At 37.8% G+C, this 144,179-nt stretch overlaps 5 protein-coding genes across 11 annotated transcripts in view; 2 read left to right on the top strand and 3 right to left on the bottom strand.

The window, feature by feature from the left end:
• The first annotated feature begins 2,796 nt into the window (after positions 1 to 2,796).
• Positions 2,797 to 53,239, top strand: NMT2 (N-myristoyltransferase 2). Of its 2 annotated transcripts, XM_039331748.1 has the most exons (12): positions 2,797 to 2,954; positions 18,312 to 18,453; positions 23,487 to 23,631; positions 27,354 to 27,472; positions 28,263 to 28,354; positions 28,896 to 29,012; positions 31,886 to 32,056; positions 46,361 to 46,469; positions 47,203 to 47,373; positions 47,964 to 48,131; positions 49,529 to 49,666; positions 50,587 to 53,239. In XM_039331748.1, the coding sequence occupies exons 1-12, from the start codon at positions 2,845 to 2,847 to the stop codon at positions 50,605 to 50,607; spliced, it is 1,503 nt and encodes a 500-aa protein (XP_039187682.1). In that variant the 5' UTR covers positions 2,797 to 2,844; the 3' UTR covers positions 50,608 to 53,239. The 2 variants fall into 2 exon arrangements, with proteins under 2 accessions (XP_039187682.1, XP_039187683.1); XM_039331749.1 differs by lacking the exon at positions 28,896 to 29,012.
• Positions 53,240 to 53,598: 359 nt separating this feature from the next.
• On the bottom strand, positions 53,599 to 62,924 carry RPP38 (ribonuclease P/MRP subunit p38). Of its 2 annotated transcripts, none has more exons than XM_039331755.1 (3): positions 62,790 to 62,924; positions 56,989 to 57,088; positions 53,599 to 54,875 (listed from the first exon to the last, which is right to left on the bottom strand). In XM_039331755.1, the coding sequence occupies exon 3, from the start codon at positions 54,844 to 54,846 to the stop codon at positions 54,007 to 54,009; it is 840 nt and encodes a 279-aa protein (XP_039187689.1). In that variant the 5' UTR covers positions 54,847 to 54,875; positions 56,989 to 57,088; positions 62,790 to 62,924; the 3' UTR covers positions 53,599 to 54,006. The 2 variants fall into 2 exon arrangements, with proteins under 2 accessions (XP_039187689.1, XP_039187688.1); XM_039331754.1 differs by having other exon boundaries at positions 56,793 to 57,088.
• A 36-nt stretch (positions 62,925 to 62,960) lies between these two features.
• On the top strand, positions 62,961 to 70,554 carry ACBD7 (acyl-CoA binding domain containing 7). Its single transcript, XM_039331756.1, has 4 exons — positions 62,961 to 63,103; positions 69,605 to 69,722; positions 69,814 to 69,876; positions 69,961 to 70,554. Exons 1-4 carry the CDS (start codon positions 63,092 to 63,094, stop codon positions 70,032 to 70,034), a joined length of 267 nt encoding a protein of 88 aa, XP_039187690.1. The 5' UTR covers positions 62,961 to 63,091; the 3' UTR covers positions 70,035 to 70,554.
• A 3,273-nt stretch (positions 70,555 to 73,827) lies between these two features.
• Positions 73,828 to 93,040, bottom strand: CROT (carnitine O-octanoyltransferase). Of its 4 annotated transcripts, none has more exons than XM_039331467.1 (17): positions 92,905 to 93,040; positions 89,499 to 89,622; positions 87,657 to 87,781; positions 86,955 to 87,136; positions 84,310 to 84,434; positions 83,157 to 83,265; positions 82,536 to 82,629; positions 82,334 to 82,459; positions 80,249 to 80,350; positions 79,749 to 79,832; positions 79,542 to 79,649; positions 78,823 to 78,953; positions 78,159 to 78,282; positions 77,148 to 77,226; positions 76,567 to 76,660; positions 75,478 to 75,597; positions 73,828 to 74,659 (listed from the first exon to the last, which is right to left on the bottom strand). In XM_039331467.1, the coding sequence occupies exons 2-17, from the start codon at positions 89,611 to 89,613 to the stop codon at positions 74,539 to 74,541; spliced, it is 1,839 nt and encodes a 612-aa protein (XP_039187401.1). In that variant the 5' UTR covers positions 89,614 to 89,622; positions 92,905 to 93,040; the 3' UTR covers positions 73,828 to 74,538. The 4 variants fall into 4 exon arrangements, with proteins under 4 accessions (XP_039187401.1, XP_039187400.1, XP_039187399.1 ...); XM_039331466.1 differs by lacking the exon at positions 92,905 to 93,040 and adding an exon at positions 92,749 to 92,898; XM_039331465.1 differs by lacking the exon at positions 92,905 to 93,040 and adding an exon at positions 92,745 to 92,898.
• Positions 93,041 to 99,627: 6,587 nt separating this feature from the next.
• Positions 99,628 to 144,179, bottom strand: part of LOC120302655 (ATP-dependent translocase ABCB1-like) — a 68,208-nt gene continuing 23,656 nt past the window's right edge. For both annotated transcript variants that reach the window (XM_039331424.1, XM_039331425.1), the window contains 19 exons: positions 142,724 to 142,837; positions 140,825 to 140,935; positions 138,421 to 138,546; positions 137,209 to 137,412; positions 134,501 to 134,671; positions 133,080 to 133,241; positions 131,618 to 131,800; positions 130,806 to 130,952; positions 126,574 to 126,678; positions 125,202 to 125,279; positions 114,590 to 114,673; positions 114,124 to 114,327; positions 110,924 to 111,024; positions 110,249 to 110,389; positions 108,914 to 109,070; positions 107,969 to 108,166; positions 106,042 to 106,248; positions 102,328 to 102,474; positions 99,628 to 101,271 (listed from right to left, as the gene is read on the bottom strand). In XM_039331424.1, coding sequence (XP_039187358.1) covers positions 101,065 to 101,271; positions 102,328 to 102,474; positions 106,042 to 106,248; positions 107,969 to 108,166; positions 108,914 to 109,070; positions 110,249 to 110,389; positions 110,924 to 111,024; positions 114,124 to 114,327; positions 114,590 to 114,673; positions 125,202 to 125,279; positions 126,574 to 126,678; positions 130,806 to 130,952; positions 131,618 to 131,800; positions 133,080 to 133,241; positions 134,501 to 134,671; positions 137,209 to 137,412; positions 138,421 to 138,546; positions 140,825 to 140,935; positions 142,724 to 142,837 — 2,847 coding nt within the window. In that variant the 3' untranslated portion in view covers positions 99,628 to 101,064. The remainder of the gene's footprint in view (positions 101,272 to 102,327; positions 102,475 to 106,041; positions 106,249 to 107,968; positions 108,167 to 108,913; positions 109,071 to 110,248; positions 110,390 to 110,923; positions 111,025 to 114,123; positions 114,328 to 114,589; positions 114,674 to 125,201; positions 125,280 to 126,573; positions 126,679 to 130,805; positions 130,953 to 131,617; positions 131,801 to 133,079; positions 133,242 to 134,500; positions 134,672 to 137,208; positions 137,413 to 138,420; positions 138,547 to 140,824; positions 140,936 to 142,723; positions 142,838 to 144,179) is intronic.

The raw sequence follows: 144,179 nt of genomic DNA on the forward strand, positions 1-144,179 counted from the left end.
ATCCTGATTTAGGATGTCCAAATCTGGATAGAGAAATTGTGGGATGTGTTTCAAGTCATTGAATAAAGTAAATATGGAAGACTGATGATAAAAAGGCTCCATTTTCCAAAATACTGAATTTAGGGACAGAGTAAAGGATTTATTAGTATTTAATTTTCTTAAGGTTTTTTTGTATGTCTGCTCCTTCCAGGCTCATAGAAACTTAAAATAGATTCCAGTATTAATACTGAGTCACAAACCATAATTTGCAATATGACCTTTTTCCAGCAGAGAAAGGTCATTTTAGAATACAGATATATAGTAAAAAATTACTGAACAGAATTTGAGGTTTTAAAATCAGGGATTTTTAAAAATTTCAGAGCCATGAAAATGCATCTAAAAACAATTAAGAATAGAAAGATGTAACTTCTTTTTTAATATAAATGAAATATTGATTTTTTGTGTTGGTGCTGCCCATTTTGGAAAATAAATGCAATACTTAAAAGCTAAACATATTCCTCAGCCAGAAAGAAGCTTTGCATACCAAGTTAAAAGGATAGGTGGGGTACAGGTATCTGTTCCTATACTAAAATTGGAAATCCAGAACAAATATTGCCTTTCATACAAGCAACATTGCACATAAGGGATGAAGTTTGCCTCATTATGCTGCAATACATTTCTCTCCCACTCTTTCAGGCACCTGCATGCATGCAACAAGTTACCTAGGATTAGGGTTATGTCATTTCTGGTGAGATATTTTCTCTTGTAAGCAATATTTTCCATAATCGTTGGAATTACTTTATTCAGAACTTTAAAAATGGCAACCTGAAGAACTCAAAACTTTGGAGAGAAACGGCCTCCTATTCCTATGTTGCCCACACTTGGCCTTCACAAAACATCACCTGGATTCATTGTACCATCTTTATCAACTTCAGCATATGTATTCTTGCTTTGCTAAGGCTGCCTGCCTTAAGAGTCTCTTCTAAATTTTAAATATTCCAGTATTTTTAACGACCTAAGCCAAAAAATAAAAATGTGTACCTAATCACAAGAATTGGCTGAATTTGCTATGTACAAACCTTATGTGAGAACTTAGTAAATTTAATGGATAGTCAGGCTTAGATTGTTTCTTCAAAGGATCTTTATCTTATTCTGAAAAATAAATTATTATTAACTAAAAATTGGAAAGTAACACTGACAAATATTTAAAAAAACAAAAACATTGTGTGCCGCTCTTACTCTGCCTTTTTATAATGTCATCACAATGATGAATTCTCCATCATCATTCTTGCCTTAAACAGTAGGTACTCCACTGCTGTCCACCACTTAAGATTGGCAGAATTCTAGACATGTTATTTGACAGCCAGGAAACAGTTTTGCAGGATGTTAGCTGACAACTGTAGAATCTATGAAGCAGCGTAAAGCCCTAATTCTCAGCTAATCAGGAAGAACTGGAGCTATGAACCCATCAGAAGCCAGCAGGTCAAAAGGCAAGGAAAGGGCAAAGCTTTCCAGTATCCTTTAGCATTAGATGAAAAATATTTCTCTTGTTAAAGAGGAAAACACTTCAGCAAACTTGCCACTTACAATTCTTTTTTAAAGAGAATACTCTAGAATGCCTTTTGTGCAGCATGGAAGCCTCGAGTGCATTTTTTTAAAAGGAAGAAACTATTTTAATTTTTTTTAAAAAAAGTGATAGTAACCTCCTTTCAAATTAACTAAATTCTAAACGAGATGCCAACATTCCTTTTATTACCTATATCAGCGGTGGCGAACCTATGGCATGGGTGCCAGAGGCAGCATTCAGAGCCCTCTCTGTGGGCAGGCGCGCTATAGCCCCAGTCCTAGGCCTTCAGCTGGGTTTTTAAAAATCTTTTCACTTTAAGCCTCTGCCGCTGTATAAAAAAAAAGGTTCAATCAATCAAAAAAAAGATCTTGCAAAGTTGGAATTGATTGATTGATTGAACTTTTTAGTCCCACCCAGTCACAGCCACACCCAGCCAATGGGCCACACCCACACAGCACCCAACGATGCATAAGTGGGTTTTGGGTTACAGTTTGTGCACTTGGTCTCCAAGAGGTTCACCATCATTGACCTATATTTATTGGAAATAAGATTAATTATGCTATCCTTACAATTGTCCTCTAAAACATATTTGATCAAGTTCTCATTTATTCCTTTGCCTATTAATTTGAAAAACTTACACAAAGAGGCTAGACAACCTTGCCGAACAAAACGACTCCCCCCCACCCCCTTGGCAAGAGAGTCATTCCCTCCTCTCTCTTTGAAGAGTTGCTTCTGTTGTTTGCCAGGTGCTATTTGGTATTTACTCCGCTCCGTCCCGTGAAAATACATGGCAAATACGCGACCAGGGCAGAGAAAATGTGAAGCTCCGCTATTCGTCACGTTACACGGTTTCGAAATCCGTTTCGGCCCCTTTCATTTAACATGACAGGCTGCTCAACCCTTACGGTTGCCGGACTCGGGCGACGCGCATGAGCCCAGCCACTGTGCTTTTTTCAGCAATCCAGGTTTAAGCGTCGCGGCTTGCGGGGCCAGGCATCGTCGCCTCCTCTCGGTCTAACCTACCCCGGTGGAGCAGCACCCTCAGCCTGTCGGAAGACAAGGCAAGCGGCGGCACTCATTGAGGAGCCACCACCACGCGCCGTCCCAGCTCCTCGGACGAGCGTCGGGGCAATTGTTACCTGCGGATGAACCTCCGCCTGGCAGCAGCTGAGGGAGTCGGCCGCTAGGAGACGCTGCTCTGGCGGCTACGGCCCATCAGCCTGCGCGTCGGACCAACTGCCTTTCATAGGCTCCTGTCGGGGAGTCCCTCCTCCCCTCCCACCCACCTTCTCCCCGTGATGGCGGAGGACAGTGAGTCTGCCGCTAGTCAGCAAAGCCTCGAGTTGGACGATCAGGACACCTGCGGCATCGACGGCGACAATGAGGAGGAGACGGAGCACTCCAAAGGGTAGGATCGGCGCGGAGGCGCCGGCAAGAGCCGCCGCCACCCTTCCGATGCTCCTGCCGTCTGCCCGCCCGGGCTTGCCCAGGAGCTGCAGCGCGTTGCACGAGCGCGCGATCGGCCCGGTCGGGTCGCGAACTAGCTTGGGAGCAGCCCGCCCCTACCCTGAGCCGATTTCCTGCGGCAGGGACGGAGGCGGTGCAGCAACCCAGGAATGGCGATCAGGGATTCCACGGGGCGGCCCTCGCGGCGCAGAGGCCACGCGGGTCACGGTGCAGCCTTCCGGGCTGAGGCTTGAGCGCGAGGTGGGAGAGAAGAGCCGCCTCCCTTTGCTGCCAGGGAGGAGGGAGGAGGAGGAGGAAGGCGCCGGGCGGGCAGGCTGTGTTTCCTTGCCGTGGGGAGACTTAGTGGTCGGCGCCTGTCGTTGACACCCGCAGGCTGGCGCAGATGCCGAGACCGAGGCTTTGGCCTGTCGGCTTCCCCCGACGGCTGTCTGCTACGGTTTCCGTGCCGCGCCAGGCTTCCCCTCGCCCCCATCACCGGCGCCCTTCTCCTTTCCTTTGTGATCACCTCCCATCCTTTGCACCACTCGCCAGGCGGACAAGAAGCGTCCGCGTCGTTTTCCCCTTCGGGGAGGGGTGGATGGGGGGAGCCGCGCTGAAATGGCGGGATCCTTCCCACTGCCCGACCCTCTTCGGAGGGCGGCTGACTCGCTCTCGGGATCCCGGGGGCGGCGGGAGCTCTTTAGATCGATCAGTGCGCATCAAAGGAATGTGGTGTGGGGCCGGACGAGGTGACTGACGTGCGCCTTCTGCACATGATCTACATTAGCTGGCCCGGGTTTTGGACTTGCAGGTGTCCTCCGTGCGCCCTGCTCTTTGGGACACCTTCTCCGATGAGGCGTCTCGGAAGACTCCAAAGCGTCCGGCCGTTTTTGGTGATGTTCTTCTTGCTCTGACCTTTAACGGATATTTTTCTCTTTCTGACGGCTTTCTGCTACCATCTTATTCTGTATCTTTTAGGATGTTCACCCCCCCCCCCAGACAAAACAGAGCAGAAGACAAGCATAAATAAATAATAACATCTTTGGGGATGGTGTTATGTGCCTGATTTCACTGTGGGATCCAACTTTAAACTGTTTGGTGTGGTTCAAGCAGATACAGGAGTTCATTTTCCACAGACACCCATCCTATAGTGAAAAAGTTTAGAAGACAAAATTTGCAGAAAACTTTTTTTCCATGTTCTGTGTTAAACCCCAATACATACATAAACATTCAGGATACTTGAGTGATCAGTTCTAGCTGCAAGACTAGGTTATAATTTAGCTTCCTTGGTTGCTATTCAGGGTTTTGTGTGAATCTACTAATGTAACTTGCAAATTATTGATTAGCATATTATGTAAAATGAAACAATTATTTAACAAGCCATGTTAAGCAAACCAATGTTTAGAATAGGGGTGTGAAACTGCCAGCCCATGGGCCGGTTTCATCATACTGAAGCCGCGCCCACCTCATTGCCAGCAATGACAAAACCAACCCGATAGGTTGTGCGATGTCACATGACGTCGCGAGTTTGACATGTCTGGTTTAGAAATATGTACAAACCAAAGTAGAATAACCAGCTGTCTTCAAATTAATCTGAGGCCATACCAAACATAATATATATAGCTTTGCACATTTATGAACTGAGATGCTGTTTCTGTTGATCAAGCTGTGGCTCAGTATGTGTGTAGTAAGCCATTGATAAGTATTTCTTTAAGTTGAAAAGTCTCTTAGAATATAGAGACTATGTGCACTGCTTCCATTAAAGAAATTGTATATTTGTTTTGGCTCGTTCAGGGATTTTAATCGAGAGACCAGATGTTATTATATTGATGTTTATAAATTTTCCATGTTTTCTTAATATGTTAGTCTTTCTTACCAGGAGAAACAATTTGGCAAAATACCAAGTTTGATGGTCAGAACTAGGAACTTTCCTCTGATAAATGTTCCTCTTCAGAGAGCTTATGCTGTGAGAATTGAATTCAGGTTCTGTTGAAGTTAATCCAAAGTCTTAAAATGGGGGAATTGTACTAGGACACTGAAGCAAATGGGCAGTGTTTTGCTTTGACTAGGATGTTTTGCGAATTCAGTTATTATGTTTAATTGTAAGTCCTACAATATATGGAAAATAATTGAAGCTTTACATGTTGCTATTTAATTTTTAGTATGAGCATAGAAACCTTAATAAAATCATGTTTCTATATTCAGATACCACACTGAATTATAAATCTTAGACATATTCTATTATAATTTATTGTGAAGATTTAGTCCTTGATTAGTTCAGTATTTGTCATGAAAACTCAGAAAATGGAAATACTTGAGTAAATTGTGGTTAATTCAATCATGGCCAAACATATTATTGAAATAATTACCATTCATTTAGGCCAGACATGTCAAACACAAGCCCGGGGCCCGGATGCGGCCCGTGAAATGGTTTCATGTGGCTTGCGAAGCCATCCTGGAAACAGTGAGGGAATGGCCCCCGCTGCCTTGGCCTTGGCCCAGGCCGGCTGGGAGCCAATGTACAATTTTGTGGTGGCCATCTATGCTGAAACGCATTCAGTCTTAGCTCCACAAGGCCGTCTGGAAACAGCAAGAAATCAGCCCCTGCCGCGTCGGGCCCACCCCCTGGGTGCATGCTGGGGAGGCGTCACCCTTTGTGAGGAATGAAGAAATGCACCATCGCCTGGAAGTGGCCAGCAAATGGCCCTTGCCTACTTCACCTCAAGCTTGATGGGCTCCGGTGGAGGGGTTTCAGGAGGTAGTGAGGCTCCTCCAGTGAGCCATGCCTTGGCACTTGCCCCGGTCCCAGCCCCTTCTGTCAGAAACCTTCAGATCTGTCCCACTCCTGCCCAGGCCCCCACAGGCACCTTGACGCGAACGATGTAGAGCTGGCCATGCAGACCCAGTAGGCCACACCCACTCCATCCATGCCCACCCAGTAGGCTGTACCCATCCTGGCCACACACCCCTCCCCCCCGAGGGCAACTGCAATGCTGATGCGGCCCTCAATGAAATTGAGTTTGACATCCCTGATTTAGGCTAAGTGCTGTAAAATATGGCTACAATTCTCCAGGATGTCTTCTGGCTCTACTGAGACCTTTTGTATGTAAAGCACATGACCTGTCACTGACCCAATCTTGTTATTCCAGGTGTGTTGGGATCCAACACTTGGTAAGAATAAGAAGTCTAGGAATTGTAGAATGGCACACTCTGCTACCTGCTTAGAGCCTCCGGGAATAGGCAGCATACCGATGAAATAGATAAAATAAATAAACAAAGCAGCATTGCACAAATTCTAAAAATATAGGCAAATTGTATTCAGTATGAATGATATGAAGCACTTTAGAAATTGACAATTAATTAAAAATATCTCATTTTGAAACTTAGAAAACAGTATGACAATTATTTATAGTTTGTTTTTCTTTTTCAAATCAGACCAGTACTTTGATATGTTGTGAGTGTTTTTTTTAATCCGCATAGGCTTGCCCACACCCTGATATCACTTGCGGAAACATCTACAGTAGTATGAGAAATGTTTCTAAAATTAAAAGCATATGTATACAGTACAAGTAATCTGAAGAAGTAGGAAAAAAGTTTGATTTGATGCTTAGTCATGGTACTATAAAACAAATTTGCAGAGGTTACACTTTTGCTTTGCTTTTGAAATAAGATTTGATATGATTATATTCCTTTGTATTATATTGAATAATAATAATGGTGCTCTTTGGCTCCTTGTAGCCAATTCCTATGTGAATTACATGCAAAGTAGAAAAAATGGTCATACTATTGAACGGATACTAGATAGTACCATTTCACTGAAATATAATGTTTTTGTCATATAGGTCAGTAGTCCCCAACCTTTCCAATTCTGCAGACTGGGGCCAGTGGCGGCAGGAGTGGGGGGGGGGAGGGGATGGTTTTGTTCCACCACTTGTGCAAATGGAACTTTTTATGGCTTGTACACTCACTTGCTACTTGCCTGGCTGGTTCTGAATGGGTTGCAGCCCAGTACTGGGCCATGGATCAGGGGTTGGGGACCTGTGTTTCCTTATGCTTCTCTCTCTTTTTTGCTTGCTGTAAAAAAGGAAAGAAAGATAAAGTAGAGCATACTAGCTTGGGTTGGTAGCATGAAAAGTTCTGTATAAAAACACCCTTACATGGGATTAGGTTTTATTAACTTAAGTAAAGTTAAGTTTGCTTCTGTATAAATGTACACAGTTGTATGATCAACATAAAAAAACTGAAAGAAGGTAGAGACCAATCACTTATATATTCATAGCCTCATCTAGTTAGAAGGGCCCTTAATTGTCATCGAATCCTTAGAATTCATCCACCTATTCAGTATATGGTCTGCTATAGCAGGGCTTTTCAACTAGTGGTATACGTACCAGTGGTGGTATTTTGGCATCTGGCAGGTGGTACGCGATCGTCCTAGAGAAGTAGCGGGGGGTGGGGAAGAATGAGCTGAAGCGGTGGCAATGCTGCACAAGTCTGAGGGAGAGACAGCTGGAGCTCCAGGACTGTCAGGGCAGAAGTCCTAGGATCAGCACCAGGCTCCAGCTGATTGGCACTTCCGAAAGCAGCGCGTAGTTAGTTATAAGTGGACGGAAAAGGAGAGGGAAGGATGTAAATACAGGAGGTTTTGGCAGGAAAGGGCCAGTGAGGGGCTGCCTCTGCCTCACCCCTGGGCACATGCCCAGGGGCCAGTGAGTGCCTGGCATCCCTGCTGACCACCCAGAAAGAAAAGAGGCGAACCCAGGCCAACCAGGTGCTGATTTACAACCTCGTAGCTACCATCAAAGCCAGAATGCGCTTAGATCCATGGGGCAGCGCTGAAAACCAGCTATGGGCCGCCTCGTTGCTTCAGGGCCGTCCCTGCCCCTTGGGCGCGTGCGCAGGAGGCAGTGATAGAGCATGCGGGGCCTGGCATTCCTAGGGACCTTGCTCAGTGCTTTGCAGGTTCATTTTTTTTAAGCTGCCGGAAGCTCTGGGCAAGAGGTTTCCTATTTAGACCCCTCCTCCCTGTTATTGGCTCTGTGCCTGAAGGGCCTTTGCGTGACTCTCAGCTCACCTCTCCCAGACCTGTGCACGTGTTTGTGTGTGTCTGTGTATGTGCATGTGGGTGTGAGCCTCACTTCTTGCAGCCTCATGACATTGGGGAGGAAAAGAATGGGAGAGATAAGAGAAACTGCGATGAGAGCTTCTTGCAGCTTTCCATGGGGCTGAGGAAGGGAGCTGAGGGGGGCAGGGCACGATATGATCTAGGGCACGTTGAGAGAAAAAAAACAAGTACTCCAAAAAACCCAGCTTTCATTAGTTTGTAGCCTGCCATCGCAGAAGGTCTCTGTTGAGGGCACGGGGCTGCAAAGGGTGAGACCCCCCACACACACGTGTGCGCACACACACACACACACACACACACACACACACAAACAAACACGTGTCGGCTAGCAGAGGCAATGACGGGGAGGGGTCAAAATGGGAAGCCTCTGCCCACCGCTGCCTGCCTGTTGCCACCTCTGCCTTGAGCCTCTGGCAGCTTAAAAAAAAGGGGAGGGAAGGGAGGGAGGGAGGAAAGGAGCGAGCGAGGGAGGAAGGGAGTCAGGGAAAGAGGGAGGGAGGGAGAGGCAACTTGATTGGAAATGCCCCAGTTCAAAGGAGAAAGCAATTTTGTGTTCTGTTTTTCACAGACAGAACTTTGTTGCCAATCCAAGTTAACATTGGTATTCTTGAATTGTGAGCTCTTAGGAAAGTATCCCCTCCTTTTGTGTTGCTAACAGCCATTTCCAGTGGGGAAAACAGGAAAAGCAGAGGGGGGAAAATATTTTTCTTTGCTATATTTCCAGTCTGAATTAGACCAAGGCAGGGTCCCTACAAGAGACCCCTTTTAAGGATTATGTATTAATAGAAAAGCAACTAAGCTACCTCTGTTCCTAAACGCTAAAGCTGTTGCACATAAAAAATGGGGGAGCTCTGATCAACTATCACAGCCACAATTTTGTCAGTTTTGCTGTACTGTTGTCTGTGGGCGACCCCACTAAATGCAAGCATGGGATAAACTGAGCCTGGTTTTTCTCAGTCTTTTAAGTGGCCACAAACTACTAGCAAAAGTGGCATTTGATCACAAGGCATGGAGGCATCGAGAAATATTTCCCCTTTTGCATTTGAGCATCCAAGAAGGGACAGAAAAGGAGAATGGGAAAGAGGAAAGACAAAGAAAAATAAGGAAAGAAGGGAAGAAAGCAAGGAAGGAAAAAGAAGGAAAGAGAAGAAAGAAGAAAGGAGAAGGAAGAGGGAAGGAAAAAAGAAAAGGGAAGAAGGATGGAAGGAAGGAAAGAAGGAAATTATAATGAGAGGGAGGGAGAGAGACTCTGAGGGAAGTCCTGTCTTAGCACTTGGCCACCAGCAGCCCTGTTGCCCTTTCACCATCCCCTTGCCCCCTTCTCCTAGCCTGTTCTGGTGGTTTTCCCATCCTTTTGCGAAGGATGCTTTGGTTACAAAGCTTGGTCTCTTCTCATGGAGAGGGAGTGGGCCGCCATCTGACCCATGCACTTTGCCTTCCTGCACCCACCATGAGCAACCTGGCTAAGGAGAGTGAGCACAGCAGCGGCAGCAGTAGCCTCGAGGAGGAGGTAAGCACAGTTGGGTACCACCTCAGGGAAGTGGGGCTGGACTGAGTTGAGCTACAAGGTCCTGGTGCCCCAGGAGCTCAAGGGCCAGGCTGGGCACTTATCCTTCACTGCCCTGGGCTCTGGACAACTGGCACCACTGTCCGGGGGTCCCCCGCGTGGCCCAAGAGGGACAATGAGGCTTCTCTGATGGACCATGCCCTGGTGCCCCTCCCAGTCCCACCCGCCTCCACTGGAAACCCCTGGATCCTCCCACAGCCCTGCCCGCCCCCCCACAGGTGCCCCCAACCTGAGCAACGTTGAGCTGGCCACACACCCCAGCCAATGACTTTGCTTGTCAAAAGGTTGCAAAAGGGGATCACATGGCCCTGGGACACTGTGACCATCAGAAGTATGAATCAGTTGCCAAGCATCCAAATATAAATCACGTGTCCCTGGGGAGGCTGCAGTGGTCATAAGTGTGAAAAATGGTCATAAATCACATTTTTCAGTGCCATTTTAACTTTGAACAGTCACTAAGCAAATTGTTGTAAGCCAAGGACTAGATGTACTTAATCACTTTTTCTTTTCTTTCTTTCTTTTTTTTGGGGGGGGGGTCATCAATTTTTTGATACCTTGCTAGGTGACTGATGGTACTCAAATATTGCCATATCCTAAAAGTGGTACAATCGGTAAAATGTTGAAAAGCCCTCTGCTACAGCATCTCTGACAGATGATCAGCAACCTCTGGTTGAAGAATTCCAGAGCAGGAGAAATCACAGTTCATATAATCTCCTGTTCTGTTGACTGAGATCTAATACAATTATAAAGTTCTTCCTTTGTTGTTGTTGTTAGTTGCGAAGTCGTGTCCGACCTATCACAATCCCATGGACAACATTCCTCCAGGCCTTCCTGTCCTCTACCATCTTCTGGAGTCCATATAAGCTCATGTCAACTGCTTCAATGACTCCATCCAGCCACCTCATTCTCTGTCATCCCTTTCTTCTATTGCCTTATAGTAGTAGTTGGTTTCTGCCTCTAATTGGTTTACATCCTACATATTGTTCAGTGCCTTCTAGATCAAGGGAGCACAACTCCGGCCTTTAAAATGGCATATGGAAAGGTGATGCACACTTGGAAAATAATGGAAAGTACTACATTTGATTCTAGTACAGTGGTGGCGAACCTATGACATGGGTGCCGGAGATGGCACGCAGAGCCTCTCTGTGCACGCGCACCGTTGCCCCAGTCCTAGGCCTTCAGCTGGGTTTTATAAAACCTTTTCGCTTTAGGCCTCCACCGCCGTGTGCAAAAAAAAAAAAAAAAGGTCAATCAATCAGTCTATTTCAATTTGCGAGAAAAAAAAATCTTGCAAAGTTGGAATTGATTGATTGAACTTTTTAGTCCTACCCAGTCTGCCATTACCACCTCTACCACGCCCACCCAATGGGCCACTCCCCCCAATGGGCCACACCCAGCCAATGGTACACACACACACACACACACACACACACACACACACACGGCACCCGACAATGCATAAATGGGTTTTGGGTTGCAGTTTGGGCACTCAGTCTCTAAAAAGTTCACCATCACTGTTCTAGTACATTAAAATACACATCCAGTTAAATGTACTTACTAATTAATTTTCCCTTCTGGCATATATACATTACAACTTCTGGAAGTCTCAGAGAGCTGCTGCCTCATAGTGTGTATCCCGGTTCTGAACTGATTGGAAACGTATTATGAAGCACTCGATGCAAGAATCAGAAAAAACATCAATGCCATCATATAGCATAACTCTAATCAGCAGTTAGAGTCTGGCTTAGATCTTTGGAACATTTTGAGCTGAAGCAAAATTTCCATAGATATATTCATATTCCAGGCTGTTTTTCTCGGTGAACACAACATTCATTCTAAATTCTTTTACTCAGCTTTCTAGTATTTAGGTGGTATCACTTTGGTCTATTTCCCTCACTTGCACATGTCCTCTTAAGTACTTGGGGAAGAATTTTGGATGCCATTCATCTCTGGTTCCACCACTAGCATCTTCAGGGAGGTTAGAGAAAAAGCCCAGTTTGAAAACTGCTGCCAAGCATTATAGAAGTACTGAGCTTGTATGGAGCAATGGTGCCCTTTGTTCTCATTAGAACAGGGACAGGCAACCTTTTAATGACAAGTTAACATTTGGGGGAGGACCGCATAGAAGGATGAAGAGTCAAAGCCAGCATATTAGTAAGTTGATTCAGAATTGTCTGGTTTCTCATGGGACTCAGAAGGAGTTTCAGTTAGGAGTTTATTTCTAATTCATTTTAGGGCCTATGCTGCTATTTTTGTGCATCCCCTGCCTTAGAAGTATAGCAGGTCACATGGCTGAGACTGGAAAAGATTTGAGAGATTTTAAAAAAAATAGTTTGACAAATACATGCACTTGGTCTCAGTGCCTTTTGCGTTCAGAAGTGATAAAGATGGCAATCTGGGCTGTCATTTTTTGAATTCCTCTCTATTCATGATGATAATGTGGATGCTTACCGCAAGGAAGTTGAGGGGTTGGTAAACTGGTGTAAGGAAAACAACCTAGTTTTAAATACTGGAAAAACCAAAGAGATCATTGTCGATTTCAGAAAAAGCAGACACAGCCACACTTCTCTGTGCATTAATGATTCACCTTTGGAGATGGTTACCAGCATTAAATAACTGGGTGTGCAGATAACGAGTAGGCTGGCTTGGTTGCTCAACAGCGAGACACTGGTGAAGTAGACACAGCAGCACCTGCATTTTCTGCCTAGCATGAGAAAAGCACATTTTCCTTCTCCTATCCTTACCACTTTCTACAGGGGGATGATCGAGAACATCCTGTCATACAGCATCACAGTCTGGTTTGGAAGCATCACTGCTTCAGACAGGAAGGCAGTGCAGAGAGTGGTGAGAATGGCCGAAAAGATCATTGGCAGTTCCTTCCCTCCCATCCAGGGCATAGCACAGAAGCGCTATGCTTAAGCAGGGTCCGTAAGATTATCTGGGATACTATACATCCTCTTCACGACCTGTTTTCCTTGTTACCTTCTGAGAGGAGGCTCAGTGGTATCTGAAGCAGAACATCCAGATTCAGCCATAGTTTCATTCCATACAGCATTAACCTTGTGAACTCTCAAGCTTCCTTCTTCCGTTATATATTCAAAATGGACAGTATTTAATATTTATTTGCTATGTATATGTAGGGGTGTGGGTCTATACCAGGGGTCGGCAACCTGAAAAAGTGAAAAAACCACTTTGACCTGTTTCCCTCAGAAAAGAAAAAAACTGGGAGCTGCAAAATGTGTGCGTGCGCACGTGCAGAACATGGCACGTGATTGAAGAGGCTGGATCAGCTTCATTTTCTTCCCTCTGAGGCTGGAACCCCCAACGCCCCTCCCCGCCTTGATCCAGAAAGATTTGCACCTTTCCTGAACCCCGAATCGGTCCCTTCCAGCGAGTTGCCAAGCCTCCATCCCTCCTCCTTCCCTGGCAGCTACTGTGTTTAAATTGCTACAGAGCTTCCTTCGTTTTCTTTCCTTCCTATCCCTCTTCTCCCCCCCTCCCCCACCTTCCCTACAATGCCCTTGTGCTGCGGTGTATCCTCTGCTCTTCCATACATGTTAAAATTTTAAAGTATGGGCAGCTCTGCCGTCCTGGCTTCTCCTCCCCTTGGAAAAGACTGCTCTCCCCCACCCTGCGCTCTCCCACTCTGGGACTTTCTTCTTTCCGCCTTTTGGTGCAAAGGTTCCAAGGGAGCGGAGGAGGAGGCCGACAGGGAGAAGAGGCTGCTGCAACAAATCTTCCGAGGCAGCAGTAGATGGCCGCTCGAGCTCGCCTATCTCAGCCTGCTGTGGGAGGCCAGAGTTCTGCCTCCGGAGGAAGGCAAAGGGATGCAGCTGCCCGTTTGCCCACCCCAGCCGGGACTGCTGTCCAGCCCGACCCGGGGAGACACGTGGTGGTTCGGCTTCCCAGGGAGTGATGCCCCCGCTGGCCGCCGCCCCAGCCAGGACTGCCGCCTGGCCCGGGGAGATGTGGCCGGCTCAGCTGCCCAGGGAGCAGCCCGGGGATGGCCCAGGAAGCAATACCCCAGCCGATACCGCCGCCTGGTACAAGTAAGCCGGTGGGCACGCAACCTGCTCCACGGCCGCTTTGTGGCAATGTTCCATGGACTCAGAGCTCCCTCCCTCCCCCTGCCACTGACCCTCTGTCTCCGGCTATGCAGCTACTTGGCCAACGGTCATGCCGGCTGGGCATCAGAGGGGCTGCTCTCAGGGCTGCGGTTTGCGGGAGGGCTGGCCTGCTCAGTGGAGGCTTGGACAGGCTGCTCCCACAGGGATCTTGGGGCTTCCCTGCACGGCTCCCCAGCCAGTGCACCTCAGACGGGGCCAGCCCGGGAAAGGGACTTCCTGGCTGCCCTTCTCCCAGGGGGCAGGGCGCCCAGGCGCAGGGCCAATCAGGAGCCCTGCGAGGGGGCAAGTCCTCAGGGGAGAGAGTTAGAGAGAGAGAGATGAAATGCAAGTGCCTCTCTCTCCTTGTCTCTCTTTGCAAATGGCGGAGGAGGCTCTGGAGCCACAGGGGATGGCTCAAAGAGCCGCATGCGGCTCTGGAGCTGCGGGTTGCCGACCCGTGGTCTATGCATATGTTGTATATAGTATGTTTAGGTGTGTGTCATGTATGTGTTTCACTTTGAGAGTGGGCAACTAAATTTCATTTTTGATGTGTGCCGTTGTGCCCACAGTTTTTAAAAAAGGACAATAAAGATTATCTTATCTAAGAGATGTAAAGAAATCCTCCCTAAATTTCCAATCTTTTCTGAAGCCATGCTCATTGACAGTTACTGAATTCTTGTCCAACACATTTGGATGACATGGACATAGTCTGAGAGGAACAAATACTTCAAGATTTTCTGAAATGATGTGTCACATTCCTATACTAAAACTGAATTGAGTAACTGGAATTACATCTTCTTTTGGATATTGTCTGCTTAAAGTAATATTGGTCTTATAACCTAAATATTTAGCATAATTTTTCCTATAGTGCAATTCTTTTTCGTGAGTAGAAAAATATGCAACTGTAAAATTTATCCTATCTTTCAAAGAAGAAAATCATATTCAAAACTGAGGCAAACCTTGACATCTAGCCTTAAATAGTATATAATCATCCACTTTGTCATCAGGATATTTGATAAAATATCAGGTGGGTTAAAATCTGTTTACTTGTTCTTATAGCTAGTATAGAAAGACAGACTTTATGACATTGCTTCTAGCCTTACTTCCACCTTTTTTTTTTTTTTGCTCTGCTTTTGGTCAATATTAATTTGGAATTTCATTGCTTTTGGTTGATTTTTCCTGAGTTATTAAAAGTAATCAGTATGTAAAATTCTGAAGTTTAAAACTGGTTTTGGTCTTGTTCTGAAACAGACTGGTGAAGTGCTGCTTTTTTCAAATGCAGTGTTTTTTAAATGTATGTTCATTTAGTGCAACAGAATATTGCATAGTTAGTATTTACTTCTCATAAAAAAGATAAAATGAAAATTTAACACAAATCAAAAATACGTTATAATTATTATTATTATTATCTATACCAGAACTGAAAGATTTATAAATACAGATGTGTTAATATATCTTCAAGTATATTGTCCTGTCCTAAATGTAATTTCATATGCAGTAGTCATTTATTCTGTTTGCAGCTTACACAGGGCTTTGTCAGTATTCTATCCTGATCTGTTTAGTTTTAACTGTTTTTTTTCCCCTAGCATTTTCTTGCAAGTGCAAGATATTCCTTTTTTTAGGTCAACAGAGTGTTGATCCATTGGGTGTGACAGGAATTGATTGATTGGTTTATAGCCTGAATGTGACATCCGGAGCTGAGAGAGAATGAATGGTTCAAAGTCACCCAAATGGCTTTCATGCCTAAGGCGGGACTAGAACTCACAGTCCCCTGGTTTCTAGCATGATGCCTTAACCATTAGACCAGATTGACTCTCTTTTAATAGTATATTACAAGTTATTAGTTTACAACCTTTTTGACTAGTGGCAAATTTGGACTTTTAAGAATATATGTAGGGTGCACTCCTAAAATGGCTGCTGTAGCACTTCCTTTTCAGCAGTCCTTACTATTTTGGCATGATAAGCAACAACAAAAAAAATCATTTAATTAAAGATAAACTTGTTCCTTGGATGCTTTCCACTACTCCCATAGGCCATAAAGAATTAAAAAAGAAATCCGGAAAGGATAAACAAAAGTTTTCATTTCAATATTAAATTGATTTCTTTTTTTTTCTTTTTTGCTTTTCAAGCAGTAGTAAAATATGGGTGAAAAGTCACTTTGCCCAAGATGGATTGGATGATTAAGTGGGATTCTTGTGTGTGAACCCACATGACCATCCATTAAGGCATTTGTTCACATTTCTTAAGCAACATGAATACATGGAGGAGACCCAGCTAAGGAAATAGATCAGCCACAGTGACAAACTGTCAAAATAAGAAGTTAAGTATGTCAGTTACCTGCAAATTTAGCAACAGTGAGATGGCTACATGGTTGACTAATCTTTAGTTTTTTATGGTAATAAATAACTTGGCAGGTTAACAGTCATAAAAAAAGAAGTACATAAGAAAAATAATAACAGCAAAGAAGACAGAACAAACATTTCCATTTCTTTTAGGTGCTTTTAATCACTTGCTTTGTGTGTCTCTACATTGCCTAATGCAATATCAATATATGTCACTTAAACCAAAACTATAACACTGGAACATGATCAACAATATACGGTATCTCATTGTAAACAATATGGATAAAATATTACAGTAAGTCAGCATCCTATTTTCTATTTTGTTTGTTTATTTATCTATCAAATTTATTTGCCGCACAAATCTCAGTTCAAGGCTACTCTGAGCAGCTCTTTTCCTACCCATTTTCACATCCCTCACATATTGATCCTCACAATATTGTATTTCAAATGTGTCTAGAAAGTACATTTTCAGGAATGTCTGGAGTGATATTTTGGTGGCATTGAGTTACATGTCAGCTGAAGAAAAATTGTGGATGTATGGCTCCATGTGGGCAGGGACTGATTGTAACATTCTTAACTTGGCAAATCTGAGGGAGATTTGGAGGAGTTTGGCTGAGGCCTTCAAGTAGAGGCATGCACAAGTCCTACAGAAGGGGATGAAATCCTTGAGCTGTTATTTTGGCCATTTAAAACGTAGAGCTAAGTCTTACTACATGATTTGATCTTGAAATGGATTCCATTATGTGACAGAGATGGGATGATTTCACCAGCTCTGAAAGAAACTTGGGAAGCTATCATTGGATCCATAGGGCTGGACAATTTCTATCCAATCTCACATATTTTCTTTTTATGTAAGATTATTGATAAGGTTTGCAGCTTCAAAGGGTCCTGGAAGAAATTAGTTATCTGGACCTTTTCCATACACCAAATATGGAAGGTAATCTTTGACTTACAACCACAATAGACCCTAAAATTTCTGTTGCTAAGCAACATAGTTGTTAAATGAGTTTTGCTCCATTTTATGACCTTCATTGCCAGAGTTAATTGAATCACTGCAGTTGATAAGTTAGTAACCCAGTTGTTCAGTGAATCTGGCTTCCCCATTGACTTTGCATATCACAGGGTCACAAAAGGTGATCACATGAACCCGGGACACTGCAACTGTCATAAATATGAGCCAGTTGCCAACTGTCCAAATTTTAATCATGGGACTGTGGGGATGCTGCCATGATCATAAGTGTGAAAAACGGTCTCAAGTCACGTTATTCAGTACTGTTGTAAATTTGAATGGTCACTAAACAAATGGTTGTAAGACAAGGACTACCTGTATCTCCTGAAGAGTTGGACCTTGCCATTTTTTCTACTATTTTTATGTCAGACTGGGTACTTTTCTTATCAAATTTAAAATGAAGGTGCATGATACAAAGAGAGTGCATGCAAGGTTTCTGAGATGCATGGTTTTTTAAATGTTTGCACAGGAATTGGGTACCAATATGAGAGAATGAATTAGAAAAGGGTAGTATTTCCTCTCCTACCTATATTCACTTTTAACGTGATATCCCATTAAATTTTTATTTACATATGCTCTCTCAGCCAAATCTCTGTGATGAAATGCAATGCCAGATGAGCAAAGGACACATTTTTGGGTGGTTCTGAGGAAGGAATATCAGAATGTTTATAGTTTAACACGAATACCCCTTTCTTCTTTGGACATTTTGATACATTTCTATTCTCAGGAAAATAGGCTTGGGAGCACCTGTTGGCCTGAATTAATTAATTAATCTTTTTATTTGATTTTATAGCTACCCACTTTCCAAACAATTTTGACAGTGTACAGTTAAAAACAATAAAAGGCAAACATTATGTGAAAAGGTGATTATACAGAGTAGTGTATTTCTGCCGTTAGCTTTTAATTCATAGATGGCTGCTTTCCTTCAGTCTGCTTTGCACTTTTCTTTGAACTTCTATCTGTTGCAAAAATGGCATGATTGGGGGGAGGGTCAGGGAGGGAAACACACACTTCATTCCCATAGACACACAAAGTATACAATCCCAATCAATAATATTACATCAGATTTTGGCTCTCCAGTCTTGCAGAATACCAGCACTGCAAAAATGGGGCTACACATTACTTCCTTTTTTCAAAGTTTATAACGAATTGTTGTCTTGTTCTTTTTTGCAGAAGTCCAGGGGGAGAATTGGGAGCTAAAAAGAAGAAAAAGAAGCAGAAACGAAAAAAGGAGAAAACAAATTCTGGAGGTACCAAATCAGACTCTGCTTCTGCTTCTGACTCCCAGGAGATTAAAATTCAGCAACCTTCAAAAGTGAGAAATTGGCCTTTGTTTTCATATCCCTATTTTGCTCCAGTTATTAGTGACTACAGAAATGTTTTTAAATGAAATTGGATTTGTGAACTGACCCAGTTAATACATACAAATTAATGATTGAAATCAAATCACCCTGGAAATTCAGATTGCATCAATTATTTGCATTGGCTCAATCCGGTATTTTTAACAAATCAGAACAGACTCAATTCACATAATGTTGCAGTTTTGTAACTTTTTTCTCTTACAGGTTCGTATTAAATTTGATAAAAAAGTAATTGTTTTAGATTTTTTTTCTTTAAATTTTTGTATTATTTTAAAGATAAGATGTTACATATAAAGTAAACAACTACAAAAACAATAAAAAAGAAAGGCAAAAATTACAGACAAGACAAAAAAGGAATAATAAAAAGTGTGCATAGCACATGTAGAGTCAACATTAAGCATACATCGTTAACCCTGGTTGATTGTTTAAAATATATGTCTCAAATAAATCTGGTAGATTTTCACCCCCTCCTCCCACATAGTGGGTTACAAATAATTATAAAGCCTCTCAGCTATATTTGCTATATTACTATTTTACATCACAGTTTCTGAAATACAGAAATCTAATAACCATCAGTCTGGTCAACCCAATACCTATTAGCTATAAAAAAAAAACCCTGTTAATTGGTACCCCTTCCCCAAAATAAGCTAATCTTCAAAGCCCTCCATTAACATTCCATTACAGCGCAGTAGCTTAGAGGTGAAGACACTCATCTCCCACTTGGAAGGTTAAGAATTCAGTCCTAGATAACAACAAATGTCTCTCTATCAGGGCGCAAAAAGAAAATATCTGCTACAAATTTCTGTAGGTTCAGGAAGGGCATCTGGGCAGTAAACACTCAGCTCCATTCAGTTGCCCTGAGATTACAGAGTTGTGAAAAGGAAAAAAAATGTATTTAACTCACAAAAACCCCACTAATGGTTTCCAATCTCTTATAAACATGTTCAAAGCATTATCTCTAAACAATGCAATTAGTTTCACCATCTCTGCCAACTCTTGTGAGTTTCAAAATCCATTCTTCAACTGTCGGTGCTCCTTTTTCTTTCCAATATTTGGTATAAACAGTTCTTGCTTTTAGTGTTTTTTCAAAGAAGAGACTTTAAAGATAATTCTATAGTTGATTGTATATATTCTTATATATATTTACTTATAAGGCAGCCAGTGGTCATATGTAAATGTCATACCCTCATTTCAACAGTCATTGAAGCTTCCCTGTATTATAATAACAACAACAATAATAATAAAATAAAAAATACCACCCTATTCAGACTGTACCTTAACAGCTCTTAGGTCTTTGATTAGGACTTGAACTGTTAAATTTTTACAAGTCCTAGATTGTGAATGGAGTTGAAGATTAACCAAACAACAACAAGAATAATAAAATTAAAAATAACATTGACAGGCATCTTATTCATAATGTTTTGTCAGGTTTTCTTTCTCTGCAGCATTGATGCTAAGACTTGGATACAAATTCTGTTAGATTCAGACATGTCAACATTTGTGTCTTGAATATTCTGCATATAATTTTGAAAATTTCGGGTAGAAATCTGCGATGCTTTCTCCATCACAGAATACCTAAACTGGTACATCTTATAATATTCTCAATATGTATGATGGAGAAATTATGAAATCTTCACCATTACTGTTATTGGTAGCAGAATGTAACTGATCTTTAGACTTAGAAACTAAGTAGGGTCAAGCTTGGTTAGTGCTTGGATGAAGATTACAAGGAAATGTTGGGTCTATAAATAGGGAAATTTAAAAATACATCTTTGAAGAAGGTAATAACAAATCACTGTGGTGTTATTAAAATAATAGCCGTATAATTGTTTTTTTATTCCTCCTATTCAATTATGGCTGCTTATTGGACCCGTGCCCCTTCTGGCTGGTTTCTGCCAGTAAGGAGGTGACACGAGGCTGGCTCCAGGTGATAATCAACGCCTCCTTGATGGAGGGGTCTTTCCCACAACCTTTGAAGGAAGCGGTGGTGAGGCCCCTCCTCAAGAAGTCTTCCCTGGACCCAGATGTTTTGAAGAAATTTCGTCCTGTCTCCAACCTCCCCTTTGTGGGGAAGGTTGTAGAGAAGGTGGTGGCGTTCCAACTCTTGTGATCCTTGGATGAAACGAATTATCTGGACCCTTTTCAATCTGGTTTCAGGCCTGGCTACAGCACTGAGACTGCTTTGGTCGCACTGACCGATGACCTCTGGCGAGCCCGGGATAGGGGTCATTCCTCTATCCTGGTGCTTCTTGACCTCTCAGCGGCTTTCGATACCATCGACCATGGTATCCTTCTGCGTCGTCTCGGAGAGGTGGGGGTGGGCGGCACCGTATTGCGGTGGTTCTCCTCCTACCTCTCTGACAGGTCGCAGTCGGTGTTGGCGGGCGGACAGAGATCAACCCCTAGGCGCCTCGATCATGGGGTGCCTCAGGGCTCGGTCCTGTCCCCCCTCCTTTTTAACATCTACATGAAACCGCTGGGTGAGATCATTTGGCGACACGGGGTGAGGTATCATCAGTATGCGGATGATAGCCAATTGTATATCTCCACCCCGTGTCCTTTCAGTGAAGCAGTCGACGTGATGTGCCGGTGCCTGGAAGATGTGAGGGTCTGGATGGGAGTGAACAGGCTTAGACTCAACCCTGACAAGACCGAGTGGCTCTGGGTCTTGCCCCCCGAGGGTCATCCTGTTGGTCCATCATTAGCCCTGGGGGGGGGGGTAAATTTACCTCCCTCAGTGCATACACGCAACTTGGGTGTCCTCCTGGACTCACAGCTAAATTTGGAACAATATCTATCGGCTGTGGCCAGGGGGACCTTTGCCCAGGTTCGCCTGGTGCACCAGTTGCGGCCTTATTTGGACCGAGAGGCTCTACTCATGGTCACTCATGCCCTTGTCACCTCAAGACTGGATTACTGTAATGCGCTCTACATGGGGCTACCCTTGAAGAGCATTCGGAGGCTGCAGTTGGTTCAGAATGCAGCTGCGAGAGCGATTGTGGGTGCACCAAGGTACACCCACGTGTCACCTATCCTCCGTGAGCTGCACTGGCTTCCTGTGGGCCTCTGGACGCAATTCAGGGTGTTGGTTATCACTTTTAAAGCCCTTCATGGCTTAGGACCAGGTTACTTACAGGACTGCATACTGCCACATAGTTCCCAGAGACCGGTGAAGTCCCACAGATTGGGCCTCCTTCAGGTCCCGTTGGCCAGACAATGTCGGCTGGCGGGCCCTCGGGGAAGGGCCTTTTCTGTGGTGGCTCCGACCTGGTGGAATCAACTTCCCCCCGAGATTTGAACTACTCCCACCTTGCCGGCCTTTAAGAAAGCCATTAAAACTCTCCTGTTCCGGCAGGCGTGGGGTTGATGTCCCCGGGGGGGGGGGCGGGATACGATTGGACATGCTGTATGAATGTACTTATTTATTGTTTTATTGTTATATTGTTTTAATTTTGTACGCCGCCCTGAGTCCCTAGGGATTGGGCGGCATATAAATTTTATTAATAAAATAAATAAATAAATATGTTTGATTCTCAAAGACTGTGTGGACAAGTAAATCCTTACAGTTTTCATGGAAAAGCTTTTTTTAGAAGTGGGTTGCTGTTTACTTCTTCCTAAGGCTGAGAGATCCAGCTGGTTTTGTGCTGAAGGCAGAACTAGAACTCAACAATCTTCCAGTTTCTAGTTCAAAAAAAATGGCTTTAATATCATTGTCATCACTTTACAAAAATAGGAACAAGATGAACTTGTTTCTTCCTCTAACCCAGAAAACAGCTTTTAAATTACACAGTTATACATTTCTCTTCTCTTTTGCCATTTGGCACAACTAATTTGCTCACAGACTTTAATCTAACCACTTTAATAGCAACAGTGCAAAACCAACTAGTAATTTGAAACATGGCCTTCTCTAAATACACTTTTATCCCTCTGCCCATCAGTTTTCATACGTTACAGTATCTTGCTGTAACATCGAGCCTGCTGTGGGTTTTGCTTTGCATTGATAACAAAGCAAAGGTAGATGCAACTTATGTAAGAAATGGGCACGAAATGAAATTGCCTTTTTTCTGATTTTAAATATATTTAGTTTGTTTTATCATAAAAGATAAAATACAAAACAGAAAAACAAGCAAAAAACCCCATACATCCAGAGTTAACGACAAAAAATGAAAAAAGATTGGTATACACAAAAGAAAAAAGGTGTCTAAATTTTTTTTTTATGAGATTGCCTTTTCTGCTTCTCCAGGTCTTTGACTGAAAAAGTCTTGCGCCTTACTATTTCCTTCCCAAATTAAAAGCCAGCAATAGGAGGGTAAGGAGAATGACTGAAGGAAGAAGGGAGATCCATTTAGATGGTGATAAGAACTCTCAGAGTAATTGCCTGAAGTGCTCTAAAATTACTTACTAGAAAGATGACAACATAGATTGTGGCCTGCTAGATCAGACCCCAAGCGTATCTAGTCCAGCAGGCTGTTCAACCCACTCCACAAGGAAGGCCTCTAACTTTCCAGCTGATGTTCCTCATAGGCAACCTTGCTGGTAGCCAACACTATTATCTCACAGTTTAATTAGAAGAGGGAGTAAAAATAATCTTTTATGGGCCCTGATTTTCCCAGAATTCAATTTCATTGTGTGAAATAAGATGTCAGATTCTTGTCTGATTGGAGCATCAAAGAAAAAAAGTGGAACAATTAGGATACTGAAAAGATTAGGTAAGGGGTCCTCTTATTTACAGTGCCAAGGGGCCCATATGATCGCTCTGCATACCTTATGCAAACTTTATTGATGTATCTTGGAATCAGTATTTGTTTGCTTTAAATACAGATCTAATTTTCATTCAGAGATTATTTTATGTGGGTTTTTTTAAAAGATAGCTTTGATGACAAGGTGTAATATATAAAAAATGTGCAACAGCTTGGTAAACCAGCAGGGTGTGGCAGTATTAAAGGAAACTGCAATTCTCCTTTTACCTGTGATTGTATGCCCGCAGAATCCAGCCATTCCAATGCAGAAGCTGCAAGACATTCAAAGAGCTATGGAGCTGCTCTCAGCCTGTCAGGGCCCAGCCAAGAATATTGATGAAGCGACCAAACGTAAATACCAGTTTTGGGACACACAGCCTGTACCCAAGCTTAGTAAGTTTATTGCTGTTGACCAGCATTGGTTTTTTTGTTTATTGGAGGAAACTTGCATTTTAATAATGTATAGTTTACAGATCACAAAAACTCACCTCAGATGCACAGATGAAACCATTCAGTATTCAAAATAACTTTAAGATTAAGTTAAAAACGAGCTTTACCACCAAATAATTAAGTGGAAGATTGGTATTTGAAAAACTACTACGTAATTTTAACATTAAACTACCATTGGATTTTAAGCCATAAAGAGCTCAAGACTTTGAGCCGTAAAGAGCTGAAGACTTGCATGCCAAATTTTCCAAGATTTATTTTTCTTCATTTCAGTGTACAATATCTACAGTTCCTTGTCAATTTATATTTTAAACTTCAATTAAAATTCTTCAGAAAAAAATTCCTGGTAAAAACACAGAAGAATCAAATTGTTTTCAAATGACAATAAGCATTTAAAATTTTATTTTTCAAAAATATGAAACATCTTTAATTTTATTATTAATTATAGTTGTCCTCTGGTTAAGACATCTGTATTATTTTTGTTTGCAGGTTCTGCTTTGTTAGCCCATCACTTCTTCATTAGTTCCAAAAGCCATACTGCAGAACTGTTTTCTAACATAAATAATTGCATTTCATGGTGGCATTTATAGTCTACGAGACTATATTGCATTGCAATTGCTTCTCTTTGTAAAAGCAGAAATACCCAGGTACATACCCATTATGGGTTAGGAACTGACATCTTTGTACTGAATTGTTCCTGTTGTATATAAGAAAGATAGCAGGATCATACAGTATTTTAGTTTGGAAATGTTTCCTCAAATGTCTTCAGTTTGCAATATTAGAATTCAACATTATGGAAGCAAATAGAACACAGTCAAACTAGAATCTTGGACTTCAAGAGAGCTAATTTCAATAAACATAGAGAGGGTTTGGAAAGGATTCCATAGATGAGAATCCTCAAGGGGAAAACAACTCAAGAAGCTTGGGAAATTTTGAAAAATGAAATACTAAAAGCACAGTGTAGCACAATACCAACAAAGAGGAAAAAGAACAGCTCTCAAAAGAAACCAGCATGGCTGCATAAAGAACTCTCTGACAAATTGAAAGATAAAAAAGACAAGTATGGAAAGTGGAAAGAGGGGCACATAACTAAGTCAGAATATTAGCAAATAGCCCAAGCCTGCAAAGACGAAGTGAGGAAAGCCAAGGCTCAAAATGAACTAAGGCTTGTGACCAAAGTAAAAAAATAACAGAAAAAGCTTCTTTCAACATATAAAAAACAAGAAAAAAGTGAAGGAAATGATTGGTCCATTAGTGGGTGAAAGTGGCAAGAAGGTGACAAGCAACAGGGAGAAAGCAGAACTATTTAACTCATTTTTTGCATCTGTCTTTACACAAAGGGAAAAAACAGACCAACCTATCAAAAATAGTGCCATAAAAAACAGCATAGAAACACAAGTTAAGATAGGCAAGAAAATGGTAAGTGAGCACCTGTCCAGCCTAGATGAGTTCAAATCGCCAGGACCAGATGGATTACACCACAAGGTTCTCAACTGGCAGATGTGATCTCGGAACCACTGAACTATATTTTTCAAAGATCCTGGAGCACATGGAGAACTATCAGAGGACTGGAAAAGAGCTGATGAGGTTCCCATCCTCAAAAAAGGGGAAAAAATGGAACCAGGAAATTATAGACCTATCAGCCTGACCTCAATACCTGGGAAGATCCTGGAAAAGATAATCAAACAACGAATCAACGAACACCGAGAGCAAACAAAGTCAATACTAAAAGCCAACATGGGTTTGTCAAAAATAGATCATGCCAGACAAATCATATTGCATTCTTTGACCAACTGACAAAATTAGTGGATCAGAGGAATGCTGTGGACATAATTTACTTGGACTTCAGTAAGGCATTTGATAAAGTAGATCACAACCTACTACTTGATAAGATAGAAAAACGTGGGGTAGACAGCATCACCACCAGATGGATCCGTAGTTGTACTCAGCGAGTGGTCCTCAATGGAACTGCATCTATATGGAGGGAAGTGTGTAGTGGGGTGCCCCAGGGCTCTGTTCTGGGCCGAGTGCTCTTCAAAATCTTCATCAATGATTTGGACGAGGGGATAGATGGGGAACTCATCAAATTTGCAGACGACACCAAGCTGGCAGGAATAGCCAACACTCCAGAAGACAGGCTTAAGATACAGAAGGATCTGGACAGACTTGAACACGGGGCACTATCTAACAAAATGAAATTCAATGGTGAAAAAGCAAGGTTCTACATTTAGGCAAGAAAAACCAAATACACAAGTACAGCATAGGTGGCACCTTGCTCAATAGTAATATCTGTGAGAGGGACCTCGGAGTCCTAGTAGACAGTCACCTAAATATGAGCCAGCAGTGTACTGCAGCTGCCAAAAAGGCCAACACAGTGCTAGGCTGCATTAATAGAGGGATAGAATCAAGATCACGTGAAGTATTAATACCACTTTACAATGCCTTAGTAAGGCCACACTTGGAATACTGTATCCAGTTATGGTCACCGGAATGTAAAAAAGATGTTGAGTACAGAGAAGAGCAACAAAGATGATTAGGGGACTGGAGGCTAAAGCATGTAAGGAATGGCTGCTGGAATTGGATATGTCTAGTTTAATGAAGAGAAGGATGGGGGGGGGGACATGATAGCAGTGTTCCAATATCTCAGGGGCTGCCACAAAGAAGAGGGAGTCAAGGTGTTTTCCAAAGCGCCTGAAGGCAGGACAAGAAGCAATGGGTGGAAACTAATCAAGGAGAGAAGCAACCTAGAACTAAGGAGAAACTTCCTGACAGTGAGAACAATTAAACAGTGGAACAGCCTGCCTCCAGAAGCAGTAAATGCTCCAACACTGGAAGTTTTTAAGAAGAGACTGGACAGCCATTTGTCCGAAATGGTATAGGGTTTCCTGCCTGAGCAGGGGGTTGGACTAGATGACCTCCAAGGTTCCTTCCAACTTTACTACTATTATTATTATTATGAAGAAGAAAAAGGCTTATATTTGTGTTACAATGTTTTCTTAGTCTTTTTAAAAAATGTTATATTTAATAAGTTTTGTAAAGTTTCATTTCTAAGGTTGGTATTATTCTTCTGATCTCTGAGAAAGAAAGATTAGTTTTGAAATGGCAATGGAAAAAAAGAAATGGATCTTTAAACCATAATAGCTGCTCTGAGAATATGGGCGTTGATTAATTATATGTCATTAAAATTAGTTTTTAACTGCATATTGCAAATATATCATCAATTAAAGTTGGTTTTTTGAAAGCTTGTCATATATTTCATTATAAATCCCTCTGGTAGATAGTTGTGCATGGGGTATGAAAGAATTTTTTTTTAATTTGTAGACACCAGCATGTTAAAGTTAGTTCTGTGTTTGAGTTTGAATTCAATCTAAAGTGACTCATTTTGAGAAGTTGTTTATTGCAATCAAAGAAAAGAGGCAGCAGGTAGAAAGCACTTCCATAACATGTATTGAAATTCTGTAGAGATTGCTTTTCCCTTGACAAAATTAATAATTATAATACAATCGAATCTTTAGAAAAAAATACAGTGACATTATTGATAATCTAATTGACATAAAATGAATTTGGCCACAGACTTCTAATTTTTGTTTAGTAAATCTTCTCTCAACTTCCCCGAAAGCAGAAAAGATGATTTAAAAACTATCAAACTTACCTTCTTTTTCTCTAAGGTGAAGTTATAACATCTCATGGTGCTATTGAACCAGATAAAGATAACATTCGCCTAGAGCCATATTCTTTACCACAGGGTTTTACTTGGGACACGTTGGATCTGAGCAGTGCTGAAGTCGTAAGTAGAGTTCCTTGGAGTCTTTTAAATACAAAACTGGTTTCATGTTTGTGTATTTGTGTGTGTGTTGTGTTATACATTCTACCAGTGTAGTGCAGTTGTCAATGGACATGAACTGGGGAGAAACAGAAGTCCCCTCCTGAACACATAGTTCTCCATCTTATTTTGGACCACTCTGTTAGGGTGCCACTTCTTTTTCTGGGGAAGAAAATAACAAAAAAACACCCCTCTTCCTTCCTCCCTCCCAGAAAAAATGCTGAGCTACAGAACAGAATAGAACTGAGAGCAAAACAGCTGAAATACAGAATAGAAGTGAGACCATTTAATCCTCTGGATTTTCATTGATTGAAAACTGATATAACTGACTTTGCCCACTCTCCAAATAGCCAAGGAACAGCTTTAACCACAGGACCTTATTGGACCTTATCAACCAATGTTAAGATTGTGAGCCAGGATGGCATAGTGGTGAAGGCCTTGGGCTAGGAGCGGAAGGCCTGGATTCTACTCTCAGTCACGAAAGCTCATTGGGCGACTTCAAGCTAGTAATTCCCTATAAGTAGCACAGCCAAGAATGAGCTGTGGAAGAAATAAATAACTAAACCTCAGGTATGTTGAAACCAAGAGGGTGGAAAGGAATAAATTTTGTGCGTTATGACTCTGGTGACAATTGATGAGTTTGGTTTGGCTAAGTGGACTGTTTCTCTTAAGATAAGTCAGGTGTTCAAATTCAGAGCAAAGTGAGCTGTTGGATTCAATCAATTGATGGCTTCTCTCTACCCTTTTTTTTCAGTTAAAAGAGTTGTACATGCTGCTAAATGAAAATTATGTTGAAGATGACGATAACATGTTTAGATTTGATTATTCATCGGAATTCCTTTTGTGGTGAGTCTCAGTTTCCATATACATCAAGGGGGTGGTCTGTGGAGAAGTAATGTTGTCATTGGCCAGTGCTTTTCTCAGCCCTTTTCCCTCATCTCTCTTGCTAGACAACAAGGAGGAATTACAGTGAATTTTCCCCCCCATATTTGATGCCTAGAAAGTTTACAGTACAGATACTGCTCAACCTATGACCACATTTGGGACCAAAATTTCCAAGGCAGTTGTTAAGTGGGTCATGCCCAATTTTACAACCTTTTTTGCCTTGATTGTTAAGCAGGTTATTAAGCGAACCCCTTTGTTTTTGTTGGAAGCTGGCTAGAAAGGTTGCAAAGCTCTCTTGACCCTAGGACCCTCAAGTTTTGATCACGTGACTATGGGGCTGCTGTGACAGTCATAAGTCTGAGGATCGTTTGTAAGTCACTTATTTCAGTGTCATTATAACTCTGAACGGTTGCTAAATGGGTGGTTGTAAGTTGAGGACCCCCCATATTCTATAAAAGTTAAGACATAATGATTACTTTCATGCTTTTCCCCACTCTTTTAGGGCCCTTAGACCACCAGGTTGGCTTCCGCAGTGGCACTGTGGTGTCAGGGTGTCATCCAATAGGAAACTGGTGGGGTTCATCAGTGCCATTCCTGCACACATTCGGATTTATGATAGGTAAGCCCTAACTGGTTGGGAAGTTAGTTGGGCCCACTTAGGTTTTCTTAAAATCACTTGCATAACTTGTCCTTTATCAAAAAGGTTAGATTTGAAAGAAACTTTAGGGGGAAAAGTGAAGCATTGGAAATGTTTTAAATATCTCAAACTAAAATCCTTGTCCATTTACTCCAACAATTAGGAACTTTTTAATATGACAGCACTGTTCATGGGACAACTGTAGTGTTTATTGCTATTTTAACACATTACCTTTCTCCTTTCTCTTCATTAACTTTTAATCTTGGAGATCACCCAAGGTTATCTATCAGTATCTTAAGCACTATGGTGCAATCACACTTACACCTCTGTGCTTTCTTTACCCCACTAATAATGTTTATTGAGAATATTCACAATTAGTAATGCTATTTCAGCAATTTTTCTACTTCTCAGAAGTATTGGAGTTTGTTGTCATTATTATAGAGTTGGAATTATAATCAAGATCATCATAAAAGTGCTGCAGCAACTCTTAAAAAAGAGAAAGCTATCATCTAATTATATATTTAATTATATATTGGAGCTTGTTGAGGAATGCTAATCAAATTCAGCCTTGTTTTCTCCTACACTGCCTTGCATATGTTTACACGTATGTATACCCAAAGCACACACTTCCCAACTTTCTTCCCCTTTGTCTTCTATTTCTGCCTCAACACAAAATCCAAAACGTGTTCTTACCCTTAACTAATTTTTAATATATTTCTGAAATTTGGCTGCTGACCATTAATTTGGAGAATAAAATAATAATAATAATAATTGTAGTAGTAGTAGTAATAAAGTTGGAAGGAACCTTGGAGGTAATCTAGTCCAACCCCCTGCTCAGGCAGGAAACTCTATACCATTTCGGACAGATGGCTGTCCAGTCTCTTCTTAAAACTTCCAGTGTTGGAGCATTCACCACTTCTGGAGGCAGGTTGTTCCACTGGTTAATTGTTCTAACTGTCAGGAAGTTTCTCCTTAGTTCTAGGTTGCTTTTCTCCTTGATTAATTTCCACCCGTTGCTTCTTGTCCTGCCTTCAGGACAAGGAGCAGGTTAATATGTTCAGAGAAGCAAATGATGTTAAAGTAACAGGAAGAGGCAGAGGTCCCTGTGCAGAAATTATAGATAAATATTGCATCTGCCAGAATCAATAATTCAACATGAGCTCATAATTTCTATAAGATATCCAAGCCCTAAGCAAGTAGAATTGATATTACTAATTAATTTTTTTTTAAAAAATCTAAATTAGTAGTTATATTTGGTTCCCAGCCGAAAGTCCCCTCGAAGCAGAAAATCAACTGTCAGAGCTACTTTTTTTTTGCTTGATTTACTTCTCCACATCCATCTGTTACTTATTAAATATGGGAAAGATCAAATCAGAATCTTCCATATATAAGGGATATGTAGATAGTTTTACTGTATTTATTTATCCCAAGTACATAACACCCACAGGTAATCTGCAGAGTGTTGCAGAACAAACTGTAAAATTTACTCAAGAAGTTATCTCTGATACAAAACATAAATATATTCCAATTCAGCAGACTGAACTGAAATATTTCATTAAAAATCAGTATATGCAATGTACATGGGCAATTCAAAAATTTACTATTCAGAACCCTTCCCTATGAAGGAAATAGTTTGCCTTGCTTTGCTATTTTCTACAAAGTATTATGTATGTGCACCTCCTTGGGAAAGAGAATACTAAAAATGAGAGTTCCCGATATGGATTCAAAATATTTTTTTGTTTATACAGCTGGAATACAGCAACATTTAGAAATATAGCCACATGCCCTTCACAGCACATAATGTTACATGTTATACACAAAGTACATGTTACTTCCAGGGAAAGAAAATTGGCAGCAATCCACTGGAATAATCTTCATTTTTTATTTTAAATTTTCTTTTAAAAGGTACAAGAAATTCATGCACTGAAATAGTTGATTCTTGGAAACAAATCAACTTTATTTTTTGTGTACCTCATGAAAACGTATATAGAAGCTGGAATTATGAAAATAATTTATTTTTCCTATTTCAAAATAGCTGGAGAATCCTGGTAATTGAAGTCCATCTATCTTAAAGTTGCTACTGTTGGGAAACACTGATACAGAGCCACAATCTAGCCCAGAGGTCCCCAACCTTTTGGGCACCAGGGACCAGTTCCGTGGAGAGAGGTTTTTCCACGGACCGGAGAGTATGTGGTTTTGTGTGCTGCCTGCATCCTGCAGATGGGGCTTTCCTTGTTTGTGCGGCCTGGTTGCTGGCATGCCATGGCCCAGTACTGGTCATGGACTAGGGGTTGGGGACCCCAATCTAGCCCATTTTTTTTCATAAAGCCCCATTAGTAACTGGTTGGAGAAAGTTGTAGAGCAAGGATAGATGCAGTCCCAAGTGGACCCCAATCTCTTTCTTATGACTCCAGGAATTTTCCAAGATGGTGCTTCTGAAATTAACAGCAAACCCAGACATAACAGCCATGACACTTTCCACTGTCTTTAAAACATAGAGAATAATACAGAGGATTGAACCTCTAATTTATTTAATTCAGCTATTGTATTTTGAAAAACAAACAGCAATTTCCCCAAAATTTGCAAAAAAAATGGGAATAAAACTTAAGATTCTGTCCCGTTTGCTGATGATTGATTATGATGATGATGACGACAATGTCAATGACATAGACATAGTTCTTTCTTTAAAATAAGACTTCTTGATTCAAAAGTTTCCCTGCTTCTGTAAGAAATACGTTTTTCTGTAAATTGGGAAGAGTTGGTCAGTAGGGTAGGTTATGTTCATTGGAGAATATATAAGAATATTTGTATTCCTTCAAAAATTTAAGTAATTTCTTATATATTTTGTTTAACAGTGAGAAGAAAATGGTAGAAATTAATTTTCTGTGTGTCCATAAAAAACTACGATCAAAGCGAGTAGCACCGGTCCTAATCCGCGAAATAACCAGAAGAGTAAACTTGGAAGGGATTTTTCAGGCTGTTTACACTGCAGGAGTCGTCCTTCCCAAACCTGTAGCAACCTGCAGGTAAGCAAAGACTGTTGTATTTTTGTTTTGTTTTATGAGAACTTACATAATTTTTGTTGTAAAAGAGTAGTCAAAACTCTCTTTATAAGTTGAATGGTCAGTTTAGGATTCTTAATTTCAGATTGGAGTGATCTTAATGCATTAGGGAGGTATTTCACATTACAGTACTAGCAGTGATGAAATGAGAGTTGGCATTTCTGCCTTTCTTGAAAATGTATGAACTCGAGTTGTGAAACTCAAGGCTATTGTGAACATCTACAGTTTCCATTTTGCATGTCATTATCACAAAATAGAAACACAAAAAAGTGGAAGTTGTGGTATGGTTCCTTATCTTCTCACCTCATTTCCTTTGAATATTACAAAACATGTGGCTGATCTTTCACACCTAGAGTCTGACTGCCTTACTTGCATTGTTTTAATCCATCCAAAGTCTTATTTCAGCACTGGTTTTATTAGCTACCTTGTGAGACCTAGCCTGAAGACAAAGTCAAGTAAACAAAGCCAAAAGCACAGTGAATAGATGAAAATGCTTTCTGATCAATGAATGTGCAATCCATAAATTCTTTGGAGATTCCTAATGTATTTCAGTTTAAGCAGTCTAATAAAGTTGATTTCCCCCCCTCCCTTATTTTATTTTAATGAAGATAATGCAGTTTGCTTTTTTTCTTTCTGTCCCCCTTTGGCTTGCTAATTCACAAAAATAATGTCAAGCTCTTTTGAATATACAGTAGTTCTCAATTTATAATCAAAATTGAGTTCAATTTTTCTCCTCCTAAGTGAGACAATTGTTAAGTGAGTTTTGCCCAATTTTACAACATTTCTTGCCCCAATTGTTAAGTGAATGGCTGTAGCTGTTAAGTTAGTAACAGCTAGGGCTGTTAAGGTAATCTGGCTTCCCCATTGATTTTACTTGTCAGATGATTTCAAAAGGGGATTGCATGACTTCAAGACATAGTTTTAAATATGAGTCAGTTGCCAAGTGTCCAGCTTTTGATCACACGATTGTGGGGATGCTGCAACAGTCATAAGCCTGAAAACAGTCATAAGTCACTTTTTTCAGTGCTGTTATAACTTCGAATGGTCACTAAACAGTTGTAAGTCAAGGACTACCTATATGGCCTTTATAATCAATCTCAGGCACTCCATGTGATAGAGGTTATCAACCTGTTGGGAATATGATTCCTCATTGCCTGGAGTCAATTTGCCAGGAAGAAGTTGACAGTGTTATTAAAAAGAAAAAAAATATGCTAAGTGGATGAGCAGATACAGAGGGGACACATTTTAAAATTAAGCATTGATGGGGTGAAAACCTAGGTACACTTCAGGATAGCAAAATCTTCCTCTTCTTACCCAGATGTGGACTGTGCAAACATTCATTAACGAACTAATATCATATGCATATATTTTCTTCTATGTTTTCTCTAAAAATGTTATTTCAAGGGTTAACGCTACAGGGAGGCAGCATAGACTATGCAGACAACTTACTGAGTCAGTTTAATATGCCAACATAACGTCAATTTTTATTCAGCCTGGATTCCTTCAAATGTACAGGAGTTAAAAGTCTCAGTTGATTATGAATTCTGAGAGTCGCAGTTCTGGAGTCCACAGTATTGATAAAAGCTAAAGCAGTATTTCTCAACTTCAGCGAATTTTAGAAATACGGACTTCAACTCTCAGAATTCCTCAGCCGGAACTTCCGGCTGTGACGTCATCATGGAGCGGGTGAAGAAACAGAGCTCTGTTTCTAAATCCCGAAAAAATCTTCGCTAAGAGCCCAGTAAGGGCTTTGCCAATCCCGGAGAGATTGGTAAATTAAAGAGGAAGCTTCAGAGAAGCTGGGTGGAAAGCAAACACCCAAGCAGAAAGGAGCAGCACTTTTAAAATTGGCGAAGAAGAAGCCGGTCTTTAAGGCTGGTCTGGAGCGATGGCGGCGGTCTGAGAGGGAGTGAAAAGTAGAATTTACAGCTTCGTAACGGAGACAAGGAAAACCCCTGAAGGAGGTGAGAACATTTGCTAGAGAAGACGCAAAAAAAAAGCAAAGCTATAAGGAGAGAGACACAGTGGCAACTGAAATTGGAATAGAGCGGAGAAGGGAGCAATAGAGCAGAATGAGAGCAGCGTGAAGAAGCAGAGAGCCCACAGTAAAATTTAAACGTGAGAGACTGGAATTTAAGAACTGCAAAAAGTAGAGACTGAAACCAGAGAAAGGACTGGAGAAAGGCAATAAAGGGTGATTAAGAAAGACTTTGAAAAATTAACATAAGGATTAAAAGGTGAAGTGAGACAACGGAGAAATTTAATACTACTTAGTAGAACCTACTTTTGAAGAACAAGCTGCATTGAAATTTGGACTTTAACTGACATATATCTGGATAAAATGACGAGTGGACGTTTTGGAAATATTGGATATATAGAAGAAGAAAGAAGAGGTGACATTTGGTGGATCAGTGGATATATTAAATTGAGACAGAGAAAAAAAAGGCTGATGCAATATTGTAGCACTCATATACAAGCAGTGACTAAGCTACAAGTAGAAAAGGGACATGAGGCAATGTATTAAAAGTAATGAAGTAAATGAATTGTATCAACGAAATAGAAATAAGCATAATTGTGTAATTGAACTAAATAGAAGTGAGAAAGTAATTATAGTATTGTAAAGAAATATAGACAAGTGATTATTCAAATAAGAGTAATAGTGAATGAAATTAAGAGTGGTGATAATACTTAGAGAATAGTATATGTATATGCATCGTGTGTAGTGCTATAGAAATATATATAAGAGGTGTTTAGAGTATTATAAATTGTACTAGATAAACAGTGGGATAAGGAAAGGTACAACTCTACTTGTAATTTTATTTTTCAACGTTAATCCTAAGAATAACGTTCTATAAAGGTATTATAGTCATATATACTGATACATAATTAGAAATATATATATATATATATATATATATATATATATATATATGTTTTCTGAGGTTTTCGCGGGTGTTTGTATGTAGGTCTTTGGTTGTTCGGGTTTTCTCCCGCGTAAAATTGGAAGTGTCTTGGCGACGTTTCGACGAAGTCCCATTCGTCATCTTCAGGCTGGTGTTTTCAGCTTCGTGCTTTGAGCAGCAATGTGTGGTCTTAGCTGTTTCTTCCTTTTAACTGCCAGTGGGGGTATGAACTGATTGGGTGGGAGCTTGGCTGTGTTCTGATTGGGTAGAGGTGTGTTCTGATTGGTTAGGGGCTTGGCTGTGCTCTGATTGGCTGGGGGTTGGCTGTGCTCTGATTGGCTGGGGGGGTTGGCTGTGCTCTGATTGGCTGGGGGAGTGTTCTGTTTGGTTGTGCTCAGGTTAGTCTGAGTTGCAGGGGGGTTTAAGATTTTGGGCTGCCTTGCTATTTTTTGGCTTTTGTGTTTATCAAAACAGCATTCTGCACAAACAGAAAAATATCCACCATCCTTAGAAACCCCAAAGATAAAATTGAATTAGAAAATGCACCACTTGTCCCACCACATACATCGGACAAACCAACAGAAGAATAAGTGCACGCATTGAAGAACATAAAACTCAGTCAAAAAAGAGGAACCAACATCTTCCCTGGTCCAACACCTTAAAGCCACAGGACATGAAATTGACTTTAAAAATACCAGAACCATTGCCAAAAGTGAACATTTTAATAACAGAATAATCAGAGAAGCCATCGAGATAGAAAAACGCCCACACAGCATGAACAAGCGAGATGATACCTCCCGCCTACCAGCCATTTGGAAACCCGCCCTTATTGACAAACGACTCCCTAACACAAAAAATGATACCAGACCCACACTCACAAAAACCACACAGGATGTCACCACCACACATCCACGCAAAAAGCAAACCCAAAGCCACGCCGATGATGAGGCACGACCACAAACCAGAAGCCAGACCAGAGCTGCATCATTAGCCACTTCAAACCCCTCCAATCCATACAGAAAGCAAACTGACACCCTCCATGAAGATGAGGCACGACCACAAACGCGAAGCCAAAAAATAGCAAACAGAACCAAATAGCACAACCAAACAGAACACTCCCCCAGCCAATCAGAGCACAGCCAACCCCCCAGCCAATCAGAGCACAGCCAACCCCCCAGCCAATTAGAGCACAGCCAAGCCCCTAACCAATCAGAACACACCTCCACCCAATCAGAACACAGCCAAGCTCCCACCCAATCAGTTCATACCCCCACTGGCAGTTAAAAGGAAGAAACAGCTAAGACCACACATTGCTGCTCGAAGCACGAAGCTGAAAACACCAGCCTGAAGATGACGAATGGGACTTCGTCGAAACGTCGCCAAGACACTTCTATTTTACGCGGGAGAAAACCCGAACAACCAAAGACCTACATATATATATATATATACACACACAGGAAGTTTTTCAGACAGATGTCTAATTGATTACACCTTGACATTTTTTAACTGCTATACTGCAGTTTTACTTTTTACAATCTCTTTTGCCTTACAGCCCCCAACTAGGGGCGTTAAGCAGGCTCAAGTTGCAACTGCGAAACATTACAAATCCAAATTTCTTTTTCTGACAAAGAATTAAAGAATTAAATTGGGAGACTGAGATGGCCATTTTGAGCTCATTCTGCTCTCTTCAGTTAGCCACACCCTTTATGGGATTCGAACCTGGGCAGTTTACATACTAGGCAGTGATTATGTATATATTCTTTACTATCTATATTATATATACATTTGCATATTTAAGCTTAGACTATATAGATTGAAAACTAACTTGATTAACAAAAATAACTTGCCATAAATTGGTATATGCAAAAATGGAGAAATATTATTCAAATAATAAAAATGACAAGTACCGCAACAACAACTAAAGTCAGCAAAAAAACAGTTACAAATCCCACACCTATAATGGCCTCTCCTACAGGTCAAAGAATGATAGCGACCATGTTGGGGAAAAAAAAGAAAAAGCAGAATTGGCAATGAACCCACAGAGCATGCAGATAACTCTACAAATGACTCAGGAAACAATGATGATGAAAAGAGGCAATAGCAAACAATCATGAAGAAACGAAAACATATCACAAAGAAATTAAGAATGATATTGGAGAAATGAGTGATGAAATTAAAAATATGAATGATAAGATAGGCAATATACAACAAACAATGATGGAAAATGAACAAAGAATCCAAAAAGTTGAAATAAAAATGGAGCATGTTGATAGCAAAATAGAAAGGATGGTACAGAAATCTGAGCAGGTAAATAGGGAGTTGACTGAATCGATTGCTTTTTTGGAAATGAATAAAGCTTTGTTCTTTCTAAGATTCCAAAATATTGTGGAGAAAAAGGAAGAAGATTTGGGAGAGAAGATGGCGGAGATGTTGGCGGAGATAATAGGCAAGGAAAAACAGGAAGTAAGAAGAGACATAGACGAAATATATAGAGTATATACAAATTATGCACGAAGGCATAGATTGGCGAGAGAGGTCCATATAAGGTTTACTAGAAGATCAATAAGGGATGAAATATATAAAAAAACAAGAGATGAACCAATAATATATAAGGGTAAAGAAATAATTGTATTAAAACAAATACCACGTAGTATACGAAACCAGAGACGAGAATACCAATTTCTAACGACCCAATTAATTAAATATAAAGTTATGTTTCGATGGTTAATACCTGAAGGCATATTTCTAACTTGGCAGGAAAAAAAATATAAGATAGATACACTTGAGAAAGCACAGGACTTTTATGAACGTTACTTTACACAGGGAGAAGAACAAGAAAGTAGGGAAGAGTCGGAGAGTAAAAGTCAAGATGAAGAAGTATTAGAGGAAGTCGAGCGAGAGAGAGAAATACAAAAGATACAAGAAAGAGAAAGGTTAGAAAGAGAAGGAGCAAAAGGAAGAGTAATAGAGACAAGAAGCATAAAGAAAATAGATCAAGTAAAAAATGGGAGACGCAATTAAGCTCTTCTCTGTAAACATTAATGGATTAAATATACCAAGAAAAAGAGCACAAATGTTTAACAAATTAAGGAAATTGGATGCAGATGTGATATGTCTTCAGGAAGTTCATATAAAAAAGGATTATAGAAAATTACTAGAGAATGTAAAATTAGGAACACTATACACAACATTAGCACAAAACAAGAAAAGAGGAATTGCTATATATGTCAAAGAAAAAAATAAAATCAAAATCAATATATTCGGATGAAGAGGGGAGAATTTTAATGTTGGAAATAGAATTAGAGCAAAAACAAATTTTATTAACGGCAGTATATGCACCAAATAATAATCAACAAGATTTTTTTAAAAAGGTACATAAGAAACTAGTGGATCTGGATTACGAAAATATTTGTATGATTGGGGATCTAAATGCAATAGTTGATGTTAAGAAAGATTATAAGAGTAGTAAAAAGAACAAAAAGAAGAAAAATATATTACCAAAATCATTCTTTGACATGGTAACAGAACTCAATCTTCAGGATATATGGAGAGAGACACACAGATCAGACAAACAATATACGTTCTGTTCGTATCCACATCAGTCTTGGTCTAGGATCGATGTGGCCTAGGCAACAACAGACGTACAAAAAGGGATAGAGGAAATTGAAATAGGGCTTAATGATTGGGCGGATCACAACCCAATAATAATAAATTGGAAAGGCCAGAAACAGAGAAAAAGATGGTTAATGAATCAAAGATTATGTAAAGATAAACAATATATACAGATGCTAGAAAAGGAGTTGACATTATTTTTTCAGGTAAATAAAAAGGAAGAGACATCAGCACAAAATTTGTGGGATACTACAAAAGCTTACATTCAGGGATTGACAATTGCATACAACTCAAAGAAAAATAAAGATAGGAGACTTCAACAAGGGAAATTACAAGAAGAATTAAAAAAAATAGAAGGTGATCTACAGAAGGACCCACAAAATAAAAAGATAAAAGAAAAATGGAATATTATAAAACACAAGATTAATCTGACAACACAAAAAGAAATGGCACAGAAAATCAGGATGGCAAAACAAAATTACTTTGAAAATGTGAATAAAACTGGTCGATGGTTGGCTTATAAATTAAAAAAAGAAAAAGGCAAAAGAACAATACACCAACTACAAGATGAAAGTGGAACAGTACAATATAGACGGGAAGAAAAAAAGAAAATAATACAAAATTTCTTTTCAAAGCTATACCATCAGGAAGATATACCAGATGATAAAGTCAAACAATATATTGAGGCAGCAAAAATGGGTAAAATTACTGAAGAACAAAAAGAAATGTTGAATAGACCAATAACTGCAATAGAATTAGAAATAGCATTGAAAAAACAAAAAAACAACAAATCACCAGGCCCAGATGGAATTCCGGTCGAGTTTTATAAAAATACACAAGAGTCACTACAATGGATAATGTTGGAGATTTACAATGAGGTGTTGGAAGAGGCGAAGATACCGACAACTTGGACTGAAGCAATCATCACCCTCATTCCTAAGGAAGACTCAGACCTACAACAAATTCAAAATTATAGACCGATTTCTTTACTGAATACAGATTATAAGACATTTACAACAATAATAGCAGAAAGGATAAAGAAAATTTTGAATAATAAATATATTCACCCAGATCAAAATGGATTTTTACCAGGACGACAAATAAAAAATAACATGAGGATAATACTGAATACTTTAGAATTTTACGAAGTTCATCCTGAAAGACAAGCTACGCTGGTTTTTCTTGATGCCCAGAAGGCATTTGATAATTTGAATTGGAATTTTATTATAACACAATTGTACTATGGATTTTGGGACAAAATTTGGAAAGATGGTTGAGAAAATATATACTAAACAAACAGCTAGGGTAATTATAAGTGAGGAAATGACAGAAAAAATTGATATAACCAAAGGAGTAAGACAAGGATGCCCACTTTCTCCTCTTCTATTTATTTTATCATTAGAAATACTTCTTACAAAAATCAGAGAGGACCAAGAAATAAAGGGTTTAAAAATTAAAAAGGAAGAATATAAGGTCCAGGCCTTTGCTGATGACTTGGTATTTATTTTGGAAGATCCATTAGAAACCGGCTTTAAATTGATTCAAAAAATAGAAGAATTTGGTGAGGTAGCCGGATTTAAGATTAATAGGAATAAATCCAAATTAATAACAAAAAATCTTACAAAGGCACAAGAAAGGGAATTGAAAGATAAAACAAAGATAAGTATAACCAAGAAAATAAAATATTTAGGGATCTGGCTTACAGCAAAATGCTCCTCGATTAAGGAGGACAATTATGATAAAATACTACACCGGATAAAAAAAGATTTAGAAAATTGGGAAAATTTGCAAATTTCATTTTTAGGGAGGACCGCTACGGTCAAAATGAATGTATGGCCAAAAATATTGTTTCTGTTCCAGGTTATTCCAATAAAATTAGGGAAAACGTTCTTTCAAAAATTAAATAAATTGATCACTAAATTTATATGGCAAAGGAAAAAACCCAGGATTAAATTAAAACTCTTGCAAGACACGAAAGATAAAGGGGGATTGGCGTTACCAGAGTGGGAAATATACTACGAAGCATCAAGCTTAACTTGGCTAAAAGATTGGATGGATTTGAAAAATACTAGAGTCTTAACAATAGAAGGACATGATTTGCAAGCAGGGTGGCATGCATTCCTATGGGACGAAAAACATAAAATACACAGATATTTTCAAAGACATATAGTTAGGAATGCATTGCTACAGACTTGGGAAAAAATAAAACAAAAACATTATACAAGAATTCCAATGTGGTTATCCCCAACAGAAGCTCTGAAATACCCAAACCTATTGGATATAAATAAGATAATTAGATACAAGGAATTAGTAAATGAACAGGGAAATTTGAAAACAAAACAAGAATTGGAACAAGACATTGGCAGAGAGATTGATTGGTGGACATTTACACAAATTCAATCTAAATATACAGAGGACAAAATATTATATGAAATCCAAAAAGAGCCGCAAGAATTGGATAAAATTATACATGGAATAGAAATAAAATTAAGTAGCAATTTATACAAATACCTATTGAGATATAAAATGGAAGACAAGGTTGTCAAAGACACAATGATTAGATGGGCAAAAAATTTCGGATATAATATAGAATTGGAGAAATGGGAAAAATATGGGAAATAAATATAAAATTGACTATGTCGGCGGCATTCAAGGAAAACCAGTTGAAAATGTTTCACAGATGGCATCTTCCACCTGCAAAGCTTGCCAAGATGTTCCAGAATAATTCACCAACATATTGGAAATGTAAAAAAGTACATGGAACATATTATCATCTATGGTGGGCGTGCCCAGTTGCAAAAAAATATTGGTCTACATTAAGAAAATGGATCCAAGAAATAATAGACCAACCTGTAGACTGGAAACCAGAGATCTTTTTGTTGGGTATTTTAAATAGAAAATATAGTAAAGAAATATGATACTTAATTTTACATATAATAACGGCGGCAAGAATAGCATATGCACAGTGCTGGAAAAATGAGAATATACCATCAGAGGAAGAAGTAATAAGAAAAATCCTGGACTGTGCTGAGATGGACAAATTAACAAAAGAGATAAAAGAAAAGGAAGACACAGAGTATTATATAGTATGGAACAAGGTGTATGTCTGGTTGGAGACTAGAAATAATAGAAGAGAATAAATATGGAAAGGTCAAAAGTGAAAATATGTATACAATAATGTATAATAATAATAATATGAATTATTCTTAGTAAGAAGTAGAACATGAAGGAAGAAAAATGTAAATAAGAAATAATGGGGCTATAAGGACAAATATTTAAAGAAGAATAAGGGGGAAATGTAAATATTAGATTACCGTTACATAATTGCTGTAAAAAAAAGGAGGAGTATATATTGTGTGTGTATGTGTGTTACGTTTTGCTTTGTTCTGTTTTGTCTTGTTGGTTAAAAAAAAAAAAAAGAATTCCTCAGCCAGCATGCATGGCTGAGATTGTGAAATATTGATCAGAAGCATGTGTAGAAATCATTGTATTCTTTGTTGATCTTGGTTCTATTGTCTGTATTTCTTTTAAAAAGTTACTCTATGGTAGTGCAGGATGAGTTGTGCATTCAGGTTATTCTATCTCAACCAAGCCTTCACCTACTTAGAGTATATATTTAGGGGCAAGTTCATTTGACAATATTTTGTGTAGGTTGTAGTTATGGCTTTATTAAGGTTGCAACATGCCAGTTATTGCAGCAAAGGATATAAATATTTTTGAATAGTTGCCTTCAAAATCATACATGGCAGAAAGTAGATTTGTTTCCCAACTTTTTTGCATATTTCATTTCTTCTAGTCAGAGATGGTCCTATAGTACAGGGCTTTTCAACCAGTGGTATGGGTACCACTTGTGGTACATTGGCACCTGGCAGGTGGTACGCGACCATCCTAGAAAAGTGGTAGCGGGAGAGGGGAATGAGCTGAACCAGTGGCACAAGCCTGAGCGAGAGACGGCTGGAGCTGCAGGGCTGTCAGGGCTCAGCGGAAGTGCCAGGATCCAGCTGGAACTCGGCACTGATCCTGGTGCTTCTGCTGAGCCCAGAAGAAGTGCCGATCAGCTGGAATGTTGCAGCCTCTCCAGGGTCTTGTGATTTATATTCAGATGCTTGGCAACTGATTCATATTTATGATGGTCACAGTGTCCCAGGGTCATGTGAAGTGACCAAAACCTACTGCAACCACCTAGTAGATGGGAGGGAACAAAACACCCCCACCCCCTGCTGCCAATCCTCAACAGAAATGCTCACAATGGAAACCTCAGACAGGAGGAAGAGCGCCGCCGGGCGGTCAGGCAGATGTCTTGCTTGGCTGTGGCTTGGGGGGAACTTTTTTCAGTGCCATTGCAACTTCAAACAGTCACTAAGCAAACTGTTGTAAGTCGAGGACTACCTGTACTTTATCACATTTTTCCTTTTTTTTTTTTTTTTTTGGTCATCAAGTTTTTGACACCTTGCTAGGTGACTGGTGATACTCGGATATTGCCATATCCTAAAAGTGGTACAATGAATGAAAAGGTTGAAAAGCCCTGCTATATAGCTTTCAAAAATAAATCTGATAAAAATAAGATCATAAAATTGAATACAAAAAGTGCAACAAGAAGATGTAAAAGCATATATACTGAGGATTTTAGTTGATTTTATTGTTTTCTTTAAGTTTGGGTGAAATGTGATAAACATTTGCAGTATATATTTAACAGTAGGATCTCAGCAAAAATCTTCAAAAAAAAGACATATCTGCAAACTAGCACAAATCTGAAAAATAAATTTAAATAAATTTAGTTTTGTGCTGTTTGGCATTCCTACATATGTGGAGAGAAAGTGGTGGTCTCTACCACCACATGAACCAAGAAATATCGCCTCTTATCACCAATAAAATCCATGATTCACTGGAAAATATCACTGCCATTTGTCTAAACCAGGGGTAGGCAACCTTGGCTCTTTTATGACTTGTGGACTTCAACTCCCAGAATTCTGGGAGTTGAAGTCCACGAGTCATAAAAGAGCCAAGGTAGCCTATCCCTGGTCTAAATGCTATAGGGTCTCCTGCTTGATCAGGAAGTTGGACTAGAAGATCTTCCAACTCTGTTATTCTGTTATGGAAGGGCCCAGGTACCATTTCTTGCATTTCCAGGAAGTTTGAGAAAAAACCTACCTATTACATATTCTAAATAATTCGGCAATACCAAATGAGATTTTTGAATAGTTTGATTGAATATAAAGGAATGAAGGTCTCTTTCAGCAGGAATGATATGAATGATTAAATGTAGTTACCATATTCCTAGAATAAATCTTTACAATATACATATTGGCTGTATATAAATGTACACACTGAAAGGTCTTTTGCATACAGTTAACAAAATGTCCCATAATGGTAGTCCTCAATTTCTGATCAATCTTTTAATGACCATTTGGATTTTCAACAGCCTTGTGAAAATTTTACAATTGACCGTTGTAAAATGTTGTGCCTCTCCCGTCCCTATAGTCACATGACTATATTTCTGTCATGTGACAGCCAGGTCACATTTACAACTGGTTGTAGCTTCCTACAGTTACCTGACCTTGGTTTGCAATATTTCTTGTCAATTTCTCACACATTTTGCCAGTTTCTGACAAAGAACCACCCATTTAGGAGAATGGGTTTGCACTTATGACCATGTAATTTGCTTAACAACTGAACTGGATCAGGTCCAGTCATATGGGCACTTCCAACTTATGACATCATGACTTGCAATTGAAATTTCTGGCCCAATTGCAGTCATAAGTTGAGGAGTACCTGTAAATATTTTCTATACGTAAGGACAAAGCTGAATACAATGATAACTCTAAAGCTTTACTCATGCAGCAGCCCTCCAGTTGTTTTGGGGATAGGAACTTCCATAATCAGCAACAACTTTGAGAGATAGATTGCAGTACATTTGACAAATATCAAATTGGATGAAGCAGATATGCAGCTACAGTACTTATTAAGCTTTAAGATGTGTTAATCTTAACAGATTCTTTTTTCTGAGTAGATATGGATAAAACCACATTCTGAAATAATATGTTGAAATGAGTACCCTGAAAGATCTGAATTGGAAACATGTAAGCTATAGAAAATAATCTAAGCTATTATCAGGTGCTTGGTGGATTGTGTATATGATGATGATAGTCATTAGTACGGAACACTTTATTATTATTTGATGCAACAACAATAAAGACTTCATAAAGAACATAATTGATTTCAAATCTAAAACCTCAGTTATTGCCCAAACAGACTAATATTGTCTCCTACATTAGCTAAAGAAATGTGTAAAATTAATTGTTAAAAATAATGTATGTGTACGTGTGTGTGTGTGTGTGTGTGTGTGTGTGTGTGTGTGTGAGTATTTGTTTTCTGAGGTTTTCGCGGGTGTTTGCATGTAGGTCTTCGGGTTTTCTCCCATGTAAAATTGGAAGTTTCTTGGCGACGTTTTGACGAAGTCCCATTCGTCATCTTCAGGCTGGTGTTTTCGGCTTCATGCTTCTAGGAGCAATGTGTGATCGTAGCTGTTTCTTCCTTTTAATTGCCAGTGGGAGTATGAACTGATTGGGTTGGAGCTTGGCTGTGTTCTGATTGGGTGGAGGTGTGTTCTTATTGGTTAGGGGTTTGGCTGTGCTCTGATTGGATGGGGGGGTTGGCTGTGCTCTGATTGGATGGGAGAGTGTTCTGTTTGGGTAGGGGCTTTGTTGTGCTCAGATTAGTCACCACAGACAGAATCAGCAAGATCCTCCACAAACACAACATCAAGACAGCATTCTGCACAAACAGAAAAATATCCACCATCCTAAGAAACCCCAAAGACAAAATTGAGTTAGAAAATCAAGGAGTATATGAAATCCCAGGCACCGCTTGCCCCACCACATACATCGGACAAACCAACAGAAGAATAGGTGCACGCATTGAAGAACACAAAAACTCAGTCAAAAAAGAGGAGCCAACTTCTTCCCTGGTCCAACACCTTAAAGCCACAGGACATGAAATTGGCTTTAAAAAGACCAGAACTATCGCCAAAACGGAACACTTTAATAACAGAATAATCAGAAAAGCCATCGAGATAGAAAAACGCCCACACAGCATGAACAAACAAGATGATACCTCCCGCCTACCACCATTTGGAAACCCGCCCTTATTGACAAGCAAGTCCCTAACACAAAGAATGACACCAGACCCGCACTCACGAAAACTACACAGGATGTCACCACCACAGATCCACGCAAAAAGTAAACCCAAACCCACACCGATGATGAGGCACGACCACAAACCAGAAGCCAGACCAGAGCTGCATCATTAGCCACTTTAAACCCCTCCAATCCATACATGAAGCAAACTGACACCCTCCATGAAGATCAGGCACGACCACGAACGCGAAGCCAAACAACAGCAAGGCAGCCCACCATCTTAAACCCCCCTGCAACTCAGACTAACCTGAGCACAACGAAGCCCCACCCAAACAGAACACTCCCCCGGCCAATCAGAGCACAGCCAACCCCCCATCCAATCAGAGCACAGCCAAGCTCCTAACTAATCAGAACACACCTCCACCCAATCAGAACACAGCCAAGCTCCCACCCAATCAGTTCATACCCCCACTGGCAGTTAAAAGGAAGAAATAGCTACGATCACACATTGCTCCTAGAAGCACGAAGCCAAAAACACCAGCCTGAAGATGACGAATGGGACTTCATCAAAATTTTTATATATATATATATATATATAAATAATTTAATTTTTCCAGGTATTGGCATCGATCGTTGAACCCCAGAAAATTGGTAGAAGTGAAATTTTCTCACTTGAGCAGAAATATGACATTACAGAGAACAATGAAGCTCTACAGACTTCCTGATGTAAGCAATGCGTCCACACAGAGGACCCTCATTCTCACAACAAAATAGCCTTCTGTCCCTGCCAAGGCAAGCTTTCCATTTGGGGGAGGCTGTACTGTGCAAAAGGAGAAGGGATACAATGGTTGTGGGGCGGAACCTCCAAAAGATAGACTTTCCTGGAAAGAGGAGTTGCATTATGTAGGCACGCCTGGCATTAGAAGACATTTTTTGTAAAGGTGTGGATGGCTGGAGGAAAAGTACTATTTTCTTGAATATATGAAACTTGAAAAATTAAGATTTATGTCCTTATTCCAATATACAATTTTTTTTAGCTCTAAGTAAGATCTTGAGGAGAAGGAGATAAAAATCTCTCGGGTACCAATGGAAAGTATTTGCTGCTAATGGTGAATTCTAAGGAAAAAAAAGCATGATATTAGTTGAATTCTCTTAGTTCAGAGGAATTCCTTTGATAAACACACACACACACATACACACAAAGAAGGAGACCAGTTTATAATTGATTGTACTCTTTACTATTTAATAATAGTTGAGAAGAATAGAAGTGTGTGCAAAACACTGCTTTTATACCAGTTGAGTATGTACATTAAGCTTCCAGAAATGCTGGCTGAGAAAAGTTTGGAATTGTAGTCCCAATACTTCTTGATTGTTGCCTCTGGCTGAATACTTTCCTGTTGATGAAAGCCTATGTGGGGTATTAGCTCTTTGAATTTCTGTCTTCTTTCATTATAATAAGGCCACAAAAACCTCAGGCTTGAGACCTATGGAACGAAAAGATATCAAAGCAGTGCAAGAGTTGATTAACAATTACTTGAAGCAGTTCAGTCTCGCTCCTGTTATGGACGAAGAAGAAGTGGCTCACTGGTTCCTGCCTCAGGATCATATTATTGACACCTTTGTGGTAGAGGTGAGAGAGAGGCCCCTCCCAGCTTCCTTTTCCTACCGAAACCCCTTCCATCTGGCAACTTTTCCTCGGCTGTTTTCTTTCTAATGGATGAGGTTCCTGTGCTTGTAAACTAATTTGGGCCAAAATCTGTTTTGTAATTTTTGAAAAATTGTCTTTCCCCACAACCGGAGGCTTCATCTTTTTTTTTTTTTTCCTCTTGGAAATGTTCCTGAGGCTATTTTTATTGTTGGGGGTGACGGAAGGCATTACATTGTTGTTGGTGATGTTGCGGTTTCCAGTTAAGCACTTTCTTTTCATTCTGATGCCCATAATCCCTTCACACTGGGATGGGAGAGTGGATAAAAGAAATATTTATCACTGAAGGAACCAGAGCATTGGTCAGAACATCAGAAGGGTACCTCAGGCTCAGAAAGATCTGAGTTAAAGTGTTCAACTAAAACTGGATGGACTCAGGTTTTTTGTTCTGCCTCACCATTTTACACTGAATTACCACAACCTGTAATTTTGCAGACCAGGGTGGCTTAAGAGTTATAATGCCGTAGAATCCTTTGTTTGCATTCCTTCATGTTTTTTTTCCATTTCTTTTCCAGAATTCAAATGGTGTTCTAACTGACTTTCTGAGTTTCTATACATTACCTTCAACAGTCATGCACCACCCTGCTCATAAAAGCCTCAAAGCAGCCTATTCCTTCTATAATGTTCACACAGAGACCCCTCTCTTGGATCTAATGAATGACGCACTCATTATAGCAAAGATGGTAGGTAATGCAATAGCTGCTTTATTTTCCTTTTTTTTTTTTATACAGAAGAGTGAAGTTGGCTTAAAGCCTCACTGATTTATTTGCTTCAACAAGAGAAGTACAACCTCTAGACAAGTTGCAATAATGTTTTCTTTGCCCGTTGGAACTTTTTGTTTCAGCCTAGTCTTCAATAGGAAAGTATTAAAAAGCACAGCCTCTGCTTATTCAAAACTCCTGTGCTTGCCTTACAGCCCCAGATGACTTTGGGGTTTCACTTAGCACTTCTAAATCAAAGCTTCATAACTGGGCTTCTTCAGTTACAAGAAATGAAAAGTCATTGTCAAATATGAGTTCTGTGACTTACTGTAGGAACGTAGCGGAGAAAAAGGTTTGTCTGTGTTGTGTATGCATTGTGTGCATTACACAAGGTTACTAATGCTGTTAAAATGTTCAGGTTCTAAGTTGTAAACGTACAGAGTACTATGTTGGCTTGATTGCAATTTTTGAGCTTTAGTGTGTGTATCGTTGCACTCTATATGTTCTTGGATTATGTTGATGTTCAGTGTGCTGAGTAAACTCATTACTAAAAATACAAAACATTGCTGATTTATTGAGTTTGTTGAATGCAGACATAGCTGTCTTAGTATAATGTTTGGAATGTTCTTGGTTTTTGATTGCAGTTAACACTACTCATGTAGCTGCTTCAGTTTCATTTGAAAATTACACTTACTACAAACAGCACAAAGAAAAGCATGTTCAATTGGCTGCTTTCATTCCTTGCTATGGGGTGTGAGCGGAAGATTTTTTCCTTCTTTTCAAAAAGGCATTCTCTTGTTTCATTTTTCATAGGTTAGAAGAATCAGCACCAAACTTAATAGTAATACCACTTAGACTTGTATATACTGCCCCTTAGTGCTTTTACAGCACTCTGAGTGGTTTACAAAAGTCAGCATATTGCTCCCAACAATCTGGATTCTCATTTTATCGATCTTGGAAGGATGGAAGGCTGAGTCAAGCTTGAGTCCTTCAGGATTGAACACCTGGTTATGGACAGAGTTAATCTGCAATACTGCATTCTAATGCTGTAGCTTGTGGTTTAAAAAAACTCTAATAGAATATTCAGAATCTTTTGTTCCATATGCATACAATTAAAAGTAAAATTGGGTATAAAGTCCCTTCCAGTTGTATCTTTTGTCCATGTTAAGGTAGTATCTTATTGTAATAAGAATTCGAGGAGGTAGGGTCATAGCTATGGTGTGTTCAAAGCAATTTGTAGTGTAGTTAATTATAGAAATAGATGCCTATCATGCAGAATGCTTGATAGATTGTGGAGTTTTTTTTCTAAATAAAATCTTTTAACAACCTTTATGTAAACCCAATCAGAAAATCAATTTATAACATCTTTATGTTGCCAGAAAGGATTCGATGTGTTTAATGCACTAGACTTGATGGAAAACAAAACATTCCTGGAAAAACTGAAATTTGGTATTGGAGATGGCAATCTGCAGTATTATTTGTATAACTGGAGATGTCCTGGCATGGATTCTGAAAAGGTAACATATTTATACCAGAGATTTGATTGTCCTTCCTATGCTTCTGGAGATAACAATAGTAATCAATACTTCCGGAAGATATGGTGGTTGAGAAAGCTGATGTCCTTTACAGAGATTCTATTTATCTTCATTTATGTAATGATATGAAATGTACTGAGTGGTTTCTTTAATAGCAGTGATTGTGTATGTCTGCCTATCTTCCCTCTATATTTGAGATTCCCCATACTGTGTTAGTAAAGTCTTCTCTTGATGGATTTTGCATCATTGGGAAACTAGCATGCTACAAAACACCACCTTTTAGCATTACCTTCATTTTCAAAAATGCTTCTTGCCCTATGTACAGAATGGGACAATTTGCCATGGCCAACACGCCACAGTCAACTACCATGGGACAACTCACAGCAGGACAATTCAACAAATGCAGGCTAAATTAATTTCAACAGAACTATAGCCGATAATAATAATAATAAAATAAAGTCAGTCCAGAAATACAAGAGTTACAATAATTTTGACAAAAAAGTGGTCACTAAAAGTAATTGAATGAAACGAGCAATGCAGCACTGAATTGTCCCACAGTGAATTGGTAGTGGTGATCTGGCCACGGCGAATTGGCTGCAACAAATTATCCTAGATCCCCCCCTTAAGTAGGCATAGGTTCACTGCACACAGCTCCCCCAAAATTCTCCATCTGGAGTTAGAAGTGAGAATTGGGGGCAAATAGAAAATGTGATTTAATATTTTATTAATACTCATGCCCATACTCGTAATAACTGTTGTTTTGGCCAGTAGACAAGATTCTTCTAACTGTGCCAATATTTCCTTGTGAGAGTGCTAATAATGCTCCAAGTGCCACACTATCCTCTAAGCATGAAGGACTTTGGTTTTTTTCTGCAGTAACACCAATGTTATCATTTTTCTAGGTTGGTCTTGTATTACAGTGAGGTGAAAGGACACTTATATTTATAATTCTTGGAAGTCATCATCTGGGCTGTTGGATGCTCTTGGATCCGTACAGTTCAAGAGGAGCCAAAGCACAATGCCTGTTGAACTTAAATCAATCAGTCAAACCTTGGGGGAGAAGGGCTACAAGAAGAAGTGAAGATTTCTGAGCTCAACTAGCCCTTCAACCCTGAATAGGAACAAAAATGCTTATGAACCTTTTACTGTTTGTCAATGAAAAGAAATAAAGCACATTTGTTTAATTTTAAATGCTTAGCTCGCATCTTGATGCAAAGGATACTTTTCTCTGTTTCCCTGCATAAAAATAAAAAAGACTTTTTGTACAACAATGAAGTTGCAGTGGTGGAATAGAGTACAAATACTTTACTGTAACGTGATTGAACTACTGCATTTCTATTTATTAAGTGGTAGTGTATGTTTATCAATGTAATGAAATGAAGGAACCAATTTTGAGTGTTTCTGCTTGTTTTCATGACATGGATGTCATCATTGCCAAGAAAAAAGCCTTGGAATATGTTTGCTAGGAAAACATGCAGATATTGGATGTCTTTTGTAATGTGGAGTGGAACAGAAATGTGCTGGTTGGACTAGTACATGTTTCTCCGTAAACAATGCTGCCAAATCAATAAAAATACACATTTGTAAGTTGATCTTCAATAGATCAGTGACTTGATTATAGCATAGCACTGCTAAATGCACGTGTTAATATCTTCCCTGAGCTATAGTATTCTTTTCATCTTATAGTTCTGAAAAAGAAAATTTTACACTGTTTTTGATGTAACAGTAGCCTGCAAATGAAACTGAGAATATTAGTACTATTATGAAGATGTGTTAAGATGAATGTGTTTTAAGGCTTTTGCAGAATTGCACATATTCCTTTTGTCTACTTGGTTTTTTTAAGAAAACATTTTAAACTGAAAAATATGTTTGTGTAACTAAGTAAATTTGTTGCTAGTAGTAGCAATATAATTCTGGTTTGGGGGAACAGGTATTTCATAGTACACATTTGTATATGTCTTTGCAAACACATTTTTGTTGGCAGCAATATGTGCCAAACTGTCTTGGTTCATATCTTATGGTAAACCTTAATATGGTTTTGTTTGGCTTAATGTGTCATGCGAATACAACTTACCATAAGTTCTTTAACAAATGATAATTTAGCAAAATGCATGAACCAAGTCAAGGTATCTGTTTCCCTTTGGATTAATAGAGTTTAGTTTAGAATATGTTAAAGCACTGCATATGCATCCAGATTTTCACAATTGTTTTATATATAGATTTGTCAACTGTTTTCATACATCATAATAAGCCATGTTTGTTGAAAAACTATAGTCAGTTTGTAGACAACAAAAATATTCTTTTGGACAATTTTTGAGGCATTTTTGTTTTATTTATTTAAAGCCCTTTTAATTATTTGCCCTTCTCAACTGGCATTTTACCAATGCATCAGACTGCAACTTCTACAATCTTCCCATCAATAAAAACAATAGCCTCATTTGAACATAATGAAAAGCCATGATGCCATTTGTTAGGTTTTTGGCTGCGCATGATATGTCAATCCACATAGGGTGGCTTGACATGCTGTGGGAGCTGGTCATCTAAATTTTGATATTTATTGAATATGCTTTTCCACATTTCAAAATAATATCTTTTTCCATCCCATTTTTGAAAAGTGGGGTGGGGGAGTTGTAGATGTTTAACAGTGAGTAACCTGAACATCTTTTCAAAATAGATTCATCAAGTACAATATTGCTGGAGAAAAGCGTTATCAAGATTTGATTCTAATTTATCAGAAACCTTGATAGTATAACAAGCAGTTTAACCAAATAGCTGAAACCATACTTGTACATTTCCAAATGTGAAAATTTTCAAAGAGGTTCCAATAACTTAGCTTAGAATGAATATATGCTTTTGTTGTTCCTAAATCAAAAACTGCTAATTTGGTTGCTAAATCTCGAGCTTGTACTCTTTTCCTACTGTTAGATAGCAAATGGGGAAATGAACTCTTGAACATTTTTTCTCAAAAGCAGATATTGCAAACAAACCAGGAATTAAAATTTGAAATGTTGCCAGAAACTCCCAATTTAGCACTAATTCTGGGTTTTGCATTAGTTGCAAAATCTGCTTAAAAGTAACTTACCCCTTGTTAATGGACATAGTTCTATACTTTCTATCCTGTTTCTCCCTCCAATTTTCCTATTTCTACAGCCTGTACTATAGCAGTTTAATGAAATAAATTTATTCTGAACAATTATTTTAATTATGCAACCAGGACCATCTGAATATGATAAGACTGTGTCCTCTTCTTAGAAATCTGCTTCTTTGGACCAGTGCACCTCACAAGCTATTAATCCAAAAGCCTCAAGTCTCTAATGCCTCTCTATCTTAGTGCAGGGAACTGATCTGATATGCTAAAGAAAGTACTTGTATTATTAAAAGCAAAATGCATCTATGCTCAGTTCTGCATGTCCTACTCACAACCGTTTTAAGAAAAATATTAAACAGAAAAAAGCTGTGCTTTCAAATGTGCAGCTGTTTTCAGTTAACAGCATCTTAACAGTCCTTGAATTTTATTGGCACCAATGAATGTTTGAATAAATGTAAACTTTCGTACTATTTTGTTTTGAATAATTATGTTTAACCTAAAATATTAGTTGCTTCAAAAACCAATACATTCTGTTTAAAATGATCCATACATCCCTACAGACTGGGGAAGATGGACGTTGTAACCCAAAATATCTGGAGAGCACCAGATTAGGAAAGGCCATCCTAATTAATTGTAGAAGGCACCATGAACTGAGTATGATTTTTACCCCACATCGTGTACTATGGCTAGCTTTTTGATCTCGCCTTAAGGTTACCAACATCACTAGAAACAAATTTTATATATACGGTACATGTACAAACTTGCAAAATACATACATATTTCTATGCTTTATCTACTTGCAGAAGCCATATTCCAAAAACGTATAGTCAGGATAAAAAAGTTATATTTATTGAATTCATAATCTTAATAAAAATCATCTGGAATAATAGGCTATTTATATAATAATTTATATAAAATATTTTTCTGCTGGTGTACATGAACATATTCTCCTTGATTCTTCTAGCAGCAGAAGAAATTCACTGGCTGGAAATTGGTTAAGGGAAAGCAGAAGAAAAGTATAAAATGAAAAATGAAAAAAAATAAGGGGAAGAGATAATAGAATGGAAGAAAAGGAATTTTTGTTAGGCATTCATTGGTTAAGCACCCTCTTCTAGATGGATACAGCTTTTTTTAAAAAAATGCAAAACTAATTTGGAAAAAAATGCTTTTATTCAGTGATATGACATACATCATAACTTAGGCAGATGGAAATCAAAAATGTAGGGTAGAAATCTCAATGTTGCTTTGAAATACGTTTTTTAGTTTTGGGAAGCTTGCGGCATTTTTTTGGATTGGGAACTACATTTTTAACTTTAAGTGTCTGCAGAGCTATGGTAGGGGAAGCAAGTGGGCTGTTACCTGCTAGTTTCCGCTTGTGACTAAGAGAGCTCACTACTGGGGTAGAATCAGTGGATTCGGCAGCTGAAACAGTCATAACAGTATCATTGATTAAAAGTGGTTCAATTCCATGCTGCATCCATGGCAGATCTAAATTAGGAATTCGTGGAATAATTACCTCAAGTACCTTTGCAAACACATCAGCTGTTCTTTTAAACCCCAAGGCCAGCACAGATGTTAGTCCAAGCACTGGGGCTAATGTTTCGCTGAGACGTGGAACTTGCCCAGCTGGGATAGCTCTACTTGCACTGAGTGGAATCAGATGAGATGTTAGCAAGGCAGGTTTGGCAGATTTGCATACCAGTACAAGACACAATTCATTTTTTTCTAAAGCTCTAGTTACTTCATTGATCCCAATAGCAAGCTGGTTCCTGATTTGCACATCGGACCACCCACGTGCTTTTGGGTCATCAGCCTCTTTGTCTTTGTGAAATTTGCTCGGAAGATTGCAATACTCTTCCTCTTTTTGCCTTTTTCTGGAAGTGCTTTTCATTCTCTTCCGATCCTCTATCTTTTTAAATCCAATCTGCTTCATGACTTCTTCCAAGGCCTGCAAGACAAAATGCATATCCTCTCCTGGCAGTGTACACCATTGTGGAATATATGGGTTGTTGAAAGATGTTTTCACACTTTGTTTGGATTTGCGGGCTGATCCTTTCCCCCGCAGAACAGACATTTTGGTGTGCTTACACTTTGGAAATCAAGCTGAAATGAATACAAGAGAAAAGGTTTTAAGTATTTTGCTTAAAATGTAGCAATAATTAAAAAGAATGAAATGTCCCATTCGCTTTTCTTATACTGACTTTATTCTATGCTATTAAAAGAATCTGAAGCTATAATTTTACAGCTGAAAAATCTTTATCCCTGCCTTATTGATAAAAAAGCTACACCCAAGTAGCTATAGTACTGTTAATGATTTGTCTACAATAATAAAAAAGCCAGAGTTCAATCAATGTAGAATTTTCTACATTAGGGCACAAGTAACTAAATTACCATATTCTGAACGCATTGTGCAAAAACTATTTCTCCTGAAAAGTCTGAAAGATGGAAGAAAAAGACGAGGTAAGACAGAAGCAAGATGGATGGATTTGGTTACATTGGTAATTGGAGGACTACTCGATCTGAACAACCAGGCTGGGAATAGATCATGCTGGATGTCTAACAATGTTATTACTGAAATGATACAAACTTGATGACACATCAATTAATCAACAGAAACCCAGCAGGGACTGGAAGGGGTGGAGCATCATGAAAACCTTTGAACCAATAGATTCCCAAACTCTTTTTTGCTCACAGTATGAGAAAAAAAACTAGACTATATCAGAAATGGAAGAATTTCTCTGTCCCACTGATGTTAATTGAAGGAAAAAGTAGGTAAAAATAAAATAAAAAAGATAAAAAATGTTGATCTAGGCTTGTACAAGCCAACAGGGTTTAGGAAGTGGCAATGTCTGCCAAATATTGTTATATCCTATTGCAAGCCAATTCATGCTATTACTTGCCAGCAACCAAACTATGTATGTGTTCCAATTACATACATACACTGTACACACATAAAAGAATGATAAAGAATGGGAAACAACAGCTAGGAAGTATTTCTGAATAAACATCCCTTCTTGGTTACAAAATGGTTGTGTCCTCATGATACATGCATTCATAACCTGATAGTTTAGGTTCTCACAATATTAACTATCCAAATGGCCTGAATTTATACAATACACTAAGCTAAAATAGGCTTGGCTAGGTTGTTATCCTCCCTTGAAAAATATGTAGAGATGTGCTAAAGCTGGCTCATGAAAGTCAATTTTAAATTTTGTACAAACTGCTCAGCCATTTGTTAGTAGAGCTGAGCCACAATACCCAGCATGCCAATCAGCTGTTGACAGACTAGCAGCACAGAGAAATGGACTGGAATTAGCAGAGCCGACTGCCAAACATCTACTAGTATACCACAATATAAAGAGCCAAGGTGAAAACTGATTATCTATGTGGTTCCAGAAACTGATATCAATTTGAGGATCCATTATCAAGTTTCTTATCCAAAAGAATGTATCATGCAAAATAGCTAATTTTAGCTTTCTGTGAAGAGCACTGAAATCAATCTTTACATGGATACACTCATGCTTCCTTGGCAAAAATATGGAAATAACTTCTTTGACCCTTTTACTATTCCCAGATCACTTTAAGTTCCCGCTGTTCTTTCCTCCACTTTCCAATCAGGTCTGCAAACAGCTGCTACTATTCGCCATTTAAATGCTTCTAACTACCCACTGAAAATAAAAGTTCTGTTCTATTTCCAGAATATTTCAAAACACTTTTCTCTCCTAAACGCTTTAAACAGGTTACAGGCAATAAAAGAATGATACAGAATCCCAGCACAATAAAGCAAATAGAGCAACTTCAGGTTGTACACAGAAATGCAATTTTCGAAACCAGCCACTGATACAAATTGAAAGAAAGAAACGCTCCTTAAACTGCAGTAGTAGAAATAACAATAAAGAAGGAAAACATAAGCGGTTTTTTTTTCTTAAAGAGAGCTTGTTGGAAGGAGCTCTTCCATCCGATTTAAAGAGAATTCTGGGTTTGCTATCAATGAAGCAGATAAAAGACAACGCTGCATACTCCTGCCAACAGCTTCACTTCAGGGAGGGGCTGCTGTCTCGAACCCACGGGAAGCTGCAAGGCTCTCCAGATTGTTGGCTACACGCCACCCGCTTTCCCTCCAAACTCCAGCGGCCTGATCAATTTCTCTTCCTCCACCGATGGAAGCGCAGCGGCGTTCATGCAGAAGCATCGCCTGGTCGCAAGGGAATCTTACCCATGCCGTGTCCAGCACAGCAGGAAGCGGAAGAGGCCGGTTGCTCGCCAAGCTAGGCCCACGCTCGCCTCGATAGCGCCTCTTCGCGTCTGGGAGGACTCTAGACAGAAAGGAAGAGCGCGAAACCAATCAACTCCAGATTGCTGTGAACATCCCTATCTTTCTGCATTCGCGGAATGCCCCCTAATGGCCATGCCCGCAGAATTGCCTGAACTACAACGACGTTGGAAAAGCCGGATTCTTTTAAATAAAAATAATGTTGCTAATAGTGCAAAAAAAGAAAAAGAAAAAAAGAATGATGCCAGACATAGTACAAAGTAAAAACAATAAATAAGAAGCCATCGAGACATAACTCTTATAAGGTTTGATTAACTCAAAACTTTTCTCCTTGCCAGCCCAAACAGTGAAATTCATCAATCAGGATTAGTGATGCAATTAAGATTAAACTGCAGTTAAGAACCGCAGACAAGTCCCATTTACCAGTGTGTCAATGGGACCAGGAAGAGAGTCTTTTCTGTTATACTGCTTGCCCTCTGGAACATCGACCCCCAGACCTTGGCTTGACCCTACTAACCTTTGGGATATAAGGTGACCAACCGTCCTCCTTTAGGGAGGATAGTCCTCCTTTTGTAAGTTCTGTCCTCCCTTGAAAAGTGTCCTCCTACATGTCCTCCTTTTTGATAAAGACTAATCTGCAGGGCTTTTTTTTTTTCTCATAGAACGCTTAGAAAGGCGTTCCAGCACCTTTTTTTGGTGGGTTTTTTTTTCAACTTTTGCATGTGCTGTGCTACTCCCGCTATTGGCTTTCGAAAGCCAATAGGAATTGCTACTGAGCATGCCAAAACACCCAGTTGGCAGACTTTGCACATGCAAGTTGTCTGTATTGTTGTTGCAATGAATAAAATGTTTCTGTTATTTACAATATTTTTTTCTTCAATTTATTTGTGTCCTCCTTTTCATTGTAAAAAAGTTGGTCACCTTATTTGGGAAAGCCCTGTAGACGTGGCTCTATCACCATGCCTGGGGAATCTGGCAATGGAGGGGAGAGTTCTTACAATGGATACGTTGACTGTTGCATGATGAATTCTGCTGCTGATATTGATTTTTTAAAAATTATAGTTTTTATATTTTTGTTCATTGATTTTTCATTTGTTTTTATTGGATTATTTTTATCTGTTGCAAATTGTCTAGAGTTGCTTGATGAGATGCATGGTCAAACAAATTGAATAAATAATAACATTTAAAAATTCCAATTAATTTAATATAATTCCAGATCTCACACAAAACGTGTCCCACATCAATTCTGAATAAAAATTCACATTTTGAAATGGAAACAAATGTTTTATTCCATCATTCCTCTAGTCCTGTGAAATGGCAATTTTGGCTAGAAGTTGGTATCAATATTTCACTTTTGCATCTATGACTAGCAAAAGATTGGGTTGGGTGGAAATCTGCATTTTATGCAGCAATTCAAAATACTTTTTTGTAGAAAAAATGATTTAGGTCTTCAAGCATCAATATTTTTCAGATTTCAATAATAGAATATTTGGTAAATTTTGCTGACCAAGAAATTGGCATTCCAAGCAGTTTTCCCCAATAAGGAAAGAAACAAATAGCAGAATTAGATTCATGATAAATTATCTTATTCTTCCAAAGCCTTCCAAATTGCATGACCCATTGGTTGGTTAGCTTGGCCTTAATTAGTTCTTTTTTGGTTCTTATGTGTTATCAATTTAGTGTTGTCTTTTATTAACAGTCCTTTCCCAGGATGATCTGTTTCCAACCTAGCTCTTCAGATATCTCAGTAGTGCACCCATCAATACTACAAGCAAGTCCGTCCACCTTGCTACTGATCATCCCTTTTTCTCTTTCCTTCCACCTTTCTTAGCATTACAGAGTTGCATCTTTTCAAAATGTGTCCAGAATACAACTTGCACCTACCCAGCTGCACCTTGAATGAAAATCTGGACAGATTAGTTCCATTATCTACTTGCTTATTTTCTTGGTTTCCCAAAACTAAGCAGCAAAAGCATCAATTTCATGCTTCTTCGAAGTTCAATATTCACATGCCACACATTCATGTCACAGAGAAAACTGTTGCTTGAATGATTCTACAAACATATTCCAACATCTGAACATCATTTCTAAGCATTTTATTGCTACATGAGCATCTATTTAGTCTGCAGTCTATTTCTTGGTCCCTTTAACATTGACGTTAATCCTAAAAGGCAGAAGTATCCACCCCTTCAATATCTTTACTATGTGTTCTAGAAGTGGTGACTGTACTGTATCTGCTACCTTTAGTTTAGTCTTTTTATTTAATAATCCCATTTTTTCATTAGTCCTTAATTTTCATTACTAGAGTTCTGAGATAATTTCCATTTTCAGTTATAATAATAAGCACGACATATTTTTCTTTTTGCAGTTTTACATCTACACTCATCTTCTTCCAATCCAACCTCTTTCACTATATAATCTCATATAGGCTGAAAAAATATTGGGAGAGTATTTAGCCTTGTCACACTGCTTTACCAATCTGTTTTTTCATTTTGGCTCTCTTCTGTATATAGATTTCACTTGAAGATAATGAGATATCCAGGGGTTGCAGTTTCCTAAGCACAACTAAAGCTCTTTTTATAATCAATTGGTTGCAAATTTACTTTCTCATCAACCATTATAACTGTGAATAGATGCTGTAAACAAGACAGTTCCTACATGAGAGAATCTATAGTGTTTCTGACTTGAACTGGCTTAAGCAGTGTTGCCTTGCCTCCTGCTATTTTAATGTAGGCAACTTCATTCCAATAGGGCCAATTACTCCTCTCCTGGTCACTAAAAGCTACTTTTTATTTTTTTAATTTCACCATGTGACATTGGGAAGAGTTTTGTCACTTTTAACCCAGAAAAAAAGTGTCAAACTGTAGTTCCGCCCCCTCTTTTAATTGGTTTGGGAAGGGTAAAGAAACAGAGGAATCTACAAATCAGAGGTTGTAATGAACATCAGGCCATCATCATGGCCAAAATACAAATGAGTTGAATCCCATGAAAGTCATTCTTTTTTTTAAATATTTTATTAGATTTTATAAAGGTAAGGAAAGGGTATGCGTTTCTGTGATATGGGAAAAATAAAATACACAGATATTTCCAAAACCATGCTATAAGGAATGTACTGCTTTTAGAATGGGAGCCAATAAAACAAAAAATGTATATCAAATACCAGAGTGGCTCTCAACAATGGAAACTTTTGCTTACCCAAATTTAATTAATTACGACAAACTCGTTACTTATAAAGACATTTTGGATAAGGATGGAAAACTTAAAGACAGGCAAGATCTACAACAATAAGGTATCGATTTATCATGGTGGCCTTACTTACAAATTCAAACAAGAAAGATTTAAAGGCAGCAGGATTTTATAAAGAACAGATAGAATTTGACCAAATTCTCTTGAAAACAGATGAAAATCTGATCAAGAAACTTTATAGATTTCTGCTAAAATGGAAGATGGAAGAAGAACAAATAAAAGAGACAATGATAGTTTGGGCAAAAAACTTTGGATATTCTATAGACTTAGAAGCTTGGCAAAAGTTATGGGATAGAAGTATTAAATTTACTAAAGCAGCTTCCTATAAAGAAAACCTGTATAAAATGTTTTATATATGGCACACAACACCAGTAAAGTTAGAGAAATGTTTAAAAATGTTTTGAATGATTGTTGGAAATGTAAACAAAACCCAGGTACCTGTTACCATATCTGGTAGGTATATCCTAGTGCAAAGAAATTTTAGTTTAAGATTCATATATGGCTGAAAAAGATAACTAAAATACAGATAGAATTTAAGCCAGAATTGTTTCTGTTAGGAATACTAGGATCTAACTATGGGAAATGAGTATTTAATATTACCTATATTGACAGCTGCGAGAATAGCATTTGCCCAATATTGGAAAAATGAGAATGTACCATCTGATGAGATTATAATTAGGAAAATTTTAGAATGTGCAGAAATGGACAGACTAACCCTAGAGATTAAAGAGAAAGAAGATTCAGTCTATTTTAAAACATGGGAAAATTTTTATCAATGGTTAGCAAAATGAGTTAATGAAAAATGATTGTGAAATTTATTAAGAGGATTGATGTTTATTAATTGACATGGTTTATAATCATAGTTACTTTTGTTGACTACAACCACTTATTATTATATTAATTATTCCCACTGAACACCTGTATCCGGATGATAGTTTGCTTGCTAAAGCTTGAAATGTTATTGGGGGCAACCCCATTGTTGTACCTACCCCCGCCTCAACCCCCTCCCTGAACCCTACCCTGAATCCCTCTACCTATACTGACCATGAAAGTCATTCTTAATCCAGTCTCATTTCTAGTTTATGCGCAGGAGACAAGCAATTTAAACTGCAGTGTGGAAAATCCCTTAAGAGTATTGGGAATGAGATTAGATATGCACATTTAGTCTTATTAAATAGAGAACTGGATTAGGATGCATTAAGGAGCCTTTTAAAATTTGCCGAGCAAAAGAAACAAGCAAATGATTTTTAGTACACTGTTTTATTGTACATTGTTTAATTATTTAAATTTTATAAGAAGCAAAGTCAATTAGAAAGGAAACCATGCTACATGCACACAAATACATTTTCAGAGTTGATTTTCTACAATTGAAATCAATAGGAGAAATCAGAAACCACATTCAGTCTAGCCCAACTAGTTTATATAATTAATAATGAACTGTATGCAGGGCTGCTGAAAAACAAGAGATGTGCTTATTAATTATGAGCATAAAATAACTGTTAAGAAAATGGCCAGGGGCAAAATCTCACAATCCAATAAAACAATCCAGTAGAATTTGATCAACAGAATATTGACTAATATACTTACCTGAAATACAATTCTCCAAATAATTTACTTTTAAAATAAATGTTGCCTTAAATTAATGATTTTTTCTCATACTTTTGAAAAAAGAATGGTTATATGTCATCTATTCCAAAGTTGTTCTCTTGTCAAATTAATATTAATTCTTTTCAGATTAGTACACAGAAAAGAAAAATTAAAAAAGGGGAGAACTGAAATGTCCTTTGACTTTATTCTAATCTATTCTACATCATTATAATTCTGGGTTAGGAAAAAAAAATCCAGGGGAAAGCATTTTTGGAGTTCTGGGCGGCATTTTTTTCTAGCTGTCAAACAACAAAAGTTGACAGCAGCAGGACACGCCCTTCCCCCAGGTATTGCTTCCTGGTTTCAAGGCTGCACTTACATACTTTTCTGATTTAGGCATTTGCGAAGAAAGTTACATAAGGCACCTGGGTGGGTCAATCATTCTCTCTCAGCTTAACTCACTTCAGAGCGACGTTGTTGTGGGGAAAATAGGAGGAAAAAGGCGCGCTGTACATGTTCAGTGCCTTAAATTATTTTAAAAATGATAAAGGCGGGATACTAATAAACAAAATAAAGCAATGAACCCTCAACTAACCACACCAACTGAATTGACACAATTTAGTAGATACGGACTGAAAGGGTAGTGTGAACGCGACCTTTCTCTTCTCTTGACAGATTTAGTCCCAAGCATTTTGCTAGATGTCAGCCCATTCGGTGCCATGAAGTACACAAAGCTATCTGCGGTGACAATCAACTCTTAATTATGCTGACGACTATCCTACACCACCGAGGGCAGCCTAACAGACGCTGCGCACTGCAAGGAGGCTGCGCTTATCTTGCAGCAATCCCACTACGCTGAAATCTGACCCCCTTTCTCTAGCTTCGAGATTCTCGCGGTTGCAAAACAATACCTCTGACCGAAGGCGAATTTCTCTTGCTTTCCTTCCGCCTAGCAATTGCTCCTCCTCCGGCTCCGATGCTTGCTTTCCATTTGTCTGCTTCGATGCAGACGAAGTCCATCTCATCCCGAGTTTGCGTCGGTGCACTGACTACAGCCCTTGGAGTGACGTCACAAAGCTCCGCTCCAGGCAGAAAAACTGGCCTGCCAGAGTTTAAAAAAAAAAAAAAAAGACTGCGGGGGGGAAAAGCGCGCGCCTAGAGCCCAGTCCGCTGCTCGTTCGTAGGAGTTCAAGTGTTCGGTGTACGAAGCAACATGACACTTCAGGTAATGAAATAAAAAAGGGGATGAGGAGAAAAAAAGAGAACTGGGATTGGTTTACCTTTGTGGCTTCCAGACTTAATATCCCATGAAAAACTAATGGCTGTAAATCAGCTTAGCTTCGTCCTTTAAAACAGCTTTTCCTTTAATCCGCGTCACCGAGTTGGCACGGGACATTGATTCACAGACTGGCCAAACGCATTTTAATCTGACCTGCTGGGCGAAGTGGCGAGTTAGTAGTTCCGTATGATGTGCGAACTGGGTTAATTTAATTGAGTGAACTGGGATTCTGATTAGCCGTGGAAGAGATTCGTGTGAATAAAAGTAGATGCCTACTTTGAGAAAAGTTGATACTCCAACAAAGATTGATGAACTCTCGCGTGTTTAATTAGACCGCAAATCCATTACTGAAATTGAAACAATGTACGGCTTTGTTTCTGTGTGCAGGAGTTTCTTTTCTTTCTTGGTTGAGAAGGAAGCAAGATCTACTGATCTAAAATGGATTTGCTCTTTTTATCTTTTGTCTCTTACTGTGCATCAGCACAGAAATGGGATTTAATACTTTATCTATGCACAGTATAAATACGATCCTTGAAAAGATTTAAGGACTTGTGACTTTATAATTTCTTCAGCCACGTTGACTGCAGAGAATCTGGTTGATATTCTCCAGGAGACTATTCTATCCATTGAGAACAATATGTGTGCTGTAATGAGTCCCATGTGGAGAAAAGGCAGATGTTTGATAGTAAAAAGTGCTTACCTAGGGATGGTTGCTGCCAAAACCGTTTGGATTTGCTACAAAAAGAAAGGATTTCCCTAACAACTGGATTAGTAGTTTAGTTTTAAATGAAATGGTTATAGCATGCAATTCACGCCTAGGTTCGTATATATGAATATAAAAAAACCCATGCTAAATGATGAAGCCAAAAGCTGTTCAATCCAGCCAGGCAGCTGCTAATGGGAAAATTGGAAATTGGACAATAACATTCTTCTATTCCTGTTCCTTACAAGAGAGGCAGTGTGTTTCTGATTGCAAGAGTCACGTATCTCTGTTGTGATTAATAGCTACTGATAACTTTGTTGTCTTTATGTTGATGTAATCTGTCCAATTAGCCAGGATGATGGCCATCACTGCCTCTTGTGACCATAAATTGCATTGTTTAATTAAATGCTCTGTGAAACAGTATTGTTCCTGATTTACCCAACATCTAGCATTGTGTATTGTGTAGAGCAGGGGTGTCAAACTCAATTTCATTGAGGGCCACATCAGTATTGCGGTTGCCCACGGGGGGCGGCGGCCAGGTTGGATGCAGCCTACTGGGTGGGCATGGATGGAGTGGGTGTGGCCTACTGGGTGGGCATGGCCAGCTCTACATCGTTCGCATCAAGGGTACCTGTGGGGGCCTGGGCAGGAGTGGGACAAATCTGAGGGTCTCTGGCAGAAGGGGGGTGGGACTGGGGCAAGCGCCAAGGTATGGTCCATTTCTTCATTCCTCACAAAGGGTGACACCTCCCCAGCATGCACCCAGGGGACGGGGCCGACGCGACAGGGGCTGGTTCCTCACTGTTTCTCCACGGCCTTGTGGAGCTAAGACTGAATGTGTTTCAGCATAGATGGCCACCACAAAATTGTACATTGGCTCCCGGCCAGCCTGGGCCAGGGCCAAGGCAGCGGGGGTCATTCTCTTACTGTTTCCAGGATGGCTTCGCGGGCCACATGAAACCACTTTGCAGGCCACATCCGGCCCCTGGGCCTTGTGTTTGACATGTCTGGTGTAGAGGGAAAAAAGCCCCATTCCTTCTGCTCCATATCATGTGTATTTGTATGTAGATTTGATATTCATTTTTTCTTAGCCAAAGTCACCAATATTGTTACTTACCCTTACAGCATCTTGTTTGCTGTGGTTCCATTTTCAAACCCCCTATTTTGTGCTGGTTTCTTAGTGCAATCTTCTGAACTGCTTGTGTGGATTTTTTTCCTTTATTTGAGCCTGCAAAGTTGTAGATAAACAGGATTTCACTTGCTTCTAGAAAATCAAAGATCGTTTCCACTTGCACTCCTTGCCACCAGATCTTCCTCTTGATCTGACTATATATAACACTTGCTCTTACTTTGCAAATGTCTGGACTTTCCCTGGTAGAGTACTGAAGTAGTCCAGGGAATAAAATTAGAGAAAAGCAGAGTAATGTTCTTCTGAATGGGCAACATTTGTGTGGGCTTTGTAGCTAAGCTTTCTAGGATGGGAGAATACATAAGAGTAATATAAAGTAGATTGGAAAATTTTAGAAAAATCCCTGAGGAAGGCAGTATAAAATCATTTTTGTAGTTGTTAAATAAACTGCGGGTTATACCCAAGTCCCCAAAAGTGATACTCAATCTAGTATTTTATGTTGGGAAAACTGCTGTTGTAATTCCTTCAACAAGTGATTATTAAATACTGTGGCAATGGAAGAGGTAGTTTGGTGTAGTGGTTAAGACATGGAGCTAGAAACCTGCATTTCTTGTCCTGCATTAGGCACAAAGCCAGCTGGATGATCTTAGGCCAGTCATTTTTTTCTCAGCTCTAGAAAAAAGGCAGTGACAAACCAGTCCCAAAATCTAGCCCAAAAAGTCTGCAAGGATATGTCCAAGTTGTCACTAGGAGTCAATGCAGACTTGAAGCCTCCTCCTCCCCCCCCCCCGAAAAAGCAACAAAAGCATCTTCACATAATCTTTAACAGCTTCAACAAATTGTTGGACTATGAAATTTCAGCACCATTGTTATGAAATGTGCAGATGTTTTATTGACTAATACCAAGGACAAGGCTGGATTAAAGATAATATGTATGACCTTAGCCAGTAGCAGCTTTATTATAATTTTATTCTAGTATCTGTAAAATTGTAATTTATGTCAAAGCAATTTAAATTTGAAATCTGATTCTGAAACAGGTTCTTGCAACATCTAATGATCCTGAAACTCTGGTTGCTGATCTTTATCCCTCTCAGTGCTGCTGCTACTTAGTAGAGAGCAAAGGGTTGAATGGTAAAGATTGCAGAAAAAAGCACCTCCTTGAAAGATGTGAATCACGAATGAATGCCAGCTCAGCTGGGTGAGGCTGGAAACTTCATAAGATAATATCAGAAGCTGTTGTTGGAGGTAGCATTTGTTTCAGCCAGACTTTGATCTGATGCCCAGAACCTTTGATCATGAATCACTCGTCCAGAGCAGCTTTTTATGACTTTTTGGAGGCAGTATTTCTGTATATGATTTCCTAGCACTTGACCTCCACGCCTCATTAGTCTTTCTTTTCTTTTTGCATCTCTGGAACTAAACAAATGGAAGGTATAAATAATGGATATAAATTATGCAAATGAATAATTATTAATGGCATTTTACTTCATCATAAAGTTTTATTTTTAAATACTCTGTATTATTTCTCTAAATTATTATCATAAATTTCTTTATCATGATACACTTGAAACAAGGTGATTGAAATCTGGATTTTACTGCTGCTTGTCTACTCATCGGCAAATGATGTCATGCATATAATTTTTTATTATCAAGGCAGGTTCACCATTAGTACAATGACCAGAATGCTAGACAACTCAAATTTACTTCAATCCATCTCAGCCAGGACTGGAGATGTCAGGACATTTCTTGGTGTGTGTGTTTGTTTGTGTGTGCATGCCTGCATGCTGTAGCAGACATGTAGAGCAGCCCAGCTGTGACAACAGCTTGATGAGAGATTAGTACTGCATGGAGTCTCACTTTTTTTTTCAGCCTAAGGAAATATCACTACAATTGCACTCAAATATGAATCCAATCCAATGTCCTTTTAAAAAAATATTAAAATTAATTAACTTGTATTTTATTTCTTTTAATGCACAAAAGCATTATGCATTGCATTCCTATTAAAACTACTGTTGCTGGAAACCTACAGGTTTTGAGAATTTATCCACAACAGCCCAGATAGCTGAAAAAAGGACCAAGGCTATGTTGATTGAACATAAAAGATGCTGGGCAGGTACATTTTTTAAATTTAACAAGAAATTAGGACTGCAAGAAACAAGTGAGCTGTGGTGGTAATGAAAAAAATAAAAAAGTGACTTTGGGATGAATTTTTTCTGTATGTAGTATCAAAATTCTTGTTTCCATATCCCTTAACTGGGCAAAACAGTGCATCATAGGGCATCAATTTTTGAACCAAGGATGGACTAACTTATAGAATGTATCCAAAATCCAGAACACAGTTCTGAGCAAGTAGGTATAAAATTCTGGTAGGCAGAATACTAAAAATGTGTACTTTCAAGAGCTGGTTGTGTAGCATATGAGATCATTGTATCATACTAATGATCTTTTTAAGTAGAACAAAATTAATTAGTCAAAAATCATAAAATTGTTCTCAAGGCTAAAACAGAGATAGTTGCTGAAAGATTCCAAGTGGCTTTGCTAATTGCATGTAGCTTTCATTCCTATATGCATATGAATGTATCCTTAGATTTATTTCTACATTTTAATTTGATGCAGTCAGTTATATAACTGTTTCTTTTGTCTTAATTCATTTCTTTCTGACAATTCTTGTTACTTTTTGCTTTCTTTGCAGGTGCCTCTTATCAATATAGTTTATTATTTAAAGAATACTTGTTAGAGATGTAATAATGAATTTTCTGTATGTGAGAAACAATCATATACTGTTTAGAGAAAAGTCAAATTTTGGCTTATGTCAAACATGAATTGTCTTGGAGGGTCATCTCATATTGTCTTCTGAGTCTGATGCTTTATAATCTGTTAGAACTTTTGAGTGAGGGGCCCAGCTTGAGAAAGGTTGATTTAATATAATCAGCAAAAATCACTGCAATAAGTCACTTTTTATTTGGTTTTGTCCATATACACAATAGAACAGGGGTGTCAAACTCAATTTCATTGAGGGCCGCATCAGCATTGCAGTTGTCCTTGGGGGGCCAGGTGGGTGTGGCCAGCGTAGGTGCGGCCTACTGGGTGGGCGTGGAACGAGTGGTTGTGACCTACTGGGTGGGCATGGCCAGCTCTACATCGTTCGTGTCAAGGGTGCCTATGGGTGACTGGGCAGGAGTGGGATAGATCTAAGGGTCTCTGGCAGAAGGGGTGGGACCAGGGCAAGTGCCAAGGCATGGTCCACTGGAGGAGCCTCACTGTTCCTCTCAAGCCATGTGGGGGGGCTGGATGGTGGCGTGGGCTGCCCGGAGCCCTGGGCAGCAGAGTCAAATGCCCAGCCTGGCCTCGAGCACCTGTGGCACCAAGCCCAGCCCCACTTCCCCAAGGGGATGCCCAGCTGCACTTACCTTCTCCTTAAGGCTGCTGCTGCTGCGTTTGCTCTCCTTAGCCAGGTTGTTCATGATGGGTACCAGGGCAAAGTCAGAGGGAGACTGAATGTGTTACAGCATAGATGGCCACCACAAAATTGTACATTGGCTCCCCGCTGGCTGGCCTGGGCCAGGGCCAAGGCAGTGGGGGCCGTTTCCTCACTGTTTCCAGGATGGCTTCGCGGGCCATATGAAACCACTTTGCGGGCTGCATCCGGCCCCAGGGCCTTGTGTTTGACATGTCTGCAATGCTAAGCATGCTGGGAAAATATTTTTTTTTTAAAAAAATAATAATACCGAATAAGGAAAAGAAAATTAGGCGCATAAAGAACTGAAAGAAGCTCTACGATAGAAGTGCACACTTCTGTTTTCACAAAAGTATATCTGTGACTGTAATAATTAGTTTTAAGAACAGTGGAATAGCTGGGGAAAGATTGTGTGTTTTAACGCTCTTTTGCATAACGGAGTTGTGATATGCAATAAAATTTGTGTTTTATGAAATAGAACCAGGTTATTTTTAACATAATTGAAAATAATATTTGAAAGTATTTTCTTAATTTTGTTTGTATCCTGCCTTTATTATTTTTACTAATAACTCAAGGCAGTAATATATCCAACACACTTTCATCCTAATTTCCCCCACAACAACCCTGTGAGTTGGGCTGAGAGTGACTGGTCCAAGTCACCCAGCTGGCTTTCATGGCTAAAGGAGGACTTTGAATTGACGGTCTCTTGCTTTCTACCCTAGATTCTAGCCTGGTGCCTTAACTACTGGACGAAACTGGCTCTCAGTCTTGATTAAATCAAGGCAAAGAGAAGTCGAATTATAAACTCAACTAATAAATGAATGTTGAATTGTTATCCCAAACTTAGAGCTTGCTCCTTGTTGTTGTTCAGTAATGAAAATTTCTTTGTCCTTTAACAGCAATTCTCCACATGTACAAATCTGTTTTGTATGCATGACCTCTAGCTCAAAGGCTGGAGGGAATTCTTACACTAGCAAAAAAAAAAAAAAATAGTATAGGGTTTGAGCTGTCACACAGCTAGAAAAACAGGAATATTTTACCATACATCTAGAATCAGAAATCAAGCATTCAATAAAACTTGTAGAAATAAACAGATCACATTGATACATGAAACAATTATATTTCTTTAATGGTTGTCTTGTTTTGTTTTCTCATCAGGCTGACTTTGAGACTGCGGCAGAAAATGTTAAAAAATTAAAGTCCAAGCCCATCGATGATGAATTAAAGGAACTGTATGGACTCTACAAACAGGCTACTGTAGGAGACATCAACATTGGTACGTTAATGAACATTTAGGAGAAATTGAGTATGAGAGCTCTTTTCAAGAACACATATAATGTTTATGGTTATATTTTCTCTTTCAACAGAGTGCCCTGGGATGTTAGATTTGAAAGGCAGAGCCAAATGGGAAGCTTGGAATCTGAAGAAAGGTTAGTTTTACTTTCAATAATAGGTTTTTTTTTCCCAGTGATAAAAAGTAAGGCACCATAGTAACTGTTAATTTTCCATTCCAGGTATATCAAAAGAAGATGCTATGAAAGCCTATATTTCTAAAGCAAATGAAATGATCCAGAAATATGGAAAATAGAATTTCCTTAAACACTTTATCTCTAAGTAGCTCGTGGTACTTTCAAAACTATGTTATTAATTTTAATGTCTGGCCTAAAACTTAATCTGTAACAATTTCATTTTAATCATTATGACATTGATTGTGCTTTACATTTTCTATCTTAATACATAACTTGTTTTGACCAGTTTTTTAGACTCCTCATTCCAATAACAGACTTTTGGTACTTAAAGTCTCAAACATTTGTAATAGCATAAGTTTTTGTGATCGCTATTTTATCAAAGATGTGTGGAACATAATTCTGAGAGAATAATACTATAATATATACACACAATGATTATTGCTGGTAAAAGAAGCAATAGTTTAATAAATGAGTATAGAATACTAAATAACAGGTCGAACATAGTGACAATTGCAGAATAATTCATTATTAACAAAACGTCTTGGATGAAGCACGATTTTGCATTTATGAGGTTCTTCTGTTCAGTAGGATAAGAAATCTTGGTTTCAGTTTAATTTGCAATAAATATTGTTAAGTGTGCTAATGACAAGCTTTTTAATGAATTCTAGCTGAGCCATTTAATAGTTTTTATAATTCCACTTCTAAAGGATAGTCATATTGAGATTATGATAGTGTTGAAAAGTTTCCCCATTGTTCTTTGGTGTCAGATTTGGGTCCTGGTTTTGTTTTGTTTTGTTTCCAGAATAGCCAATTTGTCCATTATAAATTTTAGAAAAGTAAAGCTAGTCCTTGACTTAAAACCACAATTGAGCCCAAAATTGCTAAGTCAGTTAATAAGCTGTTAAGTGAGTTTTGCCCGATTTTACAACTTTTTTGTCACAGCTATTAAGTGAATCACTGGTTAAGTTAGTATCATGGTTATTAAGTGAATCTGGCTTCCCCATTGACTCTGCTTGTCAGGTCACAAAAGATGATCACATGATCCCAAGACACCACAACCGTCATAAATATGAATCACTTGCCAAGTATCTGAATTTTGATCATGTGACCCTGGGATGCTGCAACAGTCATAAATGTGAAAAGATCATAAGTCACTTTTTTCAGTGCCATTGTAACTTTGAGCAGCCACTAAATGAACTGTTGTAAGTCGAGAACTACCTATAACATGCTCCATATTGGAGTTAAAATGTTCTATTATCACACTGAACTTGCACTGCCATGGTGAATCTGGGCCTAGAATTCGTTCCGAATTCTGTATAAGTACACCAGTTTCTGTTGGTTAACAGATATTTATAGTTAAACCCAGTAATAATGATCATGGCTTGTGAAAGAAAAATGCCATTAATTGTCCATATACTGGTCTTTTCATTGTTATAATATCTCCTTTAAACATGATTAGGTACAAGAGACATTAGGACAAAGCCTAATGAATTAAATTTCCACAAAATTTAGTAAAAACTCTGGGTGGAAATTGGATGTGAAGATAAATCCTACGTGTTCCACTACGTTGTGATCTAGACAGACAATCTATTTTAAGGAGTGTTCTCATAGCTGTTTCTCATTGCCCTATTACTATTGTGTAATGCTTAAATTTAGAACATTTCTGGATCATGCACTTTGTTCCATCGTGTACAATGTATTAGAGAATGACAAACAATTTGCCTTTCCTAAAATGTTTCCATATTATATTATACCATGCACCTTTTTAAAATGTTCCTACAAAGTAATGAATTTACAGGATTGCATAATCTGGGTGTGTTTAACATCAAGCAGTTAAGTGAATTTAAGATTTAAAAAATAGATAACATAATCTAGAAGGCTACAAACACTAGGATTTATTTACAGTTACCACCTGCATCTTCTAAAGTTATTTCAACACACTACTGGACATAGATGATTGTCTTCTACAGAATTAGCTAAATGTTGTCTTATAGAATTACACAAACATTTGCACATCTGCACACTTTCGTCATCTCAAAAACAGATGCAATATAGATCTGCCTCTTTTATAAAAAATAAAATCCAAGAATATGCATTGACTTGATTTCCCTTCTGCTACAAGGTAAAATCATAAATGATTTTTATTAGATTTATATGCTGTCTTTCTTCTGGAATTAAAATGCATAACAGTTCTTCCTCCACTTTTTTTCTGTGAGGACAAGGCTGAGTGACACTACAGCTCTTTAGAAAGAATCCTGGATTTTTATAATTCTGCTTTAATCCTATGAATGTTTATCTAATGTTGTAAGTGAGGAAGAATTCTTGTCTTTAGAAATGAAAACTCAGTGTAATTGAAGATACACAAACTGCCTTTACTTGGAAGTCAGCATAGTATAATGGTAAAGGTGTTGGACTCAGAGTGAGGTGACCCAGGGTCTGGTTCTCCCTAGGCATGGAAACCAGCTGGGCCTCTCACATTTTTTTTTTACCAACTGGCACTGGAACAATTCAAATATAATAATAAACGTTTACTGCATTATATACTGGTGACTCTTCAAGACTGTCAAAACCAGATAAGCCCAATGCAAAAATAAACAGACCTGCAAGTAAAAGTGACATGTACTAAGAAAAGCAGCATACCTTGGCCTCCTTTTAACAGCTTATACCAGTGATGGCGAACCTTTTAGAGAACGAGTGCCCAAACTGCAACCCAAAACCCACTTATGCATTGTTGGGTGCCGGGTGGGTGTGGCCCATTGGGTGGATGTGGCCCATTGGGTGGGTGTGGCTGTGGTGGTAACGTCAGATTGGGTGGGACTAAAAAGTTCAATCAATCAATTCCAACTTTACAAGATTTTTTTTCCTGCGAGAAATTGAGATTGACTGATTGAACCCTTTTTTTTTTTTTCACACAGAGGCAGAGGCCTAAAATGAAAAGGTTTTATAAAACCCAGCTGAAGGCCTAGGACTGGGGCGACGGTGTGTGTGCCCACAGAGAGGGCTCTGAGTGCTGCCTCTGGCACCCGTGCCATAGGTTCGCCACCACTAGCTTATACCAAAGCACAATTCATCCCTCAACAGGGGAAGATGAAAAGAGAGCTAGAATGCAGGCTAGTATGCAAAGTTAAGGATTGCCAATTTGTAGGAATCAGTTAAATTAGATAATATCACACATGTAATCACTTAGCAAATGTTCAACTGCAGGAGGCCTCTGAAGTCTGGAATGGAGGATAGGGGGGGCTTCTGGAGGTCTCTGGAGGTCCATTCCACGTGTCAGAGACCTCGTGCAGGTCTCTGACGCCTGGAATGGAGGCTGGGGACGCTTCCACGGACCTCTGGAGGTCCGTTCTGTGTGTCGCAGGCATCATCCAGGCCTCCACAATTCAAATGGAGGCTGGAGGCAGCCGCATGGCTCAAAGAGGTGGGGGAGGAGACAGCACCATGAGAATTCAGGCACCCATTCTCTACAAAGGAGGATGAATGCCTGAACCTGTGAGATATTATGGCATGCAGGAGCTTCCACCAAGTCTCCTCTCCCTCAAAAGCAGGAATCACAGCAGAGAGGAGATGGATCATTTCAAGATAAGTGAGCCCGGTGTGTCATTCGATTAGCAAATGCATGGGCAAAAGCAGGGAGTGATCTCGTTCAAGGTATGAGATTAACTCCCATGAATTTTCGAGTTATGAATGAAATGGGCAGGCTCCAATACATGCATAAGTAGAGGACTGTCTGTGCTGATCTCTTTCAGTTTGAAATCAAACTGAAACCACGTATACCAATCTTCAGTATTTATACTTTCAAAAATATTTGAATGCTTGTTAACTATCTTGTGTGGTAGAGTAATTAAGAATATACCTGCCCTCCCATCAGAATGGAACAATGTAAGTAAGCTTAGATGAATAATGTTCACATTTTTTGCTCTTTGGAATGTCTTTATTTCAAGAATAAATTGCATTTTCATTTGATTCAAAGAATGCATGTTGTCCTGAGATATACATTGAAATGGCAAGAAAATACAGTATCTTTAATGATCACTTCTTCCAGTTTATAGAGAAAACCTGCATTTAAACAATCCCACTGTATAAAACAAGAGAACAGCTCCATGTTACCTGAAATAAATTCATAAGCATTCTAATACTCTCCTTGATTACTTTTGAAGGCAAGAAAAAAATCCATGATATGTATTTCATATAGAAAGAAAACATGATGCAATGGTTGCTCAAAATATAGATTTCCACTGTAGTAAATCAAAGCAAGCTTCCCCAGCCTGGTGTACTTCTGAAAAAAGCAACTTAATGAATTAAATTCATTTGAACATGATTTTGCATTCTTTATTGCTAGTAAGATTACATAATTTAACTTTTTTCTATAGGAAAAAATCTTTCATTTTAGAAATTTAGTTTATTATTGCATAGTTCTAATATTTTGCATTGCTGCTGCAGATTATTCAAAGAAAATTGCATTGTTACTGTAATAGAAGTTTGCATTACTTATGCCTGGCTTATATATAACTCAAATACCACGTCCACTTCAATAATTCCTTTTAAGTAAGGATTTAATATTCAAATTTTCAGTAGATGTGGTATTATAAAAAAAATGACACTGTAATTCTAATACTTTTTCTACATCTGGGCTGTGGCCATCAATTTTATTATGTCTTGAAAAATCTGGAACAATTCCTTACAAAAATTTTCAGCATCTGTGTCTGGACATGACTTCCAAGCACTACAGGCAACAACAATCCTACCAGAGGAAAGATAGAACACAACTGTTTAGATAAATGCCATTAAAAAAAAATCATCACAGCATTTCAGTTGGTTATATATAAAGTACTGGGCACCTAAATAATCACAATGTTACAAGATACAATTACTACACATCCAAATCATGGGCAGGTGAATTTACGCTATAAAATTGGAATGAAAGAATCTCTTCAAGATACGTTTCACATTGAACTTCAACAACATGAAGAAATAATTACGTTCAAATTAGAGAAAAAAGCTTTGAAATGTTGTAGAGTGCTTTGTCTTATCACCAGTATTTCACAGAAAGTTTAGCTATCCTATTATATTCCTAAAATATTGCCCACCATATTATTCTTAATGTAAGCAGCAGATATAAAGAAAAAGACAAGAAATTATCATCATGAAATGTATAAACCTAGTTAGGAAGCTGAGTTTTTAAACTAAAATATGGGTCCATTCATATGAATTATGGTTTATGGAGTTAACCCTACTGTCTGAATTCACAATACTATAATGAACCAGTGAACTAATCACTCTGCTATATTCATACAACAGAATCACCAGTTTAGGTTAGTGAGTTACATGAAGGCATAAATAGAGTAGATCACATCACTGACAGAATTGATAAAATATTTCAGGAAAAAGAATAATCGTATTTAAAATTACATGGAAGAAAGTTAAGAGTGCTCACAAGTGTAGCTGTAAAATCAAGTTTTCATTAGTGAAATATAATAGTTGTCTCTCCCACACTGACACATAACTCAAAAGAAAACAGGTTTCAATTTTTACTTGGAATAATGTTAATGGTATTGTTACCTGTCATCTCTAATTCTGTAGATAATGCCATAACCGTGCTTTACCATTGGAACAACAGCTCCTGCAATTCTTGTGTACCCTACCAGGCTAGTTGAAAGAACAAAATTTCCACCTCCCCCACTGCAAATTAAAAGAACAAAACAAGGCATATAAAAATAAGATCAGGAGCAGAGTGAATAAATATAATTGCTTTCCCTGCTAAGAGTAGAGAACTTCACTGAAATAAATGAATGGGGTTCAAAGTGCTCAAACTGATATTATAAAGATTTCTGAAACACTTTTGTTAATGGGAAAAGTGAATTGCTTATTCCACAACAATAGTTTAAAAGAAGAGCAATTCCTTAGTCACTGGAAGCTGCTTGAGCAATGAACATTTGTCTCATCACTAAACAATTACTTGTCTATTTATCTTTTCAATTGCAATATGGGTTGTCACTTTCAGTGATAACATCATTTAGAAATTGTTCACAGTAACAACGGTGATGGAAAAAATAGCTTTATCCTAATCCCATCTTTTACAATCTTTGTCTATGAAGCACAGGAATGCTGAAGTAGGATCATAAGCTCAGCCACTGTTTAGCAAATGCTTTACTTAATGACATACTTGTTTGTACCAATTGTTGTTAACCAAGGACTACCTGTAAAACCTTATGTTCAGTTGGTGTAGAACAGTGTTGGCGAACCTTTTAGATACCAAGTGCCCAAAAACCGCCCTGCCCGCCCCTGCTCTGCCCTGCCCACCTGCAGGGCCACCTAACGCCTCCACAGCCCGCCGCAGATCGACCAGGCGGCCCTGCAATGCCATGTTGGCCACGCCCTCTGCCTGTGCCCCATAGCATCATCTGCGCATGATGGGGTGCGAGGGCAGAGTCTTATCCCTGCTGCCCGGCTACCATGTCCTGGGCTGCACTGCTCCATGTGGGTCGTGCCCAGGGGCGACTCTCCTCCAGGGAGACTGCTGGTGAGGAGGGGGCTATGGGGGGAGGCGGGGCTGGGCACGCGTGCTGCCTCTGGCACGCATGCCATAGGTTCGCCACCACTGGTATAGAATGATTTAATTCCAAAGGTAAGTCTAATATTTTTCAATACCTTCTAGTGAAAGCAGGATCTAAGAAGAGTTCTGGCATTGGAAGACTTTGCTCTCTGGCCAGGAGTTGGAGGCCTAAGAGATGACGATCAAAGCCTGTTTGAGAAATATAAAATTAATTAATAATGACAAAATACTCAATGACTTGGACAGAGTTTATTCCATTCAGCCTGTTAAACTTCTGAGAATAATAGAAAGAATGGTTGGAGAATTGTGCTGGATGGAAAACGATGCCAATTGAGAGCTTACAGTGTATATTAGATCTATGATCCTACTTAGCACTTTTATAATTAGAGCTGGAGAGGTAAGAAAACAAATCACAGCTTATGAAGAAAAAATACATTAATGCCAGGATTCACAGCTACTTCTAGATCAAGACTTACATATGGCCATACTTTTAGAGAAGGAGATTGGGTTGGAAAAAAAACTTTTATTTGTCATTTAAATATAATTAAAAATAAACAATACTATTACTCTCAAGAGGTAGACTTAAAAATTTCTCTCCTATTACATGAAAGATCAGTTTGATATTTTGATATTGTAGGATGCATCTCTTTGCTTCTGCAAGATTAAAAATATGTACCTCTTCCATTTTCACACTCTTTCATCAGTTTATTATGTCTTGCAAATGCTTTTAACATAAGGTGTTTTCTTTGGCCTTGCTGCAGAACACAAGAAAAACAAAATTATTCCACCCAAATTGCTTATATCTAAACATTTCTTCAGAAAATAGCAAAAGATAGTAGGAAAAAGGGCCAAGATGAATCAGCTGCGATTTGGGTCCTTCTATGCTTCAATTATTATGTATCAGACTCTTCCATTTGTTTGCCATAGAAGATAGGAAAGAGGTGTCTGCTACTAGGTGTTTCTTGCTGGGAATTGAAGCCCCACAAGATTAGGGAAAATTGCTCTTGAAATGTGAAGGATGATCTAGAACAGGGGTAGGCAACATTGGCTCTTTTAGGACTCGTGGACTTCAACTCCCAGAATTCCTGAGCCAACATAGCTGGCTCAGGAATTCTGGGAGTTGAAGTCCACGAGTCCTAAAAGAGCCAAGGTTGCCTACCCTTGATCTAGAAATATGTAATGTGATCATGTCCCAAATACATATCTAAAATTGTGTTTTAATATCTAAAACCATGAAAGGGGAAGCAGCTATTTTTTGCCAAGCATAATGTAAATAATGTGTACATGCACAATCAACATGAATAAATTTTTTTAATGCAAATACGTTATTTCCTCCAAGTAAAATAATCTAGGTATCAAAAATAACATGGTAAAACATAACTGTGCTTTAAAGAGAAATTAAAATATCCATGAGGATGAGATTATTTCTTATTTCAAAAGGGATGTACTGCAAGTTTTATTTCATACTGAACATGATTCCTTTAGTATCTGAACTTTCTCCCATGCTGAGAACTATGAATTCAGCTGATGAAATAATATATCATTATCAAGGTAAGATGGCATTTATCTCCACTAGATTTTGACCTTCTATTAAATACATGAGTAAAGAATTTGGAGGGTTATATAGAAATACTGAATACAAAATAAGGTCACAAATTTTTAAAGTCTCTTTAACTACAATACTCACAGTGACTGTAGGGTCTAGCATGGATTTACACCATTCAATTGCTTCAATGGTGCATGGCCTCATAGTTTCTGTCCGGCCATGATAAAATTGTCTGGTTGATGCAGTTTCATAACAGCAACCAGGGCTAGAAAACAAATGGTAGATCTATCACTTAACTCTTTTAACTTCTCAAAGAATAGAAATGTAAAAACCAAGTTGCTTGTTGATATAGCAATTTTTTTTTAACAAAAAAGTATGTGAAACAAAGTAGTTCCACTCTACTTTTTGAACCTTACTTAAAAAAAATGATTTATTTCATTTGGCGTACACAAGATACCTTTGTTTTTTTAAAAAAAGAAAATTGATGATATAATAAAATACAAACAGTATTAGATAAATGGATACAAACATGAAGCACAGTGCATGTAGGAACAGCAAAAAGACAAGAAATGAACAAATTAGATTTTTGGATTCAGTTTGTATTGCTGGCAAAAAAATATAAAAATAAAAGAGAAAGGAAGAAACGTATAAAAGGTATTTATTTGATAATTCTAAAGAACATGTAAAGTGTGCATACAGAAGATAAAATAATTTTCATCTATTTGTAAACTTGCAAAAAGTAATGATATACTCCATATGTATTTAACAAAATTAACAAAAATACATGTTTAAAAAATATTCTTACTGTCCATGACGTCTGTAATAAGTTAATTGGAGGGCAATCTGAACAAATGTATCAGGATGAAGGTGGTGTTTCCTAATCAGTGCTTTCCCAAAAGTTGTAAAAGCATAATTCACAAGCTCTAAGTCAGATGTCTGAGAAGAGAAAAATAATGAAATTTCAGAGAACCAATGGAGGGAAAATTTTATATTTTGAATGACACAGAACTGATAACATCTAGCAAAGATTCGAGAATCAAGACTTTAGAAATTCTGAGTGATGATTATTACCATACTATTGATAGAAACCTCTGGCTTATAACAATGCAAACTGTTATTCTAAATCAGTGTTTCTCAACCTTGACAATTTTAAGGCATGTGGACTTCAACTCCCAGAATTCCACAGCCAGCACTGCTGGCTGTGGAATTCTGGGAGTTGAAGTCCACATGCCTTAAAATTGTCAAGGTTGAGAAACACTGTTCTAAATCATACTTATTACCTGGAAGTATGAAAAAAAGTATAGTTCTGACTCCATGTCCTATATTTGAGGAACTGATACAAAATCTCTCAGGATGGATCTGGGCTGCAGTACAGGCAGACGGCAAACCAAATTAAGAAGTCACCAGCTGTGCATAAAAAGATTTCTCTTTTGCTTCATCCTAACTCACTTCACGTAATGGAAACAAAGGGAATGCACTAACATCAAGCATAAATATAAGACTTCCAAAAATTCATATACATACCTGCTTGTAATATTGCTCCTTTGCCCGAGCAATATCATTTAGCACCTTCTGATCCAAATTAAACACAAGCTCCTCTGGCCAAGGGATATTGCGTACTTTGTCCGATCCCTGTTTTGTATGAGATAAGGAGAGAACCATTCAATTTATCTGAGACAGGACGGAAGTTTTATCAATTGGAAAAGGATGGAACCACAATTAACAGCATACCTTCCATTTCCCTTCTGTTTCAATAATCTTAGAATCAATGTAAGAACAGGTGGTCACTAAAACCATGGCGTCAAAAGGAGCATGCTGGAAGATATGTATAAAATAAACATTACTCCATGGAGCAATAAATGATTTGAATCAATATCACATTTTTTTTCTATTACAACCATAGATAATCTATAATAACTGTTGGTCAAATTGAGTGGAGCCGATAGGAATTGTAATCCAATGGCATGTCACATGTCGCCCATCTGTTTTCAATGGTCTTTTTCAGAAGGATTGCTCATAATTTTATTATGTCAATGATATTTTTTATCTAATAGTTGAAATTGTAGCACAGAAACAAAATGAACAAATTCTTTTTAATATGTGATTTATAAATACATTATAAATACATTTATTGCTACATTTAAACAAACAGATATTTCTTAAGAATGGTTGTAATGTTTCTATATAAACACAAGACAAAAAAATGAGAAATGCAAAAAGTACAAACTCACATCACAGTTGGTTGCAAAACAACCATTTGAGAAGGCAATTATGTTATAGGATTTGTCTCCCCACCGTAAAGTTGGGTTCCCAGCTAGTGCCAATCTGGTTATCTAAATCAAGAATTAACATAATTAGTTTTGAAAGAAAAAAATTGTCACATTTGCCATTCAAAGACTGAAAAATGCTCACTAGGATACCCTACTTCTCATGTCTTCTGACATCACTGCAGGGCGAAGTGTGAGAGCAAGATCTCCATCTACTGTTGGGTTCCTCACCTCCAATACTATCTCCTACAGCAGTGGTGGCGAACCTATGGCATGAGTGCCAGAGGCGGCACTCAGAGCCCTCTCTGTGGCACACGTGTCGTCACCCCAGCCCCGCCTCCCCTCGCTATCCCCTCCACACCAGGCCCCCTGTAGGAGAGTCGCCCCCAGTACGGCCTGCCTGAAGCAGCGCAGCCAAGGACATGGCAGTCGGGCAGTGGAGACAAGACTCTACCCTTGCGTCCTGTCGCAAACAGATGATGCTGTGGGGCACGGGTGGAGGGTGTGGCCACCATGGCGCAGCTAGGCTGCCTGGGCGATCTGCGGCAGGCTGTGGAGGTGGTGGATGGCCCTGCAGGTGGGTGGAGCGGGATGAAGGTGGGGCAGTTTTGGGCACTTAGTCTCTAAAAGGTTCGCCATCACTGTCCTACAGCATCTTCAATTTGATCATCACTTTTAAAATTGCTGTCTATAGATACCAACCAGGAATGCAACATTGCAGCCTAGCAGCCAACAGTACCCTCTTAATGCCAAAGAAGACCGTTTAGAATACTGAGGCTGCTTTTTTTGAGAGGGGGAGTACTTTAGAAAATTCCCAAGAGGAAAATGAATAAACAAACTTTGTAGGCACATATTTTAATTTTCAAAACTTCCAAAATCTATCTCCCAAACTGCCCAGGCTTCATCCATATTTATTATGCTGCCCTTAGTAAATTACCGATACAAGCCTAATATAAAACTGCACTCTTATCCATGTTTAAAAGGGAAGGAGTCAATAGATGTCAATAGATTTTAAACAGATGTCAAGCTGTCCAATGCTAGAAAATTCAGAAAACAAGAACCACTTGGATTTCTGGAATGATATTCATTGCTAGTTTAATAACAAAATATAACCCACCAAAATGATTGTGGAGATGGACTTAGTTCCTTGGAGAAGCTTTTTGGTATACCATGGTTTTCCCTAAATATTTTCCCACATAACCATCAGGGAGATAGCACTCAAATTATTTTGACTAATATGAAAAACCAAAGTAGGGTTGGAATTGATGATTAGATGGAAGACCACATGGAAATACCAGGCTATAGGCAAGACTGGGAAGTTAAAAAAAAAAAAAAACCTTATAGAAGCCGACTGCGATTCCTAGTAATCCTTGGCTGATGATTACAACTGGGACCAGAATCTCAGTTGTTGAGCAAAGTGAGCATGAAGTGAGATATCACATGACATTTTCCTCAATGACATCATTCAAGTTGTGGTGTCATTAAGCAGATGGAATCTGAGGTAAGGCTTGGCACATATTACAGAGCCCATCAGCATAGGAAACCTACCACAGTCCACAAGGCCTTGGTCACTACAAGGCCCACTGGTGTGCAGAAACTGCTGCATATTGGGAAGCCTGGGACTGTTTTCCCCTGCACTAGGCTCAGAAGGCCATGGTTGGTTACAGGGCTGACAAGCACGTACAAAGTGACCCCACTTACTTTGCAGTTTTTGTGTAGCTTCTGATAGGCCTGCCCACCCTATGCAAAGCGTGACCTTCCTACCAAGACTGCCTCAAGCCATTCAGCAAGCAGGTACTATTCTCGTGATAGTTTAGAAGGCTCCTTCAAGTGGGTGTTGAGTCCTATAACTAGCCCAGGCTTCCAGGGTATGATGGGATGGAGAGTAGGCCTGACCTGTGATTAGCTGTAATTAGATATGTTGTTCGATAACTCCAAATCCTTTTGCTTTATAATATAACAATGCTAATTAGAGTCAGTTAAATATAATTATTTTCTTAAAACTGAGCAGACTAGTAAGGCTGGCGTCGACTTCAATTCTTTAAATACCTCTGTATAATCTTCAGGTGTAGCTTGAGGCTTTGAATCATCTAGACATATTACAAATAAGCTACTCTGTATTGTTTCCAAGAGAGAGAGGTTCTTTGGATGAAGTCTGATAAGATAATCACGTGTCTAAAAGGAAAAAAAAACAATTATTAAAATAAAACATATCAATCTGCACCAAATGTCTCTTTAAAAAAATTCACACCTTTGCCCATGAGATTCTGTCTTCAGATGTTAAGGCAGCCAATCCTGGCCCTTCTGGTTCGTTCTCACATTTCTTCTTAATGTAGGAAAGTTGCCTGCAAATAATGTAAGTCAAAAATACTTAGCACTTCCAATGCAAACTATCATGCAAGACAAATCTTTTTGGTTTTTTTGTTAAGCCAGCATTTCAAGTAATGAAGACTGAAAATAAAACAAGTTTCCAGGTCCTTATTAACTAAACATTCACAATTTCTGTAAGTTATTTATCAAATATCAGCAGTACTACAGATAAGATTAAGATAAGAAGACCTAAAAAGAAAACACTGAATTACAATCATTTAGTAAGAATGCAATCTGTATTTACCACAAAATGAGTAAAAAATATATGTAGAAACTATACTTAAGTATACATAGAAGCAATTTAAAATAATATCTGATAAAGATTAATTCAAAGCTGACTATGCAGCATCGCCCTCTTAGGTTTTATACAGAAACCCCTAAATTCCCTCAATCTTCATTGACTACTTCTTCTATAGAGCATATTTGGAATATCAGTATAAATATAATTAATGTCAAATTTGTATAGACTAGCAGATTGTTTTAGAATGTATTCTAATCATACCTAAAAAGCTCTGGTGGGCTCAGAATATGACCATCATGTAAACTATTGAATTCAAAAATCCTGCCTTGACACAACACTATCAAATGAGATGGACATTCACCTTCATTCTCTGGAAGAAAAAGTTTAATTCATTAATACAGACATTTGTATAATCTTCATGAAATGCTTCCTAGGATGATGAGACACACACAATAACTTTTGCTGTTATTAGCCATGTAGGCCAGCATATTGGAGACTTCCGAGACTAATTTTCTGCATAGAAATGTAGCAGCATAGTTTGTCCACTGTTTTTATTGACAAAGGGACATGCTCTTATAGTATTTTTAATTTTCTGGAGGGCCCTATTATTACGTTACAGACTCATTGTTTATTCATTGCTTGAACTTCTTCACTACAGTGTTAGAGGCACTAGTTGCCATGGTGCTGGTGATCATACATAGGACCAGTTGCAATCATGTCCATCAACAATTCTGGAAGCTAGTATCTATGGCATGAAATCAAGAATGGACATCAGCAATTGCCACTTCTTGTTAAAAAGTCTAGGCACTCACCACTCAACTGAACAGTAGCCACTGTGGAAATGGAATGGCAAGATTGCTACAAAGACTGCCAGCAAGCTCATCATATAAAAATGCTCTCCATAGCACCTTGACTGGGACAGAACAAATTAAGCCAATACACATTTGTGCTACATTACAGATTAGAGGAAAATGTGTAAAAGCAGCTTGCCTAGTGATCCACAAATATTATTATCCTGCTATGCATTTTTATTGAAGAGTGAAAAATTATTCAGTCCTTTTAGTATTTTTCACAGATATCTTACTAAAAGGAATCAGACTATTTGTCTCCAGATATCCATACTACACACTAAATCTTGGATCAAATTGTACTCTTCTGTACTGTAATGAAAGCAATTATTTCCAATGAACTCTTATTTTATATTTGTTTATAGTGCCCTCTGTAAATTATGGAGTGGTATATAAGCCTAAATGCTGTTGCTATTGCTTCTAAGGTTTCTACTAGGTTTTACTCCCAAGTTTATGGTTTAGACTGCAAATTAAGCATACCTGTCGATCATCCATATATATGGGATAAACATTATATACACTACATTGTGGCCACTTTCTTTGATTCATAAAGATATATCATTTACCTGTTCTGAAATAATTAGTAATGGAATCTTGAACAATGCCTGGCACCTTGCAAGTGCAAAAAAGCATTCGAAACTGATCCATGTCCAGGGGCTTATTGCCAGATCTATGTACAGCCACCTTTTCCCTATAAGATAATTAATATATAAGTTATTGAAGCTGCGTGGATAAGCATAGATTTATAACCAAGATCCAAGCCAGCGGTTCCCAACCTTTTCTTAAGTATTGATTTTCTATTTTTACATTTAAGTATTTAAAAAGCAACATGGTGGCTGGGTTAATCGATAATTCAATAACATACAAAAATCTTTAGTATAAATCTCAAGCTACCACATCAAATATTTCTCTCTTTTTCCTTTAATATCTACTGTCTCATATTTGAACTAATACAGTTCTTATTATATCAATTAAGTAAAAATAGCATTGTTATATTTATCAATAAATTTTTAGCTTATACATATCCTAGTTACTTTAACGTTCAATCTTTATAGACAATCAATGTCTGTAATTAGTTTTTCCCAATTTTTAGTTTCCCATCAATATTTAAATTTAACATTTAATATTAATAATTTCCAAGTTTTAGGTAACCAAAGTTTCCTTTTTCACAATTCATAACAAAGTCTAATATTCAAGATCCATATCTTATCTATCTGAGAATATTCTATTTCCCACCAACTTACATCATCTAGTTAATAATACAGTATAACATCCTTATTTTCAACTAATTTCCAAATATCTGGTTTTCTTCCTTTGCCAACTCGCCTTCCATGTCAGTGCTTTTAAGTCATCAAATAGATCTCCCTCTGTTGTTATATATATTATCTGAAATAAAAGAGACCATCCAGTTGCCATTTTTTTGGAAGGTCTAGTGAATCGTCTATTATTCCAGATCCCCATAGTTGTCCTGATATCTTGGTCTTCCCTTTGGTCTGTTCTTCTTATAGCTCCTCAAGTTTCTTCTGGTTTATATAGAAAGTCTTTTCCATTTTCAGTGTTGTCAGTCCCTTTTCTGGATTTTCCATTTACTGTATTTGTTGGTCAGTTGAATCCTCTATCATAGTATTTAATTGTTCCACTTCTTCTGTTATGTTCTGCGTAGTCGATTCTTTAATTGTAGTCAAAATTTGGGTTCGTATATCTAGGCTGACATCTTGTTCTTTTCTGTAGCATCTTATTTCATCACAAGCTGAAAGAATGGTTTATGTATTGCTTTCAACATAAAAAGAATCTGTTCCTGGTCTTCATTCATATTCTCTTAATAGTGTGTTAAATTGAGAGCTTTAAAGTCAGAGAATGAAAATAATTTTATAACTGAGTATAGAACACAGCTGAGCTTCTCATAACTGATATTTGTCAAGGTTGAAAAAGTCTTATCTGTAGTCAGGGCTTCAAGCCAAGTCTCCTTTAGACAATAACAAATTGTAATATCAAACTTGGTCACAAAATGTCACCAATGCCGTTTAAGGTTTTTTAAGTCCAAAATTTTTATAATCCTTTTTCCAATTTTATTTCTTTTTTGTAAATAAAAACCAAAGTCTTCAGTAAAGATAAGAAATCTTTTGGTCCCCAAATTTTAGAAGCATATAAATCCAGTTAGATTAAGGTTATTCTTTCAGTGTTTTAACTCCCCTGGACAGTCAGCCACCACTATTCTTAGAGGGTGGGATAGAAGTTCCCTTCCCTCTCTCCTCACAGGGGGGAAGATACTTTGGGCAACTTTTACAGGAGAAGAAAATACTTAGGATTGAAGAGAGGTTCAGATCTCACCCAGTCTCATCCGCACTGCTTTAGAAGTCTCTGGTGGCAAGTTTGACTTCGGCTGTCTGCAGCCTAGTGACGAGCCATATTTCTATGGCCGGTCTTTCGTCCACCGGTTTGGAGGGCTGGCCCAGATTGAGCAGCCGGGCTACCACCCTCCCATGATCAAGCAGGAGTCCCCTCCTTGTTTGTCGCCCCTACAGGGCGACTCTCGACCCTTTCCAGGGTCCTCCAGCGGAGCGAATCCAAACCCGGAAAATGGAGCTCGCCTTCCAGCGGCCACCACGATGGCAAACTGGAAGCCGGTTCCCAATCTTTTCTATGTCCCGTACCCCTAGAATGTTTCTGATATATTCTCACACACCTTACAAAAGTTCAAAATAATGGAAACAAATTGTGCATATACAGTATGATTTTGAAATTTCTAAAGCTATGTTTTCGCACCCCCTGGAATATCGTCTCTCATCCTGGTTGGGAACCTCTGATCTAAGCAAATGTTATATTTCAATATGTTTCAATACTATATATTCTGAAGGCCTATGATGTCTTTCCATATAATGTGACATAGACAAGACACTCAAGTCACAACTATTTATCCTTTTAAAAGCACTACAGAAATGCTCAGGCTGTTATGTTTATGCTTTACTATAAGCAGTGGCACTTATTCCAGAAGCTTTAATTTGAAAGAAGACAGTAATGTGCTTGGATTTTTTTTCCCTGTTAGAGTTTCAATAGTGTAATTTTATATACGTTAAAAATAAATTTGAGTTTTTGGAGACCTGCACCAATTAACCAGATATAAAATTCTACTCTAAATATTAGCAATATTAAGATCTCATAATAACCATACATAGCTATAATTACTATATTGTGATTTTATATTTCTTACTTTCTCATTTGTTCGCAGAATTTCAAGGTGTGCCAAACATTTATGCATCCTCTTTCTATCTGAGTCCCTTCTTCAATTGGCCAATAATGTTCAAGAAAAGAGCCTGGTCCTCCAAAATTATGATAGATTTGTGTTGATAAACGGGTTTCAAGATAGGTTGCATTCAGCCACCATTCTTCCAACTGAAAAAGCAATTAACAGCAAAAGGAATCCTTAACATAGTTATTTTTAAGTTCAGGTTCTATTCCATGGCTGACATTAAAAGCACAACACAAAGCATTTGGTACAGCAAAGAAATGTTACATATATGATGTTCAAAAAGCAACCCTTCACTCTACACTACACTACAGAACAGTAAAACTTAAAATAATTTCAGATCTGTTCAAAGGAAAAATATTTCGAGTGCTATTTAGAAAAGCAAAATTTGCTATTGAATTAGATTCTATTATTATTATTTTTATTCTGACATTCAATATCATAGGGACTAGAACCAAAACTAGATTCTACTCAGACAAGGAAATATTACAGTAACTACAATGGCTGGATTAATATATTATAATAGATAAAGCATTGCTTATACATGAGAAAACATGTTAAGTCAAACCAACAAGCCCACATTATGTAATGTGTGAACACTGCCAATATATTCTTATTATTATAATACACAGTGACTGGGAAAAATGGCTTTCTTTAAAAACATACCCAATTTCTCTTCAATGTAGCTCTTTTAAGTAATTTTTTATGCAGTTCCTTTCCAATGCCATTCTCAAATCTTCTGACTATGTCCCGAGTTCTTTGATACTCTTCTTGATTTAGGAAAGGTTTCACTGCACAATATAGATGGTTGAAAATATGTTTTAAACACATTCACTTCTTTACTTCAAGCAGCATTAAGGCTTCATCATTACTATAAAACAGGTTTCAAATAAAAAACAAAACTTCTAAAAATCATATATCATTTGGAATTTATTTCTAGCTCTCAAACAGAAATAGCTACAGGTCATAAAGGTATAGGTTTCCCCTGTCCAGCCGTATCCGACTCTAGGGGATGGTGCTTATCTCTGTTTCTTAGCCAAGGGAACCAGCATTGTCTGAAGATTCTTCCATGGTCAAGTGGCCAGCATGAATATATGCCAAAGGTGCACAGAACGCTGTTACCTTCCCACCAAAGTGGAACCTATTAATTACTTGCATTTGCATGCTTTTAAACTGCTAGGTAAGCAGGACGTGGGACAAGTAATAGGAGCTCACCCATTGTGTGATGCTCATGTCTTGAACCAGGCTGTCAGCTTTCTAACTGACAACTCAGCATCTTTAACCACTGATTCATCATATTTGCCTTTTGTAGCTTTTTCTTTTTTAACTGGTTTGTAAGATAAACATTGTAACCTGAACATGTATATCAGTTACCTCCTTAATAACTGAATGTTTGCTTTCTAAAATTGAAATGATAACCTACCCAGAAATCCTATTTTATCTAGCATTTCAATTAGCAAATTCCCATACAGGACTTTACAGATATAAGTCCAAGTTCCAAATAAAAGAATGTGTTAGGCACATTTTACAGAACACAGAGAAGAGTTATTAGAAATTTGGAGAGGATTGCTTATAAAGCATACATGTCTTTATAGGGGCACTGATTAACAGCTTTTAGCAACAGCTGGAACAAAATTGTGTTTGGCAAAACTAAAATTTTAGTCCATTTATAATAATTGCTACAACAGTTAGAAATTAAAACCATCTTAGATTTAAAATAATTAATTTTCAGTTTTTTATAACAATACGTTGCAAGGATTCACAGGCTCTGCCATTGCAAATCTTAAGATTATGACAAAATGACTTTATTCAAGGTAATGTTAAAGCCCCAGCCTAGAAACCAGGAGATTATGAGTTATAGTTCTTCCTTAGGCATGAAAACTAGCTGGGTGACTTTGGGCTTAATCACTCTCTCTCTCACCTCACAGGGCTGCAGTTGTGAGGAAAATAGGAGGAGGAAAGAGGGTTAGGAAAGTTCACTTTCTTGAGTTACTTACAAAAATATTAAAACAGGACTTTAAAAAAATCTAAATAAATAAAATTTCTTAGTATAAAAAGAATGCAGATGGAATTGTAACCTAACATAGGGTGAAACTCATTTTTCAGTAGTTTTTAACTACGGAGTCTATATACAAATTAAATAAAAATTGTGCAAGAATACATTCCTGATACCCTTCAATACAGGAATTAAGCAGTGGGATTTCTTATGATAGTACAGCTAAGAAACATGAAAGTGTTCTCATATATTATTATCAGCCATAGTAAACACTGATCAATAGAAAAGATTGCTAGTTTCCTCCCCACCATACTCTAGAGCAGGGGTGTCAAACTGCCGGTGGGCGGGCAGGACACATCATCTGGAAGCCACGCCCACTCTTTTGCCAGCAATGGCAAAATCGTCCTGATACATTGCGCAATGTCATGTGATGTCACAAGTTTGACATGTTTGCTCTAGAGATAGAATCAAAAGCAATCTTCAAGTCAATGAAAGCATCATAATGTACGTACCTGCATCAAGATATTTCGTTAGGGATTCATCAAGAGGAGGAACAGGCAGTGAAGGCAAGGAACTCTGATATTGAAACATACGTTCTTCAGAAGAATCAGTTAACTGGTTTTCCATTGTGTTGATCTATGGCAAATAATATTTTTCATTTTGACATTTGTATTAATGCAAATTGCTTATCTTTTAGTCTTTACATCTTGTATATTTATGTATGACAGCAAAAGAGGAAGAAACATTAGTTTATGTTTGCATGGCTTTCATGTCCAGGGAAACATAGTTTAACCAATTCTAATTATTCTGTTACTTAAATATATACACAGTTCCTCTACCTGTTCAGCTTTTTTATACAATAATTAAAATTTGCTTTACTTGTATTAGTGTTTAATATGGACTTGGTTACAGTAGCAATGAATGCATTATTGGTAACTTGGAAGAACAGGTAAGGGATATATCATCTTGGAAAAAAAATCTAACTATATAGTCACTAGGAATCAAAAATTACTTGATCACACATAATCATCATAATCAATCATCATTAAGAGCGCTATGTAGGATCAGACATCTACATCTACAATTAGCTTCCAGAAAACAGACAATACTCCTTGCAATTCTTTAAAATTTTAGAAGACTATACAACTTTCCTCTTTTGCAAATTAACAAATCAAACGGCTTTTTTCAAAAAATCGAATTCAATATTAATCCTGCTGTTATAGTTAAAAAGTTCAAAGTCACATCTCTGAGGTATGAGAGATCATATTTCAACAGGTCTGCAAATTGCACAGTATTTGATTAAGAAGAACAATGGTTCAAAAATATATTTAAACAAGCATTTTATCAAAGTCTTAACTGGAAGAATACTTAACTATTTGAACTGCGTATGCTGTTGTTTTTCTATTTTTCCTATTTTTGTATAAACTTACATGAAGATACAATTTAATCGCAAAATAACATAGTCTTTGATAATGCATTTTCAAGTGTCTTTGGAATTCATTTTTCCCTTTATTTTTTGCATATATTAAAAATAATTTTAAAATATTTTTCTTACTGTCAATCTACTGTTAGTGTAAATATTATAAAAACTGCTACAGAAAATTGGCTAGGAACTATGATTTTTATAATATAGTTCTATTAAGTATTTACACTATTTTTTTTAATGAGTTGCAAAGGTTTACTATAACTGCTCTTTTCATTATTGCTCTATTCCTGCTCTTCTCTATTATACAATTTCAGATTCTCTGCATCCTCCAAGTTAGGCTTTATGTCTCGCTGGTTTAAAACTACTAAATTCCCCCTATCCATTTTCTGTTATTTTCTTCCTAATTTCAAACCTGGAGTGTATGTCAAATTTAATATTGTTTTTGTAAGCCAAAGTTTCAGAGCATGAATAATTTTCTATAACCCAAAAATTCAGAAAAAATATCTAGAAATTCTAGGAGCAGTTACTGAAAAAAAAGCATTATTCCTCTAAAACATTGCATCCTGGTCAAATACACACACTATGTTTTAAAGCAGGGATGTCAAACTGCCGGCCCACGGGCCGGATGCGTCATACCAAAACCACACCCATCCCAGCTCCGGCAATGGGGAAAAAGTCATGACACATCACATGACATTGTGAGTTTGACACCCGTTTTAAAGCATTTACCTTTATCCAGAATAGCTTTAACATGCTGCAATTCATAAAAATACCTTAATCAAATACTCTAACTCAGTGGTTCTCAACCTGTGGGTCGGGACCCCATTTGGGGTCGAACGACCATTTCACAGGGGTCACCAAACAAGTCTGTCCGCCATTTTTTCCCCTTTTTCTTTGGCCATGCCCCTGGCACCCGGTGATGTATAAGTGGTTGGGGGTCACCACAACATGGGGAACTGTATTATGGGGTCGCGGCATTAGAAAGGTTGAGAACCACTGATCTAACTGGTCTTGTATTATAGCCACAGCTGGGGGCACAAAATACTATTTTATGGATTTTGTAAATTGCAATTACTATAGAGTAAGAATGTGCATATTCTGGTTTTTGTCCCCAATTTGAGCTACATGCTCAAATTAAAGGATGTGCCATAGTGTTTTCAGCAATATAATGCATTTATATTAGAAGAAACCTTTGCCCCAATTCTCTTCATTCCCTTTGTTTACCAGCAATGCATTCCACAGCCCTACCCAGTTTGACTGCTGCTTATCATGGCACATTAAAAGAAGTTCAGATGCGCTTTTCCAGGCGAATTAGAAAAAACGCCTGTGGTATTACAGCTGGACTTATTCTGCCACATTATTACAATGTAAAGGGTGAAAACATTAAAAAAAAAACCACTTGCTGAGACTGGTATTCATTCAAAGTTCCCCCACTTTGTGTCTTCCAGACAGATTAATCTTTAATCGCCAATCCTGGTTTAGGATGAGGGTTGATGAAAAAAACATACTTGGAGTGTCTCATATTGGAAAACACAATCTCAGTATTAACCTAATTGATCTCATGAACTTTCTGGGAATCAGTTCAGTACAAAATTTCTTAAACCTGTTTTCTCTCAGGATCCCTTCCCACTTTTAAAAATTATGAAAAATTCCAAAAGAGCTTTGGTTTGCATGGGTTATTTAACACTGATATTTATCATATTAAAATTTTAAACTGATCCACATTTGCCGCCACTTCTCACTACTCTTCAATGGGATTTTAATACGACTGGCAAATAATTTTGATTTCGAAGCCCAGTAGAGGTTCTTGAGTGCTCGCTTTATGCATGCATGCATGTATGTATGTAAAAAACACTTATCTATCCTGTAGGGGAGGATCACATATTTTTAAGGAAAGTGGTGCCTTTATATTTTTTCCATAGTAAATATTGTCAATAGAAGAGAATTAAGTTTTAAGGACGGAATATTTATATTCAACAACGCCCAGCGTTTTTCTGTGTACCAGCAATAAGGGCATGAAGCTCCGTCTCTGAGCTTTCATGCAAAGTTAAGCGTTTTTGTTTCAGCAAACCGAAAACGCTCTACTAGGTCCAGTCCCCGGAAGCTGGTGGCCTGGAGAGCGAGAGTTTAAGGCGAGGGCAGAAAGAAAAGTAGAGCAATAACCACCTCCCTTTAGCCAAAGGGGCCCTGGAGAACTAAGGTAGGGCCGACAACAACAGTCTTTCCCCGCTCGCAGTCTCACTCACGGCTTGGCGCTTCTCGGGACCCCCTCGCCTGCTCAGGTCAGACCCTTCCGAGCTCCTCATAGCCCCCCCTCATCTTGCTTCATTACCCACACCGCGCTCGTCAGTCTTCTGCGAGGCCTTTCGACGCGTCTCCTCAAGTTCAGACCAAACAGTGGCTGAAGAGGACGCAGCAACTCAACTCCTCTGCTCCCTCCTCCTCCTTTTGAGATCCTCTGCTCTGGACTTATGCGCTACATTTAAACTCACACGAAAGGAAGGCGAGGAGGAAGCGCCGACTCCTGGCCCTTCCCTCTTCGGCGGGACCAAAAGGGAGGGGAGAGGGCTTTCAAAGTTTCTCCGGAGCCCAGGGAGAGGCACAGGTTACGGATGCCGCGCTTTCGGCTTTAGTCGCCTGAATGGGGGTAGGGTGTAACTGCAACATTCATTTTGTCCACGACAACGTTTCTCAACCTGACTAACTTTAAGATGTGAGGATTCCAAATCCCAAAATTCTCCAATTAACGCATGTTGGTGAAGGATTCTGGGAGTTGAAGTTCATGTATCTTCAAAGTTGCCCAAGTTGAGAAACATTGGTCTACTCTAGGACGGTCTAGGCTCATTTCAGCCAGGAATTGACAAGTCCAACCTTCCTGATTTTAAATTCTGTCAGATGATGGATCACCTGCAATCAATCTCTGCAGACTTAGCAAGAACAAGCAAGCAACATTCTCATTAGAGAGCACATGATTTTGGGTGCTCAATTAATGTTAAAATTACAAAAGCAAGGAGGCTTGGATCTTGGAACATCATAATTTCAGCTGGCATACATCAGTTAAATAACAAATCATATCCATCTAAACAAAACTGCTGCAAGGTTTATTTTATTTATTATATAAATTTATATGGCACCCAACTAACAAGTAATTCCGGGTGGCTTATAACTCAACAATATATACTCTCTTCTCATAGCAGTTGCAATACAATTATTATTAGTTATTATAGAATTTATTAAAAACTGACCCCAGAATGAAAGTTGAAGCAGTAATAGGAATACAGATGTCCATCAAAAGTACAAATAGTCCTTGAACTGTGACCATAATTGTGCCCAAAATTTCTATTGCTACGTGAGGCAGTAATTAAGTTGTGCCTCATTTTACAACCTTTATTGCCACAGTTGTTAAGCAAATCATTGCAATTAGGTGAATCATGCACTAATTAAGTGAATCAGACTTCCCCCATTGAGTATGCATGTCAGAAGCCAGCTGGAAAATTACAAATGGTGATCACATGACTCCAGGACAAATAAACTCTCCTAAATCCATGCCAGTAGCCAAGCACTGGAGTTTTGATCACATGGCCACAGAGATACAACAATAGTTATTAATGAAAACCTGTCATAATTAATTTTTTTACTGCTGTTGTAACTTCAAACAGTCACTAAGTGAATAGTTGTAAGTCGAGGTCTACCTGTAAGACATGTCCTCTTTTTGGCCTCATGTTGTCCATCCAAGAGGTATAACATTGAAATCAAATATTAGGCTTTTTACCCTGCCAACTGGATTGTTTTTTCAACAGTAGTCCTGCAAACGTTTATGTATTGTGATATAGTAAATTGTCTGCTGCTTTCTTTTCTGTCAACTTACTCAATAATTTAAATTTAAGTTATTTATTTTCTGATTCCAGTAGTGGCTTCAATCCAGCTCTTTCAAATCTACAATCACCATAATCTATAGATCAAATGAGTTACCATATGTGTGTATGGTGAAATTTACAAAGCTCAGTGTTGTGGAATCTATGTTATAATTAGCATATGTTCTTGAAAAATTAAAGAGCCAGTTTGACCAGATTGTTAAGGCACCGGGTTAGAAACCAAGAGACTAAATTCTCTAGGCATGAAAAATGGCAGGGTGACTTTTGGTCCAGTCATTCTCTCTCAATCCCTATTGAGCTCAGTCAGTTCCTGTTGCAATCAATGGACCAACACTTGATTGGTTTAAAAACATGGATCCTGCATTTGTGAAAAAATGCTAGAAATTTTGTTTTTGAAAATAAAGATTGGAAAAATACAGATAGTCCTTGACTTGTAACCACAACTGAGCCAAAAAATTATGTTGATAAGGAAGGCAGTTGCTGCATTTTACGACAGTTGTTAAGTGAGCCACTGTAGGTAATAACATAGTTGTTAAGTGAATCTGGTTTCCACGCTGACCTTATGAGAAAGTCACAAAAGGTGGTCACATGACCCCAGGGTATTACAACCATCATAAATATGAGCCAGTTGCCAAGAGTTCAAATTTTGATCAAGTAACCATGAGGATGCTGCAATGGTAGTAAGTGTGAAAAATGGTCATAAATCACTTTTTTCAGTGCCATTGTAACTTTGAGGAGTAACTAAATCAGGAATGCCAAACTAAATTTCATTGAGGGCCACATCAGCATTAGATTGACTTCAAAGGGCCAGTTACATGTAAGACTATATATATCCAGGGCTTTTTTTCTCATAGAACGCCCAGAACGGAGTTCCAGCACCTTTTTTGGATGGAACCTTGTAGGGTAGGCAAAGTGGGTTGTATGACATGTGTCATACAACCTTTTTTGTTTTTTGTTTTTTTTTTTTAGGAAAAAAAGCATGGTATATATCATATTAGTTCAGGAGTGCTTTAGGTCTAAGACACGGGCCCAACAGGATTAACTTTTCAAATATGAACAAATATTTCAAATAAATTTGCAAAAACAAATTTAAAACAAAGGAAAAACATAAGCTATTTAGATCTCTCTCTCATGCCATTTTGTCCGAACTGGATGTTTGGCATCTTTTTTTTGCCTACAAATTCATTCCTGTTTGAGGTTGGTTCAGGTTTCTCGACTAGCTTTGGCCCTGGCTTGGTGCATGTGTGAGCCTCCCATCTCATGTTTTCTCATGTCTCTGGGGAAAAATCTACGAGGTGAAAGGCTGCTTGTGGGAAAATGCAACACAGATGAAGGAAGAGTAGGAAGGAAAATGGGCGAGACAGGAAGGGTGAGAATTGAAGAAACACACAATCTGAGCTCCTTCCCTCCATTCTCTTTCTTTCCATCGCCAGCCACTCGCTCTCAGGCAGAGGGTACTTTAGCCATGCCCGCCCACCCCTGCGGCACTGCTGTCACACAGCTCCAAGCATTGGAGAAATCCTGCTGCCTGTCCTTTGCTAGCGCTGCTGCCACTGAAGAGACACTGGAAAAAGCGAGGAGGTAACTACTCAATCACCACTGCAGTTTTGGTCTACGGGCCTTGAGTTTGACATATCTGCACTAATGCACTGTTGTAAGTCGAGGACTACCTGTGCTGCATTTGAAAAAAAACCCCAATCTTTCTGATACTAGAAAAAACTATTTCATATCCATGTAGATCTAAGTACAATTTTGCAGAATTTTTTTTGCTGTATTTTTTTGTGGCAGATGCCAAGAAAATTAAAAAGTTATTGTTCCCTACTCCCCGTTTGTTCTCTTTTTCAATTGTACATGTGCTGTTGAAGAATCTGGTAACCTTAAATAGATCCTATTAAAACACTGCATTTTACCTAAGATCTAGATAAAGCCTGAATTACATCATAAATCATGGGTCCAAAATGGGTGCAACTATTTCTGACATTTCTGCTTTGCAAAATGAATAAATTATATTAGGCATGTCAGGCATAAAAGATTAAGTCCACATGTGAAGGTTCAGTTAAATTGACATCACTAAAGCACAGGAAGCTTCTCAACTAAGATAACCATCTGGTTAGAGCTAGATAAGGGACAACAGCTTTAAAAAAGAGTTGGATTTAGTTCCAATTTGGGTTGGTCACTGGGACCAGAGGCTTAGGCTTCTGAGGTTTCAGACTTGTGCTGGAGCCCATCTTCAGGAATTTCTCTTTAGCCAGGACTAGTTCGCTTATGGTTACATAGGGAGTCTAGGCTGATCTATTTTTCAATCCAGCCCCAGGTTCTGCTATTTCTTCTCCTATTTATTGTTGTTGTTGTTAGTTGCGAAGTCGTATTCAACCTATTGCGACCCCATGGACAATGTTCCTCCAAACCTTCCTGTCCTCTACTATCTTCTGGAGTCTATTTAAGCTCATGCCTACTGCTTCAATGACTCCATCCAACCACCTCATTCTCCGTCGTCCCTTTCTTCTATTGCCCTCAATCTTTCCCAGCATTAGGCTCTTCTCCAGTGAGTCCTTCCTTCTCATTAGATGACCAAAGTATTTAAGTTTCAACTTCAGGATCTGGTCTTCGATCTGGTCTTCTAAGGAGCAGTCAGAGTTGATCTCCTCTAGGACTGACCAGTTTGATCGCCTTGCAGTCCAGGGGACTCGCAGGAGTCTTCTCCAGCATCATAGTTCAAAGGCCTCAATTCTTTAATGCCAAGCCTTTCTTATGGTCCAACTTTCACAGCCATACATTGCAACTGGGAAAATCATGACTTTAACTATGCACACTTTTGTTGGCAGGGTGATGTCTCTGCTTTTTAGAATGCTGTCTAGATTTGCCATAGCTTTCCTCCCCAGGAGCAAGCATCTTTTAATTTCTTTACTGCAATCCCCATCTGCAGTGATCTTGGAGCCCAGGAAGATAAAATCTGTCACTATCTCCATTTCTTCCCCTTTTATTTGTCAGGAATTGTGAGGGCCAGATGCCATGATTTTGGTTTTCTTAATGTTGAGTTTCAAGCCAACTTTTGCACTCTCCTTCTTCACCTGCATCAAGAGTCTCTTTAGTTCCTCTTCACTTTCTGCCATTAGAATGGTATCATCTACATATCTTAGGTTGTTGATATTTCTCCCGGCTATCTTAATTCCAACTTTTGATTCATCTAACCCTGCTTTTCTCATGATGTGCTCTGCATATAAGTTAAATAGGCAGGGCGACGGAATACAGCCTTGCCGGACTCCTTTCCCAATTTTGAACCAATCCGTGGTTCTGTGTCCAGTTCTCACTGTTGCTTCTTGACCCGCATATAGGTTTCTCAAGAGACAAATGAGATGGTCTGGTACTCCCATCTCTTTAAGAACTTGCCACAATTTGTTGTGATCCACACAATCAAAGGCTTTAGCATAGTCAATGAAGCAGAAGTAGGTGTTTTTCTGGAACTCCCTAGTTTTCTCCATGATCCAGCATATATTGGCAATTTGATCTCTAGTTCCTCTGCCTCTTCGAAATCCTGCCTGTACTTCTGGTAGTTCTCGATCCACATAATGATGGAGTCTAGCTTGTAGGATTTTAAGCATAACTTTACTAGCATGTGAAATGAGTGCAATAGTTTGAACATTCTTTGGCATTGCCTTTCTTTGGAATTGGAATGTAAATTGACCTTTTCCAATCGTATGGCCACTGTTGAGTTTTCCAAATTTGCTGGCAAATTGAGTGTAGCACTTTTACTGCATTGTCTTTTAAGATTCTGAATAGCTCAGCTGGAATACTGCCACCTCCATAGCTTTGTTGTTGTTCAGATTTCCTAAGGCCCATTTCACTTCACATTCTAGGATGTCTGGCTCAAGGTCATTGACCACCTAATCGTGGTTATCAGGGACATTAAGCTCGTTTTTGTATAGTTCTTCTGAATAATTTTGCCACCTCTTCCTAATCTATTCTGCCTCTGTTAGGTCCCTGCCATTTTGGTCCTTTATCATGCCCATCTTTGCATGAAACGTTCCCTTCATATCTCCAATTTTCTTGAAGAGATCTCTGGTTCTCCCTATTCTATTGTTTTCTTCTATTTCTTTGCATTGTTCATTTAAGAGAGCATTCTTATCTCTTCTAGCTGTTCTCTGGAATTCTGCATTCAATTGGGTGTATCTTTCTCTTTCCCCCTTGCCTTTTGCTTCCCTTCTTTTCTCAGCTATTTGCAAAGCTTCCTCAGACAGCCATTTTGCTTTCTTGCATTTCTTTTTCTTTGGGATGGTTTTGATTGCTACCTCTTGTACAATGTTGCGAACCACCGTCCATAGTTCTTTAGGTACTCTGTCTATCAGATCTAATTCCTTAAATCTATTTGTCACCTCTACTATATATTCATCAGGGATATGATTTAGTTCATACCTGAGTGGCCTAGTGCTTTTCCCTACTTTTTTCAATTTAAGCCTAAATTTTGAAACAAGAAGCTCATGATCTGAGCCACAGTCAGCTCCTGGTCTGTTTTTACTGACTGTATAGAGCTTTCCATCTTTAGCTACAGAGGACATAGTCAATCTGATTTATGTATTGACTGTCTGGTGATGTCCATGTGTAGAGCCGTTTCTTGGGTTGTTGGAAAAGAGTGTTTGCTATATTCTCTTGACAAAATTCTATTAGCGTGTGCCCTGCTTCATTTTGTACTCCAAGGCCAAACTTGCCTGTTATTCTGGTTATCTATTGGCTTCCTACTATAGCATTCCAATCCCCTATGATGATAAGGACATCATTTTTTGGTGTTGATTCTATAAGGTGCTGTAGGGCTTCATAGAAGTCTAGCCCTGGCCTAACGTCAAATCCCCAGCTATCTCAAGATGTCTGTTCCTGGTCATTTTGAATAGTAAGTGGGGAGAGCTAATTGTGTGTATTTCAGTGGATAGCAAAAGGAAGTTTGAGTTATAAGTGAGAAGTAACTAGTATGCAAGTTAGTCATAAATCTATATACTAATATACATTAAAAATCATAAATGTGGTTAATAAATACACCCAGCAAATTTCTCCAATTAAAATAAACATATAAAATAAACGTATACCAAATATGACTGTGATGTTTCAGAAAAAGTAATTCTTTTTTATAATGTTTCAGAAAAAGTTAATCAATTCTTATACATTCTTTATTGCAATGTTGTTCTGTTCTATGCATTTGGCTTTATAAAGATAATATATATATTCCTCTCTCCCAGAATTTAACTCTGATTCACTTTTAATGTCACAATAGGTTGTGATTCCAAATATCCCTCCTGTAAAGGCATTTTTTAAAAAAATAAACTATATTCACACAAATGACCCAAAACCCACTGGTTATTGAAACTTTATTTAATGACATTGAACAGATATTAGCAACTGTCTCTTTTCACTGGAGATAATTGCTTTTAAAGCATGTCTCTCATATTTCTTTCACCTCTCCAAAATACAAGTGTTAGTTTTCAAGCTCTAGATATACATTTAAAACCTGAAGTATGTCATTTTGCATTGTATGGTCACAAAGGAAACTTCTTGATCCATCACTTCATAGGGAAGATGATGGTGATAAAATTCTTGAAGTCATCATGCAAATACAGCTGTCAAGATTATAAAGTGCTCAGTTTAGCCAGCCAAAGGTAATAAGCAAAGAGTGCTGGAATGCAGAACAGATGTTTAATGTTAGTGATCCTTCTTAGGAATTTGGCTATCTTGTTTAATGTAAGAATGTGAATAGCATCTTCTATACTTGCTAGTTCATGCAAATTCTCGATGCTATTGGAGATAACATGACAAAACAGACTGGCTCCAGGTTGGCAAAGGAGAGAAAAAACTGTGTATCCTTCTCTTATGTATTGAACTGATCTATATTGATTTATTGAACATACTATATATTGCAGGAAGCTGGGAAAATGGTAACGGGGTGACAACTTCTCACTTTTAAGATTGTTTCTCAACAATAAAGGAACCAACAGCTAAGAAATACTCCTTAGGCTAGCATTTGCTAGAGTAGCAATGAAGTCCTGAGAAAAGATATGTATACCTAAATAATTAGAAATCTGCAGACCATATTTTCTCTATAACACTCTATGGATGTAAAAATTGGACTTTGAAGAAGCAAGAAGAAAGGGTATTGATGTTTTTGAACTTTGGTATTGGGGAAAATTCCTGATAATATCATGATTAGAAAAAATTGGATCATGAAACTGATCCACATGGAATTCTTTCTCAAGGCACAAATAAATGATCAGGTTCAAATATCATACTTTGGGTACATTATATAAAGACCTAGTTCTCTGAAAAGGTCTATAAGGCTGAGAAAAGTAGAAGAAAAGAAAAGAACTGTGGTGGAATGTAGTCTAGATTCCCAGGAAGGAGGGCTGCATTCCAGAAGGCACAGAGTCAGCAAAGCATTGGAAGTTTGGTCGGGAGGAAGAGTTAAAACAATTCCTCTCTAGCAATTCCCATAGTATATGTATGGTGATGCAAATATTTGCTTTACTTTGGTAAGATTTCTGCTAATAGGTGAGGAACAATATAGGAAACTACTCAGAAATAACTCCACATATGTTTCTTGATCCTTGAGGACCTGACAAGACAGATGTTTTCAATTACTGTGGCAATTAATGCACCTATAGAAGACCTGAAGGATTAAATTGGGGACAGATAATTCCTGGTGAAAATCTATCTGTTTGGTCGTTAAGAGTCAACCCAACTTAATGCTACATAACCCATCAATCAAATTAATTCAAGTAATGTTCACTTTCTTATTTATACATGAGCTGTTCCTGCCTGTACATTGACTAAGGAATAATAAATTCCTTTTTCAGCCAGAAGTTGCTGATGTGTTCCTTGTTCCATGACTTTCCCTTTGTGGATTACAGCTATATTGTCAGCATTCTGCACTGTTGATAAGCGATGAGCTATTATAATGCAGGTACGACCTTGTCTGGCTTTATCCAAAGCCTCCTGGACAACCTATTGAAAAGAAAAAATGTATTTTAATATATGAAAAAAATCCTCTTCTATTTTTGAGAACATGTGTGACTAGGAGCTTAATGTACATCTAACTCTGAAACAGCTTCATGTTTTAATTTGAGCTATTGTTAATTTTCTAGTTGTGAATCCTTTTGGAGACCTACTGACTTAGTCACTGGGGGGCTAGATGCCGAAGAATTCAAATTCTTTTATATTGAAGCAAACTATTAGTCCATTTGGCAGGATTGTCCATGCTGGCTAAAATTGGTTCTTGATATCTGTCTGTCCCAATAAGTCTGATACGATAGACATGTTTTCGTTCCCATCCCTAAAATGTTGCTGCAGTCAGTGTGCTTTTTCTCTAGTCATTCCATTCCTATGCAATAGACTCCCACCAGAGATTGAAGAGGTCCATATCCTCTTAGCTTTCTGAAAAGCTGTGAAGATCTGCCTCTTCTGCCAAGCATTAAATTAGGATGGGGATTGAGTCAGGAAGCTAATAGTGTGGTGGCTGGGCACCAGATGAGATGGTTGTTTAGTTTTTATTATTTTTGCTGGTTGTTATGAATTGCCTAGCTTCCTTATATAAGATATATATGTATATGTGTGCATATATAGGTATGGGTGTAGGTGTATGTATGTGTGTGTATACACATACACACGTATGTTTATAGCATGTGTATATGCGTGTTATGTCTGTGTATTGGCAGATATATATTTTCTTTTGAGAGCAGACAACAGATTTTCATTTTTAATGTGTGCCAGTGTACTCACATTAAAAAATGATAATAAAGGTTATCTTGTCCTGTCCTGTCCTGTTCTATCTTATCCTACCCTACCCTACGTTACCCAATCCTATCCTAAGTTCTTTAAATAACATCAACAACAACTAGAAAAAGGAACATTTCCAGTTCAATTGAAATAGCCAGGGACTCAAATGAAGAGGTTTTTTTTTTCATGTACTTACTATTTAGGTATGGTCTGCCTCAAATTATCCTGTATTGTGAAATCTTCCCAATTGGAAGCCTATGTTTTCTGTATTGAGAAAATAATTACCTTTTCACTTTCTGTGTCAAGGGCAGAGGTTGCTTCATCCAACAGCAGAATTTTTGGCTGGCGGAGGAGAGCACGGGCAATAGCGATGCGCTGCTTTTGGCCCCCAGAGAGTTGAGTTCCTTTGTCACCAACAGCAGTATTGTATTTCTATAAGTAATCAACATTATTTCAATAAATATTGGTGTATCAATTAATATGATCATTTATGCCAGTGGCCCCCAACCTTTTGGGCACCAGGGACTGATTCCGTGGAGAAAGGTTTTTCCATGGACTGAAGGAGGTGTGGTTTTGTGTGCTGCCTACATCCTGCAGATAAGGCTTCGCTTGTTTGGGTGGACCAGTTGCTGGCATGGTGCTGGTTCATGGACCCCTGATCTATGCCAATGAAGAAGCTAGATTCTTTGCATGTAAAATTCCTGCTTTATCTCTCTCTCTTTCTCTCTGAAGTTCTTTCCTTGGGGAGCATTTCAGTTAAAGTACAATCTCTTAGTAGACTGCCAATAATCCAAGTTGAGCAAAAGTGAAATTTATAAAGAGGTAAAAAGCTTAATTAATTAATTAACCCTACTAATGTCATATAAACAGCCATATACCAAGGATACCGTGTTTCTCTCAAAATAAGACCCACCCAAAAAATAAGCCTTAGCCTGATTCTTTGGCGTGTGCCTAATACAAGCCCTATCCCAAAAATAAGTCCTAGTTAAGAGCTCACCCATTCTGTCCCACCATGTGGTTGCTCACTGCCCTACAATGGGGTATGAGAATATGCATCGCACTGGAGCTGTCGCCATGAGTTGAGGTGAGGCAGGTGACCTCGCTTGCATTACTCAGTCCCCCTTTGCTGTTTCAGAGCCAAGGACAGTGTCTAGCGGCAGACACAGCTGTTGCGCAGCAGTGGCAGAACCTTTCGCTGTCACTTCCCCTAGCAGTGCAATTCAGAAGGGGAGTGAAAGAGAAGAGGTGGATGGGCAGCCGGGTCATTGAATGGGTGGGAGGGGGTCACGTAGTGAGGAGTTGCCTGGCTGCGGGGGCCCTAAGGTAAGCGGGTATGGGTACATGGGGCAGCTCCACCCTCCCACCTGCCTCGCCTCATCTCATGGCAGTGGCAGTGGTGCGACGCCCACTCTCCTGCCCTGTTGCGGCCGCGAGCAACTAGATAGTGAGATGGTGGGCTGCAAAGTCAGGCATTCCCCTGAAAAGAAGCCCTAATGGGCCTTTTGGTCCAAAAAAGATCTTATTTTCAGGGAAACACGGTATATACCTCAATATCCACGGCTCTGTAGGTAGTGAGCGGACATTTCAATCATTTTATGGTAGTTGGAGAAAATGAAAAAATACTCCCAACTCAGCAGGCAGTTGTTAGTTGTAGTTCATAATAACCTTCTGCATATAACAAGTTCAAATAACTCTAGATAAAATAGATTACAGGTAATCCTTGACTTACAACAGGGTGTTTAACAACCTTTTGAAGTTATGATGGCCTTGGAAAGCATTTCTGGCTGACGTAAAATGCGCTCCCCCTGCCCAGATACATGGTTACATGACTGCATTTCAAGTGTATGGCAATTGGCTTGCATTTATGACTTCTTGTAGCATCCCTGGTGACATTTCTGAATATGCAACTTTTTGCCAGTTTCCAGTGGTTTTTGCCAGTTTCAGGCAAAGAACACCCATTTGGAAGAATATATTTGTTTAACAACCATTGTAAAATTGGGTGCCTTAACTTACAAATGCAATGACTTACTATTGAAATTCCTATCCCAATTGTGGTTGTTAGTCAAGGACTACCTGTACATGAATTCCTTTTAACTGGGGCTCAGGTTTAAGCATGAAATGAAAACTGCACTGGTTGCTGACATAGATGATTTATGACAGGACTTGTATGAGAGATATTTCTATGAAATGATATTTCTGCAGGCCACTTTAGCTGACTGTGTCCAGCAGGTCAGCGGTTCAAATCTCACCGGCTCAAGGTTTACTCAGCCTTCCATCCTTCCGAGGTAGGTAAAATGAGGACCCAGATTGTTGGGGGCAATGTAAAATATATATACATTGCTTACTGGTGTACACCGCTTAGAGAGTGCTTGCACTTAAAGCGGTATATAAGTCTCATAAATAAATAAATAAATAAATTTTTCAGAACGATAGTATCCTTGTATATTGCTTCCTAGTTGGGAATCAACAACACTATTCTGTAGTGGTTCTATTCCTACTATTCCAATAAGTGTTGGTGGGGATGGACAGGCTGAGCCCTATTGTTATTTCCATGTGGGGTGCCCAGAATTTCTCCTTACCTCATATTTTTTATTAATATGGGCTGAGGTATAATTAATATTATATATTTATGATCCCCAATTTATATATATATATCTGTGCTGAGTGGGAGATTTGGTACGAGTCCTGTTTTGATGCCTGGAAGATGTGAGGATCTGGAATTATACTGAATAGAACCTAAATTGAATTTGAGCATGATGGAACTGCTCTCTGTGGAGAAGTCTCTTGTTCCAAAATAATTCTAATTTTAGTCATGAATGACATTTCCTCTGAAGAAGCAGGGGAACTCTGAGGGTTCTCCTGGATCTTGCTGAAGCAAAAAATGGTGGGCGTGACCAGGACAACTACGCAATTGTGACCTTTTCTGAATCAGGAACCTGAACTTTTTGTTATCTCTCAATTAGATTACTGCAACTTGCCCTGCTAATTTACTGACCAGGGATAATTGGTACAGCAGGGATAGGGGGAACTTTTAGCTTCAATTCAATTCATTAAAGTGAGGAACTGAAAACAGTTTCTCTCTAGGATGACTCAATAGGTTGGGCTGATTCAGATTCGAGTAAACACCCCTGCAAGTACTTAAGTGCCAAGTATAAATCAATCGTTTTAGAACTGTAAATTGTCTAGAACTTATGTAGAAATATATTAACATTTGTGTAGAAATATTTTGGGAAAATATTAGTGTATAGTTAGTCCTTGACTTACAACTTTTTGTTTAGTGACTATTCAAAATTACAACAGCACTGAAAAAGTGACTTGTGATATTTTTCACACTTACAACCATTGCAGCATCCTATGGTCACATGATCAAAATTTAACCACTTAGCAACTGGCTCATATTTATGACAGTTGCAGTGTCCAAAGGTCACGTAATCACCTTTTGTGATGCTCTGACAAGCAAAATCAATGGGGAACTTAGATTCACTTTACAATCATGTTACTAACTTAACAACTGCAATGATTCACTTAAACCCGTGGTAAGAAAAGCTGTAAAATGGAGTAAAACTCACTTAACAAATGTTCGCTTAGCAACAGAAATTTTGGGCTCATAAGTCGAAAACTACCTCTATGCATATATAATTGCATTTAATAGTGTGAAAATTCTTGTAGTAAAAATAATAATAAGAAATCTTAGGAATCACTTAGGTGAGATGAGTGGCATAGAAATGTGATGAATAAATAAATTACATATAAGAAATCATACAACTTAGTATAATAAGAGATAATTCTAACCCTCTAATTTTAATTTGCTAAACGTTTTTTAAACATAATTAATTAAGTGCTATCATGGATATGCAACCTGTTATTCTTTATGGCAACATTTTGCTTAATTTCCACATCAAGAAAAACTCCTTAACATTATACCATCAAGAAGTCTCTTTGCTACCGAGAAAGCACACCTAGGAATTCAATGAAAGATACGTTAGAAAAGGAACTTACTTCTGGTAAAGAGTCAATGAAGGAATGTATATTGGCTGCTTTAGCTACTTCACATATCTCATCAAATGATACCTCTCTACTGTTATCACCATAGGCAATATTTTCTGCAATACTGCAGCCAAACAGAGTTGGTTCTTGAGAAACAATTCCAATCTGAGACCGCAACCATTGAATATTTAACTGCTTTTCATTTTCACCATCCAAAAGCTGAAAAAATAGAATTACTGCAGTTTAGAGGCCGATAATTTTGTGACGTACAATGGATATTAGCCTTCAAAAATGTTATCAGACATACTGAAAGCTTTTCCTTACAAAGAAGGAAGAGGACAACGAGCTGGAAAGTGTCTGACCTCAGTTATAGTGGCACTGAGTATATTGTAAGGATATTTGAAAGAATAGGCTAGGGATAGGTTGTCATGGGGAAAAATCTATATCTACAGTTGCTAAGAGTTGAAAATGGCTTGATGGCATCTAATCAATCAATCAGGCATCACAAAAGAAAAATGACAGAAAATCCCACAAGAAAGAAGATGAAAATATGATCAATTTAATGGATAATTTGAATGGAATAAATGGATGAATGAAATAGAAAGGAAACGTTTAGATCAAATTTTACCTCATCCCAAGTTGACTTTATATCAAAAATGTTGTTGGATTAAGTTCCAGGTACATAATCAATATAAAGAGGAGGATGGAAGTTACAGTCCAACAACACCCAAAGGTTACAAGTTCCCCATTTCTTAAATTGCCCTAAACTATTCTTGACATGGAGGTGCCTCCAGGAAAAGCTTGAAGGACAATGACGCAGAGTAAGACATGGGACCTCACTCTTCATTTATATACCACAGCATGAATTCCAATAAGACCATCTTTTTTTAAAGATATTCAAAATTCCCAGAGGGAAAATAAAAAAAATATTTAAAAAAAAATAAAATGGTGCTTGATTTTGGCAGCTAGGGTTCAATTCTGAGTAGGAATATTTTATTATCTAGCATTGTATTACATTAATTTGAAGTTTGAGGAGCCGATCTCATTGGATTTATGGGAGATAATTTGGATAAGAAATGTTAAATTTACACAAGCTCAAAATTTGAGAGAAAATTTTTATAAAATGTTTTATAGATGGCATTTAGATCCTAAAAAATTATCTTGTATGTATTCCAACATACAGCCCAAATGTTGGAGATGTGGCAATAATGATGCGACATACTTTCATATTTGGTGGAATTGTAAAAAAGTAAAGGCTTTTTGGATTATGATTTGGTGGAACATTCAAAAGATTTTTAGAAAGAAGATAAAGTTTACTCCTCAACTATTTTTACTTGGTATTTTTGTTGACTTAAATGAAAAAGAAACTACTTTGATGTTGAATTTATTAACTGCAGCAAGGTTACTAGTAGGTCTATATTGGAAGAAAGATTCTTTGCCTACTTTAGAAGAATGGATATTTAAAGTATCTAGTTTTGCAGAAATGGCAAAAATTTCTGCTTATTTAAAGGATCATACACAAGAAAGATATATTACTGTATGGGGAAGGTGGATAGATTATATTCAGAAAAAATATGGAATTAAAAAGTTTTATTTATTTTATGAATGAATATCAAATATTATAGAGAATTGTTTTATAAGTTATGGAGTTAAAGGTTAATTATGATATTTTTTTTTCTTTCTCTTTTTTTCTTTTTTTTAATTATTATAATTTTCTTTTTCTTTTTTTTTCTTAACCCTGTATTCTGCTCTGGGAAGTGAAGGGAGGGGGGGTGGGGGTGGGAGGGAGGGTAAGGGGGGGGGGTTTCTCTATTTTAAAATTTTATTGTATTTTTATAAATGATTGTATGTTTTAAAAAATAAAAATTTTCAATAAAAAGAGAAAAAAAAATTAATTTGAAGTTTGAAAGCAATATAAGCAAAATCCAAATGAGTTTACCACTTCTCCACTGAGGGGATCATAGAATCTTTCAAGCAACTGGACTAGTGTGCTTTTTCCACAGCCACTGCTTCCCACAAGCGCCAGGGTTTGCCCCTTCTCTATAGCAATATTCAGACCTTGAAGCACTGGAACATCTGGCCGGGTTGGATAGTTGAAAACCACTTCCTTAAATGCTATATTGCTATTCGTTGTTTCCTAGAATCCAAGCAACATCCATACAGTTAAGAAAAATGGTTGACAAATACATAAAAGAGACATATCAAAAGTAAAGCAAGCAGTTTTAGTGGTATTAGCCATCCAAATTATTTTATAACTTTCCTTTGCTAAAACTAAAAGGTATCATTCTAATTAAAAAGCTATTTTAATGCCTTCTAAGACTGAAAGAGCTGTAATTTAATATTATAGCCTCAGAAGGAAGATGGCACCGAGGAATGACTTCTAAATGAACATACTATTCTTGCACAATCAAGATGTGCTGAGTTTACACGTCTAGATTTCTAGGTAGGAATTCTGATAATTGAATAATTTTAACAAAACTTGGACTAAACAAATCAACAAATCTGGATTACAGAAACTAGTACAATAATGTGAAGTATGCAATATCTTGATTTTTGCACCATAATTGCCAAATTAATAGCACAATTCAATATGCCATTATTTACAATGAAATTGATAGTTGGGAATACCTGTTTCTGTGAAAAGAAAGGCTGATAATTTTATTAGGCTGCATGTGTTGGAATAATATGGCACACATAATCTACCAATAAATAGCTCATAATGAAATAGATAGTTGGGATTATCTATGCCTGTGAAAAGAAAGGCTGATAATTTATTAGGCTGCATGTGTTGAAATAATATGGCTCACATAATCTTATGAATCTCCCAATAAATAGCTCATAGAGCTAAGTCAAGTATTGAAATTGTGTCCAAAAATCAACTTACAGGCTTCTTTCCTTCCTCACTGTAATTATCTATAGATGGGACTCTTTCAAATAACATGAACATATGAGCAGCAGATATTTTGGCTTTGGCATAATCTGGTGTGATTGAAAAGGTTTGCCCTACGGCCATGGCACCAAATACAATGCAGGAAAATACTCTGGAACAACAAAATAACAAAACAGGACAAACACATGTTACATTACTGAAGAGCTGGGTACATGAACATTTTATATTTTCTTTGTTGTTAATGAGAAATTATCATAATAACTGGGAAATCAGGGAATAACATTGCTAATGCATTTGGAAGAGACAGGTTGTGAAAGACTGACTTAGTGCAGTAATGGCAAAACCTTTTGACTCACCATGTTAAAAATTCGGAAAATGCCTATCTTGACTCAGCTGGCGTGTCACTGCCCCCCCCCATATTTTTTAATATTCATTTTTAAAAATGCAGTCAATTATATGTAGTGTTATGTATTATTTAATAATTAATGAAATGAACTAAGTAAAAAAAAATCATTTTCGGAGGGTCTGGACGTTGCACAAGAGCATACCCCAGTCTCACACCCCATTCTCATGCAGCCTCTAAAAAAAGCACAAGAATGGGGTGTACTTTACAAAATAATTGTTGTTGGGTGTTGGTAAATGCTGGCATCTACCAAATTTTGTGGAATGTCATAGGTTCGTCATCACTGTTCTAATGCTGTAAATGCTTTACTATAGTATTCTATTCTGGAAAAAGCTGCATGTGCAAAAATCTCCAATCAATCATGCAAAAAGTAATTCTAATATTATGGTAGTTATCTGCCATATTATCATTGGAATTCATGAACTGTTGTATTTCCTATTTTAATTAAATGCTTAAACAATTGCTCTTGTGCTACTTCTAGAGAAATGGCTCACTAACGTTTAGATCACCATCATAGTCAGACATGCCAAAGATTAATTTAAATTGATCAATATTGCTTTTCATCTCATGCCAACTCATTATTCCTGATGTCCAATTTTATTCCTTATGTAGTAATGCTATTTTTTTACTCTTAATCTTTGCTCTGCCTAAATAGTCAAGATTAACAAGACAAGGGTCTAGATCTCCATTTATTGTAAGAACCAAGTTATTCATTCTTTTAATTTTTGCAGCACATGGTTCCAGAATTTTTCTAAAGTGCCCAGCAGATCAATCTTTCCACATAAATATTACTCTTCCTCTTGAAGCTTTAACTGTCCTACCAGGCCACCCATTCTAGCATTTAGTTAATCACAATTTCAGTGGTGCTATTCTAGTATACTATGATGCAATTGGAATAGTTTTTTAAATATTGTAGTGTTACATACAAGAATACAGATTTAAAATCCGCATATCCATTTGCAATAAGGTAGGCACCAAAACGAAAACAGCCTGCATAGCAGAAGTACAACATTGCTTGGGAAATGCCAAAAGTTAGTCCGTGAAGATGTGCTTTCTTTATAGAATTTCTGTAACAAAAAATGGAAAAAAGCTGGGGTTTTTTCATACTGATACATTCCTTGCACATTTATTAATAAAATAAAATCCATCAGAATTCTATATGAATAATTCATGCTAATCTTTCTTAATATAGTACAAACCTATATTTAAGGATCTCTAGAGGATGATAGAAGTTGTAATTATGAGCCGAGGTGGCGCAGCAGTTAGAGTGCAGTACTGCAGGCCACTTTAGCTGACTGTGTTCAGCAGGTCAGTGGTTCAAATCTCACCGGCTCAAGGTTGACTCAGCCTTCCATCCTTCCGAGGTAGGTAAAATGAGGACCCAGATTGTTGGGGGCAATGTAAATATATACATACATTGCTTACTGGTGTATACCGCTTAGAGAGTGCTTGCACTTAAAGCGGTATATAAGTCTCATAAATAAATAAATAAAGTAATTTGTTACAAATAGAAGGCATTATACTGGAAAAGGCTGTGATAAAATCTTCAATTTCTAATTCATTGTTTTCAAATGTTGCCAAGACATTTTAATATTTCTTACTTGTAAGGTCTGTTCAAACTTTCTCCATACATTTGTTCAAATTTTCTTTCTTGAGTGAGGGAAACTACAGTTCGAATATTTCCAATAGCTTCTGTTGCAATCTGTAAAATGCAAAAAATACAGTAGTAACAGAAAATAATGAACTCTCCAATTTGAATTTTGCTTCAAGAAGCACAATTTGGGTTAGTGTTTACCAAATTGGCATTTTCTAATCCTAATATATTAGGATGATATTTTAAGACCATCACTCTGAGGAAAAAATATCTTGGCAAAAAGGTATAAAAAACACTATATTCTGACACTATGGCAAAATAGTTTTACATATTTGCCACCAAATTTTAATTTTGGAAGCATAGTTACTTCTTGGTATCTGCTATAAACATTGACAGAGTACTACTTATCATACTAATTCATGGAAAAATTAGGTATCATTTATTGAATAAGCCACAAATATCATATTTTCATTAATAACACTAACCCAAAATTAAATATATCAGGTGTGGAGGTTTTTGAGGCGCAGGAGACTGCATCTGATTTCCTGATCTTCTCAAGGGATACAGGACAAAATCTGATATGGTTCTGATATCATCAGAACTTGATGACTACTCTAAATGTCTTTTGCTTCTTTTTTTGAATAGTTTTTATGGGCAGGATTGGGAATCAGACAAAAACTCATTCTCATTCTAAATCCTGGGAAACCAGCCAGAATCACTGAAATCACTATGATGAAGAGAGAGATGTTAGTTGCAGCATTAAGCTCTAACATCAGCAACTGTAATATCTTTTGAAGTGGAAAACAATCTGGGCGAGAGGATGGATTTAATAACAGTCTTAAAGGTTTTCTTCCCAAATACAAGAAAAATGGAAACCACAAGTACTCAAATTAAACAAGATCTGATGCAAAATGCAATGTGCATTCCCAAACAGGAGTTTGCCAACTAATTAGTCCTCTGTTAGGATTCAATCTTCCCCAACTGATACCTTGATTTGTACTGGGACTCTGAGAACTAGAAGTACGAATCCTAACAGAGGACTAATAATAATAATAATAGTAAAGTTGGAAGGGACCTTGGAGGTCATCTAGTCCAACTCCCTGCTCAGGAAGGAAACCCTACACCATTTCGGACAAATGGCTGTCCAGTCTCTTCTTAAAAACTTCCAGTGTTGGAGAATTTACTGCTTCTGGAGGCAAGCTGTTCCACTGATTAATTGTTCTCACTGTCAGGAAGTTTCTCCTTAGTTCTAGGTTGCTTCTCTCCTTGATGAGTTTCCACCCGTTGCTTCTTGTCCTGCCTTCAGGTGCTTTGGAAAATAGCTTAATTCCCTCTTCTTTATGGCAGCCCCTGAGATATTGGAATACTGCTATCATGTCCCCCCGTGTCCTTCTCTTCGTTAAACTAGACATACCCAATTCTCGCAACCGTTCCTTATATGTTTTAGCCTCCAGTCCCCTAATCATCTTTGTTGCTCTTCTCAGTACTCTTTCTAGAGTCTCAACATCTTTTTTACATCGTGGTGACCAAAACTGGATGCAGTATTCCAAGTGTGGCCTTACCAAGGCATTGAAGAGTGGTATTAATACTTCACGTGATCTTGATTCTATCCCTCTGTTAATGCAGCCTAGCACTGTGTTGGCCTTTTGGCAGCTGCAGCACACTGCTGGCTCATATTTAGGTGATTGTCTACTAGGGCTCCGAGGTCCCTCTCACAGTTACTACTATTGAGCATGGTGCCACCTATGCTGTACTTGTGCATTTGGTTTTTCTTGCCTAAATGTAGAACCTTGCTTTTTTCCACCATTGAATTTCATTTTGTTAGTTAGTGCCCAGTGTTCAAGTCTGTCCAGATCCTTCTGTATCTGAAGCCTGTCTTCTGGAGTTTTGGCTATTCCTGCCAGCTTGGTGTCGTCTGCAAATTTGATGAGTTCCCCATCTATCCCTTCATCCAAATCGTTGATGAAGATGTTGAAAAGTACTGGGCCCAGAACAGAGCCTGCGGCACCCCAATACACACTTCCCTCCATATAGATGCAGTTCCATTGAGGACCACTCGCTGAGTACGGCCGGTCAACCAGCTACGGATCCATCTGGTGGTGGTTCTGTCTACCCCACATTTTTCTATCTTGTCAAGTAGTAGGTTGTGATCTACTTTATCAAATGCCTTACTGAAGTCCAAGTAAATTATGTCCACAGCATTCCTCTGATCCACTAATTTTGTCACTTGGTCAAAGAATGCAATAAGATTTGTCTGGCCTGATCTATTTTTGACAAACCCATGTTGGCTTTTAGTAATGACTTTGTTTGCCTCTAGGTGTTCATTGATTCGTTGTTTGATTATCTTTTCCAGGATCTTCCCAGGTATTGAGGTCAGGCTGATAGGTCTGTAATTTCCTGGATCCATTTTTTTTCCTTTTTTGAGGATGGGAACTACATCAGCTCTTTTCCAGTCCTCTGGTAGTTCCCCTGTGTTCCAGGATCTTTGAAAAATATAGTTCAGTGGCTCCGATATCACATCTGCCAGTTCCTTGAGAACTCTGGGGTGTAGTCCATCTGGTCCTGGCGATTTGAACTCATCTAGGCTGGACAGGTGCTCCCTAACCATTTTCTTGCCTATCTTAACTTGTGTTTCTGTTTTGTTTTTTATGGCACTATTTTTGATAGGTTGGTCTTTTTTTTCCCTTTGTGTAAAGACAGATGCAAAAAATGAGTTAAATAGTTCTGCTTTCTCCCTGTTGCTTGTCACCTTCTTGCCACTTCCACCCACTAATGGACCAATCATTTCCTTCACTTTTTTCTTGTTTTTTTACATGTTGAAAGAAGCTTTTTTTGTTATTTTTGACTTTGGTCGCAAGCCTTAGTTCATTTTGAGCCTTGGCTTTCTTCACTTCATCTTTGCAGGCTCGGGCTATTTGCTGATATTCTGACTTAGTTATGTTCCCCTCTAATTAGTTGGCAAACTCCTGTTTGGGAATGCACATTGCATCTTGCATCAGATCTTGTTTAATGCTTACAGAGTCTCGGGAGATGTAATCCTGAAATATCTGGAGAACAACAAATTGAAAGAGGCTACTATAGATTGTAAGAGAATCAAGAAAAAAATAGTTAAATTGTTTTTCTCAGTGTTTCTTTCTTGGTTTCAGTACAGCTTGTTCATCAGTATTTGGATTTGCTATTCAAGAGAAGGATTGATCAAAAACTTACTTTCCCTGCACCTTGAAGTTCCTTTTTATCTTTCTCAGCATGTCCAGATAGCATTCTGATTTCAATGAGTCCTGCTACTGCAATGATTGGCACAAGAGCCAGAAGTAGAAGAGTCAACTGCCAGCCATACACAAATGATATAATAATTCCAGTCCCAAGATTAGCAATGTTTTGGGCAATCAGACCTAACCTTTCCCCTGTAGCCTGAGAAAGGAGAGGAGAAAAAGAATATTAAAACAATTTAGTAGATGAACTGTTCATCTACTATGAACAGTGGAAAACTACAGTGGAAGGTATTCAGAAGTATTTGTTTTCTGCTTCCTGTTCTTTTTGACCAATACAATCTAAAACAAAACCCCTACATTCGTTAGGTTGCCATAGTAAATAATTAATCCATGGTTAAATTCCTATTTTGGATAATACAGAAAACCTCTTGGGAATAGATTGGAAATGTGTCATTACTTACACCTTTTACTTCAGAAGCATCATTTGCAAGTCTTGTAGTTAGGGCTCCAGTACTGTTTTGGGGATTATCAAACCAACTGATATCCTATAAAACATTTCGAGTAACAATTTATTTTCAAATGAAACTTTTCAAATCAAATTAAATAAAAGATCAGAATTTAGATAGAATCAAGATGTGATAAAATCTATGCTGTATTATAATTATCATTCCTTTTCATGAATTTATGAGGGTTCTATTTTGGGTAACCATCTACTGAAAGATTAGGGTTTTTAAAAATAAACTATGCAAGATTTCGTTTTCTTTTCCCAATTACATACATGGATTTAAAACAATAACCTCAATTTTCCATTTTTTTTCTTTGTACCCTTTATTTCAGGTCATTAACATGCTTTAGCTTTAGAACATATTAAACCTTTTGCTATGATAAAGGTGGTGAAAGGGAAGTACGATGCTGTAAAGCTTTTTTCTCCATAGGAACCTGGAATGTAAGATCCATGAATCAAGGCAAGCTAGACGTAGTCAAAAAAGAGATGACAAGACTGAACATCGACATCTTAGGAATCAGCGAACTAAAATAGACAGGAATGCGTGAATTTAACTCAGATGACCATCAGGTATACTACTGTGGGCAAGAATCCCTCAGAAGAAATGGAGTAGCCTTCATAGTCAATAAAAGAATAGGAAAAGCAATACTGGGATACAATCCCCAAAATGACAGAATGATCTCAATTTGAATTCAAGACAAACCATTCAATATCACAATAGTCCAAATCTATGCCCCAACCACTGGTGCTGAAGAGGATGAAATTGACCGGTTCTATGAAGCCCTACAGCACCTTATAGAATTAACACCAAAAAATGATGTCCTTATCATCATGGGGGATTGGAATGCTAAGGTAGGAAGCCAAAAGATAACCGGAATAACAGGCAAGTTTGGCCTTGGAGTACAAAATGAAGCAGGGCACAGGCTAATAGAATTTTGTCAAGAGAATACGATGGTCATAACAAACACTCTTTTCCAACAACCCAAGAGACGGCTCTACACATGGACATCACCAGACGGTCAACATAGAAATCAGATTGACTATGTGCTCTGCAGCCAAAGATGGAGAAGCTCTATACAGTCAGTAAAAACAAGACCAGGAGCTGACTGTGGCTCAGATCATGAGCTTCTCGTTGCAAAATTTAGGCTTAAATTGAAAAAAGTAGGGAAAAGCACTAGGCCACTCAGGTATGAACTAAATCATATTCCTGATGGAATATATAGTAGAGGTGACAAATAGATTTAAGGAACTGGATCTGATAGACAGAGTGCCTGAAGAACTATGGATGGAAGTTCGCAACATTGTACAAGAGGTAGCAACTAAAACCATCCCAAAGAAAAAGAAATGCAAGAAAGCAAAATGGCTGTCTGAGGAAGCTTTGCAAATAGCTGAGGAAAGAAGGGAAGCGAAAGGCAAAGAAGAAAGAGAAAGATACACCCAACTGAATGCAGAATTCCAGAGAGTAGCTAGAAGAGATAAGAATGCCTTCTTAAATGAACAGTGCAAAGAAATAGAAGAAAACAACAGAATAGGGAGGACCAGAGATCTCTTCAAGAAAATTGGAGATATGAAGGGAATGTTTCATGCAAAGATGGGCATGATAAAGGACCAAAATGGCAGAGACCTAACAGAGGCAGAAGAGATTAAGAAGAGATGGTAAAACTACACAGAAGAACTATACAAGAACGAGCTTAACATCCCAGATAACCACAATGAGATGGTCATTGACCTCGAACCAGACATCCTAGAATGTGAAGTGAAATGGGCCTTAGAAAATCTGAGCAACAACAAAGCTAGTGGAGGTGACAGTATTCCAGCTGAGCTATTCAAAATCTTAAAAGACGATGCAGTAAAAGTGCTACACTCAATTTGCCAGCAAATTTGGAAAACTCAACAGTGGCCACAGGATTGGAAAAGGTCAGTTTACATTCCAATTCCAAAGAAAGGCAATGCCAAAGAATGTTCAAACTATCGCACCATTGCACTCATTTCACATTCTAGTAAAGTTATGCTTAAAATCCTACAAGCTAGACTGCAGCAGTATGTGGATCGAGAACTACCAGAAGTACAGGCAGGATTTCGAAGAGGCAGAGGAACTAGAGATCAAATTGCCAACATACGCTGGATCATGGAGAAAGCTAGGGAGTTCCAGAAAAACATCTACTTCTGCTTCATTGACTATGCAAAAGCCTTTGATTGTGTGGATCACAACAAATTGTGGCAAGTTCTTAAAGAGATGGGAGTACCAGACCATCTCATTTGTCTCTTGAGAAACCTATATGCGGGTCAAGAAGCAACAGTGAGAACCGAACACGGAACCACTGATTGGTTCAAAATTGGAAAAGGAGTCCGGCAAGGCTGTATACTGTCGCCCTGCCTATTTAACTTATATGCAGAGCACATCATGAGAAAGGCAGGGCTAGATGAATCAAAAGTTGGAATTAAAATTGCCGGGAGAAATATCAACAACCTAAGATATGCAGATGATACCACTCTAATGGCAGAAAGTGAAGAGGAACCAAAAAGGCCAACACAGTACTAGGCTGCATTAACAGAGGGATAGAATCAAGATCACGCGAAGTATTAATACCACTCTTCAATGCCTTGGTAAGGCCACACTTGGAATACTGCATCCAGTTTTGGTCACCACGATGTAAAAAAGATGTTGAGACTCTAGAAAGAGTACAGAGAAGAGCAACAAAGATGATTAGGGGACTGGAGGCTAAAACATATAAGGAACGGTTGCTAGAATTGGGTATGTCTAGTTTAACGAAGAGAAGGACAAGGGGGGACATGATAGCAGTATTCCAATATCTCAGGGGCTGCCATAAAGAAGAGGGAATTAAGCTATTTTCCAAAGCACCTGAAGGCAGGACAAGAAGCAACGGGTGGAAACTAATCAAGGAGAGAAGCAACCTAGAACTAAGGAGAAACTTCCTGACAGTGAGAACAATTAATCAGTGGAACAGCTTGCCTCCAGAAGCAGTAAATGCTCCAACACTGGAAGTTTTTAAGAAGAGACTGGACAGCCATTTGTCCGAAATGGTGTAGGGTTTCCTGCCCGAGCAGGGGGTTGGACTAGATGACCTCCAAGGTCCCTTCCAACTTTACTATTATTATTATTATTATTATTATTAAAAAGGAGAGTGCAAAAGTTGGCTTGAAACTCAACATTAAGAAAACCAAAATCATGGCATCTGGCCCTCTCAATTCCTGGCAAATAGATGGGGAAGAAATGGAGGTAGTGACAGATTTTATTTTTCTGGGCTCAAAGATCACCTCAGATGGGGACTGCAGCCAAGAAATTAAAAGACGCTTGCTCCTGGGGAGGAAAGCTATGGCAAATCTAGACAACATTCTAAAAAGCAGAGACATCACCCTGCCAACAAAAGTGCGTATAGTCCAGGCCATGGTTTTCCCAGTTGCAATGTATGGCTGTGAAAGTTGGACCATAAGAAAGGCTGAGCGCAAAAGAATTGAGGCCTTTGAACTATGGTGCTGGAGAAGACTCCTGCGAGTCCCTTGGACTGCAAGGCGTTCAAACCGGTCAGTCCTAGAAGAGATCAACCCCGACTGCTCTTTAGAAGGCCAGATCCTGAAGTTGAAACTCAAGTACTTTGGCCACCTAATGAGAAGGAAGGACTCACTGGAGAAGAGCCTAATGCTGGGAAAGATTGAGGGCAATAGAAGAAGGGGACGACAGAGAATGAGATGGCTGGATGGAGTCACTGAAGCAGTAGGTGTGAATTTAAATAGACTCCAGAAGATGGTAGAGGACAGGAAGACCTGGAGGAACGTTATCCATGGGGTCGCGATGGGTCGGACACGACTTTGCAATTAACAACAACAACAATGATAAAGGTTTCACATGAGATTTCTAGATTTTTTTGCCAAGGAGGAAGAAAACCATAAAAACAGAAATACCCCAAATGATAAAAAATGAATAGATTTTAAATTTCTCTCTTTTTAAAAATTTTTTTCTTTTTTTTCCCTCCTCCCTTCCTGGCTGGAGGGGAAAGGGAAGTGACAATTGTGCTTTTTAAAATGGCTTCAAAGAGGCAGCAGCCTTCCTCAATACCCAAGGTTATTTCTTCTCCTATAACTTCCACTGCACAGCTACAACAACAATCTAAACATGTACCACCGGCTCAGCCACCACCCTCCCCTCCTCTATCTGGACTTTCAGCACAAGAGGTTAGAGGCATAATGGGAGAGATTGTAGTTCAAATGAGAGAGGAAATGAATCAATTTGTCTCACAGATTAAATCAGAAATTAAATCTGATCTCAAAGAAGAGATAACGGGGATAAAGACTAAATTGCAAGAAAACAATAATGAATTACGACAAGATATACTGGCAGCTGTTTCAGGTTTGGCTACTGTGGTGGTTAAGCTCGATGCAAGGCTTGAGGAAGTGGAAGACAAAGTTGACTCTTTGGATGACAAAATTCAAGATGTGGAAAGGAAGGTGGACTCCTCACAAGAAGATATTTTGATGTTTCAGTACAGACAAATGGAGTATGCCCTGAGGATCAGAGGCCTCAAGGAAGATGTGAATCAAGATCTCGTGGAGGTGGTTCTTACTGATCTGGCGCTGGCCTTGGATATGGATAAAGGAGAATTACAGAGAGAAGTGGAAAAAATTTATAGGCTCAACTCCTGGATTGCTAAGCAGAAGAACTTGCCTAGAGATGTGGTGATTTATTTTACAAAGAAGTCCCTGCGGAATGAGATTATACAAGCTTTTTACAATAAAAGATTTCAGATTGCTGCCCAAGATGTCATCATTCTAAAGGAAATCCCATCCAAAATTTTAAGAAGTAGGAAAGACTTTGCTTTTTTAACCAATGAGTTTAAAGCTAGATCGATGCCATTTAGATGGGAAATTCCGATGGGTATTGTTTTGAGCCATGCTGGGACACGCTACAGATTGAACACAGTTGACAAAGCTAGAGATTTTTATACTTCGGTCCTGGGTGCAGGCTCAACCTCATCTGGTCGGAAATCTCTGAGTGGCAAGGAAGTTGAGCAGCAATCTGAGGCATTAGATTTGGTTTCCGCTGGGATGATAGAAGCTGTAAAGCAACGCCAGACGGAGGTTAAAGAGCAGAGGATGACCCGTGCAGCCTATAAGCGTAAAGAGAAGGAGCAACGTAAAAAAGAGCCTAAAGAGAGTTCTCCTGGAAGTGCATCACCGCCGGTGGGAGGAGCAAGACCCAAGAGTTATGCAACACACGCAGCTCTTTCAGAGTTTGATGGTGTCTTCTCCAGGCTGCGTGCCAAGGGAGATGGCAAAGTTTTTGACCTGGAATGTTAATGGATTGAATTCTCCTCAGAAACGCAAAAAAATCTTTTATTATTTGAAGCAACATACTAATGATGTTATTTGCTTACAGGAAACTCATATTTTACTTAAAGATCAGAAATATTTAGTTAATGCTCGTTTGGGATCTCATTTTATATCTTCTGCTCCTGGGAAGAAAGGGGGAGTTGTTATATATGTTAAACAAAACCTACCAGCTTGTCTGGTAGAATCAGATCCCCAGGGGAGATATGTGATGATTGAACTTGGTATTTATGGTAAGAAAATACTTATAGTTGGACTTTACGCTCCAAATCAACAACAGGAACAATTTTATAAGCAGTTACATCAAAAAATAACATTGCTTGATTATAGATCAGTGGTATTAATGGGTGATTGGAATGGTGTCTTAGATATACAAAAGGACAAGAAAGGTTCCTCTCCTTTTCTTAAACAAGCAAGGCTACCTAAAGCCTTTTTTGATATGAAAGAAGACTGGGAATTAAGGGATTATTGGCGGGAACGTAACCAAGAGGAGAGAGACTTTACCTTTTTTTCTGATAGACACCAATCTTTTTCAAGAATTGACTTTTTCTTGATTACCACGGACTTGTATAATAAAGTAAAGAATGTTAAGATTTTTCCTAGATTACTGACGGATCATAGTCCAGTTTGGATGGAGCTGATTCAAGAGAAAGAGGAAAGAAGATCCTGGAGAGTTAATGAAAATTTGTTTAGACAAGAGAAGAATGTTCAAAAATTAAAGGAGTGTTTAAAGGACTATTTTGCTTTGAATATGTACAAGGGGACTTCAATGTCAATGGTATGGGATGCAGGTAAAGCATTTATGCGCGGTGTTTTGATAAAAATGAATAATTTTTATAAGCGAAATCAGATTCAGAAACGTAGAGAACTTGAAGATGAAATTAAACTAAAAGAAAGGGCTTTGATTCTAAATCCTTCTGATGAAAGTACTAAAGAATCTGTAAAGTTATTAAGGTCACAATTTAATATGTTGATAGCAGATCAAGCTGCAACCAACTTATTATTTATGAAACAAAATACATTTTGTAATGCTAATAAGCCGGGGAGATGGTTGGCTTATCAATTAAGAAAGAAACAGAGACAGAGAATAATAGAGAAAATAAATTACAAGGGTAAACTAGTTTCTCAGAAGGAATTAATTAAAAAATCTTTTTTGGATTATTATCAAAACTTATATAAATCTACTAATGTACAATTGTTAGATATAAATAAATATTTAGCTGAGGCAAGTTTTCCTAAACTGACTGAGGATCAGAAATATGAAATTAATGGCTTAATTACTAAGGAGGAAATTGCCTCAGCAATTCAACAATTGAAATTAGGGAAAGCACCGGGTACGGATGGGTTAACAGCTGTTTATTATAAAGCTTTAATGGAGGAGATGATTCAACCATTAAATGATCTTTTTAATGGTATCTTACAGGGTTTAGAGATTCCTCCTTCATGGCGTAGTGCCTTTATATCATTGATTCCAAAGGAGGATCAAGATCTTACTTTACCAAAAAATTATAGGCCTATATCTCTTTTAAACGTGGATTATAAGATATTTGTAAAAATTTTGGTAAATAGGCTTATGAGGGTGGTGCATCATCTTGTGCATAAAGATCAATCAGGGTTTATAACAGGAAGGTATATGAAAAACAATGTTAGACAAATTATTAATCTATTAGAATACTTAGATAAGAACAACCAAGTTCCTGCAGGGCTCATATTTTTAGATGCTGAAAAAGCATTTGACCAATTGAATTGGCATTTTATGCTAAGAGTAATGGAAGAAATGAATTTTGGTGAAAATATATTACAAGCCCTTAAGGTAATATATCAAAAACAAACAGCACAACTTATTGTTAATGGAGGTCTTTCGGAGGTTTTCACAATAGAGAAAGGTACTAGACAGGGGTGTCCTTTATCGCCATTGTTGTTTGTTTTAACATTGGAAATATTATTGATCAAAATTCGAGAGTCTCAGGAAATTAAAGGAATATATGTTAATAAAAAAGAATATAAGTTAAGAGCTTTTGCGGATGACTTGGTTGTTACTTTGTCGCAACCTGATTATTCTGTAGTAAACTTATTACAGTTGATTCATCATTATGGCTTGGTCTCGGGTTTTAAGATTAATGTAAATAAGACCAAAATTTTACCTAAAAATATGTCTAGTCAGGAGAAGCAGATTTTGACTAACCTGACGGGTTTTGAGATTGTTAATAAGGTAAAATATTTGGGGGTGATGTTGTCTGTTTCTAATGTAAAATTATTTAAAAATAATTATGAAAGGTTGTGGGTCAGGGTACAGAAGGACTTGAAGAACTGGGAAAAGTTGCAATTATCCCTCATGGGAAGAATTGCAGTGATAAAAATGAATATTTTACCCAAGTTTCTTTTTCTGTTTCAAATGTTACCAATTTTGAAAAATGAGATTAATTTAAATGAGTGGCAGAAGGGTCTTAATAAATTTATCTGGGCAGGGAAAAAGCCAAGGGTTAAGTTTAAAATTATGCAAGACTTCCGTGAGAGGGGTGGACTTAAGGTACCAAATTTGAAATTATATTATGATGCGGTGGTTTTAACACTAATCAGTGATTGGGTAAATTTGACAAATTCTGAGATACTTTATCTAGAGGGATGGGATTTACTTTATGGGTGGCATGCCTATTTAATATTCAATAAAAAAATGGATTGGGCTTTTAAATCTCATATCTTAAGAATTTCTTTACTTAGGATTTGGAGAAAATATTATAAAAGTGATTTCAAAGTACCATTATGGGCTATACCTTGGCATGCGATAGAAGCAATAAAAAGAGGGGTTAAAATGGATATGGTGTCTTACAGACAGTTACTTAAATGGGATGGACAAAACTGGCAATTAAAATCACGGGAAGAGTTAGCGCAAGAAAACTTTATTTATTCTTGGTTCCAATATAGGCAATTATTAGACAGATGGAAGATGGATTGTAAGGTGGGTTTTCTTAGAGAAGATGAAAATCTTATCAAGCAAGTGAAGGATTCAAGACAAACCCACATTAAGAGAATTTATGCGGTTTTAGTTGAATTGGATTCAGAAACGGAACTAATTAAAGATTGTATGATAAGATGGGCGCAGAATTTTGGTGAGCCAGTCTCATTGGACACCTGGGAAAATATTTGGGTGAGAAATGTCAAATTTACACAAGCACAGAACTTAAGGGAGAATTTTTATAAAATGTTTTATAGATGGCACCTTGATCCACAAAAAATGTCTTATATGTACCCTGACGTGCAACCCAAATGTTGGAGATGTGGTTATAAGGAGGCTTCCTATTATCATATTTGGTGGTCATGCAGAGAGATAAAAGCATTTTGGATCAAAATATGGTGGAATATCCAGAGAATTTTTAGAAGGAGGGTAAAATTTACTCCGCAATTATTTTTGTTAGGTATTGTTACAGATTGTGATACAAAGGAGGTTGTTTTGATGTTAAATTTGATTACAGCCGCTAGGCTGTTAGTAGGACAATATTGGAAGAAGGAATCTTTGCCTACATTGCAGGAATGGTTTCTTAAAGTAGCTTATCTGGCGGAAATGGCAAAGATTTCGGCTTTCTTAAAGCAACAAACGCAAGAGAAGTTTCTTGCTGTTTGGGATAAATGGATAAAATTTATACAATTTAGATTGGGTATACAAAAATATTATATAGTTTTTTCATAAGTTTTATTTTTATATATATTATAGATAATCTTTTTATATATATAAATATAAAGTTCTTAATTTAATTTTTATTTTTACTTCTTAAGCCTATATTCTGCTCTGGGAAGCTCAGGGGGGGGGAAGGGAGGGGGGGGTTTTTTGGGAGGGGTGGGGGGTTTTTTTTTTATATATATGTATTGTTTAGTTTTATTTTTTTGTATATGTTGTCTCTTGTTTTGTATTCTTTTTTCTTTTTTGTAAAATTTATAAAACTTTTAATAAAAAAAAAAATGAATAGAAAAAGTGGATTGTTATTAGCAAGAATTAAAAAGCAATTTTTAGAAATTATTGCAATGGAACACAATATTAAATGTTTCAGAGAAGTAGGCTCCCTCCTATGGGGAATGGTTAGAAAAAAATCTACCCAATTGAATTAATTTTCTATCCCCCTTCAAAAGATCTTTCAACACACCCATTGATTGACATCAGAAGATGATGTTGCTGATTTGCACTGTTCATTTGTATATTCATTCAGAGTTTGTTATTTAGATTTATACATCATATTTCCTTGTAGGATTCAAGACAAATTATATAATACTACCATTGTCATGATTCTGCCTGATGATCCCAACAAAGCAAGCACACCTGAGACACTGCAATTTCTAATGCCAGATTTATTTGGGAAACGCATACCAGCGTTAAAAGTTAGCTCTGATTAAATTGGCACAAAAGCAGTATATTAAAAGTATAGCAATTCCCTCCCCTCCTCCCCAGTGCAGGTCACATTGTCCAATTAAGCTCCAGACAGCTATGAGAAAGATTCTTCAGTTTTCCAAAACAAACTTGCTGCACCAGCTGCACTACACATTCCATTCTCCCCACTCTCTCCCTTCCCACTTCTGTAGACAAGCGGGGGGGGGGGGGGATATACAAAGTAGCATGAAACTTTCCGGGCTTGCCAACCATATTTTTCCCCACAGCAAGAGTTTTGTGAGATAGATAGACTCAAATTTGCTGATGATTTTAAATCATCTAAATTTAGATTTAAACTTGAATCTCTCCAAACCTGATCCAACATCTAACCAATATTACACACTGCTTTAATATCTGCTGTAGAGTAGAAGTCCTATATAATAGTTAATTTCTAAAATCATGATAATAATTAATAACTGCTTGCAAACTGCCCAGAATGTCTATGAGTGAGTGGGTGGCCATAGAAATTTTTCAAATAAAATGAAAATTAAAAAAAATATGAAACTTTCTAACTGGTGAATTTTGAGACTGTTTTAAATAAGAAGGCTGACATTTAAACTATTGTTTAACTTGCCTTTAGAAAAAACAAAGTGCATAATGTGGGATCTGTTACTTTAAAAATGATTTATTACACCATTATACCATAAGGAAAAGGATTGTTTAAGAAATACAATTTACATTACTCCTTGGATACATGTTTTGTATGTTTTCATACATTTTGGAAGGTACAACAAGCCATGACCAATTGGGCTGAAATAGTATAAAAGCAACAAAACAAATAGGGCACATTTCTTCTGCATACCTGTCTAAGTATTGCTTTGAATCCCATGTAACGTAGCTTCATTGTAAGAATCTCTCCAGATCTGCCAAAACTGAAACCCTAAAAGAGAAGATTGTTGTAACTGATTGCCACAAATATAAAAGCAACACAAAGCCAAATGGAAGAGCACCACATTGTTCTTTTCATAGGACAGAAAATAAAACACCTAGAAAACGAACATTCAGAGGGAATCGTAAAAACAAAATCAAGATAATAGTCACAATGTTTTTTATGCTCTACTGGTTTTTATGTGAAGATCCAATAGCACCATTGTGGCCACCATTTTGCCTTTTCTGAACACATTCTGTGGTGAAGTATTATTACTGCTTTATAAAACCCTAGTAAGACCACACTTGGAATACTGCAGCCAATTTTGGTCACCATATTACAAAAAAGATGTTGAGAATTTGGAAAAAAATCAGAGAAGAGCAACTAAGATGATCAAAGGCCTGGAGACTAAAACATATGAAGAATAGCTGCAGGACTTGGGTTTGGCTAGTCTAAAAAGAAGAAGAAATAGGGGAGACATGATAGCAGTATTCCAGTATTTGAGAGGATGCCACAAGGCAGAGGGGGCCAGGTTGTTCACCAAAGCACCAGATGGAAACAATGGTTGGAAACTGATCAAAGAAAGAAGCAATCTGGACTTAAGGAGAAACTTCCTGACAGTGAGGACAATCAACCAGTGGAACAGCTTAACCTCCAGAAATCGTGGGCGCTCCATCACTGGAGATTTTTAAGAAGAAACTAGACATTCACCTGTCTGAGACTGTGTAAGTTCTCCTGTTTGAGCAGGGGGCTGGACTAGAAGACCACCAAGGTCCCTTCTATTTCTATTTCTATTTTTATTTCTATTCTATTCTATTCTATTCTACCCATACAAACAGTTGTTCCACCAAAGTCCAACAGACTTTATATTTAGCTCTTTCCCCTTTTGGACCATTTCCTTTCTTTCTTAAATTGGCTTTCTAAAGTAAATATGATTAGAGACCATTAGTAGAATCCACATTTTAATTAGACTAATAGTGTGCTACAGGGCTCAATTATTGTTAAATTATCATAAAGAATAATAATTTAAAATGCCAATAGAATAATTTAAAATACACCGCATTAAGACACAAGCATGATGTTTTCCTTTCCATAATTAAAGCACCAGTTTTCTAAATAGCCACACAACCTCACGAGAAAAACTCTTGTTTTTCCTGATTTAATAATAGCTCTAGAATGCTATAGCTCTGGAGATCACAGATGTCTGGAGCTGCCTCTAAATTGGTAGAAATTCCTTGAGTTTTCTTCTTCCTAAATATTTTCAGAATCCATCTAAAAATGGTAAGAATAAAACAATGCAACTTACCTGAAGAAAAAAGGTAATGAAGGAAGCAATGCCAATCCCTAAAAATAGTAGTGAATAGAGATTGCTCTTTTCACGCACAACTTTGGGATCTTGTATTGCAAAAATCTATGGAAACAATAATTTCAGCCTTAGTTTTATTTCATTTACTTCCAATGTGGTATTATACATTGTTTAGATAATATAACTCTTTATGTTCTGTATATCACAAAATGAAAACTTCTCTTAATAGTTTTTAAAAGATAAGTTCGTGTGACATTTCTCTTGTCTCACTTCTAGTCACTCTCAAGGCAGCTTAGACTAGTATTAAATCTGTTTTAGTTTTAAAGTAAAGCTAAATCTCTATGGAGATTCTCAGTCATCCACGTCATGGTTGTCCCAAAGATGCTTTTTAATGAGGCAATTGGACTTTCTTGTTTTTCTTTGAATCTCATCCAAGAAGAAGCTGAAGAAGCTTCTTGGATGAGAAGCGAAACATCTTCAAAGCAAAATAAGAAAGTCCAGTTGCCTCTTGAAAAAGCAGCCTTGGGACAACCATGATTTGGATGACTGAGAATCTCCATAGACTTTTAAAGTAAAGCTTTCTTTCTTCTCCCGATATAATAATCCATAACACTTCACTGAAAATATTGGCTCAGTGGCTGAAATATACCCTGAAATATATTCTTCATGGTCACTTTCTCCTAGGGCTGGCGCATTGCTTTCCAGAGGCATTTTGTCAGGTACTACAGGAAAGAACGAGATGCCTGTCTTTTATTTGCCTGCCTGGTGTTTTGGAAGGTACCGGGCAATCATTATGTGGGCTGTCTAAATACACGGGTGTTGGCCAGTTCTTTAAACTCGGGTTTAACACACTTGTAAAAAAGCACTAGCCCTTTGCTCAAAGGAGTCAGTTTTAACCATGAAACTGTAAACTACCAATGAGTATATTACAAATTTTCCAAGAAAAGAAAAAAATGGCTAATATGTGACCTTTGTTTTTGGAGTGTTTTTATTTTAATTACAGGAAGGTTCCACAACTATGTCTGCTCCGAAAGTGGCTAATCAAACATTCCCTCATCTCACAAGCCTTTATTAAAGTCTTTGACCTGCATTACAGAAGATCATCATTGTCATAGAAAATAAAAATATGATCAAGAATAAATGGGTTTTATATATAAAAGGTAAATTTTCAAATAAAATGATTTAAAATAAAGGATTCAGCTACCAACATTATAACTAACAATTTAATAATAGTTACATTAAGAGAATACAATTTTATATTCATAGTATAACCCCAAGGAGGAATTAATATGTACTGGTACCCAACAAATCTCACCCGCTGCTCTGCACAAAATTTTCTTATAAAAAAATTACCATCTCCATGTGTATATATGTTTATATATGTGTGTGTTTGGGACTGGAAACTCCATTGTTAAGTGACACAATTGTTCAATCAAATGTGGCCACAGTGCTTAGCAACAGCAGTCTAGGAGTCCTAGTCACCATCATTAAACCAGGACATCACAAGACCAAGACTTGCAACTTCCTCATTGACATTGTGGGAAGTCAGCAGGGAAGGTCATAAATTGTACATGACTGCAGGGACACTGCAACAACTGTAAGTATAAAGATTGGTTTTAACTACTACTCATTTAGTACTGTTGTAAGTTTGAATAGTCACTGAGTGAGTGTCATTAAATAAGCACGAAAGCATGTGTATTCTTGTATATAAAGATAATTTATATATAACTATACATCTACATATGCGTGCGCATGCGTGCGTGCGTGTGTGTGTGTGTGTGTATAAGGGTACATGTTAATCTGTATCTTTTCCTCCATGCTTCTTGTCCCATCTGACAAGCCACTGATTTATAGAAGAACTGGTTTGAAGAAATAAAAGCTGGGCAACTCTTCTTCCAACATATGATTATTGGACAGTCTTCCAGAGGAAGATTAAATCCATGTTCAGAAATAGCCTGGAACTACCTTTGTGCTGGCAACTTTTCACCTAGATAAATTGAAGATTAAGCTTATTCCAGACACAATAACCAAACTGCATTGGCACACACAACGGAGATTGATTGATTGATAACTTTTTCCTACCAGAAGATTCCTATCAGGAGAATCTTCCAACTTGTCTTTATTGGGTAAAGATATATAGATATTAATAGTCCCTAGATTTGCAACTGAGAAACAAAATGGCTCAGCAGTTGAGGCAGTACTGATACCTATATACATCTTTATAAAACAAAGCCAACAAAGACAAAATCTTGAAGGAGGGCATATTAGAGTAAAGTATGCTGTGCATATGGTGAAACTCTTTATGTTAATTGTAACATGTTCAATGCAAAATGATTAAATCTTTCCACATTCATATACAGGTAGGCCTCGGGTTACAATGGACAATGGGGACAGAGTTTTCATCATTAAGTAATGCAGCTGTAGAGCGTGCTGTCATGATATCAAATCACTTAGCAATGGCAATCTCATCCATCCTGGTTGTTGTAACCTAATGTAAAACCAAACAGGTTGTTAAGTAGGCAGGAATCCCAAACAAGGAGCACTGCGAGATGTGTGCATACACCAGGTGGTGGAGGTTACCAGGGGCAGGCACTATGGAATGCTGAGACATATGTGCTGCAGAGAGAAAGGGTACTCAGGCCTTATGGCAGTAGTGGCGAATCTATGGCATGGATGTCAGAGGTGGCACTCAGAGCCCTCTTTGTGAGCACATGTGCCATTGCCCCAGTCCTAGGCCTTCAGCTCGGTTTTATAAAACGTTTTTGCTTTAGGCCTCCTCCGCCGTGTACAAAAAAAAAAAAGGTTCAATCAATCAGTCAATTTCAACTTCTTGTGGGAAAAAAAAAGATCTCGCAAAGTTGGAATTGATTGATTGAACTTTTTAGTCACACCCAGTCTGCTGTTACCACCGCAGCCATGCCCACCCAATGGGCCACACCCACCCGGCACCCGACGATGCATAAGTGGGTTTTGGGTTGCAGTTTGGGCACTCGGTCTCTAAAAGGTTCACCATCACTGCCTTATGGAATGTAGAGTAGAATTGCTGTGGGCAGGCAGTATGGAAGATGAGCCTGCCAGCAGGAAAAATGGTCAAGTCAGCAGTGGCTAAGGGTAAGCACTACAGAGCACCTGCAAGTTGGTGGGAGCTATGGACAGGTGGTGAAGAACTGGGGGCAGGTGCACAGTAAAGGACACACATGGGTGCTACAGGGTATGAGAAAATGGGACTTCTTGGGAGAAAAAGCAGTGGGAACAGGAGAAACTTGTAGAAAAAACTTGCAAGTGTCTGCTTGCTCTTCCCCAGTGACTTTGTTTGTGGGAAACTGGCATAGAAGGTTGCAAATTGAAATATAAACCACATACAATTTCTTAGTAATCCTGTGGCCATTTAAAAAAATAATTCATATCACCATCATTGGCTTATGTCCGTTGTATTTAGAAGCTCTCCTGAAGAAATAATGGCTTTGAAGACACATAGATAAGGCAATCAATTTAGAACAAAGGTTTGCCACTGGCAACTGCTTGCTAATCTTAATCACAAAAAGGGCTAAGCAGGATTGGACTGATTTAGTACTGGCATGAGAGGCCAGTAGGAAATCCAGCTTTTACAGGGAAAGATCTTGAAGGAGGACAATGGCAAATTATTTCTGTAGCTTGATGCCAAGAACATTTTATAGATCTAGTCCAGGGGTTCTCAACTTTGGCAACTTTAAGACTTGTGGACTTTAAGACTTGTGGACTTGAAGGTTGAGAACCCCTGAATTCTAGTCACATAAGAGCCGAGGTGGCAGAATGGTTAGAATGCAGTACGGCAAGCTACTTTGGCTGACAGCCAGCTGCCAGAAGTTCGGCAGTTCAGTTCTCATTGGTTCAAGCCTTCCATCCTTCCAAGGTCAGTAAAAAGAGTACCTAGATTGTTCGGAGCAAGATCCTGACTCTGTAAACAGTATATAACTCTAAGTGTAATTGCTATAATTGCCAAAAATCAAGCTCAATTTGAGAGAGACTTTATGAGTAAACCACTGGGACATATATTTTAAATTAGCCAGCATTTTATAAAGCTATTAATTCAATTTTAGATAATCTCTATCAAGAATTATCCCGTATTGTTAAAGATATCTTTTTGAAGGTTTATTACTGATTGAAATCATGGGGTAGGAATGAACATTGAAAGCAGACCCTATGATGACATGGAAATAGTATAAAAATTATTAAATATATGAAATACTCACACCTATGACTTCTGAGAATATTATTGCAAATGCAGGCTGCAGTGCTCCATTGACCAGAGCAGCAAATGTTCCCAATAAAAAGAAAGGCCATTCGGATAGATTTAACTTCATAATCTTAAGAAATGAAACGTTGGGAATATTTTCATCCTAGAATATGAAAAGAGATGAAACATAATCCAGCATATCATTCTCTGGTTTCCATACATGCATATACATATATAAGCAAGTGCATGTGTGTTGTCAAACACATAGATACATTTTTTAAAATTAATATTATGGCATTGATTCCCACCTCCCAAATTTCAAAGGTTTGTATGTGCCCAACAGTCTTTGCCAGTTCCACCAGCATTTCGTGAAGAGAAACTTGTTGCCTGCAGGCCTCATACTATTCTTTAGGTCATTATGTGTGGCATGCATCACTGACATGCATATTTTTGGACTAAAAATGAAAGTAAAACTCCCTGTTTGGCTGGGATAAGACTGCCCTGTTCCCTGTCACAGCACGGAACAGACAAAGCAGCAACACCATGCACAATGTCTACAAGAAATGCATCAAAAATTGTAAAAAGAAAAAAAATCCATGAATGATCCTGATAAACTAAGCATGCTTATTTGGAATTGCCATATAGGAAGACCAATGGCTTGATGGGAAAACCAGACAGAGTACCTCAAGAACTTGTTCTGTTGACTGACTGGAACATTAATAGGAATGTTCTTTAGTAGAACAATTTGTTGCAGATCCCAGCTGTAGAAACAAAATACAATTAATAACTTGTCCCAGAGATGCAAATCTCTAAACCCAAAAGACTTACAGGCTGAACTGTCTGGACCTCAAGGTTTTTTCCCTCCATTTCTGGCTTTTTAATACTTCTGCGGGTAGAACGTCTCCTCAGCTTGTTTGAAAAAGCATCTTTGCTTATCTCTTCTGGGTTAATTTTCAGATGGGATTCTTCTTCTGCTGAGTCTTCTGAGTTATCAACTTCAGTGGAAATTGCCTGAACAAACATGTGTTTGTTGATGTGATAAAAAAGATTTCAGATCTCCAAATAATGCTCGGGATATAGAGTCCAGTTGAAATGCATTAATGCTATTTGTGATCATATCTGACTTTTGTTATAGAGATAGGAATGATCACTAATAATATAAAATATGAAATGGGTCACTAGATTTATACAGTATATAGTTAATTGTATTTTTGTTTGCTTTATTCTCAGAAATTCAATAATGGATGATGATTCTGTAAAACATTAATTATCCCTCCCCTCTCTGTTCCCCCCTCTCATTTACTTGTAATAAATTCTGTCTCATTTTATTCTGCTATCTATGAATAATATATCCTGTATTTCTGGGGAGATTTTCTTCAGACTACAGAATGACCCTGGCTGTAAAATAGAACTGCCATCACAGTAGGAAGCTAGCAACATCAAACTTTCTTCTGATTGATCAACTGCTGTTTGAAATCCTATGTGGAAGTTATAATATTTTTTTATAAATGAAAATGGATTATGTTTTAAAGTGGGCCCACTCTCTCAGGAAAAACAAACAAAAATACAATGGAGTGCTTGGGCCCTAGAAAAGGCATTCAGGATCTTTTCCGGTTTGCTTCTGATAAACATTATTTGAAACTTTCCCTATCACTGAATTAAAGAGGTAGCCATTCATCCTTGATCCAGAAAAAAAATAAATGGACCCAAAAAATCCTGCCTCGTTATCCGGATTTAATTATATTAGTTCTGACCCGCTTTTGAATTCTTCCATCCTCTGTTTTAGAGGTGATGAGAAGGGTTGGTTCCATGACTATTTCACTGTGATTCTTTTCCACTATTACATTATTCTTCTGTTTTACTGGTCCAACCTTATACGAAGATCTATGGAAACTGGCTGAGTCTAGTAAACTGCATAATCTGGCAGATTCCTGGCATAGTATTGCTATATCCAGCTTTTTAAGGAGGCTACGGCAGAATGGAGGGAGATGACACTGACCAGAGACTAAGAAAACAATGCCAATAAATACCCATTCTGATCCTACCCTCTTCTGGTCAGTTGGCTTTGCTTCTAATATAACAGTATTGGATTTTATCCATGTTTCAGCTGTCTCCCAACCTAAAGCATAAAAGAGTCTCATCCTTGAGTTAGTTACAAAATGAAGGCAAAATTATGGGGACATGGCAGGCAAAAAGATTTAGACAGGAAATATTGATAGTGTACACTGCAGAGAGGTTAAATTTTCAAATGAAAGGAAAAGAAAAACAGTATGAAGAAATTGATGCCTACCTGCATATTGACAAGTTTGAAATAAATTCCTTTCTTTTGCATAAGCTCGTAATGGGCTCCTTGTTCTCTAATGACCCCATCTTCAAAAGCAACTATAACATCTGCATTTCGGACTGTAGACAAACGATGAGCTACTATAATTGTTGTGCGGCCTTCTCTTGCCTGAAAGACATATCTAGATTCAATTAAAGCTGTCAGATGTTTATTTGCTTTATTTTCATATTTAATATAATTAGACTGAAGCAATTATATTATATATATAATATATATTATATATATAATATATATTATATTATATATAATATATAATATAATTATATATATAATTATATAAAGCAATGGCTATATATTTAACAAATATGAATAAATATTTGCACTAAGCAGAAAAGTGAATGATTTGTCCAAGATATTCAGAGAGAAGGATTTTAGGGCATAAAACTAAACCCAAATCTCTTAGACTGTATTCAAGCAGGTAATCTGCCTCTTTGGGTGGAATCTATTTTTTATGAAAGTTTCCTTGGCTATATTTCATGGTTGATAGCAATGAAAAAAATGGCAAAAAAGAATTTATAGTTAACTATCTTCATAATTTTATTAAGTCTTCATTTCTTTCTTGTCAAAATCTTTGTCATTATATTATCCTGTGAAGGTATAAATAATTCACTTAACATATGACTTTGGGAAGCTAATCAAGAGTAGATTTCATTAGTACTTGGATATATACCTGGGCTACAGATTAATCCAGGAAAAATGCCAAATCACTTTTCTGTTTTTTTATATATATAAAAAATCTGGATGAATGTGTCCATGAAGTCACCACAAACTGAACTTGACTCAAAGGAGATCTTGTGTTAATCTGTGTCTAAAATTTGCTATTTCTTATTAAACCAAGACTTTGACCAGTTCTAAATCTCACACCTCCAGATAATGTGTTAAACCTTTTTACTTCCCAGCTTTTGGGGAAAAAAACAACATATCAGCCATACAATTGCTGGAATGTTTTCCCTAGTATGGTGCTGTCCAAATCTGTATATTTAATACTTCCATTGTGTTCAAGCAGCATTGCCCATTGATTTGGACAAATACTTCTTCAAATTCAATAAGTACTATTGATGTAATTTCCAAACAAGTCATAAATTGTTTCTTTTAAGTCAAGTGTATTTAAAGGAGGTATCAGTGAAATCAGTATAATGAGAACTAAAAGTCTTGGGCACCTGATTTTCACATTTGCAGCCCAACTTTAGTTTCTACTGAATATTGCTGACTTTAGCAGAAGGTTTCAAAGAGGCATAGGAGACTAGAGGGTAGATCTCATTGGGCAAATGAAGTCCAGCAACTCACTGTTGATAGTCAGATCTTTTACCAGCTTCTCCCCACTGCCCTTTCCTTTAATATATTAGGTTCAGTTTATTTTTAAAAACCTTATCCAAAGCTGCCTGTACGATAGCTTCACTTTCTGTATCCAGAGCTGATGTAGCCTCATCTAGTAACAAAATTTTGGGGTTCCGCACAAGAGCCCGGGCAATCGCTATCCGTTGCTTCTGTCCTCCACTCAGCTGTGCTCCTCTTTCACCAACCATAGTTTCAAATTTCTGCAAAGCAACAACAAAGAACATTTGACTTCATAACTTAGAATCAATAGTGAAGTTGTCATCAAGGGTAGCATCAGTATGGGTGGTACAACATTTCAATTGAAAATAAGTAGCAAATCAATGAATAAGAAGCATTGGCCTATTTCTTCTGCAAATACACACTACATTCAATAGCAAGAAAAAAAACTGAACAAAACATTGATATTTTAGGGAATGTATTCCCACCCCCATAATGCAAGTAACCTCATGGTCAATACTATCAATTGATTTATAAATCATTATTTGGTTGAACCTTGAGTTGCTGAATAAACCTAATAGTCTTAATTAAGAACACTAATCCATAAACTGTAACTTACAAATCACAATAGCAAAACTCACACCATATTAAGCCATTAAAAAGTTTTTTGGCTGAATGTGTTGCATGAAATCAACCCTATGGTATTAAAACATGCTTACTAACACAGAGCTTCTAACACCCCTAGAACAATTGGTGGAAATCTTAAAATGTCATGAGATTTCAAACAATGCTTTTTATTTTTATTTTGTATGTCTATTTGGGACATTTTAGTGCAAAAGTTGCTAATACATCATGTATGACCTAGTGTGAAGCTTTTCAAACTTGGAACTTTAAGATATATGGACCAATTTCCATAATTCCCCAACCACCAAACTGACTGGGAAATTTTGAGAGTTGGTCCACATATTTTAAAATTGTCAAGTTTGAAAAACAATGGCCTAGCCCTAGAGCATGGATGGGAACAATTTGAAGGGGATGGGAAGCAGAACCTAGGTTTGTGACCTTCTGAAGAGCTGCAGAGGGATATCCATTGATTTTTGTGATGTCATCAGCTGAAATTGTTTAGTTCACTTTTTAAATCTTTTGGGAATTATTAGGAGTAGAAGTGGGAACTTCCCAGAAGCATATCATATGGTAATATATTATATGCCTACCTGGCACCGCAAAACATAGACTGAAAAAAGTAACCATTTATCCTTCTGCAATTGAATTCTAATAGCATATTTATTTTATTTATATCCCTTCTTTCCTACAGGAGTTTAATATGATATATGCAAATCTACCTCCTTCAATTCCCTCCTCCCCATAATTCTGTGAGATAAGGTAGGCTAAGAGAGTGTAACTGGCTCAGATTAGCAAGTTTCTTCTTTTTTTAATAAATATTTTATTGATTTTCTACTTTTACAATCAAGTGCCTAATTAAACAATGTGATGACTGAATCCATTAGCAATTTCATGGTACATGTAAGCTTCTTCAAACTTAATCCAATATTACATCCTCTCTTCATCTGGTAATAGACATTTTTCCACACTAAGCAAATTCAACATTTACAAGCAATATACAATTGCCTATCAACATTTGTTATATTTTTCTAAAGGTATCAATAATGTTAGTTTAAAATATCTTTTAACCAAAGCATATCTTAATTGCATTTACATTCATTATCCATTTATTCAATCTATATCCTATTTTCACGTTTTTCAGTTCTAATTCTCTTCTAGTAATAGTAATTTTTCCACACTAAGCAAATACAATTCTTATTATTGTAAGTAAATATAGAATTGCCTATTGATATTTATTATATTTTTCTAAAAATGCCAATATTATCAGTTTAAAATATCTTTTCTAACCAAAACATATCTTAATTGCATTTGCATTCAATATCCATTTATTCAGTCTAAATCCTATTTTCGCTTTTTGCAATTTTAATTCCCCGCCCATGTTCAAAATATCCCAATCATTTATATTTCAAAACAAATTATAGTTGGGTAATCAAAAGTTTCCCCTAGTCAAAATTCTTAACATATTCTTTTTTTCCTTTTTATACCAAAATATGATATTCTGATTACAAATTCTATCTATCTAAAATTAGCAAGTTTCCAATGTTGGGAGTAGACTTGAATCTAGCTCTCCCTAGTTCTAGTCCAATAACTTAACTGGTACTGGTTCTCTTGTGATACTGGGTGGCCACATGCTGTCCATAGAATACCAATGTAGCGAGAACCTTACCATTTGGGCTTTTCAGTACTGTAACTAAAGCTAAAGGAAAACTGGATTAGCAGTGTTTAAACACAGGTAGTACAGAGCAGTCTTCCACAATCTGGTCAATATATCCATATCCATTGATTACAGTTCTCATAATTCTAGCTGGCCCAGCCATGATGCTTAGAAATTACATCAGTTATGATCGTCATCTGATGGCACCAGGAAACTTTGGAAAAACTGGGTTGGAGTACCATTTCCATTCCTTGAAAAGTTTTCAAGGGTTCCATGTAATTTTACTGATGCTATTAATTATCTTAAATAAAGCTAAAATAAATGAAAAATACACACGGCCTTAAGCTAATAAATCCCCACCATTTGTCTTCCAGACAGTTTGGGGTTATTTTCTGGGAACTATAATGCTAATGTTATGCTTCTTTATGTTTCCTGCATTTCCACTGTAATTTAAAGCATTACAAAGCACTATAACTTAAGACATTAGAATAATCAAAGGTAGTAATCAATATATTTTCTCACATCAGGTAAATTCATGATGAAATCATAAGCATTGGCTTCTTTGGTAGCTTTTTCCATCTCTTCCATGGTGACATTTTCACGGCCATGTCTAATATTTTCTGCAATTGTTGTGGCAAATAGTACAGGTTCCTGATTTACAACACCAATAATTTCTCTCAGATATCTTAAATTCAGGGTTTTAATATTCTGTCCATCAATGGTAATCTAAAACAAGGCAAAAAACATTTATTTTATTTTATCCTATTGTTGGTTATATTATATTAATTATTTTAGTAGAATAGTTTTTATTGTATTCTTTATTTTACAAAAATGTGATTAAATATTTCAAAACAGAAAGAAAAAATGTTTTTCTGGTATTATTTACACTGATTATTGTATGATTCACAGAAATGTTTATTTTTTTTATCTAAAATACTTTTGAGGATACGGCCACTCTTAAAGCGCTTTACAAAATAAAACAATGCTTAATTTTTAATGTTTAACTAGAGTGGCCAGATAATCAGCCATGAAAATTAGGATGCATTAATTCATTTCAATCGATATATCTTATTAGTACTAATCCATAACTTAAATTTCCCAAGAACACTGGATAAATAACATATTGAAGAAAGATTGAAGTTAATGTTTAGAAGGACTTCTCAGTAATGAACAAGTTTTCCATATGTTTTCCAAAGTGCTTCCTTTTTTATTGTCTTTCTACATTGTATACAAAATGGTTACCATATCAGACTGTTAAAATTTGCAAGTAAAAACCCTTTAGAAAAATAGCATAGCATAGCATAGCATAGCACAGCACAGCATAGCACAGCACAGCACAGCACAGCATAAAATAGAATAATTATACTTTATTGGCCAAGTATGATTGGACACACAAGGCATTTGTGTGTTTAAAAAATCACTTTAGCTATCATTCCAGCAATGTAAATGGTATATAGGCCTCCTCTTTCATCCTCATCTCCTACTCTTCCTGGAACTACCTGATATGATGAATTGGGTGATTAAAAAATCTCAAACACTATCAAGAGATTCTGATTACCTTAACTTGATATCATTGCTTCCAATGTTGTCTTGCTTCCAATGTTGCCACCACCTGTTTGACTTCAAGAACTGTACTCATTCTCTACAGTGAATTTTTTTCCTGCCTGTGGGAAGTTATCTAATATGTAATATAAAATATGTTCTAGGTACCCTGGATGGCTTCAAATATCTTACCATGCCTTCCAAGGGATCATAAAACCTTTGTATCAATTGGACAGTTGTACTTTTCCCACAACCACTGCTGCCAACCAGGGCTATTGTTTGTCCACTATTGATCTGCAGATTCAGTCCATTTAATATCTGAATGAGGAAAACAGAATAACATGTACTGGATCACAAGTCACAATAAAATGTGTTTTATTTCACAAAATAATGGTAGAAAGATATTCATGCTCCTAGACCAGGGCTTTTCAACCTTTTCACAATTGTATCACTTTTAGGACATGACAATATTTGCATACCACCAGTGCTTAGCAAGGTGTCAAAAACCTGATGACTAAAAAAAAGAGGGGGGGATTTTGGTTTTTACTGATTAAATTCATTTGTTATAGAAATGGCTAGTTTATAATAATATGGAAAAGTAAAAATTTGAGGTTCAATGTTAATGCTTCCTTCTACTGCAACAGAGGAAGTCTGTTCTTTTTCCCTTCTCCCCCCTCACTTTTCCGCTTTTCCTCCACACTGTGTCCTACTATTTGCTTATGTATTTTTTATTTTATTCTATAATCTAATAAAATATTACAAACTGTAGAAAAAAAGGAAATAAGTACCAATTTTAATTTCTTCAGTGGCTTTGCTGAATCAATTTCCCTTTGCACTGAAAAATGTATGATGAATTTATCCATGTTTATTAATATGCACCACTACCAACTAACTTAGGGGTCTTCAAACTTGGCACTTTTAACTTGTTGACTTCAACGCCCAGAATTCCTCAGCCATCATGGTTGGCTGAGGAATTTTGAGAGTTGAAGTCCACAGGTCTTAAAGTTGCTAAGTTTGTAGACCCCTGAACTAGCTGGTCAGCCCTTCTTTCTCTCTCCCTTCTGAGTTCTCCTTCCAGAGTGTAGTAAGAATGCACTTCCCCAATTCCTTCCCTGTACCCTTAAAGACACAGGAATTAAGTGCAAAGCAAGAAAGGCTCACAAAATAAAGATATAAACTCCATGTTTTTTTTTTGTTTAAGTTGCCTCAGACGTGTCTCGTATCACAATGTTGCAACTCAAGACTGAAGGGCTCCAGCAATTGCGAAAAGCTTTAGCCTTAAATTAAGCCTGTTTACTTTCAAAGAAAACTTTCTAAAAACCATAGACAGACTCAAGATAAGCGGGTAAAACTAATTACATTTGTTTAAAGGGATTAAACCTATGGAAGTCAACACTTTGGACTCATTGCTAGCCTAAAATACAGACTAAAATATTCCAATAACCAAAGCATACAAACCGAGCCTCTGAATTACAAAACACTGTAAAAACTGTACAAAATCCTTATGGTAACCCAATCAACCTGCCAGCTGATCCAGAACTAAATAAACCCACCTCCTTTCCGACATGCTTGTCTGCTGGCTTTTCATTTCATCAGCGCTGATTGCATTCTCCTGGCTGGAGAAAACGAACCAAGGGACCTTTTCTTCCAGCAACAGCTGCTGCTTCTTCTCTGTCCCTGTTTCCTCCCTGCCTGTTGAGCTCTCTTCTCTTTCCCTGTTGTCTTTTTTCCCCTTTCCTGCCCAAACCACCTCCTTTTATAGCCTCTCCTCCCCCCTCCATTTTTCTTCAATTCACCTACAGCTCCACACTGCTTCCAGAAGCACCAATCAGCTGGAGCCCTGCCGGCTCCTAGGGCTTCTGCCAAACCCAGATAGTCCTGTAGCTGCAGTTGCCTCTCCCTCAGGCTTGGGTCACTTCGGCTCATTCTCCTCCCCCGCTACACTTCTCTAGGATGGCTGCGTACCACCTGCCACGTGCCAAAATACCACAGGTCGTATGCATACCACCAACTGAAAAGTCCTGTCCTAGACCATGCAACCCTAACAAGTAATATATAGCAATGAAATATATTTAAGATTACTCTCAATAAATTCTATTGGCAAAAAAATTTCTGAAGTTGCTTTGATGCTACATTTATTATTGCTTTAACCCTCAGCATTTATTTATGTATAAGAAATTTTGTCTTTTTTTGAAAAAACAAAAACAAGGAATTATAGAAGTGAACAATCAGGGCAAAACATCAATTACATAAAATTTTGCATATTTTACAGAAGACTTCTCTATTTTGGTGGTCTCCAAAGGTCTTTGGACTGTAACTTAGAATGTTCATGGTGGCTGGAAATTCAAATGTGATTCCAACCCATTCAGAAGGGATCTGTAGGAAAATCTAATTTAAAGCAATAATATGGTGTTTATGCTATGAAGTCTTTTTAGAATTGTTTTAGTATATATGTTTGCATCACATTCTATTCCCTTGGCAGTTCTAAATAAAACTATATAGCATTGAGATCTGCCTTTATTATTTGAAACTGATTAGATTAGTTATAATTTAAATGATAATAGTGGAAAATACTTCCTGGTTTAACTTATGATACCTTGACATCTGGCCTTGCTGGATAATTAAAATATACATTTTGGAAACTGAGATTTCCTGTAATTTTGTCAGGTTTATAGCCACTTTCTGAATAAATATCAATTTGTGGTTCCTACATAAAAGAAAATAACAAATTAAAACCAGTTAGTTTCATGCATTTGCTGATTGAAAACAAAAGAAAATATTGCATGCAAGTTGTGTAACATGAAAGCTTATCTATAGGATTTTATATTTTTACATAAGTAGCCATAATTGTTTTTTTACATTGATTTGACACAGCACACTACATACAATCTTCCTCAACCTGTGTACCATCCAGATCTGTAACCTTCAAGTTTCAGACTTGCAGGAAAGGCCATGCTGGTCAAGGAAAGTCTGAGAATTATGCACATCTAGAGGGTATCTTGTTGGTGAAATCTTTGCTTAGCCACAGTATCATGGTTTGGTTTTAACATAAAATCTGAATCTATGCATTGTGATTTATAAGCAGTGAATTATAGCTTGCTATGATTTATAAATCTAATCAATTCTAATTCTAGTTAAAACTATAATTAAATATACTTTGATTTACTGCAATGTATGAACTTACAACTTTGTTTACAGCCAATTTAGATCTTTAGGAACTACATTTTAGCATTGTTCCTTGTTGTTAACCTACATTTCCCTTATTGAGAAATGTAGGTTAACAGAGAAAAGTTCTCATTAAAAATATATTCAAAATAAAATTGACATTTTCCCCCCTTCGTGTCCCTCAATACCCTCAATGTTTCAATTTCTGTTTTGGTTTCTTAGGCAATATAGTACAAGCTGTTATGTCATTGTTCAACTATGCTTGCTGTGGTCATACAATTATCAACTCTACATTAGCCTATCTACATTAACCATTTACAGAGTAAGTGCAAAACTTGATTTAATTTTATTTTCTTTGCTGTTAATTGTCACACTATATAGCTATTCCTGTATTCTGATCATTCATCTAGCCCCTCCTTTATTCTACTCCTAAAAGTATATCATTAATGAACTGAATTGATAATTTCACTCACTGTAGTGAGAAATGTCACAATCTATTTTCTCTATTGATTTCTTAGCCAATGTTGAAATACAGTCTTTTATTTTTTACTGTTACTATTAGTTTTATTATTAGAGACATGCATGACTATTCAATAAAAAACAGAAAGATGCAATTAATAATATCTGTAATGGCTAAATTTGAAGAATTACTTTAGGCATGCATAGTTTTGAAAACAAATCTGATATGTTTTCTACATGGCCAAGGCTACAAATTCAGCCAATCAGTAAAGAGCAGCAAAAAGTCTTTCCTCTATCTAATGGCCATCTGGACTGTTGCACTATCCAATTACGGATAGTTCTCAAATTACAACCAATTGCTTATTGACCATTTGAAGTTACAACAGATTTCCCCCCCCCCCAGGTATTTATGACATGGTTTAGAAATCATGATGGCTGCCTGCTTTTTGCTCATATGTCTGCATTTCAGACATTCTGCAACCAGCATCATGTAAATCAAGGACTATCTGTATTGTAGTTCTAATCATGCCAGGTGCAAAGGCCCATATGTTAAATTGCAGTTCAGATTTATTACTCAAGCTTATACATAAGAATCTAGTCAACTAAAATTCAATATTAAATTGATGCCAGGTAAGGGAATTCAAGAGAGGTTAGACCTGGACCATTTGTGGGAATGTTATGACTCTAAGCTGATGACATGCTTAACTCTATCCCCCAGCTCTGTCTGCTCTTCTCCTACAAATCATGCCACAACATAGGGATATAATGGCCTTGTCACCTGGTTTTCACCAATGATTATTAAATCCTTTAACAGATCTCCAACTCTTTGGCTCTTTTCATTTGTAGGCATAATTCCAAAAAGGATACTTACATTGTCTATGATTTTGAATATTGCATATGCTGCTCCTCTAGCACTAGCAAATGCTTGTAGGTTTGGAGAGACTTGACCAATACTAAATGCTCCAATGATCACAGCAAAGAAGACCTACACAAAAGTGTTTCAGAACAGAAAGAAACATCCATTGTCAGCTGTATAGTTTCCATATACAATAATATAAAAATGATTGGCTGAACTTCAGCAAGCAAAAAATGTCTACTGGAGGAAACAATGATGCTTGAATATTCTCAATATAGTGTTTGAATAACTTCATTCAGCATACAAATGTAATGGTATAAGTAACCATTTCAAAATTTGCATTGTAAGAAAATATTGTCATTATCACTGAAATGATATTAAAATAATCTAACCAAATTATAATCCTTTGTACTATCAAACTAAGCTTTTAAAAAGTAACTATGGGGTTTTTTATTGCAATATATATTTCTTTATTTTTTATTTATTTATTTATTTATTTATTTATTTATTTAAAGAACTGTCCTGACTCTCAATGACTTTGGGTGGTTCACAAGTAAAATATATTAAAAACAAAGAAAAAACCATAGTACACAAAAATAAAGGAATAAAAGTAAATTAAAATATAGTTAAATACACAACTAAAAAAGAATTATGTGTAATAATGAAAGCAGGGCTGGTCTTTGGACAATCAGTGTTTTCAGTTGACACAACAGATAGGAGGGGGTCCAAATACTGCCAGCTCACAACATTTTTAAGTAAGTAAAGAGACACACGAGATCAAGATGGATGACAATATAATTGCACCACTTGGGGATTTGGGGACTTAAGCTGTTCCTACAAAGTTGGAAGGACAGCAATAATTTCAGGAAATGGGCTGAGGTTTGGGCAATAACACAAAAGTAGATACATCTGTGTTATAATGCTCTTCAAGGTAAACCAAACTAGGAAACCAAAGTCATATAAGCTAATGTTACTTTTATCATAAGGTTATAATAATAGAATTCTGCAAGTCTGAATGTGCTCCCTAGTTCCCTTCCTTTATCTTCATGAGAAGTAGAAAGGGCCTTGTTTAAGATGCTTTCTCAGTTTATAGATCTGCCTTGACTCAGGTTTTTTTATCTGAACATTGTCTTGATAGTGGTTGTTCCTTCTGTTCGTCAAGATCATTCTTTCTATTCGTTATATCTTTTCCTTTTTTCATGTCTATGGAGATTCTCAGTCATCCAGGTCTGGTTGTCCCAAGGGTGCTTTCTCAGGAGGCAACTGGACTTTCTTGTTTTTCTTTGAAGATGTTTCGCTTCTCATCCAAGAAGCTTCTTCAGCTCTGACTAGATGGTGGGGAGTGGAAGGATTTATATTGCTTGCAGACAGCTGGTCACTTGCATTCTTTTAGAGAGTTGTTGGGGCCATTTGGAGATTTACCTTTGTCTTCAGGGTGTGATATTAAGAATGGATTTCCAGAAAATACTGC

This window comes from Crotalus tigris, unplaced genomic scaffold (assembly GCF_016545835.1).
Source record: "Crotalus tigris isolate CLP2741 ecotype Arizona unplaced genomic scaffold, ASM1654583v1 scf7180000024437.13266115, whole genome shotgun sequence".
In the NCBI taxonomy this organism is placed as follows: domain Eukaryota; kingdom Metazoa; phylum Chordata; class Lepidosauria; order Squamata; family Viperidae; genus Crotalus; species Crotalus tigris.

Bases quoted from the DNA above. Each gene is read 5' to 3' on its own strand.
- NMT2 (XM_039331748.1), top strand. From the start codon at position 2,845: ATGGCGGAGGACAGTGAGTCTGCCGCTAGTCAGCAAAGCCTCGAGTTG. The intron at 23,632-27,353 runs GTAAGTTTATTG...TTTTTCTCTAAG, and splicing joins ACAGCCTGTACCCAAGCTTA to GTGAAGTTATAACATCTCAT. The intron at 27,473-28,262 runs GTAAGTAGAGTT...CTTTTTTTTCAG, and splicing joins ATCTGAGCAGTGCTGAAGTC to TTAAAAGAGTTGTACATGCT.
- ACBD7 (XM_039331756.1), top strand. The intron at 69,723-69,813 runs GTACGTTAATGA...CTCTTTCAACAG, and splicing joins TGTAGGAGACATCAACATTG to AGTGCCCTGGGATGTTAGAT. The intron at 69,877-69,960 runs GTTAGTTTTACT...TTTCCATTCCAG, and splicing joins AGCTTGGAATCTGAAGAAAG to GTATATCAAAAGAAGATGCT.
- RPP38 (XM_039331755.1), bottom strand. From the start codon at position 54,846: ATGTCTGTTCTGCGGGGGAAAGGATCAGCCCGCAAATCCAAACAAAGT.
- CROT (XM_039331464.1), bottom strand. From the start codon at position 92,718: ATGAGGAGCTCGGAAGGGTCTGACCTGAGCAGGCGAGGGGGTCCCGAG. The intron at 78,954-79,541 runs GTATGTATATGA...TTCTCTTCTCAG, and splicing joins AGGAGCAATATTACAAGCAG to ACATCTGACTTAGAGCTTGT. The intron at 78,283-78,822 runs GTAAGAATATTT...TTTGTTTTCTAG, and splicing joins TATTACAGACGTCATGGACA to CCCTGGTTGCTGTTATGAAA.